General features: G+C 47.6%; 9 protein-coding genes, 1 long non-coding RNA gene and 1 pseudogene across 10 annotated transcripts; 5 read left to right on the top strand and 6 right to left on the bottom strand.

The window, feature by feature from the left end:
- Positions 1–767: 767 nt before the first annotated feature.
- Positions 768–1,601, bottom strand: LOC130339771 (histone H1B-like). Its single transcript, XM_056554068.1, has one exon. It carries the CDS (start codon positions 1,599–1,601, stop codon positions 951–953), a length of 651 nt encoding a protein of 216 aa, XP_056410043.1. The 3' UTR covers positions 768–950.
- A 13,193-nt stretch (positions 1,602–14,794) lies between these two features.
- LOC130339770 (histone H3-like) lies at positions 14,795–15,276 on the bottom strand (annotated as a pseudogene).
- Positions 15,277–15,890: 614 nt separating this feature from the next.
- LOC130339799 (uncharacterized) lies at positions 15,891–17,288 on the top strand. Its single transcript, XR_008880061.1, has 2 exons — positions 15,891–16,101; positions 16,724–17,288. It is a non-coding gene; the product is annotated as an uncharacterized LOC130339799 (long non-coding RNA).
- Positions 17,289–20,242: 2,954 nt separating this feature from the next.
- LOC130339797 (uncharacterized) lies at positions 20,243–102,202 on the bottom strand. Its single transcript, XM_056554091.1, has 6 exons — positions 100,838–102,202; positions 79,843–80,214; positions 72,890–72,918; positions 41,833–41,838; positions 29,009–29,436; positions 20,243–20,597 (listed from the first exon to the last, which is right to left on the bottom strand). The coding sequence occupies exons 1-5, from the start codon at positions 101,122–101,124 to the stop codon at positions 29,144–29,146; spliced, it is 987 nt and encodes a 328-aa protein (XP_056410066.1). The 5' UTR covers positions 101,125–102,202; the 3' UTR covers positions 20,243–20,597; positions 29,009–29,143.
- On the top strand, positions 27,079–27,756 carry LOC130339790 (histone H2A type 1-like). The gene has a single exon (XM_056554085.1). It carries the CDS (start codon positions 27,079–27,081, stop codon positions 27,469–27,471), a length of 393 nt encoding a protein of 130 aa, XP_056410060.1. The 3' UTR covers positions 27,472–27,756.
- On the top strand, positions 54,853–55,585 carry LOC130339777 (histone H1B-like). Its single transcript, XM_056554073.1, has one exon. The coding sequence runs from the start codon at positions 54,879–54,881 to the stop codon at positions 55,530–55,532; it is 654 nt and encodes a 217-aa protein (XP_056410048.1). The 5' UTR covers positions 54,853–54,878; the 3' UTR covers positions 55,533–55,585.
- LOC130339789 (histone H2A type 1) lies at positions 61,607–62,039 on the bottom strand. Its single transcript, XM_056554084.1, has one exon. The coding sequence runs from the start codon at positions 62,037–62,039 to the stop codon at positions 61,647–61,649; it is 393 nt and encodes a 130-aa protein (XP_056410059.1). The 3' UTR covers positions 61,607–61,646.
- On the top strand, positions 71,824–73,519 carry LOC130339780 (histone H4-like). The gene has a single exon (XM_056554076.1). The coding sequence runs from the start codon at positions 72,983–72,985 to the stop codon at positions 73,517–73,519; it is 537 nt and encodes a 178-aa protein (XP_056410051.1). The 5' UTR covers positions 71,824–72,982.
- On the top strand, positions 76,831–77,336 carry LOC130339788 (histone H2A type 1). Its single transcript, XM_056554083.1, has one exon. It carries the CDS (start codon positions 76,831–76,833, stop codon positions 77,221–77,223), a length of 393 nt encoding a protein of 130 aa, XP_056410058.1. The 3' UTR covers positions 77,224–77,336.
- On the bottom strand, positions 81,089–81,761 carry LOC130339778 (histone H1B-like). Its single transcript, XM_056554074.1, has one exon. It carries the CDS (start codon positions 81,737–81,739, stop codon positions 81,089–81,091), a length of 651 nt encoding a protein of 216 aa, XP_056410049.1. The 5' UTR covers positions 81,740–81,761.
- Positions 91,755–92,221, bottom strand: LOC130339784 (histone H2A type 1-like). The gene has a single exon (XM_056554079.1). The coding sequence runs from the start codon at positions 92,219–92,221 to the stop codon at positions 91,829–91,831; it is 393 nt and encodes a 130-aa protein (XP_056410054.1). The 3' UTR covers positions 91,755–91,828.
- Positions 102,203–106,923: the final 4,721 nt, after the last annotated feature.

Raw genomic sequence — 106,923 nt, 5'->3', positions numbered from 1 at the left:
CCGGTGGATTTACGAGCGGTCTGCTTGGTCCTGGCCATGATCCTCTGTACACGTACACAGCGGAGAAGTGATGGAGAACGAGCGCGGAGCAGAACATTTATTCTCCTCGTCTTGTCCCCATTGGTTCATGTAAATCCCACCCCTGCATCCCATTGGCTGATTCTTACAACCAATGAGCCCGCCAAAATACGTGTGACGTCAGCATTTGTTCTTTGTTAGAAAGAGACAGGACCCATCCTCGCCCTATTCGAGCCTTCCCTGCGGATGGACGTAACTCCCGATAATAGCGCCCTCCCCCGTGTCCCCTCAGACATGACGCGGTACCGCATTTCGGGTGTTCACACTGATTGCCTGCCGCTCCCCTATATTCAGACTCTATTCGGGACTGCATGACTTTAAATAGTAATAAAACTAAGCAGCAAACTAACCCTCGGGATGGGGGAAATAATATGTGCACAACCTATTACCCAAAGGGTTACATTTATCCCCAAATATCTGGTAAATCAATAATTTCCATAATCCCGTTTATCCTTAGGGCGTCTATCACAGCAGTGTAAATCCTTATAGTTTATACATAGGATCTACAATGTGTTACAATAGTGACACCTGGTGGAGAGATTTATAATCTTTTTGTTGCCGATTTGTAACAATAATTATATTTCCCCCAAGCGCTGACCCTACAAGTGTTACAGCGGCAGAAAGATACAACTATGATTGGTTACAGAACAGACTCAGCTGAGTGTTCATAAGGGGATCTAGAACTAGTAAAGGCAGATGTATTGGGATTGATAAAATATAATAAAGTGATAATATAGATTTATATCACTGTATTATATCCTTTATGTATCCCGGGGGTTACACGGGCGGGCATTGATCGTACAGCTCTGTCTGGAGGAGGTGGTGGCTCTGAAAAGAGCCTTTGTGGGATAAGTACAGGACGAGGCTCCCGATTATTTCTTAGCCGCGCTCTTCTTGGCTTTAGTCACCTTCTTAGCCGGGCTCTTGGCAGCTTTGGGTTTGGCCGCCTTCTTAGCCGGGCTCTTGGTCACCTTCTTGGGAGCAGCCTTCGGCTTCTTGGGGCTCTTGGCCGCTGCAGGCTTCTTGGCTTTCTTCGGGCTCTTGGCCGCTGCAGGCTTCTTGGCTTTCTTCGGGCTCTTGGCCGCGCTCGGAGCCTTCTTTGGCTTCTTAGGGGATTTGGTCGCTTTCTTAGCTGCTGCAGGCTTCTTGGCCGCAGCCGCCGGCTTCTTCTTGGCCGCCTTGTCCTTAGTCTCCAGCTGGTTCTTGTTGATCTTGAAGGATCCGGAGGCGCCGCTGCCTTTCACCTGGAGCAGGGTTCCCTTGGTCACCAGCCCCTTGATGGCCAGCTTCAGGCGGCTGTTGTTCTTGTCTACATCGTATCCTCCGGCAGCCAGAGCCTTCTTCAGGGCGGCCAGAGACACCCCACTGCGCTCCTTAGAGGCGGACACGGCTTTAACGAGCAGCTCGGACACGCTGGGACCGGAGGGTTTGTGGCTTTTCTTGGCGGCTGATTTCTTCGGCTGCTTCTTGGATTTTGCGGCCGGTTCGGCGGGAGGAGCAGCGGCTGGTGCGGTTTCTGCCATCTTATTTTTTTTTGATTGAAAGAGCTTTATTTTCCGTTCAGTCATTACAAGTCGTACAATAAATTACAGTCACACAAAGCATGATAGTACAATACACAGCAAAGGTTCCCTAAGCTATACATCGCACATCATGCTACTCTAACATTCAGCTCAATCCTGCAATATAAAGGCACAAGAGATCAAACAAAAACCAAATAATACAATCTGTGATCGGGGTAGGGGTGTGGGCGACTATGTGGGGGTAGGGAGGGGGCGGATCACAGGGCCAAACTGTTGGGCTGTATCTTCAGGGAGACATGGGAGAAGGAGAGGGGTCTTCACTCCTCTTCTTCCTCATCAACGGCCGAGCTGTCCAAGATGGAATAGTCTCTAAGCAGGTTCTTGATGAACCTGCGGCAGTCCCGGACGGACATGTTTTCCCTGTTGATCACGAGGCGGTTCCTGGCAAGCCACACTGCGTCCTTAAAACAGTTCATAAGGCGCCAGGCCTCCTGGATGGCCTCCACGTCGTGGGTCCCAGGGAACAGGCCGTAAAGCACCGAATGGTACGATAGGCAGCTCCTGGGCACTGAGTCTCTGAGTTCCTGTTCTAGGGCGTCCAACAGACCCTGTGCAAAGGGGCACTGCCAAAACACGTGGAAAGATGTTTCCTCCACGTAGGGGCAACGGGGGCAGTACCGGGTCTTGCACAGGTTGCGGGCATGCATGAATGACCTGAGAGAGAGACCTCCCATGACGGCCATCCACGACAAGTCCTTGTGTCCATTGGTAAGCCGCTTTGAGGCCACATTGTTCCAAACTGTCTCTGCAGTGGCTGCGGGGAGTCCCGGAACCAGCTCGGTCGAGTCCTTAGCTCGGATGAGCTTGTGGATTGTCTTTGGCTTCCATAGGTCTGGTTTCAGTCCTTCCAGCTGGTGCTCCCTCACAAACCGGACAACATCCCCATAGAACCAGGGAGTGTTCCAGTTGTAAGGGATGGAGCTGTCCCACTTGTCCCAGCCCAGCTGTCTCCAGAGGGGCATGAGAAGCAAGCGAGACATGGACCTGCCCGCTGAGCCAGTCTTTTCTACAAGAGTCCGCTGCACCGTGACACATGCAAAGGAGGCCCTCAGCAGAGCGGGGATGTCGGGTATTCCCTTCCCACCCTTGCGGGGTTCCTTGTACATCACGGTCCTCTTGACTCTGTCCATTTTGCCCCAGACGAAGCCAAACACTGTCCGGGTGATGGCCTTGCAAACGGTGGTATGGGGAGGCCAGGCCTGTGCGGTATATTGGAGCACAGGCAAAACTTCACTCCGCAGGACAAGTGCCTTGCCTTCCATCGTGAGCTTTCTGGAGCTCCACAGTCCGATCTTCGAGTTTATCCTTCCTAGTCGGTCTTGCCAAGACTTAAGGGCCGCTCCTTCCTTCCCGAACCAGACTCCAAGAATTTGAATGAAGTCCGGCTTAACGGCAAAGGGGAAGGGGGCGGAAGAAGCCAGGTGCCATTCCCCGAAGAGCATGGCCTCCGACTTCCCGCAGTTGACTTTTGCCCCCGAAGCTCTGCCGAAGTCCTCGCAGGTCTGGACGAGTGCAGTCACCGAACGCTGGTCAGCGCAGAAGACGGTCACGTCGTCCATGTAGAGCGAGCACTTGACCTCGTGGCGATCTGGTCCTGGTGCGGTGATCCCTCTGATCTCTCCATTCTGCCGGATAGTCTCAGCGAAGAGCTCTATAACACAAACAAAAAGGAGAGGTGAAAGAGGGCAGCCTTGTCTAACCCCTGAAAGAATAGGAAAGGGGTCAGTCTTCCAGCCGTTCACCAACACCGTGCTGTAAATGTCAAAATACATAACGTTAACAAAAGAGCAAAACATCTTCCCCAGACCCAGCCTGCGCAAAACCCTGTCCATGAATGCGTGGGAGACACGGTCGAACGCCTTCTCCTGATCTAAGCTGACCAGGGCGGCGCGGCCCCCGCGGTCCTGGATGTAATGGACCGTGTCTCTCACAAGGGCAAGGCTGTCGGCAATCCTGCGGCCAGGAATGCTGCAGGTCTGGTCCGGATGGACGATCTGCCCCATGACAGGTTTCAGCCTGTTGGCCAGCACCTTGGCGAGGATCTTGTAGTCCACGTTCAGGAGAGAGATGGGACGCCAGTTTTTCAGGTCACATCTCTCCCCCTTCCGCTTATACAAGATCGTGATCATCCCTTCCCTCAACGACGGAGGCATTCTGCCCCCCACCACCATCTCCTCGTACACCTCCAACAGGTCCGGACAGATCAGGTCACCCAGCGCTACGTAGAGCTCGGCCGGGAGACCGTCACTGCCCGGGGTCCTGCCGGGCTTAAAGGATTTAGCGGCAGAGAGCAGCTCCCCCACCATCAAGGGATCGTCCATAGCCGCCGCACCTGCGGGATCAACAACGTTAGTGACACCTGACAGGAACCTCTCGGCGGCTTCGGGGTCGGATGACTTGGGGGCGTAGAGGTTGCTGTAGAAGTCGTGGACGACCCCCATCACTTCCTCCTTGCCGCTCCTCATGTGTCCGGTCTCATCTCGTAGCTCAGTCAGGGGCGTGTGGCCGGCATGGAGCTTCCTGAAAAAGAAAGAGTTACATTTCTCACCCTTCTCCAGGTTCTCCACCTTGGAACGAAAGACGATTCGCTTGGATTCCTCCTCAAAGTGCCTTTTCAAGCTCTTTTTGGTCTCCTCCAGCTCCTCCCTGACGTCCCAGCCACACTGGAGCAGGTCCTGCAGGGACCGCAGCTCGCGCTGCAGTTTCCTCAAGTCCCACTTCTTCGCACACGCCTGTTGTCTACCTTTTGCCTGAAAGAAACAACGGAGTTCGACTTTAACATATTCCCACCAATCGCTGATGCACTTGAACAGACATTTGTCATTTCGCCATACAAGGTAAGCATCCCTAAGTTCCTCCATGACCTCCCTCTGCTCCAACAGGGCACAATTCAACTTCCAGGAGCCCGGGCCAGGTGGGAATCCATGGCCCAGAGTCCCCCGGAATCGAATGGCCCTGTGGTCAGAGAAGAAGCAGGGGACCATAGAGTACGACACCTTTCTGACTGCTCTCGAAGTGAAGATGAAGTCTATCCGAGAACGGAGCGAGCCATCGGGGCGGCTCCACGTATAGTTTACGGAGCCGTTCCCGATGGACCCGACAACGTCCTGCAAGGATGCCTCCGTCACCATCTCAATCAGCAGTTTAGACGTCACGTCCAGGTTGGCGGATGTGCCAGAACTGCGCCCGTCCACCTCAATGGGGCAGTTGAAGTCACCACCCAACACTACTGCTCTAGTGGTGGCGAGTTCAGCCCGCAGGGCCTGGAGAACCTCCAGTCGGACATCCCTCTCAGGGGAGGCATACACGTTGATGAGCCGCACGGGCTCACCCGCCCAGGAACCGTCTGCGACAAGAAGTCTGCCACAGACGAGCTCCCGGACGGAATCAAGTGCAAAGTTACCTCCCCTGATCAGGATGGCCACCCCCGCAGACCTATTGTCGCCCCCACCAGACCAGTAGGAAGGGCCGTGAGGCCACTGCCTGGCCAGATGGTTGTAAGACCTAGAAGCAGACAAAGCACATTCCTGCAACATGTAAACATCACACCTCTGGGAATCTAAGAACGTAAGAACAGTCTGAAATCTAAACCAAGCTCTAATACTCCTCACATTAATGCAGAAGATGTTGAGATCAGCCATGGGAATAAAGAGAGAGGTTAGTTCTGATACTAGTTACCAGTCTGGTCGGACGGGTCCTCTTCTCTGGCGCCTGTCGGCTCCTGTGGCTTCTCGTAGCGCCCTTCCAAGAACTCGTCGTAGACCGTGTTGGACGGAGTGTCCAGGATTTTCTTAACCTCTGGGTCCTGCAGCAGCTCCTCCATAGATTGAGCTTGGACTGGCTCTGCTTGGACCTGCTCCGCTTGGGCCTGCTCCATCACCTCTTCTCCTTCTGAAGCCTCAAGGCTCTCGCAGACCTGCTCCATCTCCTCCTCCTCATCTGAAGCTTGAGGGGTCTCGCAGGTCTCGATTATCTTTCTTTTGTGGGACTCTTCTGATACGTTGTCCCTTCCTTTCCTCTTCCTATGTATGGTACCTGGGGGAGGAAGCACAGGAAAGTCCTCCGAAGGGCGGGCACCAGCAGCTGGAGGGGGGTTAGGTGCTGCTGGGCCAGGAGAGAAAGGAGGCTGGGTGGGGCGGGGGGCAGGAGAGAGTGCCCGGGCAGGGGAGGACGGGGCAGGGGTGGGCCGGGCAGGGGAGGACGGGGCAGGGGTGATCGGGGCAGGGGTGGGCCGGGCAGGGGAGGACGGGGCAGGGGTGGGCCGGGGTGGGGTACGGGGGGCAGGGGTGGGCCGGGGTGGGGTACGGGGGGCAGGGGTGGGGCGGGATGGGGCAGGAGGGGCAGGGGTGGGACGGGATGGGGCAGGGGTGGGACGGGATGGGGCAGGGGTGGGACGGGATGGGGCAGGGGTGGGGGGTGGGGCGGGATGGGGCAGGAGATGGGGCGGGAGGGGTAGGGGATGGGGCGGAAGGGGCAGGGGAGGGGCGGGACGGGGCAGGGGTGGTGGCTTTCGCCTTCTTACCCTCCTTGGTCGGCTTGGCCATCCGTGGTGTTGGCTCCGGAGCTGGGGCTGGCTTCGGTGCTCTCGCTGCCACAGATGCCCATGTTCTCTCCCTCTGGGGGCAGTCCTTGTAGCTGTGGGCTGCCAGTCCGCAGAGGTTGCAGGTCTTGCTCTTGGGGCAGTCCTTGGTCGTGTGACCTGTCACACGGCAATACCTGCAGGCATCCTCCGTACAGTCCTTGCCCTCGTGGCCCATCTTGCCACATCTCCTGCAGGTCTGCGGCATGTCCGGGTAGAAGATAAGTCCTGTGGAGTTGCCCAAGGAAAATGTCGTTGGCAGGTGCTGTAGTCCGTCTGGAGAAGCAGGGTTCTTGTTGAGTCTGACGACCACAGACCACTTGCAGGTCCAGTATCCGAGTGAGTTCAGGATGCGGGTGGGCTCCCTCACCACGGTGCAGAAGCGCTTCAGGAAGGTCGAGATGTCCGTGCCTGGGGTGTGTGGGTTCCGCATTGAGACCGTCACCCGCCTCTCCTCTCTTTGAATAAGGCAGTTGCCCACAAAGCGAGAGAAAGGGGATTCGGGACTCGCCGCTTTCACCACCTCCCAGTATCTTCTACAGGTCCCAATGGTGGCAAAGGTGATGTAGAAGATTCCCGAAAAGAAGGTTGCTATTCCCAGGGTGTCAGCCGTGGGGAAGCCTTGATCCGCCAGCATCTTCTTGCAGAACACGTCGTGGGACATGTCCGGCACCCTTCCGTCCACGGGCTTGAGCTTCAAGGCAACAGTCTGCCTCATCCAGGGCTCCAGGGTTGGAGCTTCCAGGTTAGGAATTCTGCCGCCCTTCTGCCTTGCCGTGGTGGAGGTTGAAGCTTGCTGTGGTTGGGGCTGGACCTCCAGGCCTTGCCCTGCAGCCTCCTGGGTGGACTTGCTGGTTGAGGCCATGGCTTCTTCCAGCAGGCTCTTTTCCGCTTCCTTGCTTGCTTGTGGAGAGAGGCTTCGCAAAGTCTTCTTTCCCGGGTGGGAGGAGCTATGCAGATCCGGTCCCGGTGGGAGGAGCTATGCAAATCCTTCTCCAGAGGCAGCGAGTTTCTTCGAAAAGATTCTGCGCCGCCTTCCTCTTCGCCGCTGTTCCGGAATTCACCGCCGATTCCCTTCTTCCAGGTTCTTCGTCGGCTTCTTCCGGAGCTGCAGTCTTCAAGATCTTCTCCTTCTTCAGATGTTCCGAGGCAGGCAGGAGACGATCTTCAGGTGGTATGCTCTAGAGAAATGCGGTTCTAATAAGAACGAAAAGTACTGCAATCGTACTACGCAAAATCTCTACCACAATGCTTGGAGTTCTTCAGACCGTAGCGATCATGGTATCTCCCCTGCCAGGTAAGTTCGGCGGGAGGAGCAGCGGCTGGTGCGGTTTCTGCCATCTTATAAATCACAACTACAGAAATATCGTGAAGGATAAATGCTGAGACCGGAGCTGCTGGCGCCTCTTATATGTACAGCGGCTGCGCAATGATTGGCTGCTGAGATGTCACCGTCCGGAGCTGCTATTGGCTGACACAGAGAACAGGCCCCGCCCCAACCCGTCTGGACCCGGCCGAAGTTCCGCTACAACCTTGTGCTTCCCTGCCCGGGATAAAATATCTTTACCGGCTAGAACCGGACAGGAGAGATCCCCTTCTCCGTGTCTTCCTCCTCCCTAACATCCCCCCTAACGGTTTATACCCGTCATTATCGGAGGTGCCGGGGAGGAGCCGGGAGGAGGCCCCGGGATCTCCGCCACAGTCTTCCCGATCTGCACATCACTGTGTATCCGGGAATATAAATCTGCTGCTGGGGATCGTTCCTTCTATTCCCGGCACCGGTCACCATCACACGGATCTTTACTACAACATCTACCGTCCAGGAAGCTGATTGCACGATGCGGAGACGGCCTGGAGCTGCTGAGAGCCCCGGAGGGTAACACAGGCGGCGCCTCCGCTCACTGCCAGCTCCCTGTCCCGATATATAGATATAATACGGACAACGTGTCCATTTACTGACCCGGAGATGATGGGGGGAGTTGTCTACAAGTAGATGTGATGACTGTTCTCTCCTTCATCTTCCTTACAGCTTCCCGACCCATAACACCCGCAGATGTCTCCTCATGTCTGCAGAGAGCACTTGGCCCGGGTGCGGGGGGGAGGAGGAGGATTTGGACATAGAGCTGGGGCTCCTACCCCCTGGGGATATTCTCTCACATCCCGGCTGTGCCGGAGGTCAGGGGGAAGGGGATACAGATTCTCCATGATGGGGAATTATGTGATCTCCCTGTTGTTATTCTTTGTAATCTCCAACGTGTTTTGAAGCCACCGGGCAGGAGCTGTCACAGCTGATCCGGCTTCGGGGAGTGTTCGGGCCGGGAACTGAGGAAGGAGATGCCGCAGTTATAAGATATAACCCGGTCCTCGACTGAAGCTCTGGAAGTAGAAGTGGTCGGGTCGGAGGATCGTGTCCGGGCTGCTCAGCGGTGAGAAAGGAGACAGTGATAGCGGGAACCGGCGAGGACAGAGCGGAGGGAGCGGAGAGCAGTGACGGGGGTCAGAGGGGCTGAAGATGGAAGGAGAAGTGAAGAGAACAAAGAAGTCAGAATCCTGATCCAGATACAAGAGACTCCGTATTCTCTGTAGGATCCTTCCCCCTCACAGAATGTCTTCTATCCCCAAATCCCTCGTCTGTTAAGTGATGACCCCGAGGATCCTTTTGTGATATCTCTCACAGATTATCTCCATTACAGGACCTGCTTGTACATTACCAGGATGACATCGGGGATTCATATATTGGTTGTATATATGGTCCTGATAACAGAGAACATTATACCTGGGAGAGAAAGCCCTATCCCGGCCGCTGCACTGATACTTCCATGTCATATTTGTATTCCACACAACAATTGTATGAAGCCAGTCCGCCTGCTGAATCCCAGCTCCTGTGCTCGGGAAAGGTGGAGAGCCGCACAGCAAGCATCAGACTGCCGACATCCAAGAGGAACTCCAGCCGGGCGGACAATAAAACTCTTCTTCTTTATTATCTTCTAATTAATAATGTAATAAAATATTATGTTTACCTCATACAATGCACGGAATGATAATGTATCATATTAATATAAATGGTTTATATAGATAACAATGTGAATTCATACAAATGTAACAGGCTTAGTCCACAAACTAGACTCCACCCTACAGGTTCGGAACGGGATATAACACGGTATAAGTATAACCATAAATCCTCCTGTCTCTGATAGAATGATGTCATTTATACTTCCATTGTAAATGTGCAGATGGACCGATGACGTCACGGCCCATGTACATTAGGGACATGTCACCTACTGTGTTACAGAATGTCCGTGTCATGTATTGTATAGATGACACCAGACCCACAGCCCATCCACAACGGGGTAACATTATAAAGTAATAAATTCTTTGTTTTGTGCAGTCTCTCCAGGACCAACACATCTTATTCACTCTTTATGATGGACTCCTGTCTGTTAGTTTCCACGTTGATACATTAGTTATTTATTCATTTGTTTATTCTTATTAATACATTGTTGTTACATTGTATACTTTTGTAATTCCCCTTCCTGCTCTCAACGAGACTTCTCAGGAGAATTAGGGGTTAATGAGCAGAGACTGCAATAGAGTAATTTTGATTGAAAGAGCTTTATTTTCCGTTCAGTCATTACAAGTCGTACAATAAATTACAGTCACACAAAGCATGATAGTACAATACACAGCAAAGGTTCCCTAAGCTATACATCGCACACCATGCTACTCTAACATTCAGCTCAATCCTGCAATATAAAGGCACAAGAGATCAAACAAAAACCAAATAATACAATCTGTGATCGGGGTAGGGGTGTGGGCGACTATGTGGGGGTAGGGAGGGGGCGGATCACAGGGCCAAACTGTTGGGCTGTATCTTCAGGGAGACATGGGAGAAGGAGAGGGGTCTTCACTCCTCTTCTTCCTCATCAACGGCCGAGCTGTCCAAGATGGAATAGTCTCTAAGCAGGTTCTTGATGAACCTGCGGCAGTCCCGGACGGACATGTTTTCCCTGTTGATCACGAGGCGGTTCCTGGCAAGCCACACTGCGTCCTTAAAACAGTTCATAAGGCGCCAGGCCTCCTGGATGGCCTCCACGTCGTGGGTCCCAGGGAACAGGCCGTAAAGCACCGAATGGTACGATAGGCAGCTCCTGGGCACTGAGTCTCTGAGTTCCTGTTCTAGGGCGTCCAACAGACCCTGTGCAAAGGGGCACTGCCAAAACACGTGGAAAGATGTTTCCTCCACGTAGGGGCAACGGGGGCAGTACCGGGTCTTGCACAGGTTGCGGGCATGCATGAATGACCTGAGAGAGAGACCTCCCATGACGGCCATCCACGACAAGTCCTTGTGTCCATTGGTAAGCCGCTTTGAGGCCACATTGTTCCAAACTGTCTCTGCAGTGGCTGCGGGGAGTCCCGGAACCAGCTCGGTCGAGTCCTTAGCTCGGATGAGCTTGTGGATTGTCTTTGGCTTCCATAGGTCTGGTTTCAGTCCTTCCAGCTGGTGCTCCCTCACAAACCGGACAACATCCCCATAGAACCAGGGAGTGTTCCAGTTGTAAGGGATGGAGCTGTCCCACTTGTCCCAGCCCAGCTGTCTCCAGAGGGGCATGAGAAGCAAGCGAGACATGGACCTGCCCGCTGAGCCAGTCTTTTCTACAAGAGTCCGCTGCACCGTGACACATGCAAAGGAGGCCCTCAGCAGAGCGGGGATGTCGGGTATTCCCTTCCCACCCTTGCGGGGTTCCTTGTACATCACGGTCCTCTTGACTCTGTCCATTTTGCCCCAGACGAAGCCAAACACTGTCCGGGTGATGGCCTTGCAAACGGTGGTATGGGGAGGCCAGGCCTGTGCGGTATATTGGAGCACAGGCAAAACTTCACTCCGCAGGACAAGTGCCTTGCCTTCCATCGTGAGCTTTCTGGAGCTCCACAGTCCGATCTTCGAGTTTATCCTTCCTAGTCGGTCTTGCCAAGACTTAAGGGCCGCTCCTTCCTTCCCGAACCAGACTCCAAGAATTTGAATGAAGTCCGGCTTAATAGTAAAGGGGAAGGGGGCGGAAGAAGCCAGGTGCCATTCCCCGAAGAGCATGGCCTCCGACTTCCCGCAGTTGACTTTTGCCCCCGAAGCTCTGCCGAAGTCCTCGCAGGTCTGGACGAGTGCAGTCACCGAACGCTGGTCAGCGCAGAAGACGGTCACGTCGTCCATGTAGAGCGAGCACTTGACCTCGTGGCGATCTGGTCCTGGTGCGGTGATCCCTCTGATCTCTCCATTCTGCCGGATAGTCTCAGCGAAGAGCTCTATAACACAAACAAAAAGGAGAGGTGAAAGAGGGCAGCCTTGTCTAACCCCTGAAAGAATAGGAAAGGGGTCAGTCTTCCAGCCGTTCACCAACACCGTGCTGTAAATGTCAAAATACATAACGTTAACAAAAGAGCAAAACATCTTCCCCAGACCCAGCCTGCGCAAAACCCTGTCCATGAATGCGTGGGAGACACGGTCGAACGCCTTCTCCTGATCTAAGCTGACCAGGGCGGCGCGGCCCCCACGGTCCTGGATGTAATGGACCGTGTCTCTCACAAGGGCAAGGCTGTCGGCAATCCTGCGGCCAGGAATGCTGCAGGTCTGGTCCGGATGGACGATCTGCCCCATGACAGGTTTCAGCCTGTTGGCCAGCACCTTGGCGAGGATCTTGTAGTCCACGTTCAGGAGAGAGATGGGACGCCAGTTTTTCAGGTCACATCTCTCCCCCTTCCGCTTATACAAGATCGTGATCATCCCTTCCCTCAACGACGGAGGCATTCTGCCCCCCACCACCATCTCCTCGTACACCTCCAACAGGTCCGGACAGATCAGGTCACCCAGCGCTACGTAGAGCTCGGCCGGGAGACCGTCACTGCCCGGGGTCCTGCCGGGCTTAAAGGATTTAGCGGCAGAGAGCAGCTCCCCCACCGTCAAGGGATCGTCCATAGCCGCCGCACCTGCGGGATCAACAACGTTAGTGACACCTGACAGGAACCTCTCGGCGGCTTCGGGGTCGGATGACTTGGGGGCGTAGAGGTTGCTGTAGAAGTCGTGGACGACCCCCATCACTTCCTCCTTGCCGCTCCTCATGTGTCCGGTCTCATCTCGTAGCTCAGTCAGGGGCGTGTGGCCGGCATGGAGCTTCCTGAAAAAGAAAGAGTTACATTTCTCACCCTTCTCCAGGTTCTCCACCTTGGAACGAAAGATGATTCGCTTGGATTCCTCCTCAAAGTGCCTTTTCAAGCTCTTTTTGGTCTCCTCCAGCTCCTCCCTGACGTCCCAGCCACACTGGAGCAGGTCCTGCAGGGACCGCAGCTCGCGCTGCAGTTTCCTCAAGTCCCACTTCTTCGCACACGCCTGTTGTCTGCCTTTTGCCTGAAAGAAACAACGGAATTCGACTTTAACATATTCCCACCAATCGCTGATGCACTTGAACAGACATTTGTCATTTCGCCATACAAGGTAAGCATCCCTAAGTTCCTCCATGACCTCCCTCCGCTCCAACAGGGCACAATTCAACTTCCAGGAGCCCGGGCCAGGTGGGAATCCATGGCCCAGAGTCCCCCGGAATCGAATGGCCCTGTGGTCAGAGAAGAAGCAGGGGACCATAGAGTACGACACCTTTCTGACTGCTCTCGAAGTGAAGATGAAGTCTATCCGAGAACGGAGCGAGCCATCGGGGCGGCTCCACGTATAGTTTACGGAGCCGTTCCCGATGGACCCGACAACGTCCTGCAAGGATGCCTCCGTCACCATCTCAATCAGCAGTTTAGACGTCACGTCCAGGTTGGCGGATGTGCCAGAACTGCGCCCGTCCACCTCAATGGGGCAGTTGAAGTCACCACCCAACACTACTGCTCTAGTGGTGGCGAGTTCAGCCCGCAGGGCCTGGAGAACCTCCAGTCGGACATCCCTCTCAGGGGAGGCATACACGTTGATGAGCCGCACGGGCTCACCCGCCCAGGAACCGTCTGCGACAAGAAGTCTGCCACAGACGAGCTCCCGGACGGAATCAAGTGCAAAGTTACCTCCCCTGATCAGGATGGCCACCCCCGCAGACCTATTGTCGCCCCCACCAGACCAGTAGGAAGGGCCATGAGGCCACTGCCTGGCCAGATGGTTGTAAGACCTAGAAGCAGACAAAGCACATTCCTGCAACATGTAAACATCACACTTCTGGGAATCTAAGAACGTAAGAACAGTCTGAAATCTAAACCAAGCTCTAATACTCCTCACATTAATGCAGAAGATGTTGAGATCAGCCATGGGAATAAAAAGAGAGGTTAGTTCTGATACTAGTTACCAGTCTGGTCGGACGGGTCCTCTTCTCTGGCGCCTGTCGGCTCCTGTGGCTTCTCGTAGCGCCCTTCCAAGAACTCGTCGTAGACCGTGTTGGACGGAGTGTCCAGGATTTTCTTAACCTCTGGGTCCTGCAGCAGCTCCTCCATAGATTGAGCTTGGACTGGCTCTGCTTGGACCTGCTCCACTTGGGCCTGCTCCATAAATGACACAAATATAATTAAGAATAAAACGAGGAAAGTTGTAGTAAACTAGATAGTCTCAGCTGGGTCTCTCGGAGAACAATAACATTGATCATCAGACATAATAGTCATCTCAGAGCCCTTTAGATACTAGTATTATTGTTAAAATAGATAGTAATCACATAAAATAGTTAACCCATTATTGCACTAGTAAAACAGACAGATCGGTGAAGTGAAGGAAAGGCTGAGCTGTTATAAAAAGTAACAATCCCGTTAGATGTAACGAATGAGACACTAGAAACACTTTGTTACTAAGAAAATGTCTCTATTAATTCCAATAAAGAAACATAAAACACCATTTGAATAGTTTTGGTTGGACACAATGTATGATATCGCACTGTGTGTATGCTACCAATGAAATTGTGAGTCCTATGCGCAATATTCGTAAATTATAGTCCTGAATTAATAGTAAAAGGCCGGTGTACGCTCACCCTCCTGCTGTCTCGGCTCAGCTTGTGAATAAATCGGCCGTGCATGGAAGCCTGAAGGGGAGAGATCGGTGGGGTCTATTTTAACCAATAACATTAGTAACCACAGGGTCCTGAGATTACTTTTATGCTTCATAATAAATGGTATATATATATATATATATATATATATTTTTTTTTTTTTTATTCCCTGTAACTTTCCTCTTTTTATTCGAATTTAATTGTTCCTTTTGCTCCATTCTTTTCCCTTCCATTATTAGTATCCCATTCTCTATCCCTTCCCTCCCAGGAGGCTGAGATTCTCGGACACTTATTCGGATAGAGAACACCGGATAGAGGACCCTTTAGTGTCCTCTATGCATCAATTAGTCACAAGTGTCGGGAGACTGAAGCCAGCAGCACCGATCACACAGGCGCATTACACTGCGGATCACACGATTTACATCACTATAGTAACTGAATATAATTCAGTACTGAGGGGGTTAACTGCAGAGAACAATCCCGGGATCCTGTTTAGGAGAACAGGCGGAGTATAGGAGCAGAACAATGGAGAGGATAAGGAATCAGCTCGTTCTATAGATAATTTGGTGGCTCTGAAAAGAGCCTTTGTGTTGTATGCGGGTCCCGATTAGATCTAAGCTCTCTCCCCACGGATCCTGCGGGCCAGCTGGATGTCTTTAGGCATGATGGTGACCCTCTTGGCGTGGATGGCGCACAGATTGGTGTCCTCAAAGAGTCCCACCAGGTAAGCCTCGCTGGCCTCCTGCAGGGCCATGACCGCCGAGCTCTGGAAGCGAAGATCGGTCTTGAAGTCCTGGGCGATCTCTCTTACCAGGCGCTGGAAGGGGAGCTTCCGGATCAGCAGCTCGGTGGACTTCTGGTAGCGGCGGATCTCACGGAGAGCCACTGTACCTGGACGGTAGCGGTGAGGCTTCTTCACCCCACCAGTGGCGGGAGCGCTCTTCCTGGCGGCCTTAGTAGCCAGCTGCTTGCGGGGAGCTTTCCCTCCGGTGGATTTTCGAGCGGTCTGCTTGGTCCTGGCCATGATCCTCTGTACACGTACACAGCGGAGAAGTGATGGAGAACGAGCGCGGAGCAGAACATTTATTCTCCTCGTCTTGTCCCCATTGGTTCATGTAAATCCCACCCCTGCATCCCATTGGCTGATTCTTACAACCAATGAGCCCGCCAAAATACGTGTGACGTCAGCATTTGTTCTTTGTTAGAAAGAGACAGGACCCATCCTCGCCCTATTCGAGCCTTCCCTGCGGATGGACGTAACTCCCGATAATAGCGCCCTCCCCCGTGTCCCCTCAGACATGACGCGGTACCGCATTTCGGGTGTTCACACTGATTGCCTGCCGCTCCCCTATATTCAGACTCTATTCGGGACTGCATGACTTTAAATAGTAATAAAACTAAGCAGCAAACTAACCCTCGGGATGGGGGAAATAATATGTGCACAACCTATTACCCAAAGGGTTACATTTATCCCCAAATATCTGGTAAATCAATAATTTCCATAATCCCGTTTATCCTTAGGGCGTCTATCACAGCAGTGTAAATCCTTATAGTTTATACATAGGATCTACAATGTGTTACAATAGTGACACCTGGTGTCTCCTGATAACAGAGAACATTATACCTGGGAGAGAAAGCCCCATCCCGGCCGCTGCACTGATACTTCCATGTCATATTTGTATTCCACACAACAATTGTATGAAGCCAGTCCGCCTGCTGAATCCCAGCTCCTGTGCTCGGGAAAGGTGGAGAGCCGCACAGCAAGCATCAGACTGCCGACATCCAAGAGGAACTCCAGCCCGGGCGGACAATAACATCTCTTCTTCTTTATTATCTTCTAATTAATAATGTAATAAAATATTATGTTTACCTCATACAATGCACGGAATGATAATGTATCATATTAATATAAATGGTTTATATAGATAACAATGTGAATTCATACAAATGTAACAGGCTAAGTCCACAAACTAGACTCCACCCTACAGGTTCGGAACGGGATATAACACGGTATAAGTATAACCATAAATCTCCCTGTCTCTGATAGAATGATGTCATTTATACTTCCATTGTAAATGTGCAGAGGGACCGATGACGTCACGGCCCATGTACATTAGGGACATGTCACCTACTGTGTTACAGAATGTCCGTGTCATGTATTATATAGATGACACCAGACCCACAGCCCATCCACAACGGAGCAACATTATAAAGTAATAAATTCTTTGTTTTGTGCAGTCTCTCCAGGACCAACACATCTTATTCACTCTTTATGATGGACTCCTGTCTGTTAGTTTCCACGTTGATACATTAGTTATTTATTCATTTGTTTATTCTTATTAATACATTGTTGTTACATTGTATACTTTTGTAATTCCCCTTCCTGCTCTCAACGAGACTTCTCAGGAGAATTAGGGGTTAATGAGCAGAGACTGCAATAGAGTAATACTTTTTTATTTTTATATACACAGGTTGTCATTGAATACAACTATTGGTGATCGGGACTAAACCGCGTAGATTCCATTCCTACCACAAGTGCAGAGACCTGCCCAGTATTATCATAAGGTGTCTGAACAGTAGGTCCCAGTTCACACATGAGATCGCGGCTGCACTGTCATCTCTTGCCAGGTTTCCCCGGTCAGGGGCCGGAGGTCTCTGATAGAATTTCCCTTCCTTGGAAAAGATTCATCCTGAGCTTTTCTGTTATATTCACAAGGACAAGCGTTATATCCAGATCTGCTAGATAGGATAAGGTCACATTCAAGTATTTGTTTAGAGAAGCCGAAGACTTTGTCAGTGACGGGAATCTCCTCCCCGGTATACAGGCTCCGATACATGTATCTCTATGGGGTTTATTTGGTTAACCTTCTGTTTAATGCAAATTAGAATCGAATCCTTAATTGAATTACTAGGTAACCGCGTAATAACAGGAAACCACAGAATTGTCGGGAACCTGATAATCACCAATGTAATTGCTGTTAATTGACACAAGATGTCGCTGTTGTACAATGAATGGAATAAAGAACTAGAACTGTGCGGCGAGTAGATGGCGCTATATTTATTAAAACAGTATAAATCCTTACAGTTACAGTTTATACAGATCAGATACATTGTGTTACAATAGTGACACCTGCTGGTGAGAGATTTGTATTCTAATCTTTACATGTTACCAAAGTGTAACGTCGAATATTTATATTTTCTCAGGTTCTAATTGAGACACAAATAGATACAACGATAGATGGTGACTAAGACTTGTAATAACAACACAACAAGTTCAGCTGCTCTTATATCTGGTATAGGATAATCAGGGGTGGAAGAGTCTAGAATATATACATACATCTGCATTGTGCTTGATATAACAAAACATAATAATAAAGTGATGTAATATAGAAGAGCTTGTATATTAGGATGTGGAGTTACAGATTTCCAGTCTCCAAGGTGATGAATTATGTGATCTCCTTGTTGGAGCTGCGGGGCAGGAGCTGTCACCTCTGATCGGGCTCCGGGGAGTGTTCGGGCCGCCAGGAGAGGAGAGAGATGCCGCAATATAATCCGGGGAGAAAGAGGAGAAAGGGGAAAGTGATAGAGAGAACGGGGATAAAGTCACCATTATACTTATATATGACATGTCTAATAGACGTGTTGGGCGCCTATATTCGCAATGCGAATATTTATCTTGAATATTTGCATTTTTCTTTTTTTTGTCATATCACAGTGATCATCCCTCCCTGCTTCAAGCTTATGGTTTAAACAAGGCTCCAATACTCTTTATATAGGAAAGTGTTTTATTTCTTTTCTGTTTAGTTTTTTCTTCCAGTATCAGCTGGAGGACTATGAACCCTGCGCTGCTGTTAGTTATCGGGGTGAAAGGTCACAGGAGGATTGTGTCCTCTATGGAAAGGGTTCAGGTCTTTTATTAGGACAGATTTTGTTACGTTCATTGTTCTTGTTAAGATCCTGATAGATGGGGAATTATTTATCATATATTGGGGGTACAGTCCACATAAAACATAGGCCGCTCTTTTTCTGTAATTTCTTATAGATAGAAACTGACGTGAATTCCTCCGGTCTGACCCCAGATCACGTGGGGTTATACATTTTTAGTGGCGGCTGCAACACTGGGAAACACTGATCCACACCCGCGGGTCCTTAGGAGATCTTCAGGTAGGTTACACTTTTATCCCCAGAATAACTTGGAGCATTGATCAGAATATTGGATTAATTTGTCTATGAAGTTGCGACTTTTTGCTCAGGGAATAGTATAATTTAATGCGGAAGATTTTTTTTTTAGCCCGTATTATCACAAACCTAAAACTAATAATCATAAATCTAGAATATATAATAGTTATTCTGAAATAAGAAGTATAAATGACTGTTATCATTTAGTTTAAAGCTCCATAGGGTCTTCTTGTCTCTTATACAGAATGGGCAGCAGGAGGCCGCGGCTGTAACACAATGACCTGTCCCTGCTGCACAAGTCATATGGGAGATATCTGTTGTATTATTGTCATTTTTTTTTTTAAATAATACATTATTAATTTATTATATATATCTGCAAGAGATCGCCCAGTGTGAACCCTGATCTTGCGGTTGTTTTACAATCCATTTTATTCCGCTGCACATCCAATCAGACAAGGGCATCTAGAGGTCAGCAGCTTTCCTTCCTACACACAGTCAGGAAAGGGACTAGAGAGGCCGCCAAATTCCTTCTTCTATACAAAATTGTTCTGCCATTTGTAAGTCGGCTAGATCTTTACATATATTCCACATTGAACGGGGATTGGCCGATTAAGTCACATGCTCTGTTCTAACAAATCCAATAATTCTTCCCCATAACTGTCAATCTCAATCACCAATTAGAATGATTTCTATAATTGACAGAGATCAGAGGAAAGTATCTGTCTATTGGCCAGAACCGAGCATGTGACATCATCATGTGACTTCATCATCCAATCCCCATTCAGTTGTGGAATATTTAAACCTCTGCTAGTATTAAAAAAAAAAGTCAGAATAATTTTGTATAGCACCTCTGTGTAATGTAATTAAAAATAATATAATTTAATAATAAATAGTATTAAAAAAATCCCATATGTATATAAAAGGAATCAAGGACGCAGTTGGTCATTGGTGTCCCTGGGGGCCCCATGTGCTGAAACTCTGCAGGCGGCTGCCCTCAATTCACATTTTGTCAGCAGTAGTCATAAGCTGTTCTATTCACTGACAGCAGTAGTCATAAGTAGTTCTATTCACTGACAGCAGTAGTCATAAGCAGTTCTATTCACTGACAGCAGTAGTCATAAGCAGTTCTATTCACTGACAGCAGTAGTCATAAGCAGTTCTATTCACTGACAGCAGTAGTCATAAGCTGTTCTATTCACTGACAGCAGTAGTCATAAGTAGTTCTATTCACTGACAGCAGTAGTCATAAGCAGTTCTATTCACTGACAGCAGTAGTCATAAGCTGTTCTATTCACTGACAGCAGTAGTCATAAGCTGTTCTATTCACTGACAGCAGTAGTCATAAGATGTTCTATTCACTGACAGTAGTAATAAGCGGTTCTATTCACTGACAGCAGTAGTCATAAGATGTTCTATTCACTGACAGCAGTAGTCATAAGCAGTTCTATTCACTGACTGCAGTAGTTATAAGCTGTTCTATTCACTGACAGCAGTAGTCATAAGCTGTTCTATTCACTGACAGTAGTCATAAGCTGTTCTATTCACTGACAGTAGTCATAAGCTGTTCTATTCACTGACAGCAGTAGTCATAAGTTGTTCTATTCACTGACAGCAGTAGTCATAAGTAGTTCTATTCACTGACAGCAGTAGTCATAAGTATTTCTATTCACTGACAGCTTTTTTTTTTTATACAGTTTGTCATTACACTAAATGTAAATCGAGATTTTCCTAGCTTGTGACGGAAAATATTAGTTATATGAAGACAGGAGGCGAGTATCTTATGCATTATTCTTTCTTTAATAATGCCCATAGCAGAATTTTCAGTATTCAATTCAATATAAAAGAAAAAACTACAACTCCCAGCAGTCCCAGGGCCACAGCGGCCACTCCCCGCCTTTAGCCACTATATAAGGGACTGCCCAGTATGGATCCTCCTCTTTCTGAATGCGAAACACCGCCGCACAGGAACCCAAAACTGCATCCGGACCTCTCCATCGCCACTCAAATCCACGACCAGCCGGTCCACCACAGTAGCTTTCGGAGACAATCCGGACAACCTGGCCAGCGAAGGCCGAACTTCATCCCAACGGGGACTGTAGAGAACCCAAACAGTCTGCAACAAACAGGTCAGCCTCCTTCCGGAAAACACTCAACATGCTCAATATCCTGCAAAGAAAACAAAGAATCGTAATAGGGTTGGGTAAGGGAGGGAAGATACTCGCCTCCTGTCTTCATATAACTAATATTTTCCGTCACAAGCTAGGAAAATCTCGATTTATATATCAGACAGGAGGCTCATATCTTATGCAAGTTCAAAGCTTAAACTATAAGAACAAAATAAATATATAAGTTATCCGACCACCATATTATAAAACCGACATGGAGACATGCTCCTCCGGTCTGAAGTAAAAATGGCGAAACGTGGTCTCTGACGACCAATCCGCTGCCATCAACAGGTCAGTGAGGGAGCCCCCCGGCGTAACTATCTTAGTAGCCATCGCCCCTCTGGAAGAATGCGCTCCAAAGAGGGAAACGTCTATACCAGCCATCTCCATGGCGGCGCGTACCCACCGCGCCAGGGTAGCGGACGAGACTGGATGATGAGGCCTGACATACGAAACCAGGAGCTGAGAAAAGGCCGGAGAGCGTAAGTTGGAAGTTTGCGTTTCATAAGCCTGTAGGCAACGCACAACACACAATCGAGGATGCGCGGGAAAATAAGGGTAAAAAACTGAATGAATACCCGTCTTTGTCCTTCGGACCACTGAGAACCTGACCCCCTGAGACGAAAATTGACGCCTAGAAATGTCCAGGGCCTTTACGTCCGAGACTCTTTTAATGGAAACCAGACATAAAAGGACCGTAAGTTTGTAAGACAAAAGCTTTAATGACAAAGCCTCATTGTCCTCCCACCTGGCAAACATCTCCAGCAAGCTGGAAACATCCCAAGTGGACTGATACCTAGGACGGGGCGGTCGCCTAAATTTAATGCCCCGTAAGAGCCTACATACCAGGGGGTGTTTGCCAATCGGCAAAGCGTCCACCGGATAATGGTAAGCCGAAATGGCCGATCGGTACACATTGATGGAACTGTAGGACTTACCAGACTCAAAAGAGTCCGCCAGATAATTTACCACCATTGCTACAGGTGCTTGTACGGGATCAACCTGTCGTTGATCACACCAACGTATCCAGAGTCTCCAGGCTGATCGATATGCCGATCGAGTCCCGGGGGCCCAGGCCAGGGCGAGGAGGTTCCTAGCCCATTCCGAAAGGTCGCGGTCCGTGTCGGGCACCCCGAAACCAACCATGCTAGGAGAGTTAGGCTGCCGTCCACTACCAGAGGGTGGAGACCCCTGGTCGGATTGGAGAGGATCTGCGGAAAAAGAGGGAGCAGTCTGGGGCAATCCACTGCCATCTCCAGAGCAATCGGAAACCATGGTTGCATCGGCCACCAGGGGGTGATCAACACAACCGTAGCCTTCTGGTTCGCTATCTGTATGAGAACTTTGGGGATCATCGAAAACGGGGGAAACGCATGGTGTGTCTCCCCCGTCCAAGATTGTCGGAGGGCGTCTACTGCTGACGCCTCCGGGTCCGGCCTCCAGCTGAAGAATCGCGGTAGCTGGTGGTTGAGGCGGGACGCAAATAGATCCACGCCCAACGGACCCCAAAGCAGCTCCAATTGCAGGAAAACTAAACGATCCAGACGCCAGTCGCTGGAATCCAAGAGATAGCGGGAATTCCAATCTGCTACTGTATTGGAAATCCCCGGAATGTACTCCGCCATAGGGATAATATTGCGGGAGAGGCAGAAGTGCCAAAAATCCTTGGCAATATCCGCCAGGATCCTGGACATGGTGCCCCCCAAGCGGTTGATGTACTGCACCGCTGCAATATTGTCCATGCGTAATAATACGCAGCAATTGGAAGTTTCTGGCAAAAAACTCCGGACGGCGAACAACGCCGCCAGCATTTCCAATGCATTGATGTGTAGGAGAGATTCCTCGATGGACCAGCTCCCTCCTGTAGAAGCGTTGCCGAAGCGAGCGCCCCAGCCTCTCAGACTTGCGTCCGACTCTATGATGGCCTCCGGACAAGAGTTAAAGATTGTCTTGCCGTTCCACTCGACGGCATGGCGAAGCCACCACTGCAATTCTGCCCTGGCTTCTACCGAGAGGGACACCTCGTCTGCGTATCTGAGACCCTGACGCAGATGAAGGATCTTGAGCCTCTGGAGGGCCCTGTAATGGAGAGGGGCCGGAAATATGGCTTGAATGGAGGCCGCTAGAAGGCCCACCAGCCGGGCAAGTACCCGTAACGATAGGAAGCCTTTGCGTAGCAACGCTCTGATCTCCTTGCGTATGAGGGCCAATTTTGCTCTGGGCAAACGGAGAACGGCCTGATTGGTGTCCACCAAGAAGCCTAAAAATTCCAGTTCCTGAGCTGGGATGAGAATCGATTTCTCTTGGTTGATCAAGAAGCCCAGCCCTTCCAACAGAGATATCGTCCACCTCATGTGCTGGTAGGCCTGTGCTTTGGAGCGAGTCATGATAAGGAGGTCGTCTAGATAGATGATCAGACGCACCCCCCTGCTTCTTAGGGACGCCACCACTGGTTTCAGGAGTTTGGTGAAACACCACGGGGCGGACGATAGACCGAAAGGAAGGCACGTAAATTGCCACATTCGATCTCTCCATAGGAAGCGAAGAAGTTGTTGCGAAGAAGGATGCATGGGGATGGTGAGATAGGCGTCCTTTAAGTCCACCTTTACCAACCAGTCCTCCGGTTGAAGAAGGTCTCGAAGGCAATGTATGCCCTCCATTTTGAAATGTCGATAAGCGACATGCTGGTTCAGGTCTCGAAGATTTATCACGGGGCGATAGCCGCCCCCTTTCTTCTTTACAAGGAAGAGGTTGCTGATAAACCCCGGGGAAGAAGGGTCGACCTCCACCACTGCCTGTTTGGACACCAGGTCCTCTATTTCGTTGTCTATGAGAGCAACGTTGCGCTTTGCAAATCTGATAGGGGGCGGAATCACGCCCATTTCTGGTAAGGACAGAAGTTCTATGTGGAAACCTCTTATAGTCGTTAGTATCCACGCGTCTGCCGTAATCTCAGACCAAGCGTGGGTAAAATGTATCAGTCGTCCCCCCACAGGTATGTGTGAAAGTGGAGTGCGTGGAACACTTACCGGTATATGGACGAGATCGGGGGTAACCTCTGTTTCCACGTCCGCGCCACGGTCTACCACGGGGTGGGAAAAATGGCGCTGGCTGCGCCACTGACACGGTGTATGGAGGGGGAGCCTGAGGGTATTGTGGTGGAGCAGTTGCCCTGACATAGGGTCTGTAGGTGGAAGTGCGGCCGGCAGATCGGCCCCTACTTCTGCCGGCACGGGGAAAAATCTTGTTTGTTTCAGATTTTTTTAATGAAGTTTGGGCTTTATCTAGACTGTTGAATAGCCCCACAAACTTATTGATGTCTTTTACTAAGGTGTCTCCAAACAGCATACCCTCTGCTGCTGGACCTGGCTCGGATTCGGCTAGGTGGGCCAGTTGCGGATCAAGCCGTATGAGAATGGAGCGTCTGCGCTCAATAGAGCAAGCGGTGTTGGCACTGCCCACCAGACAAATGGCCCTCTGGGCCCACCCACGAAGCTGGGTCAAATCGACAGGTTGGTCTGTCGTCGCTGCCTGTTCAGACAAATTTAATATTTTTGTAAGAGGACCAAGTAGGTCCAGAATGCGGTCCTGGATGGTCCTAAAAGACCGATCAATCCCCTTCTTGGGGAATTTGCCCGACTTCATCAAATATTTGGATAAAATGGGATCTATCTCTGGGGTTGATACCACTTTTTTAGGAATAAATGGTCGTGGGCACTCTGCCCTGAGTTTGTTGCGATTGGTCCTTTCAAGTGACCTGCGTGCCCAGAACTCTACGTACTGGGACACATGGGGCAACGGGGTCCAATCCCCAGAACGGGGGTGGGATATGGCATCAGGGTGTAAAAGTGGTTCTCCCAGGGTATCTAGAATGGCTTCGCCCTGAGATTCAGGATTGGCGTCATTATTGAGCGCCGCTGTCCCAGCATCCTCGTCAGCAAAGTCAGACTCTGAGACCTCAGTCTCACCCGACTCATCGGATGAATCCTCATCCGGGGAATCTACATAAGAGTCGGGTTTTGCCCGCCTGGCGGACTTATGCCTCTTTGGTAACTCCCTGAGGCCCAGGGGTTGGGAAGAGTCAGAGTGATGCGTGGGGTGGCAGTCCGTGGGGGGAGCTGCCTGGAGCATATTATTTGCTTCCCCTGCCGGGGAGTCAGGGGCCGCCATGGTATGCTTCCGTTTGTGCGAAACTTTACCCTTTTTTACAGGCGGCTCACCGCTGTGGGACAGCGGTATAGGGGTGAGGGATAGAACTGGATGTGATCTAGAGGGTGCCACGGCAGACGCCAGAGCAGCCTGGACCGATTTGTTTATGAGATCCTGAATTTGTGAGTCACTCAAAAATTGCGCCGTATCTAACGCCAGTTCATCGCCCCTATTGGAAGTGGAAGAGAATGAGACGTGAGATGAGACGCGGCCCGCGCTGAGGAAGATCCGCCCCTAGCCCGCGCGCGCAAAAGAGCGCAGCAGAAGGAAGAAGAAGGAGGAAAAAATGGCGTCGCCAGAAGATGGCGTACACCAGGTAGGAACAAAATAGAGGGTCCAGGGGAAAAAACCGGGGTAGCGCCCAGCGCCACCGCGAACTACCGATAGAGACCGGTAACCCAGAAAGAAAAACAGAAAACAATAAGAATAATAATGATAGAATAGTATACAGGAAAAACAGAGATATATGCAGCCGGTAGAGGATAGTCTCCACCAGGCCAAAGTGTAAAACTCCTATATACTATATCTAAGACAATATACATATATATATATATATATATATATATATATATATATATATCACAATACTTATCTGTGTAACGTCTGCCATGAGCAGAAAGAAAGAGGAGGATCCATACTGGGCAGTCCCTTATATAGTGGCTAAAGGCGGGGAGTGGCCGCTGTGGCCCTGGGACTGCTGGGAGTTGTAGTTTTTTCTTTTATATTGAATTGAATACTGAAAATTCTGCTATGGGCATTATTAAAGAAAGAATAATGCATAAGATATGAGCCTCCTGTCTGATATATAACTACTGATGATCAGGACTGAACAGTGTAGAACCATCACCACCGCCTGTGCAGAGGCCAGTATATATCATCTCAGGTGTATAATACATCTCTATAATGTGGAATATATGACCCCAGTAGTGCACATGAATCCCCTGTGTCATACGGGTAATGTACAAGCAGTTCATATAATGGAGATATTATGTGAGTTACAAATTACAATAGGATCCTGGAGACCATCAGTTATTAGAATAGGGATCCGGAGATAGAATAGGGACACTGTTATCGCTGAGGATGATGGGGATGATTGTCAACTACATTACAGTCTGGACAATTGAGATGTTCAGTCCTTGAGAAAGGCGCAAATAATCAACGTAACCTGTGACAGCAGTAATTACATCTGTAACGACGTTCAGCACCGAAGTAGTTAACAGCACCTCCACCAACTGTTCTGGGACCACATAGTCGGGGCAGGAGGCACTAGGACCCAGCGCTCTGCAGGGAAGACCTCACCCCTGGGCGCTGTCCAGTAATATCAGTGACCCTCGTATTCTACAGCCAAAGGGGACAAATCTGGGGACAAGTTCTGCTTCACTGCGACTCGGCTTCTACGGACTAAAGTGCATAGAACAGTTCTGATGTAGACAATATATACAGTATAAAGCGGCTGCACTGATAGAATATCAGCCACAAATATAACAAGGATAATTGTAGCAGATAGAAGCCCCAGCTCTATTATAGACAATGTGGCGGCTCTTAGAAGAGCCTTTGGGGTGACAGCAGGAGGCGGAGCAGGTTACTTGGCGCTGGTGTACTTGGTGACGGCCTTGGTGCCCTCGGACACGGCGTGCTTGGCCAGCTCTCCAGGCAGCAGCAGGCGCACGGCGGTCTGGATCTCCCGGGAGGTGATGGTGGAGCGCTTGTTGTAGTGAGCCAGGCGGGAGGCTTCCCCTGCGATGCGCTCGAAGATATCGTTGACAAAGGAGTTCATGATGCCCATGGCCTTGGAGGAGATGCCGGTGTCAGGGTGGACCTGCTTGAGCACCTTGTACACGTAGATGGCATAGCTTTCCTTCCTGGTCTTCCTCCGCTTCTTGCCGTCCTTCTTCTGAGTCTTGGTCACGGCTTTCTTAGAGCCCTTCTTGGGGGCTGGTGCAGACTTGGCGGGATCAGTCATGATGGTTCAGGATAGTGAAATATTCTCCTAGAGAACAGAGATGAGTAATGATGAGAACAATATCTGCCGATCCTTTTATTCCTGTCACATTCTAATTTAGGCGGCTAAAGAGCTGGCTCCCTATTGGTGGGGAGGAGGGGGCGTGGTCTCACTATCATATTTCTTTATTCCCCATTGGCTGCTGTATTTGCCGCTGAATATTGGATTTGTATCTGACCAATCACAGAGGCTCCTTCCTTCTCCATCCGGGTATAATAGGTGACGCAGAGCGGGGCTCCATACCGTCTCGTCTATACAGTGAGCAATAGACATGTCTGGAAGAGGAAAGCAAGGAGAGAAGGTTCGGGCCAAGGCAAAGACCCGCTCATCCCGGGCAGGACTCCAGTTCCCCGTCGGTCGTGTGCACAGACTCCTCCGCAAAGGGAACTACGCCGAGAGGGTGGGCGCCGGTGCTCCGGTCTACCTGGCCGCTGTGCTGGAGTATTTAACCGCTGAGATCCTGGAATTGGCCGGTAATGCCGCCCGGGACAACAAGAAGACCCGCATCATCCCCCGTCACCTGCAGCTGGCTGTGCGCAATGACGAGGAGCTGAACAAGCTGCTGGGTGGGGTGACCATCGCCCAGGGAGGCGTCCTGCCCAACATCCAGGCCGTGCTGCTGCCCAAGAAGACCGAGAGCAGCAAAGCGGCCAAGAGCAAGTGATCACCGCTTATCCCAGATCATCCCGAACACCAAAGGCTCTTCTAAGAGCCACCACATTGTCTCCTACAGAGCTGGCGCCGCTGATCTCGGGTGTGATAGTGTTATTATTATTGGGCTGTTATGTGGTTTATAAGAACATCCTGCACATCTGCTTCATGACACATAAGGTGTTGGTTGTGCAGAGATGTCATAAGAGGATTTATTTTATCACATCAGATTAATGTCAGATGGACACAGATCTCTGAGCGACCGCCGATCACTAACCGCGGGCATCACCCAGCGCCGCCTCAGTGATCGGCTTCACATCGTCCCTTGGGTGGAGAGGAGTTTATTGCTCTCAGACACAGCCGTCCTGCAGATATCTTCTATTTCAGAGTAATAAAGTTTTCTAATGAACACGTTACTAAACCCTTATTTATCAATGAAATGTGGATGAGGTCACTGGTTGTATACAGTAATAATCGCCCTAGGGAGACATCACGTGGTATTACATGGGGGAGGGGAGAGCGGGAATTTCATAATCCCCAAAGACAATGATCACCGATCATCGGGGGCTATAGAGCCGATGTCTCGTTTGAATTTCCCGCTATCGCTGTGTTCCAGCTTCTAATGTGAATATTCCCCAAAATCTAGAGAATTATCATGAAAACTGATTCTACCAGCGGTAACAGAATATTCCCTATAAATAACATCTACGAGAAATCCAGAATAATGAGGCGGGAAAGAAAAGTCTCCGGATGTTGTCGCTGCAGACGGGCAGATAGCGATCAGATGGAATTCTCTAGAATATTGTGCGGATGACTCGGGCAGTATTGTAGGGTGTGAACACTGCAGATCACCAGGACCCTGCACTCTCTCTAGGATTCTCTCCGGTCACAGCGGATTATATCCCCGGATCTCTCGTCTATTATCTGATTATACTGAGGAGTAATATAGAGGAACCGCAAGTATCTACAATATAATAAAGCCGCAGCCGCTCATCACATCAGTTCTGTGTGAACAGCTCCATTATTAATAGACCTGCAGGGCGCCCATCTGTAGGGGGTTGTGCACTTAATGGGCGCCCTGAGGTGCTATAGGGTGAAGACTCATCTATCCAGATAGTGGGATATAGATCGCTGCGTCTACCGGATACGATCAGATCTGTATCTGCTAAAACACGGACTCTCTATGGAGGTTTATAGTTATATGGTGGGGGAAGGGAGTAATGTAATCTGGAGGAGAGGAAGAATACTGTAGATGGTGAGAGTAGTGATAATACCGAGGAAGATGAGGGCAGTAGTCAGAACACTCGGGAGATCTCCAGGTAGATATACAGACAGTTAAAGCGGGAAATACCCACAGACGGATCAGTATCGAACATTAAGGGCAGATTATGTCAGGTGTTTCGCCGATCCGTCGGCCAAGATAATAAGCACTGCCCGGACATGGTGGGAGATGTAGGATCTCTGGATTATGTGCTTTATAATCCCCATCACAGTAAACATCAGTCTCCGATCACAGAAAATATAAAATGGAGAATAGGGAAAATACAAACCGCAACCATCAAAGCACAAACACCGACCACTCATTAGAGAAGACATCACAAGGAATTGTAGCCTTTCCATAGAACATGTGGGCGGCTCTGAGAAGAGCCTTTGGGTTGATGTGATGGAGCCGAGTAGAAGCAGAATTAACCTCCGAAGCCGTAGAGAGTGCGGCCCTGGCGCTTGAGGGCGTACACCACGTCCATAGCGGTGACGGTCTTCCTCTTGGCGTGCTCGGTGTAGGTGACGGCGTCACGGATGACGTTCTCCAGGAAGACTTTCAGGACACCGCGAGTCTCTTCATAGATGAGGCCGGAGATGCGCTTCACACCTCCCCTGCGAGCTAGACGGCGGATGGCAGGCTTGGTGATGCCCTGGATGTTATCCCGGAGCACCTTCCTGTGCCGCTTGGCTCCGCCCTTACCGAGACCTTTCCCTCCTTTTTTGATTGAAAGAGCTTTATTTTCCGTTCAGTCATTACAAGTCGTACAATAAATTACAGTCACACAAAGCATGATAGTACAATACACAGCAAAGGTTCCCTAAGCTATACATCGCACACCATGCTACTCTAACATTCAGCTCAATCCTGCAATATAAAGGCACAAGAGATCAAACAAAAACCAAATAATACAATCTGTGATCGGGGTAGGGGTGTGGGCGACTATGTGGGGGTAGGGAGGGGGCGGATCACAGGGCCAAACTGTTGGGCTGTATCTTCAGGGAGACATGGGAGAAGGAGAGGGGTCTTCACTCCTCTTCTTCCTCATCAACGGCCGAGCTGTCCAAGATGGAATAGTCTCTAAGCAGGTTCTTGATGAACCTGCGGCAGTCCCGGACGGACATGTTTTCCCTGTTGATCACGAGGCGGTTCCTGGCAAGCCACACTGCGTCCTTAAAACAGTTCATAAGGCGCCAGGCCTCCTGGATGGCCTCCACGTCGTGGGTCCCAGGGAACAGGCCGTAAAGCACCGAATGGTACGATAGGCAGCTCCTGGGCACTGAGTCTCTGAGTTCATGTTCTAGGGCGTCCAACAGACCCTGTGCAAAGGGGCACTGCCAAAACACGTGGAAAGATGTTTCCTCCACGTAGGGGCAACGGGGGCAGTACCGGGTCTTGCACAGGTTGCGGGCATGCATGAATGACCTGAGGGAGAGACCTCCCATGACGGCCATCCACGACAAGTCCTTGTGTCCATTGGTAAGCCGCTTTGAGGCCACATTGTTCCAAACTGTCTCTGCAGTGGCTGCGGGGAGTCCCGGAACCAGCTCGGTCGAGTCCTTAGCTCGGATGAGCTTGTGGATTGTCTTCGGCTTCCATAGGTCGGGTTTCAGTCCTTCCAGCTGGTGCTCCCTCACAAACCGGACAACATCCCCATAGAACCAGGGAGTGTTCCAGTTGTAAGGGATGGAGCTGTCCCACTTGTCCCAGCCCAGCTGTCTCCAGAGGGGCATGAGAAGCAAGCGAGACATGGACCTGCCCGCTGAGCCAGTCTTTTCAACAAGAGTCCGCTGCACCGTGACACATGCAAAGGAGGCCCTCAGCAGAGCGGGGATGTCGGGTATTCCCTTCCCACCCTTGCGGGGTTCCTTGTACATCACGGTCCTCTTGACTCTGTCCATTTTGCCCCAGACGAAGCCAAACACTGTCCGGGTGATGGCCTTGCAAACGGTGGTATGGGGAGGCCAGGCCTGTGCGGTATATTGGAGCACAGGCAAAACTTCACTCCGCAGGACAAGTGCCTTGCCTTCCATCGTGAGCTTTCTGGAGCTCCACAGTCCGATCTTCGAGTTTATCCTTCCTAGTCGGTCTTGCCAAGACTTAAGGGCCGCTCCTTCCTTCCCGAACCAGACTCCAAGAATTTGAATGAAGTCCGGCTTAATAGTAAAGGGGAAGGGGGCGGAAGAAGCCAGATGCCACTCCCCGAAGAGCATGGCCTCCGACTTCCCGCAGTTGACTTTTGCCCCCGAAGCTCTGCCGAAGTCCTCGCAGGTGTGGACGAGTGCAGTCACCGAACGCTGGTCAGCGCAGAAGACGGTCACGTCGTCCATGTAGAGCGAGCACTTGACCTCGTGGCGATCTGGTCCTGGTGCGGTGATCCCTCTGATCTCTCCATTCTGCCGGATAGTCTCAGCGAAGAGCTCTATAACACAAACAAAAAGGAGAGGTGAAAGAGGGCAGCCTTGTCTAACCCCTGAAAGAATAGGAAAGGGGTCAGTCTTCCAGCCGTTCACCAACACCGTGCTGTAAATGTCAAAATACATAACGTTAACAAAAGAGCAAAACATCTTCCCCAGACCCAGCCTGCGCAAAACCCTGTCCATGAATGCGTGGGAGACACGGTCGAACGCCTTCTCCTGATCTAAGCTGACCAGGGCGGCGCGGCCCCCGCGGTCCTGGATGTAATGGACCGTGTCTCTCACAAGGGCAAGGCTGTCGGCAATCCTGCGGCCAGGAATGCTGCAGGTCTGGTCCGGATGGACGATCTGCCCCATGACAGGTTTCAGCCTGTTGGCCAGCACCTTGGCGAGGATCTTGTAGTCCACGTTCAGGAGAGAGATGGGACGCCAGTTTTTCAGGTCACATCTCTCCCCCTTCCGCTTATACAAGATCGTGATCATCCCTTCCCTCAACGACGGAGGCATTCTTCCCCCCACCACCATCTCCTCGTACACCTCCAACAGGTCCGGACAGATCAGGTCACCCAGCGCTACGTAGAGCTCGGCCGGGAGACCGTCACTGCCCGGGGTCCTGCCGGGCTTAAAGGATTTAGCGGCAGAGAGCAGCTCCCCCACCGTCAAGGGATCGTCCATAGCCGCCGCACCTGCGGGATCAACAACGTTAGTGACACCTGACAGGAACCTCTCGGCGGCTTCGGGGTCGGATGACTTGGGGGCGTAGAGGTTGCTGTAGAAGTCGTGGACGACCCCCATCACTTCCTCCTTGCCGCTCCTCATGTGTCCGGTCTCATCTCGTAGCTCAGTCAGGGGCGTGTGGCCGGCGTGGAGCTTCCTGAAAAAGAAAGAGTTACATTTCTCACCCTTCTCCAGGTTCTCCACCTTGGAACGAAAGACGATTCGCTTGGATTCCTCCTCAAAGTGCCTTTTCAAGCTCTTTTTGGTCTCCTCCAGCTCCTCCCTGACGTCCCAGCCACACTGGAGCAGGTCCTGCAGGGACCGCAGCTCGCGCTGCAGTTTCCTCAAGTCCCACTTCTTCGCACACGCCTGTTGTCTGCCTTTTGCCTGAAAGAAACAACGGAATTCGACTTTAACATATTCCCACCAATCGCTGATGCACTTGAACAGACATTTGTCATTTCGCCATACAAGGTAAGCATCCCTAAGTTCCTCCATGACCTCCCTCTGCTCCAACAGGGCACAATTCAACTTCCAGGAGCCCGGGCCAGGTGGGAATCCATGGCCCAGAGTCCCCCGGAATCGAATGGCCCTGTGGTCAGAGAAGAAGCAGGGGACCATAGAGTACGACACCTTTCTGACTGCTCTCGAAGTGAAGATGAAGTCTATCCGAGAACGGAGCGAGCCATCGGGGCGGCTCCACGTATAGTTTACGGAGCCGTTCCCGATGGACCCGACAACGTCCTGCAAGGATGCCTCCGTCACCATCTCAATCAGCAGTTTAGACGTCACGTCCAGGTTGGCGGATGTGCCAGAACTGCGCCCGTCCACCTCAATGGGGCAGTTGAAGTCACCACCCAACACTACTGCTCTAGTGGTGGCGAGTTCAGCCCGCAGGGCCTGGAGAACCTCCAGTCGGACATCCCTCTCAGGGGAGGCATACACGTTGATGAGCCGCACGGGCTCACCCGCCCAGGAACCGTCTGCGACAAGAAGTCTGCCACAGACGAGCTCCCGGACGGAATCAAGTGCAAAGTTACCTCCCCTGATCAGGATGGCCACCCCCGCAGACCTATTGTCGCCCCCACCAGACCAGTAGGAAGGGCCATGAGGCCACTGCCTGGCCAGATGGTTGTAAGACCTAGAAGCAGACAAAGCACATTCCTGCAACATGTAAACATCACACTTCTGGGAATCTAAGAACGTAAGAACAGTCTGAAATCTAAACCAAGCTCTAATACTCCTCACATTAATGCAGAAGATGTTGAGATCAGCCATGGGAATAAAAAGAGAGGTTAGTTCTGATACTAGTTACCAGTCTGGTCGGACGGGTCCTCTTCTCTGGCGCCTGTCGGCTCCTGTGGCTTCTCGTAGCGCCCTTCCAAGAACTCGTCGTAGACCGTGTTGGACGGAGTGTCCAGGATTTTCTTAACCTCTGGGTCCTGCAGCAGCTCCTCCATAGATTGAGCTTGGACTGGCTCTGCTTGGACCTGCTCCACTTGGGCCTGCTCCATCACCTCCTCTCCTTCTGAAGCCTCAAGGCTCTCGCAGACCTGCTCCATCTCCTCCTCCTCATCTGAAGCTTGAGGGGTTTCGCAGGTCTCGATTATCTTTCTTTTGTGGGACTCTTCTGATACGTTGTCCCTTCCTTTCCTCTTCCTCTGTATGGTACCTGGGGGAGGAAGCACAGGAAAGTCCTCCGAAGGGCGGGCACCAGCAGCTGGAGGGGGGTTAGGTGCTGCTGGGCCAGGAGAGAAAGGAGGCTGGGTGGGGCGGGGGGCAGGAGAGAGTGCCCGGGCAGGGGAGGACGGGGCAGGGGTGGGCCGGGCAGGGGAGGACGGGGCAGGGGTGGGCCGGGCAGGGGAGGACGGGGCAGGGGTGGGCCGTGGTGGGGTACGGGGGGCAGGGGTGGGGCGGGATGGGGCAGGAGGGGCAGGGGTGGGGCGGGATGGGGCAGGAGGGGCAGGGGTGGGACGGGATGGGGCAGGGGTGGGACGGGATGGGGCAGGGGTGGTGCGGGATGGGGCAGGAGATGGGGCGGGAGGGGCAGGGGATGGGGCGGGAGGGGCAGGGGATGGGGCGGGAGGGGCAGGGGAGGGGCGGGACGGGGCAGGGGTGGTGGCTTTCGCCTTCTTACCCTCCTTGGTCGGCTTGGCCATCCGTGGTGTTGGCTCCGGAGCTGGGGCTGGCTTCGGTGCTCTCGCTGCCACAGATGCCCATGTTCTCTCCCTCTGGGGGCAGTCCTTGTAGCTGTGGGCTGCCAGTCCGCAGAGGTTGCAGGTCTTGCTCTTGGGGCAGTCCTTGGTCGTGTGACCTGTCACACGGCAATACCTGCAGGCATCCTCCGTACAGTCCTTGCCCTCGTGGCCCATCTTGCCACATCTCCTGCAGGTCTGCGGCATGTCCGGGTAGAAGATAAGTCCTGTGGAGTTGCCCAAGGAAAATGTCGTTGGCAGGTGCTGTAGTCCGTCTGGAGAAGCAGGGTTCTTGTTGAGTCTGACGACCACAGACCACTTGCAGGTCCAGTATCCGAGTGAGTTCAGGATGCGGGTGGGCTCCCTCACCACGGTGCAGAAGCGCTTCAGGAAGGTCGAGATGTCCGTGCCTGGGGTGTGTGGGTTCCGCATTGAGACCGTCACCCGCCTCTCCTCTCTTTGAATAAGGCAGTTGCCCACAAAGCGAGAGAAAGGGGATTCGGGACTCGCCGCTTTCACCACCTCCCAGTATCTTCTACAGGTCCCAATGGTGGCAAAGGTGATGTAGAAGATTCCCGAAAAGAAGGTTGCTATTCCCAGGGTGTCAGCCGTGGGGAAGCCTTGATCCGCCAGCATCTTCTTGCAGAACACGTCGTGGGACATGTCCGGCACCCTTCCGTCCACGGGCTTGAGCTTCAAGGCAACAGTCTGCCTCATCCAGGGCTCCAGGGTTGGAGCTTCCAGGTTAGGAATTCTGCCGCCCTTCTGCCTTGCCGTGGTGGAGGTTGAAGCTTGCTGTGGTTGGGGCTGGACCTCCAGGCCTTGCCCTGCAGCCTCCTGGGTGGACTTGCTGGTTGAGGCCATGGCTTCTTCCAGCAGGCTCTTTTCCGCTTCCTTGCTTGCTTGTGGAGAGAGGCTTCGCAAAGTCTTCTTTCCCGGGTGGGAGGAGCTATGCAGATCCGGTCCCGGTGGGAGGAGCTATGCAAATCCTTCTCCAGAGGCAGCGAGTTTCTTCGAAAAGATTCTGCGCCGCCTTCCTCTTCGCCGCTGTTCCGGAATTCACCGCCGATTCCCTTCTTCCAGGTTCTTCGTCGGCTTCTTCCGGAGCTGCAGTCTTCAAGATCTTCTCCTTCTTCAGATGTTCCGAGGCAGGCAGGAGACGATCTTCAGGTGGTATGCTCTAGAGAAATGCGGTTCTAATAAGAACGAAAAGTACTGCAATCGTACTACACAAAATCTCTACCACAATGCTTGGAGTTCTTCAGACCGTAGCGATCATGGTATCTCCCCTGCCAGGTAAGTTTCTGCCATCTTATAAATCACAACTACACAAATATCGTGAAGGATAAATGCTGAGACCGGAGCTGCTGGCGCCTCTTATATGTACAGCGGCTGCGCAATGATTGGCTGCTGAGATGTCACCGTCCGGAGCTGCTATTGGCTGACACAGAGAACAGGCCCCGCCCCATCCTGTCTGGACCCGGCCGAAGTTCCGCTACAACCTTGTGCTTCCCTGCCCGGGATAAAATATCTTTACCGGCTAGAACCGGACAGGAGAGATCCCCTTCTCCGTGTCTTCCTCCTCCCTAACATCCCCCCTAACGGTTTATACCCGTCATTATCGGAGGTGCCGGGGAGGAGCCGGGAGGAGGCCCCGGGATCTCCGCCACAGTCTTCCCGATCTGCACATCACTGTGTATCCGGGAATATAAATCTGCTGCTGGGGATCGTTCCTTCTATTCCCGGCACCGGTCACCATCACACGGATCTTTACTACAACATCTACCGTCCAGGAAGCTGATTGTACGATGCGGAGACGGCCTGGAGCTGCTGAGAGCCCCGGAGGGTAACACAGGCGGCGCCTCCGCTCACTGCCAGCTCCCTGTCCCGATATATAGATATAATACGGACAACGTGTCCATTTACTGACCCGGAGATGATGGGGGGAGTTGTCTACAAGTAGATGTGATGACTGTTCTCTCCTTCATCTTCCTTACAGCTGCCCGACCCATAACACCCGCAGATGTCTCCTCATGTCTGCAGAGAGCACTTGGCCCGGGTGCGGGGGGGAGGAGGAGGATTTGGACCTAGAGCTGGGGCTCCTACCCCCTGGGGATATTCTCTCACATCCCGGCTGTGCCGGAGGTCAGGGGGAAGGGGATACAGATTCTCCATGATGGGGAATTATGTGATCTCCTTGTTGGTATTCTTTGTAATCTCCAACGTGTTTTGAAGCCACCGGGCAGGAGCTGTCACAGCTGATTTCCCTCCTTTACCGCGTCCAGACATCTTCTCTATGTAGCGAGTAGATTGCAAGATACTGAGTGCGGCCGAGTCCGGCTTATATAGCACATGGGCGGACCTGAAAGAAAACTGGAACAAAGATGACATCATCCGGGGCGTTTCTTTTAACCACATTTACATTCCTGACCCCTCCCCCTTTCCGTTGATTGGCTGAACACGAGACAAGAAGGTTTTGAATTTCCCGCCCATTCCAAAACGTTTGCTGCATTTTTCCGATTCTAAATAATCAGTTTTTTTTTCTTACCGCGATTCTCCCCAACATTCTAGAGAAGAGCAGTCGTCATTGTACCGAGCGGGAATGGTGATCGGGCAGGTGTGTGAGCTGTATGTTACACACATGGGAGAGGATCAATAGCAGCACAATAATCTGTCAGGTGTATAATGTGTGTGCGGGGAGCAGCAGATGGCAGAACAAATCTTGTGAATGGATCGATCACTCGGGCAGCATTACCAGGTCTACAGGACTGCTCACCCCCGGGCACCAAGACTCTGCACACATTGTACGACATTATATGGAGCCCCGATATGTGCAATGAGAGTGACCGAGAATAATCGTCCGAGAGCCTGATCCCACGTGTTAATACCATAAAAACAAATAAACCCATCAATTCTCAGGATGGATAACACCATGTGTACAACCAGTTAACGAAAGAGTTAAATGTACCTCCAAATTTGGGTAAATCAATAACTTCCTTAAATCACATCTATCCATAGAGATCGTCTATTTATCACAGCAGTATAAATCCTTACAGTTACAGTTTATACAGATCAGATACATTGTGTTACAATAGCGACACCTGGTGGTGAGAGCTTTGTATTATACTCTTTACATGTTACCAAATTGTAACAAGTAATATTTCCCAGGTGCTGACACAAGTTACAGAGATACAAATAGATACAACTATGGATGGTGACTAAGACTTACAATAACAGCACAACAATTTCAGCTGCTCTTATATCTGGTATAGGATAAGCAGGGGGTGTAAGAGTCTGTAAGGGGATCAGGAACAAATAAATACATCTGCATTGTGCTTGATATAACAAAACATAATAATAAAGTGATGTAATATAGAAGAGTTTGTATATTAGGATGTGGAGCTACAGATTTTCCATTTCCCAGATTCTGAATTATGTGATCTCCTTGTTGGAGTTGTGGGGCAGGAGCTGTGGATTTATAGTGTTTTGATTAGTTTTTTTAATTTAATCCATAATTACATTAATACCCATAAAATCTAATTATGAATTAAATTATTTAATTGTTCACTATTGATGCATCCACTAGTTATTGATCATTAATTATTATGGTTGTAAATATTTATAAATTATATGATCCATGTAAAAGATGGATATCACGGGGGATAGAGATGAGCGAATTTACAGTAAATTCGATTCGTCACAAACTTCTCAGCTCGGCGGTTGCTGACTTCCTGCATAAATTAGTTCAGCTTTCCAGTGCTCCGGTGGGCTGGAAAAGGTGGATACAGTCCTAGCAAAGAGTATCCTAGGACTGTTTCCAACTTTTCCAGCCCACGGGAGCACCTGAATGCTGAACTAATTTATGCAGGAAAAGTCATCAACTGCCGAGCCGAGAAGTTTGTGACGAATCAAATTTACTGCAAGTTCGCTCATCTCTAATGGGGGATATTAATCAATTCGTGTTGTGGAAAGTTATTTGTGTAGACTGATTTTTCAGCAGTGTTTTTTGGCGCAAGGTGTTAAAAAAAAAGGAGTTACTGGAAGATATTTTATTTGCGCAATAGTTACCAAAGTGTGGCCCAGGCTTACTTAGGTTTTTGAATTTTCAAAGAACTTTGCCCTCAAAATTTGTGACTTTTAGAAAAGACTTTGGTTTCTGAGCTATTCGGTTTGTCACACAAAAAAAGCACAAAAAGTGACTGCGCCTGGCAACTTGCTACAAAAGTAAACAAAAAGAAAGTCCAAATAACTTGATAAATCCCCCCACCCCATGTTCCTTACATATCATATTATGTCATTATATCATATTATATCATGTTAATCCAGGGATCCCTCTAGTGGTGCATAGTAATAGTGCAGCAAGTTTTTCTTAGATATCAAGAAGATGGAGGCCGTGATTGTGACATCATGGCCACGCCCCCTTGTGACATCACATCACACGTCCCCTTCCATAGACATGAATAGAGTGGGTGTTAGCAGACACGCCCCCTCCCATATATATGAATGGAAGGGGTGCGGTATGACCATGACATAACCACAACTGCCCCAGGAACCCTGCATTTGTTTAGAAAGTCGGGTGTTGTGCACGGGGTGTGCCGGGTGTGCACAGGCACACCCTAATCACCGCGGCCCGCTGCTGCAGGACTTTTTTTTTTTTTTTCTCACTACTAAACCCGAGCCCCACCAGACATCCCCGACATCACCAGGCCGAAATCCCCCCCTGTCACAGCAAACCTATCTTGACAACATACACGCCCTCCCCTCAGCCTCGTCTTGCTGGAGGAGCTGCAAAACCACAACACCCCCCACGCCACCCCTCATGTTGCTGGAGAAGCACTGTGAGATCCAGGGAAGAGACACTGACCTGGTGAGGCTCCTTTCATGTGTGATCTGTCTGCTAAAATGTGTATCTAATCCCCCAGTGTGTGATCTGTCTAATGAGCTGTGTATCTAAACTCCCCATGTGTGATACTGTTTGAGCAGTGTATTGAATCCCCCATGTGTGATCTAATGAGCTGTGTATCTAATCCCCCCCATGTGTGATCTGTCTGCTAAAATGTGTATCTAATCCCCCCATGTGTGATACTGTTTGCTGAGCTGTGTATCTAATCCCCCAGTGTGTGATCTGTCTGCTAAACTGTGTATCTAAACCCCCCATAAGTGATACTGTTTGAGCTGTGTATCTAATCTCCCTTGTGGGATCTGTCTGATGAGCTGTGTATCTAATCCTCCCATGTGTGATACTGTTTGTTGAGCCCCTATATCTAATTCCCCCATGTGTGATCTGTCTGATGAGCTGTGTATCAAATCCTCCCATGTGTGATACTGTTTGATGAGACCCTGTATCTAATCCCCCCATGTGTGATACTGTTTGCTGAGCCCCTGTATCTAATCCCCATGTGTGATTTGAGCTGTGCATTTATGTTTGATATTGTCTGCTGAGCTGTGTATCTAATCCCCCTATGTCTGATACTGGTTGCTGAGCCCCTGTATCTAATCCTATAATGTGTGATACTGTCTCTATCTAATACTGTTACACTGTCTGCTAAACAGTGTGTCACCCTAGTAGTAAGGAGATTACGTGAGGAGGAGGTTTGTTACAGTGTGTCACCCCAGTAGTAAGGAGATTACATGAGGAGGAGGTTTGTTACAGTGTGTCACCCCAGTAGTAAGGAGATTACATGAGGAGGAGGTTTGTTACAGTGTGTCACCCCAGTAGTAAGGAGATTACATGAGGAGGAGGTTTGTTACAGTGTGTCACCCCAGTAGTAAGGAGATTACATGAGGAGGAGGTTTGTCACAGTGTATCACCCCAGTAGTATGGTTGGGCGTGTCAAAGGGCAGAGCCAATGTGTGGGGTCAAGGGGGTGGCAAAATTAGCTTTCGCCTAGGGTGCCAAAAGTCCTTGCACCAGCCCTGATCATGTATGATTGTGACTGTCTATTATATGTAGGCTTACAGCTCAGGACTACATCCCCATCATGTATGATTGTCTATTATATGTAGGCTACATATAATAGACAGTCACAATCATACATGGCAAAACCTAATTTTGACAACCCTTTGGCTCCGCCCATTGAACCCCTTGGCAAATATAAGATCAGGGGTAGAATTAGTCCCGTAAGCCTCATGGTAAATTCTAGAATTGTCCTCCTCCCTACAATTCTAACTATACTGCACCTAATGTGGGGGAACTGTACTGCATCTAATGTGGGGGAACTATATTGCACCTAATGTGAGGGAACTATACTCCACCTAATGTGGGGAACTATACTGCAACTAATGTGGAGGAACTGTACTACTAACCTAATGTGGGGGAACTATACTGCCAACCTAATGAGGGGGAACTATACTAATAACCTAATGTGGGGGAACTATACTGCACCTAATATTGGGGAACTATACTGCACCTAATATGGGGGACTATACTGCACCTAATGTGGAGGAACTGTACTACTAACCTAATGTGGAGGAACTATACTGCACCTAATGTGGGGGAACTATACTACTAACCTAATGTGGGGGAACTATACTGCACCTAATGTGGGGGAACTATACTGACAACCTAATGTGGGGGAACCTAATGTGGGGGAACTGTAATGCACCTAATGTGGGGAAATTGTACTACTAACCTAATGTGGGGGAACTGTACTGCACCTAATGTGGGGGAATTGTACTACTAACCTAATGTGGGGGAACTGTACTGCTAACCTAATGTGGGGGAACTGTACTGCTAACCTAATGTGGGGGAACTGTACTACTAACCTAATGTGGGGGAACTATACTGCACCTAATGTGGGTTAACTATACTGCACCTAATGAGGGGGAACTATACTGCACCTAATGTGGGGGAAATATATTTCCATCCTAATGTGGGAGATTTATACTGCCAACCTAATGTGGGGGAACTATGCTGCCAACCTAATGTGAATACAAAAATATAAAATTGTACTATTCTGATCCCTATAGCACTTTTATTTTTCTGTCTATGGGGATGTATGAGGGTCATTTTTAGCGCTGTGATTTGTAGTTTTTATCGGTACCATTTTTTTTTTTTTTGCTTTTTAGATATTTGTTATGGTATTTGAAGTGACCAAAAATGTGCTAATCTGATTAGTGCACTACGACTACGACTTTTGGGACCCCACTTCTGATTTTGCCGAGGGCCATGTTAAGCCTAAAACCGGCCCTGGATCCAATCCTCCTACACTATGCAAGTAAGTGTGTGTGTGTGTGTGTGTGTTGTGTTGTGGTGTGGTGTGGTGTGTGTGTATTATATGTGTATATATAGGTGTATATATAGTGACGATCCGTCTTGGGGATTAGCTCTGGGATCGTCCTGGACCACGCCACAGGATGCGTTTCTTCTCAATAAACCAGCAAACAAACGCTTGTAATGCAAATCTGGCACCTTGCCAGTTTTATTAGACAGGTTGCAGGGAAAGAAATAAACAAAAAGCAGGAACAAAACAAAATCCTAGACCGTCTGGTCACTGCCTAAACAGATCTGCTTGTCCTGACTAACAACCGCTGAGCTTCCCTCAGCCGGTTAAACATATGTCCCCTGCAACCTTCTACTCACAATATCACTCTCTTTGAGCCCCTCATAGCTCGGGCTGTGTACTCCTCAGCAGGCTCTGTCTCTTCCCTACAGCCCACATGCTGTCTCCTAGGAAGAGCCTAGATTAGACTGAGTCTCCATCTCATATACACTTCCCTTCCTTCCTGCCTCATTATTTAAGAAGCAGGTGAGAGCTTCTGCAGGGTGAGCCAAGGAAATACACCCTTTCCTTGCCACACTGCCACAATATATATACACACATACATGAACACACACACGCGTGCGCGGAGTGAGTTTGTGCTTTAGGGTGCACACCCTAATGCAATAGGCTGCGCACGCCTATGGTGTTGCGGGAGATCACGGGGGTCCTGCTACTGGGATAGGGGATAAGATGTCTAGCAGTGGAATACTTCTTCAGGGCAGGCAGTTGCACCCACCCCCACTTCTTGACAAATATTCAGAACACGTATTGAGGTGGTGGTGGGGTGTACTCTCTGAGTCCTCAGCATGTCAATAACCGGTAACTAATACTGTTTGTAAATCATATGGCATAATAGCGTGCACTATGAGGGAGATGTGACACTGTTGGTTGATAGTTGTCTCTGGGAATATTCCAATATGTGCACCCTATCTTGTGTTTTTGGGGTTGGTGTTTTTTAGGGGTGGGCCATTTTAAAATGGGAGGGCTCTCTGTTGCTGTATTTAATCCTTTTTGTTAAAAATAAAGCATTTTGTGGACACTTTCTTGTGTCAGTCTATTATAGGTTATTTCATTTTTGGAAACACTTGGTAAAAGCCCATTGTGTGTTCCGATACCTTAGTGTGCATTATAACACTGGAAGAAATCTGACAACAACCAGGAATATTTTATCCACCCTCAAGGGTAGAATCAGAGAGAGTATTCAGTGCAGTAGGATCCGTCATCACCCCTAAGCCAACAAGTCTGCCAGCAGCATGGAACATGTAACCTCCTGTGCCAGATGCCACTGAGAAGACAGTACAACCGCCACCCCTGCATCATATAGATCACATACCAAATAGATCATATTCATCACATAGGTCAGTGCTGGTAAACCGTTTTGAGCCCGAGTGCCCAAACCGTAATAAACACCAACTTTTTTTTCCCTCAAAGTGCCAGCACAGCAATTAAATCAGAATACTGAGGTTTAAGTATAGAAAAAACAACTTAGGTAGGCAGTATAGTTCCCCCACAGACATACAACCTTCAGCCATATATAGTGTATGGCTGGAGGCTGTATGTCTGTGTACGGCCTCACAGTGCTCCATCCATCGCTCCTCCGGACAGGGGTCATGACCTAATCTTAATAGACCATAGCAGTAGGTCTCGGGACCGGAGGAGCGGTGGTCGGAGCGCCGAAGCTGAAGTGTAGCTGGTAAATTACCATGTTGGCCAGCGCGCGTCCTCCTCCTAGATGCTTCACTCCTTCGTTCCTATGGGCGCACGCATGCACTACCTCCCTGCGGCCCCTGCATTTTTAAAGTTAACGCGGGGCCAAAGAAAGGTAATCAGGGACAGCTTTGTGTCTGAAAAGATCTTTCGGGACACAGGGATTTCCCGGTTTACCCCGCCTGGCAAACTATGGCTGCGTGCCCACAGAGGGGGCTTGGCGTGCCACCTATGGCACGCGTCCCATAGGTTCGCCATCACTGACATAGGTCATATAGAGGTGTAAATAATAGATATTATATACAATCCTGTATTCAGGATATGGATCCTTCTTCATGGTATAGTCAAGTACATCATATTGATCATATAGACCATATTAGTCATATAAATAATTTCCTCCATTATGTGAAGTACCCATCTACTATAAAGCAGATCACATTGATCATTATCCCATACATTGATAACCACTGTGGTCATATAAGGTAATGTAATGAAGAAAACTGTGTGTCTGTAGTGGAATGTGACCCTCTGCACAGGGACACACTTTTCTGCTGTACAGCCGTCTCTCACTCCATAACCTCTAATCCTATCCTTAATCCTTATTCTTACCCCTAATCCTAATCCTATCCCTAATCCTAAACTCTAATCCTAAACTCTAATCCTAGCCCCTAATCCTAGCCCCTAATCCTAATCCCTAACACTGATCCTAAAAACTAATCCTAACCCCCTAATCTCAATGCCTAACACTATTCCTAACACCTAATCCTAAACCCTAACCCCAAATCATAACTCTAACCCCTCAACCTATCCCTAAACCCTAATCCTAACCCCTGAACCTAACCACTAACAGTGATCAGCACTGAGAAGGGCTGAGAGTACTGAATTCAGAATGGTTCATAAAGTTCAGGCAGCTTGTTGATCTGTATGAGGCAGTGAAAAGATATCTTCCCCTCTCTGATGAAATGCTCAATAACATGAATAGGAGGTTTATATATCGTAAGATCCTTCTCAGTGAGATCACCAAAGCACTCTGCACTCCTGTCTTTACCCAACGCTGATGTGACTAGCAGTTGCAGTGCACGGTCTAGTTCCACAGGGGAGTCAGTCGGTGTCTGGACAGTGTCATGGAATATTTTTTGGAGAGTGGTGGGCAACTTTTGAGGGACAACAGATTCAGGGAGGCCCTTTTTGCATATGTTTTTACGTCTGTTTCTGTTGTCTAAGTCATCATTATGGTCGACAATCAGGGATTCCTGAGCTAGAAGAGAAGTAGTGGCGGTTCGCAATGTGTGGACTTTTGAGGCAATAGAAGTGCGGAAGGTCTCTAGATTGGACACTCGGGTTGTTAGTTGAGAAACATCTGCTTGAACAGGCGCTAGGTCTCTGTGCCATTTATTTATTTTTTTCATGTGAAGAAGTGCCATTAGGTCTTGTAGCTCAGGGTGATTATTTAAAGTATTAACGGCAGCCTCTGGGCTCGGAAGAATAGGTGTTTCACTAGAGCAAGCTGGCTGGATGGTAGCAGGTTAGAAAGACGGTACAGGAGAGTGGTCACACATGTGGGATTTGGGTCCCCGGGTCTTGAAAGGGCCACATGAGTCATCAGAGGAAGAGTGTGCTATTCAGCTGCTCTTCATGGAGCGGGCTTTTAACAGTGTTTTGAACATTTTTTTCTTTATTGGGGGGGAGGGGGGGGGGTGGCTATCCCCCCCCCCCCCCAGTAGTCTGGAACCTCGCTGGTATCAGTGGAATCTTCCTCTGAAAAAAATGCTTCAGAGTCCATATGAAAGTACTGCACAGTGGTACTAAATTCAGAGGAGAGGAGTGGAAGACCATATGGAGTAGGTGCAGGGTGCTCTGATCTTTTTGGGTCAGTTTCAGGGCAATGAGAGGGGAACAAAGAACTTCTCTGTGAGAGGGGAGGTTGCCTGGTCCCCAAAAGGTTAACATTAGGTGAGGAGGCTTCTGGGAGGTCTGCAATAGGAGTAGCAGGAGGCACAGGACTCGGGTGGTGCTCTGGCTGAGACATTGGCGGTGCAGAGCAATGGAGAGGGAGCCCAGAAGGGGAAGAGGAGAGGCTGTAAGCCTGTGCAGGAGCTGACATGCAGCGTGAGAGCGGTGGGAGCACAGGCTGGTCTCCAGCAGTGGTAGCAGCATCCAGGGCCGGTTTTAGGCTTAGCATGGCCCTAGGCAAAATCTAAAGAGGGGCTCCAAAAGTCGTAATAGTGCACTAACCAGATTTGCACATTTTTGGTCACTTCAAATATCAAAAAAAATCTAAAAAGCAATTGAAAAAACAAAACAAATGTTACCGATAAAAACTACAAATCAAAGCACAAAAAATTACCCCACATTAGGTTTGCAGTATAGTTCCCCCACATTAATTAGGTTGTAGTTCCCCCACAATAGGTAGGCAGTACAGTGTCCCCAAATTAGGTTGTAGTTCCTCAAATTAGGTTGGCAGTATAGTTCCCCCACATTAGGTTGCCAGTATAGCTTCCCAACATTATATTTGCAGTATAGTTCCCCCCACATTAGGTAGGCAGTATAGTTCCCCCACATTAGGTTGGCAGTATAGTTCCCTCCACATTAGGTAGGCATTATAGTTACCCCACATTAATTCAGTTGTAGTTCCCCAAAAATAGGTAGGCAGTACAGTTTCCCCAAATTAGGTTGTAGTCCCCCATATTAGGTTGCCAGTAAAGCTTCCCAACATTATGTTTGCAGTATAGTTCCCCCCACATTAGATCATAGTTCCCCCACATTTGGTTGGCAGTATAGTTCCCCCACATTAGGTAGGCAGTATAGTTCCCCCACATTACGTTGGCAGTATAGTTCCCCCCTCCCCCCACATTACGTTGGCAGTATATTTTCCCCCACATTAGGTAGGCAGTATAGTTCCTACACGTTATGTTGGCAGTATAGTTCCCCCACACGTTATGTTGGCAGTATAGTTCCCTCCACATTAGGTAGGCATTATAGTTCCCCCACATTAATTAGGTTGTAGTTCCCCCACAATAGGTAGGCAGTACAGTTTCCCCAAATTAGGTTGTAGTTCCCCACATTAGGTTGGCAGTATAGTTCCCCCACATTAGATTGCCAGTATAGCTTCCCAACATTATGTTTGCAGTATAGTTCCCCCACTTTAGGTTGGCAGTGTAGTTCCCCCCACATTAGATTATAGTTCCCCCACATTAGGTAGGCAGTATAGTTCCCCCACATTAGGTAGGCAGTATAGTTCCCCCACATTACGTTGGCAGTATAGTTCCCCCACATTACGTTGGCAGTATAGTTCCCCCCACATTAGGTAGGCAGTATAGTTCCCCCTCATTTGGTTGGCAGTATAGTTCCCCCACATTAGGTTGGCAGTAAAGTTCCTCCACATTAGGTCCCCCCTCTCCCCCTGCTTTTTCTATTTTTCATATTTCCTTACATGGCCGTGCTCGGCAGGAGTGACGCCCCTGACGCCACGCAGAGGAGGCGGCAGCAGACGTCACTCGTCATATTATCCACACAGCCCACAAGATCCACCGCATTACCTGAGCCTGCCGAGCGCAGCCAGGTAAGGAAATATGAAAAAATAGAAAAAGCAGGAGAAGTGTCCGGGCCCGCCACCTGTGACTGTTTTAAAGTGGCCACGGCCGGGCTGCAGCGGGCTGCTGATCCGCTACTGAGCAGCTAGCAGGGGCCCCCCTGGGGGATGGGGGCCTTAGGCAATTGCCTGGTTTTCCCCGCTCTAACGTTGGCCCTGACCGCATCAGCGGTGTGCCGGTGCCTCAGAGGGGAAATCTTCCCAGGAGCTATTAATTATGGGCTCCGATTTTGTGGCGGCAGGGGTGAGTGGTGTAGGGCTTCAGACAGCAGATGAGAGTGCCACCCTGTCTCCAGTGTGGCGTACGTGATGACCAGAGAAAGTGAGTGGGTAACCTGCCACGGCCTGAGGTAAGGCGGTAACAGGCCGCGTCTGTAGCGGGAGATCAGCAGTCTCTGTTTGTGGCCAAAAGTAAGCCGTAAACTGCTGTGTAGCACCTTGGGGGTCTTGAGGGAGTCCCTCCAACTTTTTATATTACAGAGCTCTTACAGAGTGCAACCTGTAGCCAGCGTGTCAAGATGCGCCCCCTTTACCATAGATTTTGGGGTGAAATGATTGACAATATTACAATGTAAAATAGGTTGCACAAAAATCAAGCTCTGATATGGGTCTGTAGGTGGAAAATTGAAAGCGTTATGATTTATAGAAGGAGAGAAGGAAAGAACGAAAAGAGCAAAAATGAAAAATGGCTTCGAACTCAAGAGGTTGAACCGTAAGGTCAATGGTTATATGTAAAAAAAAAGTCCCATCAAAACAAAAATGATACCGATAAAAACTACAGACAACTGCACACAAAAAAATTTGCCCTCACACATCACCGTATATGGAAAAAAAATAAAAGTTATAGGGGTCAGAAGATGACAATTTTAAACATACAAATTTTGGTGCATGTAGTTATAATTTTTTTTAAAGTAGTATAATAAAATAAAACCTACATAAATTGGGTATTTTTGTAACCGTATAACCAAATTTATCAACCCATGGAGGTCTGGATATGGAGTCACACTCAAAATAAAAGTGGAAAACCACACTACAGGTTTATCCAACTTTTGATGTAATGTCCGTAAAACAAGTCAAAATGAGGCTCTGTAGTGTGTGTGACCTCCACGTGCCCGTATGACCTCTCTACAATGCTTGGGAATGTTCCTGATGAGGTGGCGGACAGTCTGTGGTGCAACGTGGCGTTGGTGGATGGAGAAAGACATCATGTCCCAAATGTGCTCTATCGGATTAAGGTCTGAGAAACGGGCAGGCCAGTTCATAGCATCAATGACTTTCTCTTGCAGGAACTGCTGACACACTCCAGCCACATGAGGTCTAGCATTGTCTTGCATTAGGAGGAATCCAGGGCCAACCGCACCAGCATATGGTCTCACAAGGGGTCTGAGGATCTCATCTCGGTAAGCACATGGAGGGCTGTGCGGCCCCCAAAGAAATGCCTCCCCACACCATTACTGACCCACCGCCAAACCGGTCATGCTGGAGGATGTTGCAGGCAGCAGAACATTCTCCACGGCATCTCCAGACTCTGTCCCATCTGTCACATGTGCTCAGTGTGAACCTGCTTTCATCTGTGAAGAGCACAGGGTGCCAGTGGCAAGTTTGCCAATCTTGGTGTTCTCTGGCAAATGCCAAACATCCTGCACAGTGTTGTGCTGTAAGCACAACCCCCACCTGTGGACATCGGGCCTCATACCACCCTCATGGAGTCTGTTTCTGACCGATTGAGTGGACACATGCACATTTGTGGCCTGCTGGAGGTCATTTCGCAGGGCTCTGGCTGTGCTCCTCCTGCTCCTCCTTGCACAAAGGCAGAGGTAACGGTCCTGCTGCTGGGTTGTTGCCCTCCTACAGCCTCCTCAACATCTCCTGATGTACTGGCCTGTCTCCTGGTAGCGCCTCCATGCTCTGGACACTACGCTGACAGACACAGCAAACCTTCTTGCCACAGCTCGCATTGATGTGCCGTCGTGGGTGAGCTGCACTACTTGAGCCACTTGTGTTGGCTGTAGACTCCATCTCATGCTACCACTAGAGTGAAAGCACCGCCAGCATTCAAAGTGACCAAAACATCAGCCAGGAAGCATAGGAACAGAGAAGTGGCCTGTGGTCACCACCTGCAGAACCACTCCTTTATTGGGGGTTTTTTGATAATTGCCTATAATTTCCACCTGTTGTCTGTTCCATTTGCACAACAGCATGTGAAATTGATTGTCAATCAGTGTTGTTCCTGAGTGGACAGTGTGATTTCACCGAAGTGTCATTGACTTAGAGTTACATTGTGTTGTTTACGTGTTCCCTTTATTTTTTGAGCAGTGTAGTTGTTTGCTTTTTGGATGAAATCAACATAAGAGAACTGATGAAGCAGAGTGCCTCACACCATTGGGGGAGATTTATCAAAACCTGTCCAGAGGAAAAGTTGCCCAGTTGCCCATAGTAACCAATCAGCTCGCTTCTTTCATTTTTAACAAGGCCTCTGCAAAATGAAGGCAGCGATCTGATTGGTTGCTATGGGCAACTGGTCAACTTTTCCTTTGTACAGGTTTTGATAAATCTCCCCCATTGTGCCCAACACATGAGATAAGCCCCAATACCACTTAAATCCCTCCAATTAAACAGGTACCAGCCCAAAAATGTAACAGATTTCAAACACTGAAGCCTTGGAAATGTTTTAGATCTAAAAGTTATAAAGCTACACAGTGGCGTTGCTAGGGTTGGTGTCACCCGGTGGTGTAGAAAAGGGTGTCACCCCCATACCTACCCCCTCCCCCCAGTAAGTTTTTAGCCTGTTGTGACAGACACCACTGTTGTAGCGCATTGTGAGAAATTCCAGTATATTAACCCCTTAAGGAACAGGGGTTTTTCAGTTTTTGCATTTTCGTTTTTTACTCCTTGCCTTTAAAAAATCATAACTCTTTCAAATTTGCACCTAAAAATCCATATGATGGCTTATTTTTGGCGCCACCAATTCTACTTTGTAATGACGTCAGTCATTTTGCCCAAAAATCTACGGTGAAGCGGGAAAATAAATCATTGTGCGACAAAATTGAAAAAAAATCGCTGTTTTGTAACTTTTGGGGGCTTCCGTTTCTCCGTAGTACATTTTTCGGTAAAAATGACACCTGATATGCATTCTGTATGTCCATTCGATTAAAATGATACCCTACTTATATAGGTTTGATTTTTTCGGACTTCTGGAAAAAATCATAACTACATGCAGTAAAATTAATACGTTTAAAATTGTCATCATCTGACCCCTATAACTTTTTTATTTTTCCGTTTATGGGGCGGTTTGTGGGTTCATTTTTTGCGCCGTGATCTGAAGTTTTTAACGGTACCATTTTTGCATTGATAGGACTTATTGATCGCTTTTTATTCATTTTTAAATTATATAAAAAGTGACCAAAAATGCACTATTTTGGACTTTGGAATTTTTTTGCGCTCACGCCATTGACCGAGCAGTTTAATTAATGATATATTTTTATAACTCGGACATTTCCGCACGCGGTGATACCATATATATTTATTTTTATTTTTATTTACACTTTTTTATTGGAAACTTATTCAAACTTTTAATAGGGGAGGAGTTAAATGATCTTTATTCACTTTTTTTTTGCAGTGTTATAGGTCCCATAGGGACCTATAACACTGCACACACTGATCTTCTATGCTGATCACTGGTTTCTCATAAGAAACCAGTGATCAACGATTCTGCCGCATGACTGCTCATGCCTGGATCTAAGGCACTGAGCAGTCATTCGGCGATCGGACAGCGAGGAGGCAGGTAGGGGCCCTCCCGCTGTCCTGTCAGCTGTTCGGGATGCCGCGATTAGCCGCGGCTATCCCGAACAGCCCGACTGAGCTAGCCGGGAACTTTCACTTTCACTTTTAGCCGCGTGGCTCAGCTCTGAGCGCGCGGCTAAAGGGTTAATAGCGCGCGGCGCCACGATCGGCGCTGCGCGCTATTAGAGGCGGGTCCCGGCTTCACTTTGATGCCGGGCCCGCCGTGATATGACGCGGGGTTACTGTGTAACCCCGCGTTATATCAGAAGAGCAGGACCAAGGACTTACCAGTACGTCCTTGGTCCTTAAGGGGTTAATCAGATATACCAGTTGCCACAGAATTGGAAAGTGTTAAAGAAGTTTTCACCATTTAAATATACAGCTCCCAGAATTACTTAAAGGGGTACTCCACTGGAAAACATTTACTTTTAGATCAACTGGTGCAAGAAAGTTAAACAGATTTTTTAATTACTTCTATTTAAAATCTTAATCCTTACAGTACTTATAAGCTGCTGTATGCTCCACAGGAAGTTGTGTAGTTCTTTCCAGTCTGACCACAGTGTTATTTGCTGACACCTATCAATATCAGGAACTGTCCAGAGCAGGATAGGTTTACTATGGGGATTTGCTCCTACTATGGACAGTTCTTGACATGACCACAGTGCTCTGTGCTGACACCTCTGTCCAAGAAAAGAAATTAAAAAAGAATATAACTTCCTGTGAATCTCTTATACAGCAGATAATAAGTGCTGGAAGGATTAAGATTTTTAAATAGAAGTAATTTACAAATCTGTTTAACTTTGTAGCACCAGTTGATAAAAAAAAAAAAAAAAAATGTTTTCCAATAGAGTACCCCTTTGAGCAGTGGTGAGGTTATGCTGGGAGTTGTAGTTTCATTGACCTAACTGTAGAACTGACAAGCGACTACAGCTCTGATAGGACATAGTGAGGAGAATACACAATGATATCAGTGACTACAGGGGACGTCTTCTCTATAGTGAGGAGAATACACAATGATATCAGTGACTACAGGGGACGTCTTCTCTATAGTGAGGAGAATACACAATGAGATCAGTGACTACAGGTGACGTCTTCTCTATAGCTGGGATGTGGAATTTCTATCGCCCGACGCCCGGGACTAGCAGTTTTGGGCGCCGGGCAGGTGAATTTGTCCGGCCCTTAGCCCGGCTTCGGGCAAGCAGGGCCAGACCTGACAAGTGCGGCAGCGGCGGTGACGATCTGCAGTCTGTATGGAGCGGGCACCCGACTCCTGCCCGCTCCATACTCTGCAGCCTGTGTAAGCCGAAGCAGAGCAGGGGAGAGGAGAAGCTGTGTATGTCTCCTCTCCCCTGCTCTGCAGACGTGCGGGGGGAGATGAGGGGGCGTGGCTTCTTGCTCCCCGTGCAGACCTGCGTCCTTTGCCTTCACTCCCCCCAGCTGTACCTTCGGAGAGCTGAGGGGAGGAGGCGCGTCTGCATGGGGAGATGCTTGCGGCGCTCTGCAGTATGTATGGAACGGGCTCAGGATTCCTGCCCGCTCCATACTCTGCAGACCCCTGGCTGTTCTCAGTAGCCAGAGGCCGCCGCTAATAGCCAGCATGCGGCGATCACCGCTGCTGGCTATTAACCCTTTAGATCACCGCTGTCAAAGCTGACAGAGGCGTCTAAAGGGAGATGTGAATGCTCCCTGGTGGGCTAGTGGGGTGGATGCCCCCCCCCCCCCCGCAGCGCGATCGCAGGGGGGGCATCCACTATGGAGGTAGTCGGAGGACTGACCACTGCTTCCTCCAGTCCAAGCTCTGTCATTGATAGATCCTGGCTGGACCAGGCTCTATCAATGGATCACAGAGCACACAGATTAATAGAGATCAATAGAACTCTATTCATCTGTCTGAGGAATCTACACTTTATAACACTTATAGGAGGAATCATTAAAGAAATAAATAAAATAAAAAAGTTTTAATAAAAGTTTGAAAGACACACATTAACCTAGTGGTCTTCAAACTGTGCCCCTCCAGATGTTACAAAACTACAATTCCCAGCATGCCAGGACAGCCGTTGGCTGTCCGGGCATGCTGGGAATTGTAGTTTTGCAACATCTGGAGGGCCACAGTTTGAAGACCGCTGCATTAACCCCTTCCATGTTAAAAGTTCAAATCACCCACTTTTCCTATATAAAAACATGCAAACATGTTTACGGACGGGCGCACCGTGAAGGCCGGGTGGGGGATGCTGCGGAGCGTCTTTGTGTCACCCCATTAGGTTGGTGTCACCCTGTGCGGGCCGCACCCCCCGCACCCGGGTGGCAACGCCACTGAAGCTACAACCATCCGGTCTGGATGAAGCCTCAGGAGCATTTACTGCATTCACAATGAGGACTGAATCCATCAGCCTCATCTCCTGTCCTCTGGGGACCTCTAGTGGTGGTTTGTAGTATAGTTTCCATCTCTCTTTATGTGCTGTAAACTCACTGCCAATCTTCATTTCCTATTAACCCCTGCAGTGAACTTTCAGGTGTTTTGCCTTTGATCAATTTAAAATCAATTTGTGGTTAAATCAGAAATTATTTTATTTAGAAACCTTATAATTGAAGCTCTAATTAATCGCCTGAACAGCTTGACCCCAGGACTCTTCTATATAGACGCGATCCCGGTCGGCGGCTGTAACCATCAGTCTGTGCACACGGTTGGTTCCCTGTGTTATTTCATACATTTTATCCTACAGCCCAGTACACACTACTGATCTCCGCACAGCAGCTTTATCCCCTGTACATCTGATCGGAGGAGCCGCATCATCTATTTACTGGATGTTTTATTGATGATTTGTATTTCTGCCTTTTACCATCCAGTGATCCAGTTGTATTTTACCCCTTTTATTTGTTCTCTATTTTTATTACATTGTACATTTATTGTTTATGTGGATATATAAGAAAGTTACTGTCAGTTCTAGTCCCAGGAAGATCTCATCCCCCATAGACCCCTGATCACACCCAGCAGATTATTACCGCAAGAACAATCAGGGGCCGGAGGTCTAGGAGAGAATTTCCCGGACGATCTCTGCAGATCTATAAACGATCAGGTATAATCTCCGTCCATTACTCTCTTCTCACTTTATTCTATCACATTTTATATGGATGAAGAGTAAAAGATCTGGAGAAGCGATCAGTAAGATCGGAAGATCAGGATCCACGAGGAGCCGATAAACAGACAATGAACAAAAAGTATGGAGCTATAGCTCCGCCCCCAGGAGGCACCAAACGGTTAAATCATTGTTAACTCTTCCGTGCCCGCGGCATTTTTTTGTCGTGCCAATTTCTGCTCTTTGTTCCCCAACAATCCTCTCCGCTATTTTCCCGCTTCTCATTATATGGAATCCCGATGTGTGCAATGAGATTGACCGAGAATAATCGTTCGAGAGCCTGACCCCGTCCTGACCCCACGTGTTATTATATGATAAAAGGGGAGAAATCGGAATAATAAATCAGCAGAAGATCGGGAATATCACAATCACATGATCTCCGATGATCAGCCAATGATCCTCCAGTATCGGGGCTATAGCTCCGCCCACACAGTTAACCCTTCAGTGTCCTCCTTATGTCTGTCGGTCAGCGGTCACAGTTGTCATTAGACTGAAGCCAGCAGTGCTGACCGAGGGGATCGCTCCTCTCTATCCCCAGAGCACAGATCCGACCATACCCAGTCACATGACACCATCCTACATAACTGCACAGTTCTCAGCACTGAAAGAGTTAACCGCAGAGAACAATCCCGGGAGCCTCCCCCGTGTCCTCTCAGACATAACGCGGTGCCGCATCTCGGGTGTTCACACTGATTACCGGCTGCTCCTGTACAGACATCTGAATGCTGACAATATACGTCCTCAGATAACTATTCCTATCCCTATATACATGGCGCAGTACAGGAGAGCGCCCCCATATTCATTCTACATCTGGGGGGCTGCTGTAGCATTAATATATCATAAGAGAAAATAATCGCAATAATTCTCAGGTTGGGTAAAACACGATGTGCACAACCTATTACCTAGAGGATTTACATTTACTCCTAAATCTCTGAGAAATCAATAAGTGACTGTTACAACAGCGACACCTGCTGGTGAGAGCTTTATACTCTAATCTTTACATGTTACCAAATTGTAACATCGAGTATTTCTATTTCCCCAAAGGCTGATACAATTGTTACAAATAGATACAACAACTATGGTTGGTTACTAAAGATTATATTTACACAACACAACAATTGTATCTGTTCTCCTATCTGGTATAATGAGAAGTAGGTTGTTTAATTCTTAGGGACCAGACAGAATGGGGCGGGGCCTGTGCTCTGTGTCAGCCAATAACAGCTCATGAAAATGGCAGCTCAGCAGCCAATCAGAGCGCAGCCACTGACTATATAAGAGTCGCCAGCAGCTCCGCCATCTATATTTCTCTTCCGCAGTATTTTTATTGTTATAGACGGCAGCGATAAACTATGGCAGAAACCGCACCAGCCGCCGCTCCTCCCGCCGATCCGGCCGCAAAGTCCAAGAAGCAGCCGAAGAAATCAGCCGCAGGGGGCGCTAAGAAAAGCCACAAACCCTCCGGTCCCAGCGTGTCCGAGCTGCTCGTTAAAGCCGTGTCCGCCTCTAAGGAGCGCAGTGGGGTGTCTCTGGCCGCCCTGAAGAAGGCTCTGGCTGCCGGAGGATACGATGTAGACAAGAACAACAGCCGCCTGAAGCTGGCCATCAAGGGGCTGGTGACCAAGGGAACCCTGCTCCAGGTGAAAGGCAGCGGCGCCTCCGGATCCTTCAAGATCAACAAGAACCAGCTGGAGACTAAGGACAAGGCGGCCAAGAAACCTGCAGCAGCTAAGAAAGCGACCAAATCCCCTAAGAAGCCAAAGAAGGCTCCGAGCGCGGCCAAGAAGTCTGCAGCGGCCAAGAGTCCGAAGAAAGCCAAGAAGCCTGCAGCGGCCAAGAGTCCGAAGAAAGCCAAGAAGCCTGCAGCGGCCAAGAGCCCCAAAAAGCCGAAGGCTGCTCCCAAGAAGGTGGCCAAGAGCCCGGCTAAGAAGGCGGCCAAACCCAAAGCTGCCAAGAGCCCGGCTAAGAAGGTGACTAAAGCCAAGAAGAGCGCGGCTAAGAAATAATCGGGAGCCTCGTCCTGTACTTATCCCACAAAGGCTCTTTTCAGAGCCACCACCTCCTCCAGACAGAGCTGTATGATCACCGCCCGGATATCACCCTGGATATATAGTTATGATAGTGATATAAATCCCTTCTATATTATCATCACTTTATTATATTGTTATATAAATCACAATGCATCTGCCTTTACTTCTAGATCCCCTTATGAACACTGAACTGAGGATGTTCTGCTGTAACACTGATAGTGTCAGCGCTTGGCGAAAATATCTCCTTGTTACAAATCGGCAACATAAAAGGTTATATAAATCCCTCACCACAAGGTGTCGCTATTGTAACACAATGTATCTCCTGTGTATAAACTATAAGGATTTACACTGCTTTAATAAATAGACGCTCTATGGATAGACGGGATTACGGAAACTGATTTACCAGAGATTTGGGGGTGAATGTAACCCTGTATTTTCCCTATTCTGAGGGTTATTGGGCTGCTTAGTCTTATTACTATATAAAGCCATGCAGTCACGAATAGCCTATATATGGGAGAGCGGCAGACAATCTGAACACTCGGAATACTGCACCGCGTCATGTCTGAGGGGACACGGGGGAGGGCGCTATTACCGGGAGTTACGTCTGTCCGCAGGCAGGACCGAATAGGGCCAGGATGGGCCCCGCCTCTTCTGAACAAAGATCGATGGCTGACGCCCCATGTGTTTTGGCGGGCTCAGCTTTATATGAATCAGCCAATGGGATGTAGGGGGTGTGGCTTACTTTATCCAATCACGATGAGGCCAGGACTATAACTGTTCTGCTCTTTCCTCTCCCGATCACTTCTTACTGACTTGTCTATAGAGAATCATGGCCAGGACCAAGCAGACCGCTCGTAAATCCACCGGAGGGAAAGCTCCCCGCAAGCAGCTGGCTACTAAGGCCGCCAGGAAGAGCGCTCCCGCCACTGGTGGGGTGAAGAAGCCTCACCGCTACCGTCCAGGTACAGTGGCTCTCCGTGAGATCCGCCGCTACCAGAAGTCCACCGAGCTGCTGATCCGGAAGCTCCCCTTCCAGCGCCTGGTGAGAGAGATCGCCCAGGACTTCAAGACTGATCTTCGCTTCCAGAGCTCGGCGGTCATGGCCCTGCAGGAGGCCAGCGAGGCTTACCTGGTGGGACTCTTTGAGGACACCAATCTATGCGCCATCCACGCCAAGAGGGTCACCATCATGCCCAAAGACATCCAGCTGGCCCGCAGGATCCGTGGGGAGAGAGCTTAGATCTAATCGGGACCCGCATACAACACAAAGGCTCTTATCAGAGCCACCAAATTATCTATAGAACGAGCTGATTCCTGAATGTCTCCAGTTCTGTCCCGATTCTCCGCCTGTTCTCATAAGCAGGATCCAGTATAGTTCTCTAGAATAAACCCTTTCAGTGCTGGAAATGTGCAGGTATAGAATTGTCCTCTGCGGTATTAGTTCCTGGGGGTGACCGGTATTATGGGGACTGCAGTGTATATTCTGGGGGTTACAGAGGATCGGTCCCCTCCGGTCAGGACTGCTGGCTTCAGACTCCTGACATATATAACAAGTAATCGGGATATGAAGGAGGAATACAAGGCAGGCAGCAAGGACACTGAAGGGTTAACACTATGGTCGGAGCTATATCCCCGATACTGGAGGTTCATTGACTGATCACCCGAGATTGTGATATTCCCGATCATCTGCTGATCTATTATTCCGATCTCTCCCCTTCTATCATATATTAACACGTGGGGTTAGGCTCTCGGACGATTATTCTCGGTCACTCTCATTGCACATATCGGGGCTTTATATAATGTCGTACAATGTGTGCAGAGTCTTGGTGCCCGGGGGTGAGCAGTCCTGTAGACCTGGTAATACTGCCCGAGTGATCGATTCTTGTGAATGGATCGTTCTTCAGACCAAAACGATCTGAATCCCCCGATACTTCGCTTGGGCTCATACAGAGTCCGGGGCTGGGTCCGCAGGATTATGGTAAACAATTGTTTCCTGTCATCTTAACCCTTTCATTGCCTAAGATATTAATATTGGTGGACGATCCAAATGTGCTTTTCTTTTAATCCCTGGTAGAGGCAGCAGCGGTGCATGTCCCGCTAATAGACACCACTATGATGTTTCCTTCTCAGCCACAAAATCACTTCTAAATCCCTCCATTGTCCTGTCCTGGCGGTCTATTAACTCTTTCAGTGTATAGCAGCCCTAGTGACCTAATCAGAAGCCCTCACATCGCTCCTCGTGCTAGAACCGCTGCTGTAATACCCGGAGCTGTCGCCATTTTGCCCGGTACCGACAGATCCTCTGAGTATAAAGAGCGGGGGGATTGATCCCACCTTCTAGGGACTCAATATAATCGCCTCATCGATTGTATATAAATCATTTCCCCTGTGATCTGTACAATACCGAATCTCACCGACCAGAAGCGCTATCTGCTTCTCTGCTGTGCGCAAACACCTGAACCTGACGGGTAACATGAATGCAGCTGCTCGCGGTGTTCGGTAGATTTTCCCTCTTTATTCTACACTGGCCGGATTCTCGCCGATATCGCTGGTAATATAAATCTTGCAGACGACTGACTGCTCCTCAGATCTCCTAAAGATTATTCGTTACATTTTGAGAAGGATCGGATTAGTAACCAGCCGCAAACTAATAGCTGCGAGTAATGTAGAAGGAGCGGGAGATTCAAAATAGGGACCGTTACAGTGTTCAGCCAATCAGCGGAGGGAGAGGGAGGAGCCAGGAATGTAAATTCAGTAAAATAAACGCCCCGGAAGTCGCCATTGTTCTCGGTCCGCTCCTGTGCTATATAAGCCGGACTCTGCCGCACTCAGTATCTTGCAGTCTACTTGCTACATAGAGAAGATGTCTGGACGCGGTAAAGGAGGGAAAGGGCTCGGTAAGGGCGGAGCCAAGCGGCACAGGAAGGTGCTCCGGGATAACATCCAGGGCATCACCAAGCCTGCCATCCGCCGTCTAGCTCGCAGGGGAGGTGTGAAGCGCATCTCCGGCCTCATCTATGAAGAGACTCGCGGTGTCCTGAAAGTCTTCCTGGAGAACGTCATCCGTGACGCCGTCACCTACACCGAGCACGCCAAGAGGAAGACCGTCACCGCTATGGACGTGGTGTACGCCCTCAAGCGCCAGGGCCGCACTCTTTACGGCTTCGGAGGTTAATTCTGCTTCTACTCGGCTCCATCACATCAACCCAAAGGCTCTTCTCAGAGCCGCCCACATGTTCTATGGAAAAAGCTAGAGTTCCTTGTGTCTGCACTGCTGTGTATCTGTCGTAGTGGTCTATTATATCTATTATAATTTATTATCTCTAGTTAACGTGGTTGGGATGAAAGGGCTATAGAAGCTGTATAAGGAGAGAACCCGTTTTGGGGATTTACTAGGACTTAATATCAATGGCCCGAGTTGTGTCCTGTCATATAGATGACTATTGGCCGATGTGTATAGTGACAGGGAAACTAGTAGCAGTTCGGGTGGGAGGTGATGTGATTCTATATAGAGCCATGAATATAATAGGATGTGGAGACTCCTTCCCCTGAACATGTGGAGGGACCGTAGAATGTAACATTACATGGCCCTGATTATGATCGCTGCCCGGGAGTTCTGTACTAACACTGTACACTGCGGAGAATACATTACTAGCCGACACCATTCTGTAATTAACCACCAACAGGACAGCGCCCCCTATTGATCCCGTAGAATGAACGGGAAAATAACCAACGGTTCTATAGCCGGATACTGACCGCTCTTTGGCTCCTCTCCGGGGGGTTGAGTTTCCCGCTCTTTGATTCTGTCCCGTCCTCTCCCTCCTTGTAATAACACGAGGACGGGTCAGCGATTGTTTCCGGTCATTGTATAAAGCCAGTCCCGGTGTATCCATGTACCGAGTGAGGCGGCTGGAGATCTGATGTGTCCAGGAGCTTCTATTACACACAGGAGGCTACAGTATAGGGGGCGCCATCTCTATAATGAGGTCCTATCTATACTGTCTCCTATTATATCTCCGGATCCCTTGTCTAGTAACTGATGGTCTCTAGGTTCCTATTGTCATTTGTTTCTCCATTACAGGAACTGCTTGTACATTACCCGTATGACACCGGGGGTTCATGTGTATTATTGGGGTCATATATAGTGTTGAGCGGCATAGGCCATATTCGAATTCGCGAATATTCGCGAATATTCGCGAATATATGGACGAATATTCGTCATATATTCGCATATTCGTTATATCCTCGTTTTATTTTCGCACATGCGAAAAATCGCGTATGCGAAAATTAGCGCACGGGAAAATCAGCATACGCGAAAATTCGCGTATGCGGAAATTAGTACATGGGAAAATTCGCATACACGAAAATTAGCATATGCTAAGTTTCGCATATGCGAATTATCGCACGCCAGTCTCACACAGTAGTATTACAGCGTTCTTTACACCACACAAGCTGGAAGCAGAGAGGGATGATCACTGTGATTTGTACTGTAAGAAAAAAAAAACGAATATTCGTAATTACGAATATATAGCGCTATATTCGCGAAATTCGTGAATTCGCGAATATGCGATATTCGCGAATAATATTCGAATTGCGAATATTCGCGAGCAACACTAGTCATATATTCCGAATTATAAAAGGGAGGCGGCTGTACACACAGTCAGGTAAGTGACCAGAAAGATCGGCACAAATCCTTCTTCCATTCACTATAGTTCCGTATTCATCTCGGGCAAATCTTAATATGTTCCACACTGAATGGGGATTGGCTGATGAAGTCACATGATCTGTTCTGGCCAATAGGCGGATACTATTCCCTAACTGTCAATCTCAATTAGCAATTAGAATGTTTCTCTATAATTGAGCAGAGAACGTTCTAATTGCTTATTAAGATTGACAGTAATGGGAAAGTATCTGTTAATTGGCCGGAACAGATCATGTGACCTCATCAACCAATCCTCATTCAGTGTGGGACTTCTGCTAGTAATAAAAATGGTAGAATAACTTTTGTATGAATGTATTCTGCATGTCCTTGTCTGATTGTGTTTGCAAAATATTAAAAATAATATAATAATAACTAATACATCTAACAACTATATGACTTGTGCAGTAGGGACAGGTTATGTGTTACAGCCGCGGCCTCCTGCTGTATAAGATAGAGACAAGAAGACGCTAGTGAGGCTGATGCGGAGAAGTCTCTACAGAGCGATGATCTCTAACATGATGTGCGGGCGGAGCCTTCTACAGACAGAGGGTAAGGGGATGAATCATTTCCCTAAACGTGTAATGATGGGGGTTATACTCCATGGGGAGATTACAGCCAACAGATTATATGTAACAATATTTCAGGGGATCTTCCTGCTGTAATAATCCGCTACTCCCCACCGTAGAGATCACATTACCGGCAGATCAGCTCCGATCAGTCTCGTTTACCACAAACAGAACAACATTCAGCATTCTCCCACCTGCGCCGCAAATCCACCCTCTGCCCGCTACATGTTCTAAGACTACAACCCCCAGCATGTCCCCCACTGTAAGTGCTACAACCCCCAGCATGTCCCCCACTGTAAGTGCCACAACCCCCAGCATGTCCCCCACTGTAAGTGCCACAACCCCCAGCATGTCCCCCACTGTAAGTGCCACAACCCCGAGCATGTCCCCCACTGTAAGTGCATGCTGTGGGAGTTGTAGTCTTAGAACAGGTAGGTGGCAGATGGCATAAGTGCGGCGCGGGGGAAAGGCTGGCTGCACCCCAAAAATCCATATGTAGAAACTGTACCCGTCCCTCTTAGTGAGGGTAGCGGGGATGGAGTGAGCAGGAAACTGTCCTTGTCCGGAGGGTCACATTCTGCTATAGGAACAGTTTTCTTTAGATTTTTTTTAAAGAGCCGAAAAACAGAAGTGAAGGTGTCCAATCCGTCTCACACTGTTAATGAAAGAAACTTCAGTTCTACTATAACCCCTGTATAAAGAACATGTCATAAGAAATCTAATCCTTATTAGACAAGATCAGCGGAGCCAGCTCTGTAGGAGACAATGTGGTGGCTCTTAGAAGAGCCTTTGGTGTTCGGGATGATCTGGGATAAGCGGTGATCACTTGCTCTTGGCCGCTTTGCTGCTCTCGGTCTTCTTGGGCAGCAGCACGGCCTGGATGTTGGGCAGGACGCCTCCCTGGGCGATGGTCACCCCACCCAGCAGCTTGTTCAGCTCCTCGTCATTGCGCACGGCCAGCTGCAGGTGACGGGGGATGATGCGGGTCTTCTTGTTGTCCCGGGCGGCATTACCGGCCAATTCCAGGATCTCAGCGGTTAAATACTCCAGCACAGCGGCCAGGTAGACCGGAGCACCGGCGCCCACCCTCTCGGCGTAGTTCCCTTTGCGGAGGAGCCTGTGCACACGACCGACGGGGAACTGGAGTCCTGCCCGGGATGAGCGGGTCTTTGCCTTGGCCCGAACCTTCCCTCCTTGTTTGCCGCGTCCAGACATAATGATAAGTGAATTCTAAAAGTACAAGAGAATTTCCTCCGAGATGTCACCGTTATTCTCTTTCTGCTGCCTTTTATATGTTTCTGCTCCGCCCTCCGGCTCCTGTGATTGGGTAGATGTGAATCCGACCAATGGTGACGAGACTTGAAGAAACACCAATAAATCATTCACTGGGCGGGGCTAATGACACTCCCACAGGTCACATGATTTGCTCCTCCAGTAGAACAGTGAGCAGACAGCATTTCTTATTTGCATGGGCTGCATATAAATACGGCTGCGGTGGGAGGAGGAAGCATCATTATTCTCTCTGTTCTAGTGAAGAAGGATTGTGAGTGATTATTATGCCTGATCCCGCCAAGTCTGCACCAGCCCCCAAGAAAGCCGTGACCAAGACTCAGAAGAAGGACGGCAAGAAGCGGAGGAAGACCAGGAAGGAAAGCTATGCCATCTACGTGTACAAGGTGCTCAAGCAGGTCCATCCTGACACCGGCATCTCCTCCAAGGCCATGGGCATCATGAACTCCTTTGTCAACGATATCTTCGAGCGCATCGCAGGGGAAGCCTCCCGCCTGGCTCACTACAACAAGCGCTCCACCATCACCTCCCGGGAGATCCAGACCGCCGTGCGCCTGCTGCTGCCTGGAGAGCTGGCCAAGCACGCCGTGTCCGAGGGCACCAAGGCCGTCACCAAGTACACCAGCGCCAAGTAACCTGCTCCGCCTCCTGCTGTCACCCCAAAGGCTCTTCTAAGAGCCGCCACATTGTCTATAATAGAGCTGGAGCTTCTATCTGCTAGAATTAGCTTTATTCTCTTTGTGGCCGAGTTTATACCAGTGCAGCCGCTTTATACTGTACATATTGTGCTGCTCCGGGATCGCGGTCTGTGATTCATAATCTGGCTGCTGGTTACATCAGCACCGTATATATACGTTAATGCCAGAATAAGTAATTGTGTCTCGGGTCTGGGGTTTGTGTCTCCTGCACTGACCGGACATATCGGTATCACAGTGGTGATCGGTATCGCCGGGATTCCCGTAGCTTTTCTGCGGTTCCGTTTAGATGCCGGGACATCTATACAAATTGTGAGATTCAGGTCCTTGTGTCTCCCGGATACGATCAGATCTCTTATCGGTTCGGTCCTGTATACATATTCCCACCATCAGATCTGATCGCAGACAGACTGGGCAGGAAACAATCGATCAGACACATTACAGGCAGGGTCTGCGCCATCTCTAGTCCCAGGAAGATCTCATCCCCCATAGACCCCTGATCACCCCCAGCAGATTATTACCGCAGTAACAATCGGGCCGGAGGTCTAGGAGAGAGGATTGTTAGGGAACAAAGAGCAGAAATTGTTACGACCAAAAAATACCGCGTTCACTGAAGGGTTAACAATGATTTAACCGTTTGTTGCCACCTGGGGGCGGAGCTATAGCTCCATACTTTGTGTTCATTGTGTATCTATCGGCTCCTCGTGGACAGTGATTTCCCGATCTTGCTGATCGCTTCTCCCGATCTTTTACTCTTCATCCATATAAAATGTGATAGAATAAAGTGAGAAGAGAGGACGATGGACGGAGATTATACCTGATCGTTTATAGATTTGCAGAGGTCGTCCGGGAAATTCTCTCCTAGACCTCCGGCCCCTGATTGTTATTGCGGTAATAATCTGCTGGGTGTGATCGGGGGTCTATGGGGGATGAGATCTTCCTGGGACTAGAACTGACAGTAACTTTCTTATATATCCACATAAACAATAAATGTACAATGTAATAAAAATAGAGAACAAATAAAAGGGGTAAAATACAACTGGATCACTGGATGGTAAAAGGCAGAAATACAAATCATTAATAAAACATCCAGTAAATAGATGATGCGGCTCCTCTGATCAGATGTACAGGGGATAAAGCTGCTGTGCGGAGATCAGTAGTGTGTACTGGGCTGTAGGATAAAATGTATGAAATAACACAGGGAACCAACCGTGTGCACAGACTGATGGTTACAGCCGCCGACCGGGAGCCCGTCGATACAGGAGAGATCTCGGTGGGAAACTATATATTTTTTCTATTCTGTTCAGATGATTAATATTAGCGCTTCAAAGCCTCAATTATAATGTTTCTAAATAGAATAATTACTGATGTAACAACAAAGTGAACTGATCAAAGACAAAACACCTGAAAGGTCACTGCAGGGGTTAATAGGATATGAAGATTGGCAGTGAGTTTACGTGAAGACAGATGGAAACTATACTACAAACCACCACTAGAGGTCCCCAGAGGAAGGAGATGAGGCTGATGGATTCAGTCCTCATTGTGAATGCAGTAAATGCTTCTGAGGCTTCATCCAGACCGGATGATATTTGTGATAACTTTTAGATCTAAAACATTTCCAGGCGCTTCCAGTTTTTCAAATCTGTTAGATTAATGGACTGGTACCTGTTTACTTGGAGGGATATAAGTGGAATCTCATGTGTTAGGCACAATAGTGTGAGGCAATCTGCTTCATCAGTTCTCTTATGTTCATTTCATCCCAAAAGCAAAGAACTACACAGCTCAGAAACATAAAGGGAACACTCAAATAACACAATGTAACTCCAAATCAGCATTTTTTGCAATTCTAACCACTGTCACTTTAAGCATTAATAACTCTGAGATGCTTTTACCTTTCATTCTGATTCCGAGATTGGTTTTACATGACATATTCTACTTTAACAAGGTGTTTAACAAGAATAGCAGCAAAGTGGAGGAGAAAAATCAAAGTCTGCATTTTTTACACTAAAATGTTCTTGTAGACCCATATTTTATTTTTTATTTTTACAAGGGGTAAAAGAAGAAAAAGTCCCCCAAAATTTGTAACCCAATTTCTCTCGAGCAAGATAATACATCATATGTGGATGTAAAGTGCTCTGTGGGTGCACTAGAGGGCTCAGAAGAGAAGGAACAACAATGGTATTTTAAAGAGCAAATTTTGCTGAAATGGTGTTTTGGGGGCATATCACATTTAGGAAGCCCCCATGGTGCCAGAGCAGCCAAAAACACCCCACATGGGATACTATTTTGAAAACTACACCCCTCATGGAACATAACAAAAGGGTACAGTGAGCCTTAACACCCCACAGGTGTTTGACAGCTTTGCGTGGAAGTTGGACGTGAAAATGAAAAATGTAAATTTTTTTACTAAAATGCTTGTTACCCCAAATTTTGGTGGTAATAGGTTAAAATGTCCCCCAAAATCTGAAACTTCATTTCTCTCGAGTAAGGAAATATATTATATGAGGATGAAAGTGATCTGAGGGTGCACTAGAGGGCTCAGAAGGGAAGGAGCAACATTGGGCTTTTGGAAAGCAAATTTTGCTTAAATGGTTTGTGGGGGCATGTTTCATTTAGGAAGCCCCCATGGTGCCGGAAAAGCGAAAAAAAAAAAAAAAAAAAACACATGGCATACTATTTGGAAAACTACACCACTCAAGGAACATAAAAAAGGGGTACAGTGAGCATTTACACCCCACTGGCGTTTGACAGATCTTTGTAACAGTGGGCTGTCCAAATGAAAAATTACATTCTTCATTTTCACGGACCACTGTTCCAAAAATCTGTCAGACACCTGTGGGGTGTAAATGCTCACTAAACTCCTTGTTACGTTCCATTAGTGGGAGGTTACATGTGGGTGTTTATTTGTTTGCGTTTATTTCCGAACCACTGTAACCAGCAGCCACCCCTGTGCAAATCACCAGTTTAGGCCTCAAATGCACATAGTGCACTCTCACTCATGAGCCTTGTTGTGCGCCCGCAGAGCATTTTTCGCCCACATATGAGGTATAAAAAAATAATAAAAATACACTAACATGCTGGTGTAGACCCCAACTTTACATTTTCATAAGGGGTAAAAGGAGAAAAAGCCACCAAAAATTTGTAGTGCAATTTTGCTGAAATAGATTTTGGTGGCCATGTCGTATTTAGGAAGCCCCCATGGTGCCAGAACACCAAAAAACACCCCACATGGCATACTATTTTGGAAACTACACCCCTCAAGAAACGTAACAGGGGGTACAGTAAGCCTTAACACCCCACAGGTGTTTGACAAATTTTCAATAAAGTTGGACGTGAAAATGAAAAAAAATATATTTTTTTACCTAAAATGCTGATGTTACCCCAAATTTTTTATTTTCACAAGGGGTAATAGGTGAAAATATCCCCCAAAATTTGAAACGCCATTACTCTCAAGTAAGGAAATATATTAAACGTGGATGTAAAGTGATCTGCGGGTGCACTAGAGGTCTCAGAATGGACGGATGGACATTGGGCTTTTGGAAAGCAAATTTTGCTGAAATGGTTTTTGGGGTCATGTCTCATTTAGGAAGCCCCCATGGTGCCTGAACAGTGAAAAACACCCCACATGGCACACCATTTGGGAAACTTAATCTCTCAAGGAACATAACAAGGGGTACAGTGAGCCTTAACAACCCACAAGTGTTTGACGTTGGACGTTAAAATGAAAAATGTAATTCTTTTTACTAAAATGCTTATGTCACCCCAAATTTTTCATTTTCATAAGGGGTAATAGGTTAAAATGTCCCCCAAAACCCCATTTCTCTCGAGTAAGGAAATTCCTCAAGTGATCTGCGGGTGCACTAGAGGGCTCAGAAAGGAAGGAGCAACAATGGGCTTATGAAAAGCGAATTTTGCTGAAATGGTTTTTGGGGGGCATGTTTCATTTAGGAAGCCCCCATGGTGCCAGAACAGCGAGAAGCACCCCACATGGCATACTATTTGGAAAACTACACCCCTCAAGGAACATAAAAAAAGGGGTACAGTGAGCATTTACATCACACTGGCATTTGACAGATCTTTGTAACAGTGGGCTTTGTAACAGTGGGCTGTCATTTTCACGGACCACTGTTCCAAAAATCTGTCAGACACCTGTGGGGTGTAAATGCTCACTAAACTCCTTGTTACGTTCCATAAGTGGGGAAGTTTCTGAAATGGGGTCACATGTGGGTGTTTATTTGTTTGCGTTTATTTCAGAACCGCTGTAATCAGCAGCCACCCCTGTGCAAATCACCAGTTTAGGCCTCAAATGCACATAGTGCACTCTCACTCCTGAGCCTTGTTGTGCGCCCCCAGATGGGGGTATTTCCATACTTGGGAGAAAGTGTGTTACAAATTTTGGGGTTCTTTGTTTCCATTGATCTTTTATGAAAATTAAAAGTATGGGGCAACACCAGCATGTTGGTGTAAAAAAAAAAAAAAAAAAAAATTACACTTCTTTCAGAAGATATGGAGGCTTTGGGAGGATTATGATGATTCTCTGAATAACCACTGATGCGCCATGGCCATGCAATATTCTCTCTTTATTTTATATTCTTTCTTTTATTTTTAATTTTAATTTTTTATTTCATAATTATTTCTCTTTTAATTTTACTTTCTTTCCCTTTCTCTCCTCCTCCTTCATCTCGACAGTGTTTCTCCTTTATATATAAGGTTGCAAATTTTGCTTTATATATTGTATACTCACTGTACATATGTCGTATTTTTCTTCTGTATTAAAATACAAAATTCTTTAAATAAACAGTTATACAAAAAAAAAAAAAAAAAATTACATTAACATGCTGGTGTAGACCCCAACTTTACATTTTCATAAGGGGTAAAATGAGAAAAAGCCACCAAAAATTTGTAGCGCAATTTCTCCCGAGTACGGAAATACCGCATATGTGGCCCTAAACTGTTGCCTTGAAATACGTCAGGGCTCCGAAGTGAGAGAGCGCCATGTGCATTTGAGGCCTAAATTAGGGATTTTCATAGAGGTGGACCTGGATGCAAGCATTACACTTGCTTCCTCCACCAAAAATACTGTATGTCAGTTTTCCCCAAACAGGGTGCCTCCAGCTGTTGCAAAGCTCCCAACATTCCTGAACAGTCAATGGCTGTCGGGCAATACCGGGAGTTGTTATTATGCAACAGCTCTAGGTTCCGTTTTGGAAAATCTGACTTAAAAGATGTTTTTTTTATTTTTTTATTTGGGGGGGGGGGGGGCACAGTGTAAGGGTGTAGAGTATATGTAGTGTTTTACTCTTTATTTTGGGTTAGTGAAGTGTAGTGTTTTACAGTGTGTTTCTCTCAAACTTTTAGCGGGAAACTTGCTGTAAACCCCCGCCCGTGTTAATGTACCCTGTACATTAATGTTGGGGAGGGGTTGGGGGGGGAAACTACATGCCACTGACTGATTGACAATCAATTTCACATGCTGTTGTGCAAATGGAACAGACAACAGATGGACATTGTAGGTAATTAGCAAGATGCCCCCAGTAAAGAAGTGGTTCTGCAGGTGGTGACCACAGACCACTTCTAAGTTACTATGGTTCCTGGCTGATGTTTTGGTCAGCCAGGAAGCATAGGAACCACTCTAGTGGTAGTGTGGTGAGCCACAATAAATGGCAGGACCACGGGGTGTAGTGGTGTAAGTGGATGGTATTAACCCCAGGGGCAAGGTGTTATTAACCCCTAATGTTCGTTACGCCAGAGTGTCTATTTATTTATTTATTTATTTATTTATTTTTTTTTTTTTTTTTTTGGGGGGGGGTATCGGGAACCACCCAAATGATATCTCCACTATCCCAATGGCTAGGCAGTGAAATGAGAGTGCACAACCGGGTTATGGTTTAATGGAGGCTTTACTGAGGTCAGACAGTTGTTATAGTCTCTACAGCTCGGCCAGAATCCCAGAGAGTTGGCCAGGAACAAGGAAGGACCCAGCAGCTTGCTGGCACTAATTATACTTGTAACAGACTGTAGATTCTTGACTAGACTGTAGGTATTAGGTGTTAGGAATAGTGTTAGGGATTGAGATTAGGGGGTTATGATTAGTTTTTAGGATCAGTGTTAGGGATTAGGATTAGGGGCTAGGATTAGGGGGCTAGGATTAGAGTTTAGGATTAGGGTTTAGGATTAGAGTTTAGGATTAGTGTTAGGGGTTAGGATTAGGGATAGGATTAGGATTAGGGGTCAGAATAAGGATTAAGGATAGGATTAGGATTAGAGGTTATGGAGTGAGACGGCTGTACAGCAGAAAAGTGTGTCCCTGTGCAGAGGGTAATATTCCACTACAGACACACAATTTTCTTCATTACATTACCTTATATGACCACAGTGGTTATCAATGTATGGGATACTGATCAATGTGATCTGCTTTATAGTAGATGGGTACTTCACATAATGGAGGAAATTATTTATTGACTAATATGGTCTATATGATCAATATGATGTACTTGACTATGCCATGAAGAAGGATCCATATCCTGAATACAGGATTGTATATAATATCTATTATTTACACCTCTATATGACCTATGTCAGTGATGGCGAACCTATGGGACGCGTGCCATAGGTGGCACGCCAAGCCCCCTCTGTGGGCACGCAGCCATAGTTTGCCAGGCAGGGTAAACCGGGAAATCCCTGTGTCCCGAAAGATCTTTTCGGACACAAAGATGTCCCTGATTACCTTTCTCCGGCCCCGCGTTAACTTTAAAAATGCAGGGGCCGCAGGGAGGTAGTGCATGCGTGCGCCCATAGGAACGAAGGAGCGAAGCATCTAGGAGGATGACGCGCGCTGGCCAACATGGTAATTTACCAGCTACACTTCAGCTTCGGCGCTCCGACCACCACTCCTCCGGTCCCGGGACCTACTGCTATGGTCTATTAAGATTAGGTCATGACCCCTGACCAGAGGAGCGATGGATGGAGCACTGTGAGGCCGTACACAGACATACAGCCTCCAGCCATACACTATATATGGCTGAAGGTTGTATGTCTGTGGGGGAACTATACTGCACCTAATGTGGGAGGACTGCAACCTAATATGGGGGAACTACAACCTAATGTGGGAGAACTACAACAACCTAATGTGGGGGAACTATACTGCCTACCTAATGTGGGGGAACTACAACCTAATGTGAGGGAGCATACTGCCTACCTATTGTGGGGGAACATACTGCCTACCTATTGTGGGGGAACATACTGCCTACCTAAGTTGTTTTTTCTAAACCTAAACCTCAGTATTCTGATTTAATTGCTGTGCTGGCACTTTGAGGGGAAAAAAAAAAGTTGGTGTTTATTACGGTTTGGGCACTCGGGCTCAAAACGGTTTGCCATCACTGACCTATGTGATGAATATGATCTATTTGGTATGTGATCTATATGATGCAGGGGTGGCGGTTGTACTGTCTTCTCAGTGGCATCTGGCACAGGAGGTTACATGTTCCATGCTGCTGGCAGACTTGTTGTCTTAGGGGTGATGACGGATCCTACTGCACTGAATACTCTCTCTGATTCTACCCTTGAGGGTGGATAAAATATCCCTGGTTGTTGTCAGGTTTCTTCCAGTGTTAAAATGCACACTAAGGTATCGGAACACACAATGGCTTTTTCCAAGTGTTTCCAAAAATTAAATAACCTATAATAGACTGACACAAGAAAGTGTCCACAAAATGCTTTATTATTTACAAAAAGGATTACATACAGCAACAGAGAGCCCTCCCATTTTAAAATGGCCCACCCCTAAAAAACACCAACCCCAAAAACACAAGATAGGGTGCACATATTGGAATATTCCCAGAGACAACTATCAACCAACAGTGTCACATCTCCCTCATAGTGCACGCTATTATGCCATATGATTTACAAACAGTATTAGTTACCGGTTATTGACATGCTGAGGACTCAGAGAGTACACCCCACCACCACCTCAATACGTGTTTTGAATCTTTGTCAAGAAGTGGGGTGGGTGCAACTGCCTGCCCTGAAGAAGTATTCCACTGCTAGACATCTTATCCCCTATCCCAGTAGCAGGACCTCCGTGATCTCCCGCAACACCCGACTTTCTAAACAAATGCAGGGTTCCTGGGGCAGTTGTGGTTATGTCATGGTCATGCCGCACCCCTTCCATTCATATCTATGGGAGGGGGCGTGTCTGCTAACACGTCCCCTCCCATAGACATGAATAGAGTGGGTGTGATGTGATGTCACAAGGGGGCGTGGTCATTATGTCACAATCACGGCCTCCATGTTCTTGATATCTAAGAAAAACTTGCTGCACTATTACTCTACACCACTAGAGGGATCCCTGGATTAACATGATACATATCATATTATGCCATTATATCATATTATAAGGAACATGGGGTGGGGGGATTTATCAAGTTATTTGGATTTTCTTTTTGTTTCCTTTTGTAGCAAGTTGCCAGGCGCAGTCACTTTTTGTGCTTTTATTGTGTGACAAACCGAATAGCTCAGAAACCAGAGTCTTTTCTAAAAGTCACAAATTTTGAGGGCAAAGTTCTTTGAAAAGTCAAAAACCTAAGTAAACCTGGACCACACTTTGGTAACTATTGCGCAAATGAAATATCTTCCAGTAACTCCTTTTTTTTAACACCTTGCGCCAAAAAACACTGCTGAAAAATCAGTCTACACAAATAACTTTCCACAACACGAATTCATTAATATCCCACATTAGAGATGAGCGAACTTACAGTAAATTCGATTTGTCACAAACTTCTCGGCTCGGCAGTTGATGTCTTTTCCTGCATAAATTAGTTCAGCATTCAGGTGCTCCCGTGGGCTGGAAAAGGTGGATACAGTCCTAGGAGACTCTTTCCTAGGACTGTATCCACCTTTTCCAGCCCACCGGAGCACTGGAAAGCTGAACTAATTTATGCAGGAAAAGTCAGCAACCGCCGAGCTGAGAAGTTTGTGACAAATCAAATTTACTGTAAGTTCGCTCATCTCTATCCCCCATGATATCCACCTTTTACATGGATCATACAATTTATAAATATTTACAACCATAATAATTAATCAATGTATTAATGATCAATAACTAGTGGATGCATCAATAGTGAACAATTAAATAATTTAATTCATAATTAGATTTTATGGGTATTAATGTAATTATGGATTAAATTAAAAAACTAAACAAAACACTATAAATCCACAGCTCCTGCCCCACAACTCCAACAAGGAGATCACATAATTCAGGATCTGGGAGATGGAAAATCTGTAACTCCACATCCTAATATACAAACTCTTCTATATTACATCACTTTATTATTATGTTTTGTTATATCAAGCACAATGCAGATGTATTTATTTGTTCCTGATCATCTTACAGACTCTTACAATAACAGCACAACAATTTCAGCTGCTCTTATATCTGGTATAGAATAAGCAGGGGGTGTAAGTCTTAGTCAACATCCATAGTTGTATCTATTTGTATCTCTGTAACTTGTGTCAGCACCTGGGAAATATTACTTGTTACAATTTGGTAACATGTAAAGAGTATAATACAAAGCTCTCACCACCAGGTGTCGCTATTGTAACACAATGTATCTGATCTGTATAAACTGTAACTGTAAGGATTTATACTGCTGTGATAAATAGACGATCTCTATGGATAGATGTGATTTAAGGAAGTTATTGATTTACCCAAATTTGGAGGTACATTTAACTCTTTCGTTAACTGGTTGTACACATGGTGTTATCCATCCTGAGAATTGATGGGTTTATTTGTTTTTATGGTATTAACACGTGGGATCAGGCTCTCGGACGATTATTCTCGGTCACTCTCATTGCACATATCGGGGCTCCATATAATGTCGTACAATGTGTGCAGAGTCTTGGTGCCCGGGGGTGAGCAGTCCTGTAGACCTGGTAATGCTGCCCGAGTGATCGATCCATTCACAAGATTTGTTCTGCCATCTGCTGCTCCCCGCACACACATTATACACCTGACAGATTATTGTGCTGCTATTGATCCTCTCCCATGTGTGTAACATACAGCTCACACACCTGCCCGATCACCATTCCCGCTCGGTACAATGACGACTGCTCTTCTCTAGAATGTTGGGGAGAATCGCGGTAAGAAAAAAAAACTGATTATTTAGAATCGGAAAAATGCAGCAAACGTTTTGGAATGGGCGGGAAATTCAAAACCTTCTTGTCTCGTGTTCAGCCAATCAACGGAAAGGGGGGAGGGTCAGGAATGTAAATGTGGTTAAAAGAAACGCCCCCCGGATGATGTCATCTTTGTTCCAGTTTTCTTTCAGGTCCACCCATGTGCCATATAAGCCGGACTCGGCCGCACTCAGTATCTTGCAGTCTACTCGCTACATAGAGAAGATGTCTGGACGCGGTAAAGGAGGGAAAGGTCTCGGTAAGGGCGGAGCCAAGCGGCACAGGAAGGTGCTCCGGGATAACATCCAGGGCATCACCAAGCCTGCCATCCGCCGTCTAGCTCGCAGGGGAGGTGTGAAGCGCATCTCCGGCCTCATCTATGAAGAGACTCGCGGTGTCCTGAAAGTCTTCCTGGAAAACGTCATCCGTGACGCCGTCACCTACACCGAGCACGCCAAGAGGAAGACCGTCACCGCCATGGACGTGGTGTACGCCCTCAAGCGACAGGGCCGCACTCTCTACGGCTTCGGAGGTTAATTCTGCTTCTACTCGGCTCCATCACATCAACCCAAAGGCTCTTCTCAGAGCCGCCCACATGTTCTATGGAAAGGCTACAATTCCTTGTGTCTTCTCTACTGAGAGGTTGTGTGATCGGTGTTTTGCTCTTGTGGTTGCGGTGTTTGTTTTTCCCTGTCCTGCCATAATCGCTGCACCTGATCAGTCTATCGGTATTTCCCTCCTATCTGCTCCGGGGGATCTCCTCTGAATGTTCTGACTACTGCCCTCATCTTCCTCCGTGATTATAGTTACTGTTACAATCTACATTCATCTTCTCCAGATTACATTACTTCCCTCCCCACCATATCACTCATTACCTCCCTAAAGAGTCCGTGTTATAGAACATGCAAATCTCCTGATAATATCCCGGTAAGACCCTTCTATATCCCGCTATCCGGACAAATGAGCCTTCACTCTATATAACACCTGTATGTTAATGGCGCTGTTCACACCCAAGCAAATTGCGCATATATATATATATATATATATATATATTCCGCCTGTTCTCATAAGCAGGATCCCGGGATTGTTCTTTGCAGTTAACCCTCTCGGTGCTGAGTTCAGTTACTATAGTGATGTAGATCGTGTCCTCTGCATTGCCCCTGTGTGATCGGTGCTGCTGGCTTCAGTCTCCCGACACCTGTGACCGTAAGTGGTGCATAGAGGACGCTAAAGGGTTAAATCTAGGCGGAGTTATAGACCCGAATGTTCGCTCATTGGTTGATCACCGTAGTTGACTATTTTGAAATTCCCGCTCTTCTTCTGATCGTTTCTCCCTTTGTCTCGTCCTCTTCCCTGTACACGTGACTACATTCCTCTGGTTTCTGTAAATAGGATGAAAAAGGCGGCGGAGGGGAAACTGTTGGGGCCGATCAGGGGGATTCTAGTGAGGCGGAGAGGAGAGAGGACACTATGTCCGGGGCTGACATCACAATGGTGGGTGTATACGGGGTCTTCCCTGCAGAGTATATAGAGGAGCCGCGTCCCTGTCCTATTCCAGACCTGATACCGATCACATCCTGCACCCTCCCCCAGCAGCCTGACTCCCTTCACCTGAAAAGGAGGCGGCAGGGAAATTATTTTTTATACATTATTTTATTGTTCTATGTATTAAATTACTGGAAAAGATCGCCCAGTGTGAACACTGACCGTGCGGTTGTTTTACAATCTATTTTACCTGTCAGCGATCACCGTGTATTTAGACCTGATAAAGTCTTAGTGGGGGAGAGATTCCCGGGCCCGTCATTGATAAAACCCTTCCCGATCTGGCTATAACGCGTGTCCGTGTGAATATAGCGTTAACTATAGAAAAGCTTTGGATGAATCTTCTGAAAGTAAAATTAAAATATGATTTAAAAAAAATCAAGATGGAACATTAAAACTAATACCAATAAAACGAGGAAAGAGGCAAAAAATAAAACATTTATCATGAAGCATAAAAGTTATCACAGGGCTACTAGTATTATTGGTTACAATAGATAATCTAAACCACTGAAATGCGTCTGGTTACCCCCATCTATGTGACCAGACAACTGGAAAATCATTTTTATTTGCGCAAAAAACAAGCGCTAGATTGTGACAACTTTCAATCATCATTAACTCTTTAGCGAGGACTCTACTCCAGTATTATCACTGGGAACATCCAGACCGCACCTGGACACCACTGATCTCTCCCCTTCAGGCTTCCATGCACGGCCGGTTTATTCACAAGCTGAGACCGAGACAGCGGGAGGGTGATCGGTGTATGAGTGGGAGCGGTGTGCGGTTCTCTACACCAGACTTTCTTATAATTCATGACTATAAATAATTTCCAAAGATTATAACCAACGGCAGCTGTGCGAGCATTGCGCATAGGATTAGGATCTTTATTGGTGACATACACGAGAATGAGGGGGATCTCTCCATTGTTATCGGGTCTGGAGGAAGCGGGAAATTCAAACCCTGAACATCCTGTGATCAGCCAATGTGTGAGTGTGGAAAGGGGCATTAATAAATGAACATTGGCCCATCGGGATTTATATAGAATTAATGCTGCCTATGAGCGGAGAAATACTCTGATACTGTGGTGTCCTTCCTGCTGTGTAGAGTCGGGCTCTACCGATCCCCGGCGATACCGATCAATAGATTCCCCGGTCAGTAAATTAGGATTTATAGATTGTGCAGACTACATATTATAGCGTTACCGCAACAATTCACTCCAGTAAGGCTGTGTGATCGATCAGGACCGCGGAGATTATAGAAGAAATAATCGGGGAATCTGGTGGAGGAGATACTGATCACAAGACAGATCAGGCAATGGGTTAACTTCGGAGAACTCTACAGCGCCCCCCGCTCCACCACAGGAGAATATACATCCTGCAGTCAGTGAGAACCGCAGCAGTCGCTCTGATCTCACCCGATCCCGGAGCAGAATATATATAGTATCAATAGACTGTACTGACAGAATAGCGGCCACATATACAGAAGAGAATACGGGGAATACAGACAGGAGAAGCCCCAGCTCTATTATAGACAATGTGGCGGCTCTTAGAAGAGCCTTTGGGGTGATAGCAGGAGGCGGAGCAGGTTACTTGGCGCTGGTGTACTTGGTGACGGCCTTGGTGCCCTCGGACACGGCGTGCTTGGCCAGCTCTCCAGGCAGCAGCAGGCGCACGGCGGTCTGGATCTCCCGGGAGGTGATGGTGGAGCGCTTGTTGTAGTGAGCCAGGCGGGAGGCTTCCCCTGCGATGCGCTCGAAGATATCGTTGACAAAGGAGTTCATGATGCCCATGGCCTTGGAGGAGATGCCGGTGTCAGGATGGACCTGCTTGAGCACCTTGTACACGTAGATGGCATAGCTTTCCTTCCTGGTCTTCCTCCGCTTCTTGCCGTCCTTCTTCTGAGTCTTGGTCACGGCTTTCTTGGAGCCCTTCTTGGGGGCTGGTGCAGACTTGGCGGGATCAGGCATGATGATCACTCACAATCCTTCTTCACTAGAACAGAGAGAATAATGATGCTTCCTCCTCCCACCGCAGCCGTATTTATATGCAGCCCATGCAAATAAGAAATGCTGTCTGCTCACTGTTCTACTGGAGGAGCAAGTCATGTGACCTGTGGGAGCGTCTTAAGCCCCGCCCAGGGCAGTTCATTGGTGTTTCTTCAAGTCTCGTCACCATTGGCAGGATTCAAATCTACCCAATCACGGGAGCCGAAGGGCGGAGCAGAAACATATAAAAGGCAGCAGAAAGAATATCTCAGTTACATCACAGAGAGACTTCTCTTGAGTTTTTATGTTTGTTTCAGCAATAATTATGTCTGGACGCGGCAAACAAGGAGGGAAGGTTCGGGCTAAGGCCAAGACCCGCTCATCCCGGGCAGGACTCCAGTTCCCCGTCGGTCGTGTTCACAGACTTCTCCGCAAAGGGAACTATGCCGAGAGGGTGGGCGCCGGTGCTCCGGTCTACCTGGCCGCTGTGCTGGAGTATTTAACCGCTGAGATCCTGGAATTGGCCGGTAATGCCGCCCGGGACAACAAGAAGACCCGCATCATCCCCCGTCACCTGCAGCTGGCCGTGCGCAATGACGAGGAGCTGAACAAGCTGCTGGGTGGGGTGACCATCGCCCAGGGAGGCGTCCTGCCCAACATCCAGGCCGTGCTGCTGCCCAAGAAGACCGAGAGCAGCAAAGCGGCCAAGAGCAAGTGATCACCGCTTATCCCAGATCATCCCGAACACCAAAGGCTCTTCTAAGAGCCACCACATTGTCTCCTACAGAGCTGGCGCCGCTGATCTCGGGTGTGATAGGGATCTGGGCTGTTATAGGGATTAAACAACATCCGGCACATTTTATCTAGTATAGGACACCGTGTGGGTTGTGCAGAATGTAGTTTGTATTGGAAGGGTTAAGTCTCGAAATGAATACGTTTTCTCACGATGTAGTTTACGGATCCTCCACAATAGACGGGACCGCAGTGTAGAGATGGCGCCCCCTATACTGTAGCCTCCTGTGTAATGGAAGCTCCTGAACACATCGGATCTCCAGCCGCATTACACAGCGCGGCCTCCATCCAGCCGATCAGGGGTCAGCGCTTCTCCATCGTTGGTTACATAAAGATCCCGGCACTCGCTGTATACAGTGACCGGGAATAATCGCCCCAGAGCCGGCCGGAGATCAGCCAATAAGTGCTCGGTATCCGGCTATAGAACTGTTATTTTCCCGCTCATTCTACAGTTATCGCTGTAGAATGAGAATAATGAATAAATACAAATATAAATGACACAAATATAATTAAGAATAAAACGAGGAAAGTTGTAGTAAACTAGATAGTCTCAGCTGGGTCTCTCGGAGAACAATAACATTGATCATGAAACATAATAGTCATCTCAGAGCCCTTTAGATACTAGTATTATTGTTAAAATAGATAGTAATCACATAAAATAGTTAACCCATTATTGCACTAGTAAAACAGACAGATCGGTGAAGTGAAGGAAAGGCTGAGCTGTTATAAAAAGTAACAATCCCGTTAGATGTAACGAATGAGACACTAGAAACACTTTGTTACTAAGAAAATGTCTCAATATTAATTCCAATAAAGAAACATAAAACACCATTTGAATAGTTTTGGTTGGACACAATGTATGATATCGCACTGTGTGTATGCTACCAATGAAATTGTGAGTCCTATGCGCAATATTCGTAAATTATAGTCCTGAATTAATAGTAAAAGGCCGGTGTACGCTCACCCTCCTGCTGTCTCGGCTCAGCTTGTGAATAAATCGGCCGTGCATGGAAGCCTGAAGGGGAGAGATCGGTGGGGTCTATTTTAACCAATAACATTAATAACCACAGGGTCCTGAGATTACTTTTATGCTTCATAATAAATGGTATATATATATATATATATTTTATTCCCTGTAACTTTCCTCTTTTTATTCGAATTTAATTGTTCCTTTTGCTCCATTCTTTTCCCTTCCATTATTAGTATCCCATTCTCTATCCCTTCCCTCCCAGGAGGCTGAGATTCTCGGACACTTATTCGGATAGAGAACACCGGAGGTCTAGGAGATGATTTACTATTAATAGATTAGTCCTGAGCTTTTTTCTATTAGCGCTATATTCACACGGACACGCGTTATATTCACATCGGGGAGGATTTTTATCAATGACGGGCCCGGGAATCTCTCCCCCCCACTAAGACTTCATCAGGTCTAAATACACGGTGATCGCTGACAGGATTTGGTAGAACAGAGCATGTGACTTAATCGGCCAATCCCCGTTCAATGTGGAATATATGTAAAGATCTAGCCGACTTACAAATGTCAGAACAATTCTGTATAGAAGAAGGGATTTGGCGGCCTCTCTAGTCCCTTTCCTGACTGTGTGTAGGAAGGAAAGCTGCTGACCTCTAGATGCCCTTGTCTGATTGGATGTGCAGCGGAATAAAATGGATTGTAAAACAACCGCACGATCAGGGTTCACACTGGGCGATCTCTTGCAGCTGAGTGACATAATATCGGAATTTAGTACATTAAATAACAACAAAATGACAATGTATAAAATACAGGATAGCTTTCCCCGCCGCATTCTCAGCAGTGTCGGGCTGCAGGATGTGATCGGTATCAGGTCTGGAATAGGACAGGGACGCGGCTCCTCTATATACTCTGCAGGGAAGACCCCGTATACACCCACCATTGTGATGTCAGCCCCGGACATAGTGTCCTCTCTCCTCTCCGCCTCACTAGAATCCCCCTGATCGGCCCCAGCAGTTTCCCCTCCGCCGCCTTTTTCTTCCTATTTACAGAAACAAGAGGAATGTAGTCACGTGTACAGGGAAGAGGACGAGACAAAGGGAGAAACGATCAGAAGAAGAGCGGGAATTTCAAAATGGTCAACTGCAGTGATCAACCAATGAGCGAACATTCGGGTCTATAACTCCGCCTAGAGTTAACCCTTTAGTGTCCTCTATGCATCAATTAGTCACAAGTGTCGGGAGACTGAAGCCAGCAGCACCGATCACACAGGGACATTACACTGCGGAGGTCACGATTTACATCACTATAGTAACTGAATATAATTCAGTACTGAGGGGGTTCACTGCAGAGAACAATCCCGGGATCCTGCTTATGAGAACAGGCGGAGTATAGGAGCAGAACAATGGAGAGGATAAGGAATCAGCTCGTTCTATAGATAATTTGGTGGCTCTGATAAGAGCCTTTGTGTTGTATGCGGGTCCCGATTAGATCTAAGCTCTCTCCCCACGGATCCTGCGGGCCAGCTGGATGTCTTTGGGCATGATGGTGACCCTCTTGGCGTGGATGGCGCACAGATTGGTGTCCTCAAAGAGTCCCACCAGGTAAGCCTCGCTGGCCTCCTGCAGGGCCATGACCGCCGAGCTTTGGAAGCGAAGATCAGTCTTGAAGTCCTGGGCGATCTCTCTTACCAGGCGCTGGAAGGGGAGCTTCCGGATCAGCAGCTCGGTGGACTTCTGGTAGCGGCGGATCTCACGGAGAGCCACTGTACCTGGACGGTAGCGGTGAGGCTTCTTCACCCCACCAGTGGCGGGAGCGCTCTTCCTGGCGGCCTTAGTAGCCAGCTGCTTGCGGGGAGCTTTCCCTCCGGTGGATTTACGAGCGGTCTGCTTGGTCCTGGCCATGATCCTCTGTATACGTACACAGCGGAGAAGTGATGGAGAACGAGCGCGGAGCAGAACATTTATTCTCCTCGTCTTGTCCCCATTGGTTCATGTAAACCCCACCCCTGCATCCCATTGGCTGATTCTTACAACCAATGAGCCCGCCAAAATACGTGTGACGTCAGCAATTGTTCTTTGTTAGAAAGAGGCAGGACCCATCCTCGCCCTATTCGAGCCTTCCCTGCGGATGGACGTAACTCCCGATAATAGCGCCCTCCCCCGTGTCCCCTCAGACATGACGCGGTACCGCATTTCGGGTGTTCACACTGATTGCCTGCCGCTCCCCTATATTCAGACACTATTCGGGACTGCATGACTTTAAATAGTAATAAAACTAAGCAGCAAACTAACCCTCGGGATGGGGGAAATAATATGTGCACAACCTATTACCCAAAGGGTTACATTTATCCCCAAATATCTGGTAAATCAATAATTTCCATAATCCCGTTTATCCTTAGGGCGTCTATCACAGCAGTGTAAATCCTTATAGTTTATACATAGGATCTACAATGTGTTACAATAGTGACACCTGGTGGAGAGATTTATAATCTTTTTGTTGCCGATTTGTAACAATAATTATATTTCCCCCAAGCGCTGACCCTACAAGTGTTACAGCGGCAGAAAGATACAATGGTTGGTTACAGAACAGACTCAGCTGAGTGTTCATAAGGGGATCTAGAACTAGTAAAGGCAGATGTATTGGGATTGATAAAATATAATAAAGTGATGATAATATAGAAGGGATTTATATCACTGTATTATATCCTTTATGTATCCCGGGGGTTACACGGGCGGGCATTGATCGTACAGCTCTGTCTGGAGGAGGTGGTGGCTCTGAAAAGAGCCTTTGTGGGATAAGTACAGGACGAGTCTCCCGATTATTTCTTAGCCGCGCTCTTCTTGGCTTTAGTCACCTTCTTAGCCGGGCTCTTGGCAGCTTTGGGTTTGGCCGCCTTCTTAGCCGGGCTCTTGGTCACCTTCTTGGGAGCAGCCTTCGGCTTCTTGGGGCTCTTGGCCGCTGCAGGCTTCTTGGCTTTCTTCGGACTCTTGGCCGCTGCAGGCTTCTTGGCTTTCTTCGGGCTCTTGGCCGCGCTCGGAGCCTTCTTTGGCTTCTTAGGGGATTTGGTCGCTTTCTTAGCTGCTGCAGGCTTCTTGGCCGCAGCCGCCGGCTTCTTCTTGGCCGCCTTGTCCTTAGTCTCCAGCTGGTTCTTGTTGATCTTGAAGGATCCGGAGGCGCCGCTGCCTTTCACCTGGAGCAGGGTTCCCTTGGTCACCAGCCCCTTGATGGCCAGCTTCAGGCGGCTGTTGTTCTTGTCTACATCGTATCCTCCGGCAGCCAGAGCCTTCTTCAGGGCGGCCAGAGACACCCCACTGCGCTCCTTAGAGGCGGACACGGCTTTAACGAGCAGCTCGGACACGCTGGGACCGGAGGGTTTGTGGCTTTTCTTGGCGGCTGATTTCTTCGGCTGCTTCTTGGATTTTGCGGCCGGTTCGGCGGGAGGAGCAGCGGCTGGTGCGGTTTCTGCCATCTTATAAATCACAACTACAGAAATATCGTGAAGGATAAATGCTGAGACCGGAGCTGCTGGCGCCTCTTATATGTACAGCGGCTGCGCAATGATTGGCTGCTGAGATGTCACCGTCCGGAGCTGCTATTGGCTGACACAGAGAACAGGCCCCGCCCCAACCCGTCTGGACCCGGCCGAAGTTCCGCTACAACCTTGTGCTTCCCTGCCCGGGATAAAATATCTTTACCGGCTAGAACCGGACAGGAGAGCTCCCCTTCTCCGTGTCTTCCTCCTCCCTAACATCCCCCCTAACGGTTTATACCCGTCATTATCGGAGGTGCCGGGGAGGAGCCGGGAGGAGGCCCCGGGATCTCCGCCACAGTCTTCCCGATCTGCACATCACTGTGTATCCGGGAATATAAATCTGCTGCTGGGGATCGTTCCTTCTATTCCCGGCACCGGTCACCATCACACGGATCTTTACTACAACATCTACCGTCCAGGAAGCTGATTGCACGATGCGGAGACGGCCTGGAGCTGCTGAGAGCCCCGGAGGGTAACACAGGCGGCGCCTCCGCTCACTGCCAGCTCCCTGTCCGGATATATAGATATAATACGGACAACGTGTCCATTTACTGACCCGGAGATGATGGGGGGAGTTGTCTACAAGTAGATGTGATGACTGTTCTCTCCTTCATCTTCCTTACAGCTGCCCGACCCATAACACCCGCAGATGTCTCCTCATGTCTGCAGAGAGCACTTGGCCCGGGTGCGGGGGGGAGGAGGAGGATTTGGACATAGAGCTGGGGCTCCTACCCCCTGGGGATATTCTCTCACATCCCGGCTGTGCCGGAGGTCAGGGGGAAGGGGATACAGATTCTCCATGATGGGGAATTATGTGATCTCCCTGTTGTTATTCTTTGTAATCTCCAACGTGTTTTGAAGCCACCGGGCAGGAGCTGTCACAGCTGATCCGGCGTCGGGGAGTGTTCGGGCCGGGAACTGAGGAAGGAGATGCCGCAGTTAAAAGATATAACCCGGTCCCCGACTGAAGCTCTGGAAGTAGAAGTGGTCGGGTCGGAGGATCGTGTCCGGGCTGCTTAGCGGTGAGAAAGGAGACAGTGATAGCGGGAACCGGCGAGGACAGAGCGGAGGGAGCGGAGAGCAGTGACGGGGTCAGAGGGGCTGAAGATGGAAGGAGAAGAACAAAGAAGTCAGAATCCTGATCCAGATACAAGAGACTCCGTATTCTCTGTAGGATCCTTCCCCCTCACAGAATGTCTTCTATCCCCAGATCCCTCGTCTGTTAAGTGATGACCCCGAGGATCCTATTGTGATTTCTCTCACAGATTATCTCCATTACAGGACCTGCTTGTACATTACCAGGATGACATCGGGGATTCTTATATTGGTTGTATATATGGTCCTGATAACAGAGAACATTATACCTAGGAGAGAAAGCCCTATCCCGGCCGCTGCACTGATACTTCCATGTCATATTTGTATTCCACACAACAATTGTATGAAGCCAGTCCGCCTGCTGAATCCCAGCTCCTGTGCTCGGGAAAGGTGGAGAGCCGCACAGCAAGCATCAGACTGCCGACATCCAAGAGGAACTCCAGCCGGGCGGACAATAAAACTCTTCTTCTTTATTATCTTCTAATTAATAATGTAATAAAATATTATGTTTACCTCATACAATGCACGGAATGATAATGTATCATATTAATATAAATGGTTTATATAGATAACAATGTGAATTCATACAAATGTAACAGGCTTAGTCCACAAACTAGACTCAACCCTACAGGTTCGGAACGGGATATAACACGGTATAAGTATAACCATAAATCCTCCTGTCTCTGATAGAATGATGTCATTTCTACTTCCAATGTAAATGTGCAGAGGGACCGATGACGTCACGGCCCATGTACATTAGGGACATGTCACCTACTGTGTTACAGAATGTCCGTGTCATGTATTGTATAGATGACACCAGACCCACAGCCCATCCACAACGGGGTAACATTATAAAGTAATAAATTATTTGTTTTGTGCAGTCTCTCCAGGACCAACACATCTTATTCACTCTTTATGATGGACTCCTGTCTGTTAGTTTCCACGTTGATACATTAGTTATTTATTCATTTGTTTATTCTTATTAATACATTGTTGTTACATTGTATACTTTTGTAATTCCCCTTCCTGCTCTCAACGAGACTTCTCAGGAGAATTAGGGGTTAATGAGCAGAGACTGTAATAGAGTAATACTTTTTTATTTTTATATACACAGGTTGTCATTGAATACAACTATTGGTGATCGGGACTAAACCGCGTAGATTCCATTCCTACCACAAGTGCAGAGACCTGCCCAGTATTATCATAAGGTGTCTGAACAGTAGGTCCCAGTTCACACATGAGATCGCGGCTGCACTGTCATCTCTTGCCAGGTTTCCCCGGTCAGGGGCCGGAGGTCTCTGATAGAATTTCCCTTCCTTGGAAAAGATTCATCCTGAGCTTTTCTGTTATTAGCGCTATATTCACAAGGACAAGCGTTATATCCAGATCTGCTAGATAGGATAAGGTCACATTCAAGTATTTGTTTAGAGAAGCCGAAGACTTTGTCAGTGACGGGAATCTCCTCCCCGGTATACAGGCTCCGATACATGTATCTCTATGGGGTTTATTTGGTTAACCTTCTGTTTAATGCAAATTAGAATCGAATCCTTAATTGAATTACTAGGTAACCGCGTAATAACAGGAAACCACAGAATTGTCGGGAACCTGATAATCACCAATGTAATTGCTGTTAATTGACACAAGATGTCGCTGTTGTACAATGAATGGAATAAAGAACTAGAACTGTGCGGCGAGTAGATGGCGCTATATTTATTAAAACAGTATAAATCCTTACAGTTACAGTTTATACAGATCAGATACATTGTGTTACAATAGTGACACCTGCTGGTGAGAGATTTGTATTCTAATCTTTACATGTTACCAAAGTGTAACGTCGAATATTTATATTTTCTCAGGTTCTAATTGAGACACAAATAGATACAACGATAGATGGTGACTAAGACTTGTAATAACAACACAACAAGTTCAGCTGCTCTTATATCTGGTATAGGATAATCAGGGTTGGAAGAGTCTAGAATATATACATACATCTGCATTGTGCTTGATATAACAAAACATAATAATAAAGTGATGTAATATAGAAGAGCTTGTATATTAGGATGTGGAGTTACAGATTTCCAGTCTCCAAGGTGATGAATTATGTGATCTCCTTGTTGGAGCTGCGGGGCAGGAGCTGTCACCTCTGATCGGGCTCCGGGGAGTGTTCGGGCCGCCAGGAGAGAAGAGAGATGCCGCAATATAATCCGGGGAGAAAGAGGAGAAAGGGGAAAGTGATAGAGAGAACGGGGATAAAGTCACCATTATACTTATATATGACATGTCTAATAGACGTGTTGGGCGCATACATTCGCAATGCGAATATTTATCTTGAATATTTGCATTTTTCTTTTTTTTGTCATATCACAGTGATCATCCCTCCCTGCTTCAAGCTTATGGTTTAAACAAGGCTCCAATACTCGTTACAGTGTCAGACATTCACATATGGGCCTATGAGACTGATCATGTTTGCTGAAGATCACGCGATATTGTGCATGTTAATTTTATGGCGCATAGTAAAAAAAAAAGGCCGCAAATTGTACGAATATTTGTCAATATATTAGCGAAATATCGCGAATTCTAATGTGGCCTATTCCGCTCAATGTCTATGAGAGAAAATGCCATATATCGGCCTCTATTCCGGACACTGTTTGGGGCCGTGTACCCCTCATTCCCCCGAGGAGTCCGGGGAATATTGGTCTTTATATAGGAAAGTGTTTTATTTCTTTTCTGTTTAGTTTTTTCTTCCAGTATCAGCTGGAGGACTATGAACCCTGCGCTGCTGTTAGTTATCGGGGTGAAAGGTCACAGGAGGATTGTGTCCTCTATGGAAAGGGTTCAGGTCTTTTATTAGGACAGATTTTGTTACGTTCATTGTTCTTGTTAAGATCCTGATAGATGGGGAATTATTTATCATATATTGGGGGTACAGTCCACATAAAACATAGGCCGCTCTTTTTCTGTAATTTCTTATAGATAGAAACTGACGTGAATTCCTCCGGTCTGACCCCAGATCACGTGGGGTTATACATTTTTAGTGGCGGCTGCAACACTGGGAAACCCTGATCCACACCCGCGGGTCCTTAGGAGATCTTCAGGTAGGTTACACTTTTATCCCCAGAATAACTTGGAGCATTGATCAGAATATTGGATTAATTTGTCTATGAAGTTGCGACTTTTTGCTCAGGGAATAGTATAATTTAATGCGGAAGATTTTTTTTAGCCCGTATCACAAACCTAAAACTAATAATCATAAATCTAGAATATATAATAGTTATTCTGAAATAAGAAGTATAAATGACTGTTATCATTTAGTTTAAAGCTCCATAGGGTCTTCTTGTCTCTTATACAGAATGGGCAGCAGGAGGCCGCGGCTGTAACACAATGACCTGTCCCTACTGCACAAGTCATATGGGAGATATCTGTTGTATTATTGTCATTTTTTTTTTAAATAATACATTATTAATTTATTATATATATCTGCAAGAGATCGCCCAGTGTGAACCCTGATCTTGCGGTTGTTTTACAATCCATTTTATTCCGCTGCACATCCAATCAGACAAGGGCATCTAGAGGTCAGCAGCTTTCCTTCCTACACACAGTCAAGAAAGGGACTAGAGAGGCCGCCGAATTCCTTCTTCTATACAGAATTGTTCTGCCATTTGTAAGTCGGCTAGATCTTTACATATATTCCACATTGAACGGGGATTGGCCGATTAAGTCACATGCTCTGTTATAACAAATCCAATAATTCTTCCCCATAACTGTCAATCTCAATCACCAATTAGAATGGTTTCTATAATTGAGCAGAGATCTAATTGCTTATTAAGATTGACAGTTAGAGGAAAGTATCTGTCTATTGGCCAGAACCGAGCATGTGACATCATCATGTGACTTCATCATCCAATTCCCATTCAGTGTGGAATATTTAAACCTCTGCTAGTATTAAAAAAAAAGGCAGAATAATTTTGTATAGCACCTCTGTGTAATGTAATTAAAAATAATATAATTTAATAATAAATAGTATTAAAAAATCACATATGTATATAAAAGAAATCAAGGACGCAGTTGGTCATTGGTGTCCCTGGGGGCCCCATGTGCTGAAACTCTGCAGGCGGCTGCCCTCAGTTCACATTTTGTCAGCAGTAGTCATAAGCTGTTCTATTCACTGACAGCAGTAGTCATAAGTAGTTCTATTCACTGACAGCAGTAGTCATAAGCTGTTCTAATCACCGACAGCAGTAGTCATAAGCTGTTCTATTCACTGACAGCAGTAGTCATAAGTAGTTCTATTCACTGACAGCAGTAGTCATAAGCTGTTCTATTCACTGACAGCAGTAGTCATAAGCTGTTCTATTCACTGACAGCAGTAGTCATAAGTAGTTCTATTCACTGACAGCAGTAGTCATCAGCAGTTCTATTCACTGACAACAGTAGTCATAAGCAGTTCTATTCACTGACAGCAGTAGTCATAAGCTGTTCTATTCACTGACAGCAGTAGTCATAAGATGTTCTATTCACTGACAACAGTAGTCATAAGCAGTTCTATTCACTGACAGCAGTAGACATAAGCTGTTCTATTCACTGACAACAGTAGTCATAAGCAGTTCTATTCACTGACACCAGAAGTCATAAGCTGTTCTATTCACTGACAACAGTAGTCATAAGCAGTTCTATTCACTGACAGCAATAGTCATAAGCTGTTCTATTCACTGACAGCAGTATTCATAAGCAGTTCTATTCACTGACAGCAGTAGTCATAAGCTGTTCTATTCACTGACAGCAGTAGTCATAAGCTGTTCTATTCACAGACAGCAGTAGTCATAAGCTGTTCTATTCACTGACAGTAGTAGTCATAAGCTGTTCTATTCACTGACAGCAGTAGTCATAAGTTGTTCTATTCACTGACAGCAGTAGTCATAAGTATTTCTATTCACTGACAGCTTTTTTTTTTTATACAGTTTGTCATTACACTAAATGTAACTACTGATGATCAGGACTGAACAGTGTAGAACCATCACCACCGCCTGTGCAGAGGCCAGTATATATCATCTCAGGTGTATAATACATCTCTATAATGTGGAATATATGACCCCAGTAGTGCACATGAATCCCCTGTGTCATACGGGTAATGTACAAGCAGTTCATATAATGGAGATATTATGTGAGTTACAAATTACAATAGGATCCTGGAGACCATCAGTTATTAGAATAGGGATCCGGAGATAGAATAGGGACACTGTTATCGCTGAGGATGATGGGGATGATTGTCAACTACATTACAGTCTGGACAATTGAGATGTTCAGTCCTTGAGAAAGGCGCAAATAATCGACGTAACCTGTGACAGCAGTAATTACATCTGTAACGACGTTCAGCACCAAAGTAGTTAACAGCACCTCCACCAACTGTTCTGGGACCACATGGTCGGGGCAGGAGGCACTAGGACCCAGCGCTCTGCAGGGAAGACCTCACCCCTGGGCGCTGTCCAGTAATATCAGTGACCCTCGTATTCTACAGCCAAAGGAGACAAATCTGGGGACAAGTTCTGCTTCACTGCGACTCGGCTTCTACGGACTAAAGTGCATAGAACAGTTCTGATGTAGACAATATATACAGTATAAAGCGGCTGCACTGATAGAATATCAGCCACAAATATAACAAGGATAATTCTAGCAGATAGAAGCCCCAGCTCTATTATAGACAATGTGGCGGCTCTTAGAAGAGCCTTTGGGGTGACAGCAGGAGGCGGAGCAGGTTACTTGGCGCTGGTGTTCTCTGCAGTTAACCCCCTCAGTACTGAATTATATTCAGTTACTATAGTGATGTAAATCGTGTGATCCGCAGTGTAATGCGCCTGTGTGATCGGTGCTGCTGGCTTCAGTCTCCCGACACCTGTGACTGTAATTGATGCATAGAGGACACTAAAGGGTTAACTCTAGGCGGAGGGGAAACTGTTGGGGCCGATCAGGGGGATTCTAGTGAGGCGGAGAGGAGAGAGGACACTATGTCCGGGGCTGACCTCACAATGGTGGGTGTATACGGGGTCTTCCCTGCAGAGTATATAGAGGAGCCGCGTCCCTGTCCTATTCCAGACCTGATACCGATCACATCCTGCAGCCCGACACTGCTGAGAATGCGGCGGGGAAAGCTATCCTGTATTTTATACATTGTCATTTTGTTGTTATTTAATGTACTAAATTCCGATATTATGTCACTCAGCTGCAAGAGATCGCCCAGTGTGAACCCTGATCGTGCGGTTGTTTTACAATCCATTTTAACTGTCAGCGATCACCGTGTATTTAGACCTGATGAAGTCTTAGTGGGGGGAGAGATTCCCGGGCCCGTCATTGATAAAAATCCTCCCCGATGTGAATATAACGCTTGTCCGTGTGAATATAGCGCTAATAGAAAAGCTCAGGACTAATCTATTAATAGTAAATCATCTCCTAGACCTCCGGTGTTCTCTATCCGAATAAGTGTCCGAGAATCTCAGCCTCCTGGGAGGGAAGGGATAGAGAATGGGATACTAATAATGGAAGGGAAAAGAATGGAGCAAAAGGAACAATTAAATTCGAATAAAAAGGAAAGTTACAGGGATATATATATATATATATATATATATATATATATATATATATATATATATATATATATATATACCATTTTTATTATGAAGCATAAAAGTAATCTCAGGACCCTGTGGTTACTAATGTTATTGGTTAAAATAGACCCCACCGATCTCTCCCCTTCAGGCTTCCATGCGCGGCCGATTTATTCACAAGCTGAGCCGAGACAGCAGGAGGGTGAGCGTACACCGGCCTTTTACTATTAATTCAGGACTATAATTTACGAATATTGCGCATAGGACTCACAATTTCATTGGTAGCATACACACAGTGCGATATCATACATTGTGTCCAACCAAAACTATTCAAATGGTGTTTTATGTTTCTTTATTGGAATTAATATTGAGACATTTTCTTAGTAACAAAGTGTTTCTAGTGTCTCATTCGTTACATCTAACGGGATTGTTACTTTTTATAACAGCTCAGCCTTTCCTTCACTTCACCGATCTGTCTGTTTTACTAGTGCAATAATGGGTTAACTATTTTATGTGATTACTATCTATTTTAACAATAATACTAGTATCTAAAGGGCTCTGAGATGACTATTATGTTTCATGATCAATGTTATTGTTCTCCGAGAGACCCAGCTAAGACTATCTAGTTTACTACAACTTTCCTCGTTTTATTCTTAATTATATTTGTGTCATTTATATTTTTATTTATTCATTATTCTCATTCTACAGCGATAATTGTAGAATGAGCGGGAAAATAACAGTTCTATAGCCGGATACCGAGCTCTTATTGGCTGATCTCCGGCCGGTGCATTGCCGTGGAATGAGATTTGCCATAGAATGAGATGGTCCGCCTCCATCACATCCTATTGGCTCTCTCTTGTCACGTGACATATTTAAACGTCACGCATCGATGCGCACAGCAGTGTCAGTTTGGCTATCACAGGGAGAGGATCTCCTCTCCCTGTGATAGCTGAAGCTGCACGGAGCTCTCATGGCCTCTGTGGCCCGACAGAAGTTCACACATGTACTCAGCTCATACGGCTGCCTCATATACATTTACTGTTGATCCACAGCGCTATCGGGATCCCTATGCCCGATGGCGCTGTCATCAGGATCCCCACGCCCGCAGCTCTACACCCCGTCCCCCGCATCTCTACTCCCCGTCCCCCGCAGCTCTACTCCCCGTCCCCCGCAGCTCTACTCCCCGTCCTACGCAGCTGTACTCCCCGTCCCCTGTGAACGCTCAGGGAGCGATCCACAGCGCTATGGGGATTCCTACGCCCGATGGCGCTGTCATCAGTGTGCGTCCCCGCGAGCGCCCCATGCCCGCAGCTGTACTCCCCGTCCCTCCGTAGCTCTACTCCCCGTCCCGTTAACGCTCAGGGAGCGGGGAACAGAAAGTAGAGCATCGGGCGCAGGTAAAGTAGTACTGCGCATGCGCAGCACTACGCAAATAACTTAACCTGCGCCCGATGCTCTACTTTCTGTTTCCCGCTCCCTGAGTGTTAACGGGACGGGGAGTAGAGCTGCGGGGGGCGGAGGACGGGGAGTAGAGCTGCGGGCGTGGGGCGCTCGCGGGGACGCACACTGATGACAGCGCCATCGGGCATCGGGATCCCGATAGCGCTGTGGATCAACAGTAAATGTATAGGAACCAGCCGTATGAGCTACGTAAATGTGTGAACTTCTGTCGGGCCACAGAGGCCATGAGAGCTCCGTACAGCTTCAGCTATCACAGGGTGAGGAGATCCTCTCCCTGTGATAGCCAAACTGACACTGCTGTGCGCATCGATGCGTGCCGTTTAAATATGTCACGTGACAAGAGAGAGCCAATAGGATGTGATGGAGGCGGACCATCTCATTCTATGGCAAATCTCATTCCACGGCAATGCACCGGCTCTGGGGCGATTATTCCCGGTCACTGTATACAGCGAGTGCCGGGATCTTTATGTAACCAACGATAGAGAAGCGCTGACCCCCTGATCGGCTGGATGGAGGCCGCGCTGTGTAATGTGGCTGGAGATCCGATGTGTTCAGGAGCTTCCATTACACAGGAGGCTACAGTATAGGGGGCGCCATCTCTACACTGCGGTCCCGTCTATTGTGGAGGATCCGTAAACTATATCGTGAGAAAACGTATTCATTACGAGACTTAACCCTTCCAATACAAACTACATTCTGCACAACCCGCACTGTGTCCTATACTAGATAAAATGTGCCGGATGTTGTTTAATCCCTATAACAGCCCAGATCCCTATCACACCCGAGATCAGCGGCGCCAGCTCTGTAGGAGACAATGTGGTGGCTCTTAGAAGAGCCTTTGGTGTTCGGGATGATCTGGGATAAGCGGTGATCACTTGCTCTTGGCCGCTTTGCTGCTCTCGGTCTTCTTGGGCAGCAGCACGGCCTGGATGTTGGGCAGGACGCCTCCCTGGGCGATGGTCACCCCACCCAGCAGCTTGTTCAGCTCCTCGTCATTGCGCACGGCCAGCTGCAGGTGACGGGGGATGATGCGGGTCTTCTTGTTGTCCCGGGCGGCGTTACCGGCCAATTCCAGGATCTCAGCGGTTAAATACTCCAGCACAGCGGCCAGGTAGACCGGAGCACCGGCGCCCACCCTCTCGGCATAGTTCCCTTTGCGGAGAAGTCTGTGCACACGACCGACGGGGAACTGGAGTCCTGCCCGGGATGAGCGGGTCTTTGCCTTAGCCTGAACCTTCCCTCCTTGTTTGCCGCGTCCAGACATAATTAATACTGAAAACTAAATACTCAAGAGAAGTCTCTCTGTGATGTAACTGAGATATTCCCTAGCATCCCTCAGCAGCACAATGTGGGGGTGTGTCTCCGCCCCTGTGAGCAAATGGGACCTGGGATTTTTTAATGATTTAAATAAAAAAATACCCCGGAACCTCCCCCCCCCCCCCTGGTATAAAGCACCAGGATCACACTAGAACAGTGAGTTTTTTGTCTGTCCTAGTGTGAGCATGGACGTTCCACGCTCCCCCTACCTACTTTCTCTTTTCTTGCAGGTGATCCGCCGGTTTGCTGCACGCCGTCATCTTTCCTGGGTCCGGGAGGATTCGCGGACCCCACGCTAGCCGCACTTCCGGTTTCGGCGCCATTTTCCTGTAGCCCGAGGATTGCGGGACGTCACTTCCGGCGGATCCGTACAGAGCAGTATAGAGTTCTTATTAGGGGGAGCCCAAATATGTTAGAGATCAAGGGTGCTTAGGTGATATGGTTAGGTAAAGGTTTCCTAGAGTTGAGGTAAGAGATTTGATTTATTATTAAGTTTCCGGGCACAGGACCCGGAAGTGGGAGGGGCTTATATATTTTTTGGCGCAATTTGCAGCTACTTAAACGCCCCCTAGCCTGGCTCTGGTCTCTTGGAGCCAGAAGACTATTGTCTGAAAGCTACTAGACGTTTACCCTATTCGGTGTGTTGTTTCCACACTTAATATACCTGAGAAATAGGTATTCTTACTGCCCTGATAGGAGGAGTCCATTTATACTTGCGAGTTGATTTTTTCCCTTACATTTTAAATCCTTTCTCTTACCTCTTAGATGTCTTCTATGGATTCTGGAGGCTCTGGAGGGCGTAGGGAGACCCATGGGAAATCCTCCCACAAGAGGAAGCATTTGGAGTGTAACTCATGCAAGACTCCCCTTCCAGACGGATACGATTATCCTATTTGTTCCACATGTCGCCCCAGGTTACCACCAGACACTGAGCCTTCTATGCAGGACATGTTCTGCTGGGTTAAGGATTTCGTTTTTTCTTCCATCAAAGAATTGAAGGATTCATTAACCACTGCTCCTCCTCCTAAGAAGAAGCCCAGACTAAGCGATAGGCCTGTAGTTGTACACTCTGATGAAGAATTCAGGGTTATAGATGAGACAAAATCATCTAGTTCAGAGGAAGAGGAGCTTCAGGGGAAAGTATTTTTTCCTATGGAGAAGTTTCCGAAATTTATCAGAGCTGTGCAAGCAGAGAATGCACCAGCCACCCGCGAGGACGCTCCTTCTACCTCCAGGGGGCCTAGAGTTTTCCCGATTGAGGACACGGTCCTAGACTTAATGAAGGCAGAATGGATCAACCCAGAGAAGGCACCTGTTATAAATAAAAGGTTTAAAACTCTTTACCCCATGGATCAGGAAAGATCTAAGGATTGGGTCAACCCACCAAAGGTGGATTACGCCATCGCCAAACTTTCTAAGAGAACCATTATCCCATCTGATGATGGTTCTAGTCTCAAGGATCCCATGGACCGACGCATGGAGGTCACTCTCAGAAGATCGTATACAGCATCTTCCAGCCAGTGTGCTGTAGGGAATGCCTCCTTTGAGGTCATAAGAGCTATGAGATCTTGGCTTTCAAGAATACAGGATGACAGACTCTGGGGTCAGTAGACAGGACTTACTTAGGTCCTTTAAATATGTTAACCTAGGTATGGACTACCTATATGACTCAAATTGTCAACAGGTGAAGCTAGCTTCTAGAAACATGGCCCTATCTTCAGCTGCTAGGAGGGCTCTTTGGTTAAGACCATGGCCTGGAGACAGTCATTCCAAGTACATTCTTGGTAATCTGGAGTTCAATCCGGCTAAATTATTTGGTCCTGAACTTGACACCATTATGGAGGAGCTCTCCAATAAAAAGGGGAAGAACCTTCCTTTATCAGAGAAGTCCTATCGCGGGCGCTATAATCAACCCAGGAGAGATCGATCTCCACAAGGTAACAGGCAATATAGAGGTTCTGGACGTGGCAGAGGATCAGGATCCACAAGGAAGGGATCATCTAGAGCCAGAGGCTCAAAAAAGCCAGAATTCTGACGCGAGAAGTCTACCTGTAGGCGGGCGCCTTCATTTTTTTCTCAAGACTTGGAAAACTCTAATAAAAGATGTTTGGGTCATAAATGTAGTGGAGAATGGTTATTTCTTTCCCCTAACGTATCTCCCTCCAGAGAGGTGTCTAATATCCCCCTCTCTAGCTTCTGCAAAACAGGAGGCTTTAGAGGAAGCCATCCTAGAGCTTATCTCAAGTTCTGCGGTAGAACCTGTTCCCAGACACGAGAGGGGCACGGGGGTCTATTCCCCAGTGTTCCTAGTACCCAAGCCTGGAAGAAAATGGAGGCTTATAATAGACCTCAGGTTTCTCAATCAATTTATAGTCAAGAAGAAATTTCGGATGGAGACTATAAGATCAGTAAAATCCCTCATTCTGAGAGACGATTACATGGCGTCATTAGACCTAAAAGACGCCTATTTTCACATTCCCATATTTCCAGGGCACAGGAAATTCCTAAGAATTGCTGTCTTTATCAAGGGAATTCTCCATCATCTCCAGTTCAAGGTTCTGCCATTTGGCATTTCCACAGCCCCGTTCGTATTCACAAAGGTGGTTTCATCCATGATGGCGATTCTCAGAAGACAGGGCATCAGAATCATACCCTATTTAGACGATTGGCTTTTTCTAGCCAAAACTCAGGAGGAGCTCAGCCATCACATCACCACCACACTAGACTTACTCCACAGTTTAGGTTGGATAGTGAATCTTCAGAAATCCAGACTATTTCCCACAAAGGAAATAACCTTTTTAGGGTTCTACTTGGATTCCCACAACATGAGAATCTATCTGTCTCCAGCACGGAAGGACAGGATATCCAGGGGATATCAATTCCTTCGAGTCCCCCGCAAGGTGTCACTGAGGACTCTCATGAGATTCCTAGGACTCCTATCCTCCTCAGTAGAAGCTGTCCCTTGGGCACTCTGGCACATGAGACCTCTCCAGACAGAGGTTCTCCAGGCCTGGGACAGGAGGAGTTCCTCTCTAGAGAGGTGTCTAAAACTTTCTCCCACAGTCCGCAGATCTCTAAACTGGTGGGCGAACCCCCAGGACGGAATGTCTCTGGTAGAACCTCAGTGGTCAATCCTAACGACAGACGCCTCAGGGTCAGGATGGGGAGCCCACCTGCTAGGGAGAAAGGTGAATGGCTGGTGGAGTACAGAAGAACTTCCTCTCTCTTCCAATATAAAGGAACTAAGGGCAATATATTATGCCCTTCTCCACTTCGCCCCCTCTCTCCTGGGACAAGCCGTCAAAATAAGGACGGACAACATGTCGGCTGTTTACTACATAAACAAGCAGGGAGGGACAAGATCAGTTCCACTGCTTCAAGAGGTGGCAAAGATCTTTCGATGGGCCGAGACTCGAGTTCTCAGGCTCTCCGCAGTCCACATAAGGGGAGTACACAATATCATAGCAGACCGTCTAAGCAGAGGTCTTACGCTACCGGGAGAATGGACTCTAGACCAGGATATATTCCTTCAGCTCATAGACCGCTGGGGTCTCCCGGAAATAGATCTTATGGCCACAAGATCCAATCGCAAACTAGACAAGTTCTGCTCCCTTTACCAGATGGACAAACCTCTCTATCTGGATGCAATGTCGGTCCCATGGAATTTCAAACTGGCCTACATATTCCCTCCTATCTCGATGATACCCAGGGTATTAATGAAGATCAGGCAGGATCAGGCCTCTGTGATTGCCATCATTCCCTTTTGGCCAAAAAGATCCTGGTTCTCCCAGCTCATTCAGATGAGCAAGGGAATATACTGGAAACTTCCTGTCAGGCAGAATCTTGTGTCTCAGGGCACTCAGTTCTGCCACAATCTCAAGACGCTCAATCTGACAGCATGGAAGTTGATAGGTCCTTATTAAAAGCCAGAGGGTTTTCGGACCGCATCCTTGAAACACTATCTCACTCTAGGAGTGAGGCAACCAACAAGGCCTATGCTAGAATCAAAAAGATTTTTTTCTCCTGGTGTGTCACCAAGAAGATCAATGCTTCTTCTCCATCCACTCCATCAATTCTCGAATTTTTACAGGATGGATTTGACAGAGGTCTCTCTCCAAATTCCATCAAGGTCCAACTAGCCGCACTGTCGGCGACCTTACAAAGACGACTGTTTCAGGAACCAGTGATAAAGTCATTTATCAAGGCCATCACTAGAATTCGTCCTAGAGCGGTGAAACCTGTGACACCCTGGGATCTGGCATTGGTCTTGCAACAATTGTGTGTTCAACCCTTTGAACCTTTAGAGGAAGTGGAACTTAGGTTCCTCACTCTTAAGGTGGTGCTACTTCTAGCTGTCACCACTGCAAAGAGAGTTGGTGAACTTCAAGCATTAGCTGCGGCAGAACCTTACACAGTTTCCTTGCAGGACAGAGTCCTTCTGAGATTCCTACCTTCTTTTTTGCCTAAGGTCCCCTCCTTCGCAAATATTAACCAGGTTATCTGTCTCCCAAAGTTTCCTGACTCTGAATCTTCCCAGAAGGACCTTACCTCCCTGGATCTGGTAAGATGCCTAAGGGTCTATCTAGATAGAACAAAACCATTCAGGAAAGCGGAGAATCTCCTCATTTTATTCCAGGGTGTAAAGAAAGGTGCCAAGGCATCTAAACCATCCATTTCAAGATGGATATGCGAATGCATAAATTTATGTTATACCTCTAGAGGGTTAACTTCACCAGAGTTCACCAGAGCGCACTCTACGAGATCTGTTTCTGCCTCTTGGGCAGAGCGTAACTCTGTTCCCTTGGAACAGATCTGCCAGTCCGCAACCTGGAACTCTCCACTCACTTTTTTAAAACATTATAGAGTGGATACCTTTTTGTCTAGCGAAACTACTTTCGCTAAGTCTATTATACAAACTGCTATGCAGGAAAACCCTCCCTAGGGGTGATTCTTGCTAGATCCCCACATTGTGCTGCTGAGGGACGCTAGGGAAGACTAAATTTAGAAAGTTAATTTGTTTTCCCTTAGTCTCCTCAGCAGCACAAGCTTCCCTCCCTTATTTTATTTTTGCTTTATAATCTACTCACTGTTCTAGTGTGATCCTGGTGCTTTATACCAGGGGGGGGGGGGGGAGGTTCCGGGGTATTTTTTTATTTAAATCATTAAAAAATCCCAGGTCCCATTTGCTCACTGGGGCGAAGACACACCCCCACATTGTGCTGCTGCGGAAACTAAGGGAAAACAAATTAACTTTCTAAATTTAGTCTTCTTTCTGCTGCCTTTTATATGTTTCTGCTCCGCCCTTCGGCTCCCGTAATTGGGTAGATTTGAATCCTGCCAATGGTGACGAGACTCTAAGAAACACCAATAAACTGCACTGGGCGGGGCTTAAGACGCTCCCACAGGTCACATGATTTTCTCCTCCAGTAGAACAGTGAGCAGACAGCATTTCTTATTTGCATGGGCTGCATATAAATACGGCTGCGGTGGGAGGAGGAGGCATCATTATTCTCTCTGTTCTAGTGAAGGATTATTGTGATTGATCATCATGCCTGATCCCGCCAAGTCTGCACCAGCGCCCAAGAAGGGCTCTAAGAAAGCCGTGACCAAGACTCAGAAGAAGGACGGCAAGAAGCGGAGGAAGACCAGGAAGGAAAGCTATGCCATCTACGTGTACAAGGTGCTCAAGCAGGTCCACCCTGACACCGGCATCTCCTCCAAGGCCATGGGTATCATGAACTCCTTTGTCAACGATATCTTCGAGCGCATCGCAGGGGAAGCCTCCCGCCTGGCTCACTACAACAAGCGCTCCACCATCACCTCCCGGGAGATCCAGACCGCCGTGCGCCTGCTGCTGCCTGGAGAGCTGGCCAAGCACGCCGTGTCCGAGGGCACCAAGGCCGTCACCAAGTACACCAGCGCCAAGTAACCTGCTCCGCCTCCTGCTGTCACCCCAAAGGCTCTTCTAAGAGCCACCCACATTGTCTATAATAGAGCTGGGGCTTCTCCTGTCTGTATTCCCCGTATTCTGTTCTGTATATGTGGCCGCTATTCTGTCAGTACAGTCTATTGATACTATATATATTCTGCTCCGGGATCGGGTGAGATCAGAGCGGCGGCTGCGGTTCTCTCTGACTGCAGGATGTATATTCTCATGTGCCCACACGTCGTCTCTCCACGATCAATAAATCATTCACTGACCGGGGAATCTATTGATCGGTATCGCCGGGGTTTATTATGAGACTCTCATCCTACTGTGTGTGCACTGACTGGGAGGGAACAATAGAGAAACAAGGAGGATGAGGGTAGTAGTCAGCCACAGAATCAGCCTCTACATCTCGGGGAGATCTCTCCATTGTTATCGGGACCGCGCACACGGCTCATTGTTAACCCTTTAGTGGCATGTTTACTACAATGAAATGACAAAGGACCCGAGCCCGACTCTACACAGCAGGAAGGACACCACAGTATCAGAGTATTTCTCCGCTCATAGGCAGCATTAATTCTATATAAATCCCGATGGGTCAATGTTCATTTATTAATGCCCCTTTCCACACTCACACATTGGCTGATCACAGGATGTTCAGGGTTTGAATTTCCCGCTTCCTCCAGACCCGATAACAATGGAGAGATCCCCCTCATTCTCGTGTATGTCACCAATAAAGATTCTAATCCTATGCGCAATGCTCGCACAGCTGCCGTTGGTTATAATCTTTGGAAATTAATTATAGTCATGAATTATAAGTAAAAGTCTGGTGTAGATAACCGCACACCGCTCCCACTCATACACCGATCACCCTCCCGCTGTCTCGGTCTCAGCTTGTGAATAAACCGGCCGTGCATGGAAGCCTGAAGGGGAGAGATCGGTGGTGTCCAGGTGCGGTCTGGATGTTCCCAGTGATAATACTGGAGTAGAGTCCTCGCTAAAGAGTTAATGATGATTGAAAGTTGTCACAATCTAGCGCTTGTTTTTTGCGCAAATAAAAATGATTTTCCAGTTGTGTGGTCACATAGATGGGGGTAACCAGACGCATTTCAGTGGTTTAGATTATCTATTGTAACCAATAATACTAGTAGCCCTGTGATAACTTTTATGCTTCATGATAAGTGTTTTATTTTTTGCCTCTTTCCTCGTTTTATTGGTATTAGTTTTAATGTTCCATCTTGGTTTTTTTAAATCATATTTTAATTTTACTTTCAGAAGATTCATCCAAAGCTTTTCTATAGTTAACGCTATATTCACACGGACACGCGTTATAGCCAGATCGGGAAGGGTTTTATCAATGACGGGCCCGGGAATCTCTCCCCCCCACTAAGACTTCATCAGGTCTAAATACACGGTGATCGCTGACAGGTAAAATAGATTGTAAAACAACCGCACGGTCAGTGTTCACACTGGGCGATCTTTTCCAGTAATTTAATACATAGAACAATAAAATAATGTATAAAAAATAATTTCCCCGCCGCCTCCTCTTCAGGTGAAGGGAGTCAGGCTGCTGGGGGAGGGTGCAGGATGTGATCGGTATCAGGTCTGGAATAGGACAGGGACGCGGCTCCTCTATATACTCTGCAGGGAAGACCCCGTATACACCCACCATTGTGATGTCAGCCCCGGACATAGTGTCCTCTCTCCTCTCCGCCTCACTAGAATCCCCCTGATCGGCCCCAACAGTTTCCCCTCCGCCGCCTATTTCTTCCTATTTACAGAAACCAGAGGAATGTAGTCACGTGTACAGGGAAGAGGACGAGACAAAGGGAGAAACGATCAGAAGAAGAGCGGGAATTTCAAAATAGTCAACTGCGGTGATCAACCAATGAGCGAACATTCGGGTCTATAACTCCGCCTAGATTTAACCCTCTATGCACCACTTACGGTCACAGGTGTCGGGAGACTGAAGCCAGCAGCACCGATCACACAGGAGCAATGCAGAGGACACGATCTACATCACTATAGTAACTGAACTCAGCACCGAGAGGGTTAACTGCAAAGAACAATCCCGGGATCCTGCTTATGAGAACAGGAGGTATATATATATATATATATATATATGCGCAATTTACTTGGGTGTGAACAGCTCCATTAACATACAGGTGTTATATAGAGTGAAGGCTCATTTGTCCGGATAGCGGGATATAGAAGGGTCTTACCGGGATATTATCAGGAGATTTGCATGTTCTATAACACGGACTCTTTAGGGAGGTAATGAGTGATATGGTGGGGAGGGAAGTAATGTAATCTGGAGAAGATGAATGTAGATTGTAACAGTAACTATAATCACGGAGGAAGATGAGGGCAGTAGTCAGAACATTCAGAGGAGATCCCCCGGAGCAGATAGGAGGGAAATACCGATAGACTGATCAGGTGCAGCGATTATGGCAGGACAGGGAAAAACAAACACCGCAACCACAAGAGCAAAACACCGATCACACAACCTCTCAGTAGAGAAGACACAAGGAATTGTAGCCTTTCCATAGAACATGTGGGCGGCTCTGAGAAGAGCCTTTGGGTTGATGAGATGGAGCCGAGTAGAAGCAGAATTAACCTCCGAAGCCGTAGAGAGTGCGGCCCTGGCGCTTGAGGGCGTACACCACGTCCATGGCGGTGACGGTCTTCCTCTTGGCGTGCTCGGTGTAGGTGACGGCGTCACGGATGACGTTCTCCAGGAAGACTTTCAGGACACCGCGAGTCTCTTCATAGATGAGGCCGGAGATGCGCTTCACACCTCCCCTGCGAGCTAGACGGCGGATGGCAGGCTTGGTGATGCCCTGGATGTTATCCCGGAGCACCTTCCTGTGCCGCTTGGCTCCGCCCTTACCGAGACCTTTCCCTCCTTTACCGCGTCCAGACATCTTCTCTATGTAGCGAGTAGACTGCAAGATACTGAGTGCGGCCGAGTCCGGCTTATATAGCACATGGGCGGACCTGAAAGAAAACTAGAACAAAGATGACATCATCCGGGGGCGTTTCTTTTAACCACATTTACATTCCTGACCCTCCCCCCTTTCCGTTGATTGGCTGAACACGAGACAAGAAGGTTTTGAATTTCCCGCCCATTCCAAAACGTTTGCTGCATTTTTCCGATTCTAAATAATCAGTTTTTTTTTCTTACCGCGATTCTCCCCAACATTCTAGAGAAGAGCAGTCGTCATTGTACCGAGCGGGAATGGTGATCGGGCAGGTGTGTGAGCTGTATGTTACACACATGGGAGAGGATCAATAGCAGCACAATAATCTGTCAGGTGTATAATGTGTGTGCGGGGAGCAGCAGATGGCAGAACAAATCTTGTGAATGGATCGATCACTCGGGCAGCATTACCAGGTCTACAGGACTGCTCACCCCCGGGCACCAAGACTCTGCACACATTGTACGACATTATATGGAGCCCCGATATGTGCAATGAGAGTGACCGAGAATAATCGTCCGAGAGCCTGATCCCACGTGTTAATACCATAAAAACAAATAAACCCATCAATTCTCAGGATGGATAACACCATGTGTACAACCAGTTAACGAAAGAGTTAAATGTACCTCCAAATTTGGGTAAATCAATGACTTCCTTAAATCACATCTATCCATAGAGATCGTCTATTTATCACAGCAGTATAAATCCTTACAGTTACAGTTTATACAGATCAGATACATTGTGTTACAATAGCGACACCTGGTGGTGAGAGCTTTGTATTATACTCTTTACATGTTACCAAATTGTAACAAGTAATATTTCCCAGGTGCTGACACAAGTTACAGAGATACAAATAGATACAACTATGGATGTTGACTAAGACTTACACCCCCTGCTTATTCTATACCAGATATAAGAGCAGCTGAAATTGTTGTGCTGTTATTGTAAGAGTCTGTAAGAGGATCAGGAACAAATAAATACATCTGCATTGTGCTTGATATAACAAAACATAATAATAAAGTGATGTAATATAGAAGAGTTTGTATATTAGGATGTGGAGTTACAGATTTTCCATTTCCCAGATTCTGAATTATGTGATCTCCTTGTTGGAGTTGCGGGGCAGGAGCTGTGGATTTATAGTGTTTTGTTTAGTTTTTTTAATTTAATCCATAATTACATTAATACCCATAAAATCTAATTATGAAATAAATTATTTAATTGTTCACTATTGATGCATCCACTAGTTATTGATCATTAATACATTAATTAATTATTATGGTTGTAAATATTTATAAATTATATGATCCATGTAAAAGATGGATATCACGGGGGACAGAGATGAGCGAATTTACAGTAAATTCGATTCGTCACAAACTTCTCAGCTCGGCGGTTGCTGACTTTTCCTGCATAAATTAGTTCAGCTTTCCAGTGCTCCGGTGGGCTGGAAAAGGTGGATACAGTCCTAGCAAAGAGTCTCCTAGGACTGTATCCACCTTTTCCAGCCCACGGGAGCACCTGAATGCTGAACAAATTTATGCAGGAAAAGTCATCAACTGCCGAGCCGAGAAGTTTGTGACAAATCAAATTTACTGCAAATTTGCTCATCTCTAATGGGGGATATTAATCAATTCGTGTTGTGGAAAGTTATTTGTGTAGACTGATTTTTCAGCAGTGTTTTTTGGTGCAAGGTGTTAAAAAAAAGGAGTTACTGGAAGATATTTCATTTGCGCAATAGTTACCAAAGTGTGGTCCAGGCTTACTTAGGTTTTTGACTTTTCAAAGAACTTTGCCCTCAAAATTTGTGACTTTTAGAAAAGACTTTGGTTTCTGAGCTATTAGGTTTGTCACACAAAAAAAGCACAAAAAGTGACTGCGCCTGGCAACTTGCTACAAAAGTAAACAAAAAGAAAGTCCAAATAACTTGATAAATCCCCCCACCCCATGTTCCTTACATATCATATTATGTCATTATATCATATTATATCATGTTAATCCAGGGATCCCTCTAGTGGTGTATATTAATAGTGCAGCAAGTTTTTCTTAGATATCAAGAAGATGGAGGCCGTGATTGTGACATCATGGCCACGCCCCCTTGTGACATCACATCACACCCATTCTATTCATGTCTATGGGAGGGGACGTGTTAGCAGACACGCCCCCTCCCATATATATGAATGGAAGGGGTGCGGCTTGACCATGACATAACCACAACTGCCCCAGGAACCCTGCATTTGTTTAGAAAGTCGGGTGTTGCGCACGGGGTGTGCCGGGTGTGCACAGGCACACCCTAATCACCGCAGCCCGCTGCTGCAGGACTTTCTTTTTTTTTCTCACTACTAAACCCGAGCCCCACCGGACATCCCCGACATCACCAGGCCGAAATCCCCCCGTCACAGCAAACCTATCTTGACAACATACACGCCCTCCCCTCAGCCTCGTCTTGCTGGAGGAGCTGCAAAACCACAACACCCCCCACGCCACCCCTCATGTTGCTGGAGAAGCACTGTGAGATCCAGGGAAGAGACACTGACCTGGTGAGACTCCTTTCATGTGTGATCTGTCTGCTAAAATGTGTATCTAATCCCCCAGTGTGTGATCTGTCTAATGAGCTGTGTATCTAAACTCCCCATGTGTGATACTGTTTGAGCAGTGTATTGAATCCCCCATGTGTGATCTAATGAGCTGTGTATCTAATCCCCCCCATGTGTGATCTGTCTGCTAAAATGTGTATCTAATCCCCCATGTGTGATCTGTCTAATGAGCTGTGTATCTAATCCCCCATGTGTGATCTGTCTGCTAGCCTGTGTATCTAATCCCCTATGTGTGATATGTCTAATGAGCTGTGTATCTAATCCCCCATGTTTGATCTGTCTGCTAAAATGTGTATCTAATCCCCCAGTGTGTGATCTGTCTAATGAGCTGTGTATCTAAACTCCCCATGTGTGATACTGTTTGCTGAGCAGTGTATCGAATCCCCCATGTGTGATCTGTCTAATGAGCTGTGTATCTAATCCCCCCCATCTGTGATCTGTCTGCTAGCCTGTGTATCTAAACCCCCTATGTGTGATACTGTTTGCTGAGCTGTGGGTATCTAATCCCCCATGTGTGATCTGTCTGCTAAACTGTGTATCTAAAACCCCCCATAAGTGATACTGTTTGAGCTGTGTATCTAATCCTCCCATGTGTGATACTGTTTGATGAGACCCTGTATCTAATCCCCCCATGTGTGATACTGTTTGCTGAGCCCCTGTATCTAATCCCCATGTGTGATTTGAGCTGTGCATTTATGTTTGATATTGTCTGCTGAGCTGTGTATCTAATCCCCCTATGTCTGATACTGGTTGCTGAGCCCCTGTATCTAATCCTATAATGTGTGATACTGTCTCTATCTAATACTGTTACACTGTCTGCTAAACAGTGTGTCACCCTAGTAGTAAGGAGATTACATGAGGAGTAGGTTTGTTACAGTGCGTCACCCCAGTAGTAAGGAGATTCCATGAGGAGGAGGTTTGTTACAGTGTGTCACCCCAGTAGTAAGGAGATTACATGAGGAGGAGGTTTGTTACAGTGTGTCACCCCAGTAGTAAGGAGATTACATGAGGAGGAGGTTTGTTACAGTGTGTCAGTAGTAAGGAGTTTACATGAGGAGGAGGTTTGTTACAGTGTGTCACCCCAGTAGTAAGGAGATTACATGAGGAGGAGGTTTGTTACAGTGTGTCACCCCAGTAGTAAGGAGATTACATGAGGAGGAGGTTTGTTACAGTGTGTCACCCCAGTAGTAAGGAGATTACATGAGGAGGAGGTTTGTTACAGTGTGTCACCCCAGTAGTAAGGAGATTACATGAGGAGGAGGTTTGTTACAGTGTGTCACCCCAGTAGTAAGGAGATTACATGAGGAGGAGGTTTGTTACAGTGTGTCACCCCATAAGTAACAAGATTACATGAGGAGGAGGATTGTTACAGTGTGTCACCCCTGTAGTAAGGTGATTACATAAGGAGGAGGTTTGTTACAGTGTGTCACCCCAGTAGTATGGTTGTGCATGTCAAAGGGCAGAGCCAATGTGTGGGGTCAAGGGGGTGGCAAAATTAGCTTTCGCCTAGGGTGCCAAAAGTCCTTGCACCAGCCCTGATCATGTATGATTGTGACTGTCTATTATATGTAGGCTTACAGCTCAGGACTACATCCCCATCATGTATGATTGTCTATTATATGTAGGCTACATATAATAGACAGTCACAATCATACATGGCAAAACCTAATTTTGACAACCCTTTGGCTCCGCCCATTGAACCCCTTGGCAAATATAAGATCAGGGGTAGAATTAGTCCCGTAAGCCTCATGGCAAATTCTAGAATTGTCCTCCTCCCTACAATTATAACTATACTGCACCTAATGTGGTGGAACTGTACTGCACCTAATGTGGGGGAACTATATTGCACCTAATGTGAGGGAACTATACTCCACCTAATGTGGGGAACTATACTGCAACTAATGTGGAGGAACTGTACTACTAACCTAATGTGGGGGAACTATACTGCCAACCTAATGAGGGGGAACTATACTACTAACCTAATGTGGGGGAACTATACTGCACCTAATATGGGGGAACTATACTGCACCTAATGTGGAGGAACTGTACTACTAACCTAATGTGGGGGAACTATACTACTAACCTAATGTGGAGGAACTATACTGCACCTAATGTGGGGGAACTATACTACTAACCTAATGTGGGGGAACTATACTGCACCTAATGTCGTGGAACTGTACTGCACCTAATATGGGGGAACTATACTCCACCTAATGTGGGGAACTATACTGCAACTAATGTGGAGGAACTGTACTACTAACCTAATGTGGGGGAACTATACTGCCAACCTAATGAGGGGGAACTATACTACTAACCTAATGTGGGGGAACTATACTGCACCTAATATGGGGGAACTATACTGCACCTAATGTGGAGGAACTGTACTACTAACCTAATGTGGGGGAACTATACTACTAACCTAATGTGGAGGAACTATACTGCACCTAATGTGGGGGAACTATACTACTAACCTAATGTGGGGGAACTATACTGCACCTAATGTGGGGGAACCTAATGTGGGGGAACTGTACTACTAACCTAATGTGGGGGAACTGTACTGCACCTAATGTGGGGGAACTGTACTGCACCTAATGTGGGGGAACTGTACTACTAACCTAATTTGGGGGAACTGTACTGCTAACCTAATGTGGGGGAACTGTACTACTAACCTAATGTGGGGGAACTATACTGCACCTAATGAGGGGGAACTATACTGCACCTAATGAGGGGGAACTATACTGCACCTAATGAGGGGGAACTATACTGCACCTAATGTGGGGGAAATATATTTCCATCCTAATGTGGGAGATTTATACTGCCAACCTAATGTGGGGGAACTATATAAAAATATAAAATTGTACTATTCTTATCCCTATAGCACTTTTATTTTTCTGTGTATGGGGATGTATGAGGGTCATTTTTAGTGCTGTGATTTGTAGTTTTTATCGGTACCATTTTTTTTTTTTTTTTTTTTTTGCTTTTTAGATATTTGTTATGGTATTTGAAGTGACCAAAAATGTGCTAATCTGATTAGTGAACTATTACGACTTTTGGGACCCCACTTCTGATTTTGCTGAGGGCCATGCTAAGCCTAAAACCGGCCTTGGATCCAATCCTCCTACACTATGCAAGCAGGAGTATATATATATATATA

The sequence above is a fragment of the Hyla sarda genome, unplaced genomic scaffold, assembly GCF_029499605.1.
Source record: "Hyla sarda isolate aHylSar1 unplaced genomic scaffold, aHylSar1.hap1 scaffold_552, whole genome shotgun sequence".
Lineage (NCBI taxonomy): Eukaryota > Metazoa > Chordata > Amphibia > Anura > Hylidae > Hyla > Hyla sarda.
This window is presented reverse-complemented; position numbering and strand designations above follow the sequence as displayed.

Coding starts and splice junctions, on each gene's coding strand:
- LOC130339771 (XM_056554068.1), bottom strand. CDS start 1,601: ATGGCAGAAACCGCACCAGCCGCTGCTCCTCCCGCCGAACCGGCCGCA.
- LOC130339790 (XM_056554085.1), top strand. CDS start 27,079: ATGTCTGGAAGAGGAAAGCAAGGAGAGAAGGTTCGGGCCAAGGCAAAG.
- LOC130339777 (XM_056554073.1), top strand. CDS start 54,879: ATGGCAGAAACCGCACCAGCCGCCGCTCCTCCCGCCGATCCGGCCGCA.
- LOC130339789 (XM_056554084.1), bottom strand. CDS start 62,039: ATGTCTGGACGCGGCAAACAAGGAGGGAAGGTTCGGGCCAAGGCAAAG.
- LOC130339780 (XM_056554076.1), top strand. CDS start 72,983: ATGCAGCAAACGTTTTGGAATGGGCGGGAAATTCAAAACCTTCTTGTC.
- LOC130339788 (XM_056554083.1), top strand. CDS start 76,831: ATGTCTGGACGCGGCAAACAAGGAGGGAAGGTTCGGGCTAAGGCCAAG.
- LOC130339778 (XM_056554074.1), bottom strand. CDS start 81,739: ATGGCAGAAACCGCACCAGCCGCTGCTCCTCCCGCCGAACCGGCCGCA.
- LOC130339784 (XM_056554079.1), bottom strand. CDS start 92,221: ATGTCTGGACGCGGCAAACAAGGAGGGAAGGTTCAGGCTAAGGCAAAG.
- LOC130339797 (XM_056554091.1), bottom strand. CDS start 101,124: ATGTCTGGACGCGGTAAAGGAGGGAAAGGTCTCGGTAAGGGCGGAGCC. Junction 80,215..100,837: donor GCCCTCAAGCGCCAGGGCCG/CACTCTCTACGG, acceptor TCTGCTCCGCGC/TCGTTCTCCATCACTTCTCC. Junction 72,919..79,842: donor CTCTTTGAGGACACCAATCT/GTGCGCCATCCA, acceptor ATTCTAGAGAAG/AGCAGTCGTCATTGTACCGA.